Source organism: Amphiura filiformis, chromosome 12 (genome assembly GCF_039555335.1).
Source record: "Amphiura filiformis chromosome 12, Afil_fr2py, whole genome shotgun sequence".
Taxonomy (NCBI): Eukaryota; Metazoa; Echinodermata; class Ophiuroidea; order Amphilepidida; family Amphiuridae; genus Amphiura; species Amphiura filiformis.
Genome location: NC_092639.1, coordinates 22,213,141 through 22,357,319, shown reverse-complemented (window position 1 = coordinate 22,357,319; position 144,179 = coordinate 22,213,141). Strand labels below are relative to the sequence as shown.

Genomic DNA, 144,179 nt, shown 5'->3' with positions numbered 1-144,179 from the left:
AACAGTTTCAAACAAATATAGCTACGGATTATTGGGGCAGAGGTTATCTTTTGAATCCTCTTAGAGGGCTATCATTTTTTTCGGAAGGGGGTCCCAAATTTACAAAAAGTCTGCGTCAATAAAATTGCGCACCCCTATTTCGGCAACAAAAATTTTATGATCCCAAACCCCAAAATTGTATTGAAATCAGTCTTTTTCAATAAAATAACACACTTTCTGTGGTCATCGTGTGACTCCCTACATTTTGGTCATAAAACATTTTATGACCCCTCCTATTATTCTTTCCAAGACTTTATGACCCCTGTATATTTGGGACCACCCCCCCTTTCGAATAAAATGATATACCTCTTATGACCACTGATGCATAGGCAAGGACACTCGCGCGAATTGAAAGACTTGTCGCACACGACAGTTCGTCTCACACACATAACAAATGCATATACAATCAAATAGGTTCATTACAACATTTGATTAAAATGAAACGATAAAAACAAAGCATGAAAAAAGACACATACAAGATAAAATAATAAAATAATATAAACAATGTTAAAGATAAAATAGAGAATAAAATTTCCTCAAATCAGAAAAAAAAAATTTGACAGACATCATAATCTGTCAGAAATTACTGCATGAGATTCGAACCATCAATCATCTCCACAAGTTCTCTTTATCCTCGCACTATAGTCTAATGCTCTGCTCACTGGGCCACAACGTATCAGGTGAATGATTACCGTATTATCATGAACAAGTTTGTTCGATCTTGTTCATAATCGTATGTACGTGTCGATAGGTTTCACCCTTTAACTACACGTACCCTTAATGATCAGTGATAATAGTCGGCTTTTACAGGGATGGCGCTCTCTCATTTCCATGCACTCCATAGCGCCATTAGGCGAACGTTTACGGTATGTGAATATCCCCGATTGGGTGCAACCTCCTCTAATGAATGGCGAATGTGGTGGACCTGCCCACTGGATACAAACAAAATATCATATGGTGAACTTCACATGGACGCTTTAAATTTACCCCGGGTAAAAAATATGAAAAAGTATCCCCGTATGGAATTTCTCACGCATATAGGCAATTAATTTTGCATCATTGATATCGAATTATTAACACATGCAAGAGAATATTAACTTTAAACTTACCGATGCCCATGATGTACTAATAACCTACTTTACCACCTGTTCGATTGGTCGATCTAATGTATTATTGATTGGTTAATTGATTGATTGATATGTTAACGCGACTGTGCAATACAGATGTTGTTTCTGTCGACAAATTGAGCCTTTTTGATGTTTATGCAAGCCAAAAAAATCCCGAGTGTCATAATACATGTAATATAGTCCAGGGCCAGGCGGCGAATGGCATGATAAAGCCGGCAACTTGTGAAACCGCCCGGCCGGCCGTATGGCATTTTGTGGGAAAATAACCAACGGGCCTTTCAGAAAGGCTAGTTGAGTTATAACCATTTGAGTGATCGTGACACGCATTTTTCTCATTTTAAGCTACTTTGGGCATGTTCAAGCTTCGTTATTTTCCATATAATTCAACTTTTACACACTATTTGTTGCTTTACACGAATGTTCAATATTTTATACGTGATCATGGTGGTCATGGTACGTAATTTAAACAAGAAACAACCCGTGTCTTCCATTTCTGGAGCTATTTTGCTCAAACGCGTTTTAGAGAATAGTCCATCAGATCGTTTGACTGTATTAGCAAGACGAAATATGCTTGCTCATGCCAGTCTTCAAAAGTATGCTTGTCAGCAATATTTTACAACAGGTTTTTGTGTCAGTTCCTGCAGAACTGACACCTTTAGTACAGGTTTGACGATCACGTGACAATTCGAATCATCATATCGAAATATCACGTGGGTAAAAATATCAATATCGATATCAATACTATTCGTCAATTCAGCCCCAAACCAATTCGCCCACATGCTAATTCGAACCCTGTATATTGATGTACAAAAAAGTTGGCCAAAACTATTTCGTGATTTTCTCCATAACCGTTGTTTTTACACCAAATCTGTATATTTAGATGCCTTGCATTCGGTCACAAACCAATTCGTTGTACTTTGTGCACTTAACCCTCTATCTTTTAAACCAAATAGGCCTATCCTAAAGAGTCGTGTGATATGTCGAACTTTTCCTCAGGTCATAAAGAACAAAAAAAGTCAGCGTTCGCGTATCTGTACGTAGCCCGGGTACGTAGCCGCAGTTATTGTGGCCCTCACAACACGGTCTTCCGGTGAGCTGCCGGTCCTAGGAAATGGAATATTACTGATTATAAAGATGGCAAAATCAGTAAACCAGTTTAAGTTACAAATAAAGAAAAGTCTAATAAAAAATTACATCTAATATTTAGGCATTATTTAATGACCTCACCCATCCCCACCCATCTCCACCCCAACTATCAATTTCTTCTGTGAACTGTGGAATGTCTATATGAAATGTTATAAATATTTATATTGCTTCTTTCTTTGCATGTTCTTCTCCTCTTTCTTTTATTTGTTAGCTTTGTGTAATTGTATGTTGTAACTTAAGGCAGTGTAAGGGGGCGCTCGCTTCAGGCCTTTGAGCATCTCCTCATTCAAATGCTGTGTCTTTTATTTATATATATCTTTATATATTGTCTTTATATATTTTGTATGTCGATTTGTATGAAAATAAAATGATGATGTATGATGATGATGATGTACATCATTTCCTACAGAGTCGTAAGATATGTCAAACTTTTCCCTTAGTCATAAGGAACAAAAAAAAAAGTCAGTGGTCGCATATCTGTAGGATCATTGGTTAATAAGATATAGTCACTTTTTAAAAATTTTTAACCAAATATCTTAGAGAGTCGTGGCATATATGTCAAAAAGGAACAGAAAAGTCAGTGGTCGCATATCTGTAGGATCATCGGTTAATGAGATATAGTCACTTTTTTGTACGTTGTGCACTTAACCCCCTTGTTTTTTACTTCTGGATATCGTTTGGAGTCAAATGATTTTTCATTTTAAAGCTTATGATATATTTTCTAAACACGAAATAAAACAAAATTGACCGCCAGCCGACTTTACAGCTGTTTCGTGATGGACGGTCACATATATTCATTAACATATTAAATCGTTTATCCCTTTTGGTCGATATCGAATTGGTTTGTGGCTGACTTAGCTTGGGGCCAATGCATGAATTGGCATAATGGCCAAGTCAACTGTGGACGAATTGGTTTGGGCCGAATCGACCTGATACCAGGAAATGCCGAAAATTACGTACTTTTACAAGGCAAAAAGCAACTTTTCTAGGCATTGTTGACATGGTGCCCCCGCTAAAGAAAGTTTCCTACTATAAAGACCTAACTTTTGAGATGGTTTGTACGGTTTGAAGGTGCAAAATTAACAATAAGCTTAAAATAAGACGCCGTTACCGCCGGTTCATCATCAACGACTATGACAGATGACGTCATCAGACGCAATCTCTGTCTTGATAATATCGACATGGACTAATATATAGAGCACGTAGTGTGATGGACTGGAAACTTCACGCATCGATCTGAGGACAGCTTTCAAACATAAGTCTTGATAGTAATACGCTGTTTTAATTAGCCTATATCTGGTGGCAACAGCATTTTTCTACAGTCACGTGATAATGGCACCGGCCGATAATACACGGGGGAAGCCGACGGTGTCCACATCTTTTTTTTTTTCCTTTTCAGCTTTTTGTATTTTATCTGTACTTGGAGCTGGTGGGGAGAGAAAGCATAAAATACATTCAGGAAAAATACAACTCGAACCAAAGATCAAGGCTCCATTTCAAATTTAAACCTAAAAAATCACTCATTTTTAAAACCGGACGTTGTTCAAATTTGCGCCAAAACTTCACCTCTGAAATAAAATATTGGGATTTTTTCTCAGATTCCTTCATGTAGACACTTGCCAGAAGCAAATGAGCTGAAAACGGGCGAATTTTGACAATTATCTTTTGAAAATATTAAAGCCACAACAAGCTCAAATAAGCGGTGGACTATTTTAACCGAATTTCACTGGTACATAAATCGTGGAGTGATTTGGTGGTGCGCCCTTTGAAAAGATTTGAAGAATAGAAGGCTGACGTTGCGCCAAAACATGTGGGCCTATTTAATGATATATGAACTACCACTCATGTTCTTGTCAGCGCTACAGTGCAAAACTTCTCTTTAACATTACATTCAAATAATAATTACATTGTAAATTGGAACTGACACGAATTTTTTTCCCCGTTTTTTTTCGGAATACTTGTTTCTAAATAAAATCAAAAACGTAAATTCAAGAACATATGGAATTATCAACTGATCAATATCCATTAATCCATTAACGCGGCTTGCCGACAAAAGAGTCTCGTGATGATAGAAAGTATGCAAAAATCATGACATATGTTTCTTTTGAAAAAACCCTCACAGGAATATAAGTCATAGCATGTGTGTGTCCTGTGGTGTGTGTCCAATTTTATTAAATGTGTGTGTACTCATTACGTACAGATTGCCCTCAACACCCTGTGTTTTAGGGTCAGAAATAGAGTTGATGCACTCTTTCTAAAGTCGTATGATCTAGTGTGATTTGCAGGTCTTGATTCATCGATGTCATTTTGGGTGTGCCGAGTACCATGTAATTTGTTTTGGTGGCATTTATTGACAATTTATTAGCTTTAAACCAATTGCTTACTTCCTTTAATTCCTCATTAACAATGTTTATCTGGCGTTCTACATTATTATGGGAGTACAAAATAGTGGTATCGTCTGCAAAAAGGACGAATTCGAGTACTTTGGATGCATTAGTTATATCATTGACATAGAGTAAAAATAGAAGTGGACCCAGGATTGATCCTTGCGGAACACCACATATAATATCGCGTGGTTCTGATTTGTAAGAATTATAATAAACATATTGATTCCTGTTGCTTAGATAGTTTCTGAACCATTCTAACACAATACCACGAAAGCCATAGTGTTCTAATTTATGTAAGAGTATGTTATGATCGATTGTATCAAAGGCTTTTGACAAGTCCAGAAATATTCCAATAGTCGTTTCGTTCCTTTCAACTGCTGCAGTAACTTTGTCTACCATTTGCTCTATAGCCATAAAGGTCAAATGTTTTGACCGAAAGCCAAATTATTGTTTGGTGTTAAGGATTTGCTTATTGTCAATGTAATCCGTACATCTGTTAAAGATTAATCTTTCAAGATTTTTTTAAAAGCACGGTAGAAGAGAAACTGGACGATAATTTGATTATACCTCAGCATCTTCTTTTTTGTATAATGGTATGACCTTTGCTATTTTTAATTTATCAGGAACAATCCCATATATCATATTAAGAGGTTTCGCAATTTCATTGCACACTTTTTTAATAATTAGATTACCAACATTATTGTCATGGACTGGAGGCCTTTATTTATGTCGAATTTATCAATATCTTTATTACAATATCGGATTCAACAATAATGGGCTTCATATACATACTACTTGTCTTGTTCTCATTGAGATAAGCGAATTATTGTTTACCGGTACCTGAGTTTTGGAAACTTGATGCAGGCTTAGGGCCTACATTTACGAAAAAGTAATTGAACTGATTTGATATTTCTTTAGGATTGGTAACAGAACTGCCATCTTCAGCTTTAAATTTGCTCTGTGCAGATTGTTTCTTTCCTCGACCAATAATATTGTTAATTGTTTTCCATGTTTGTTTCATATTAATATTAGCATGCTACCCGGTGTAGCTACCCAGCAAACACAAAACGTTTTCGACATCATTCGCAAAAGGTTATAAAAGGTTGTCAGAAAACGTTTAAATGGCGGGTTATATAAAGGGTATATTAAGAGTATAAAACGTTTTCATAACCTTAAAAAACATTTTTCGATAATCTACTGCTCAGCAAACAAAAATGTTTTACAGAAAACGTTTAAATGTCGGGTTATATAAAGGGTATAAAAACGTTTTAATAACATTCCAAAAACATTTTTGAACACTTGATACAAAACATTCTAAACAGAATGTTATTTTGGGGTTGAAAAAATATTTTGCGAAAAATGTTTGCCCTAAAAATTTGCAATAACGTTTTAAAAACGTTTTATGACCTTTATATAACCCGACATTTAAATGTTATAAAAAGGTTTTGAAAAAAACATTTTAAGAATATTTCTGTGTTTGCTGGGTTCAAATATTTTAACATAATGTTATTTAAGTATTGACAAAATATTTGGCAAAAATGTTTGCAAAAATAGTTTACAATAACATTTTTGAAAACATTTAAAAATATTGTTGTAGGCCTAGTGTGTTTTCATACAAAACGTTTTAAAACGTTATAATGACCTTTATATAACCCGACATTTTAATGTTATTAAAACGTTTTTACCTAAACCAAAAGCCAAAATATAACTTATTTAAAACGTTTTAAAAACGTTTTTGTGTTTGCTGGGTATCCACCATAGAACATGTACTTCAGATATGAGGTGTTGATAATACCTGGTGTAGCTATCCACCATAGTACCTCGGATACGAGGTGTTGATAAACTACCTGGCGTAGATATCCGCCATAGTAGGCCTACCTTAGATATCAAGTGTTGATAAACTACCTGGTGTAGCTATCTACCATATAGTACCTCTGATATGAGGTGTTGATAAACTACCTGGTGTATATAGCTTTCCACCATAGTATACCTCTGATATGAGGTGTTGATAAACTACTTGGTGTAGCTATCCACCATAGTACCTCTATATGAGGTGTTGATAAACTAACTAAAATAGTAGGCCTATAACAAGTTTCACGTGAACAATGCCGCAACTTTGCCTCATGATCCTGTCTTACCCGTGATATCTCGTACACCAGCGACAGAAAGGAAAAAAGACATCGGTAGAAGGATTGACGCAGATACACATACAAAGCCGGCTAAAATATTAAATCAGCAGGGCAGCGAAAATAGTACAGGGCGCTATTGAGTGATTTTTCTGCCTCCGCAGGGGGTAGTTTGCTTTGAAATTGACACCTAAAATGCCGCACATTGCGCGGCATGTAGGCCGATTGTACAAATGTAAGAGACCAGCAATGGGCTGAATAATAATTGGTATCATGATTCCATTGTTTAAGGAATCATGGTACTAATTACCAAATTAAGACTCAAATCATAAACAGATTAAGAGTCATGAATAATTGATAAACTTGCTAGGTAGCACCAACATTCTAAGTGGACAAACTAAGAAGGCCAGTAGTGCTAACCACTTCATTATCATATGAATGATCACTTAAGATCAGTCTAAATAACCAGTCGTGATCCCTCATGATATGAGCAAAGAGGCTGTAGACCTCCCAAAGCATCCATAGAAATAGGCTCAGTGATCATGATAATGTGTTTACCAACAATCATCTTAAGGTGGCTGTGTACTCTCAGACATGCATGTAGTAAAAGTACAATAACTTTGTAATTATTCGCGCAAAACATATAAAAGTATACATTTTTATGAAGGCAAGACATCAATAAATCTTAATATAAATACAGATTTGGGGTAAAAACAACAATTTTGAAGTAAATCACAAAAAGTGAGTTTTTGGCAATATTTGTTAGGTACATCATAACAAAAAACACTCTTTCCAAAATATTTTATTTTGTTTTTAGCTCAATCTTGAGGCTCCATTCCAAAAACGGTTTTTTATGTTTTTGATATTGGCCTTATTTTTTGAGATATTGACCATATAAGGCATCCAAATGAACTTTTTAAAATTCAAAAACGCCTATTTGCACAAAATGATGCCCAAAATCGGAAATAGACCAAAATATAAAAAAATGAGAAAACCGTTTCTTGAGTCAATCATGCTTTTTACGATGATCATATTTGCTTACCTATAGATGCTGTATTTATTGAGTTGTCGTGTACCTAAATCGTCATGTTACCGAGAAAATGAACATTGAAATAATGGCCGTTGAAGTGTAAAGTGGTCACCTTTTGCACTTTCATCGAATCTCACAGGAGAATGCGACAGTTTTCGTTTTTGTAACTTATATTACGTGAACATCGGGTAAATCCACAGCCCCTTGAGAAGTTTGAGCGAAATCCATTCATAACTTGATATTTAAATCGGGGAAAGAACTTGAAAAACCCACATTTTATCAGCTAAAACGGAGCCATTTGACCACTAGGTTTTTGTGAAATCAGTGCTTCCGTGGTGTTTCCATAAGATGCGCCGCGCATGTAGATAAGCGTCGCGTATGCGTCGCGTATTTGTGCGTTAACAAATTGCGCGATACACAACGCGATGAGTTGTTGCGCGCGTGTACCTTGCTGGTACAACAAATTTTTCTTTCCTTTTCAATTTCAAACACGAGTGGAATAGTGAAATAAAATCCTTAAAATATTGCAGTTGGAGTTTACAAATCTGGATTTTCATTCCTTGTATTTATAAAAACATAACAAGGTACAAACATATCATAAAAACTTAATTTTGAGAAAGAAACAATGGCTAGAGTACACAGCCGCGTTAAGTGGCCTCTTATCATATTAATGAGAGAATAATAATATAAACTTAGTTTGGAAACACCCAGAGAGTTGGGGCAGCCTAGAAGATCTAGTGGGCAGTCGATCTCTGATCTCAGGACTGAACACACTCTTAAAGGCCCATTCAGTGATTTGCTCATCCGGACGATCGTAAAAATCATCAAAATTCAGATTTTGGTACCTTTGTAATTGGCATAGATGTGCTAACATAGCCTGCTAGTGGTTCGGTCGAAAGCCGTGTATTTTAGACAAAATAAAGCATTTGCATGATTCTCGACTTTTGATACTGACAGTACAAAAAGTCCGACTCGAGATCGAAAGAAGCTCACTCTCCACGTACCAACACGCGTTGCGTATTGTTTCTACTACTTATTACATCAGTAGCTACTATTTTAAACAAAATACACAATTTTAACTGTTTTTCATATTTGAATTGACCGTTAGTTTGCCTCGGTGACCTTTAATTGCTTATTTTGTTTTCTACTACAAAAATTAAGCGTCTGTTTTAAATCAATTTAGACTCTACTTCCCCCGTGATAGAAACACTGGACTAGGAAGTTTTTCCAGTCGATTGGTGGCGCACTGTACGAAAATCTCGATTTTCTCGAGTCGATCTGAGTTGAAGTAGAAAACCTTTCTAAAACTTCTGTTTTTGACTAATTTGTCGATGTATTCAGGGAAAAGTGGTTTAATGAAATTCTGTAGACTTATTCTTTATTTCTAAGCAACTCTGACAAATTTCCATTTTTTTAATGTTCCTGTGAAATCACTGAAAGGGCCTTTAATGAGCCTCTCTACTAACAAGAATGGTTTCTTCATTAAAAGATGAATAATATATATCTTGTGTCGGCTTTTATCATTGCCTGAATTATATGAACCCATGCACGTTGATAGGGAACACCACCCTTCAACACAAATTTATATTCTGACAAGTAGGCCCTACTCTAATTTCCGCCCAATATTGAGAGCCCAATATATATCCCCCACCTCTCTGCGCCATACATAAATTCGCCTATCGCCATTTCCGAATGTTTAAAAAGGTAATCACGCTTCCTCAGCATGTGCAATAAATTAGCATTAAAATTAATCTTATTCTATAGGGATTCTAGAAACATCTAGCACGTGGCGCCAATGGCGTGGGTCTATCAAGTTAATGAATTATGCATTAGAATATTTTCAAACTCATATGTTGTATAATTGAAGACCGAATTAAAAAAGACTAGCTTGCGTTAGTCTCCACAGCAGCCAGTTTTGTTCCTCTCCCTCCACACAAACAGTCTGCCAATGATCACGACCTGGTCCTTTTTGATTCGCTAACGGTTTTCTGCCGACGTCATCCAGCTTGACGTCAAACAAAGCTTTCAATTGGTCGATCGGCTAGACGGCTACTTTATTATTCATGAGCAAGTTTGACCCGCCATCTCGCGGCATTCTCGCCAGCTGACTGAGGTCAATCAAGTTCCCGTATGTACAGCTCGACGGCTATACAGTCACCTACCTGGACAACCGATTCTTTAGAAATGCTTAGTCGCGCTAAAAGTCGATCGATACATGTTAAAATCAGCACAATTCAGAGATACACTTTGCTGCTATGAAATTAATTTTCTCGGTCAAATATAAAGCAATATTTTTTTTCTTCAGTAATGTCAGTTAAAAACTTGGTGCTTGGATATACATTTTTTTAAAATCCTGGTGTTAAAATTAAGCATCAAATTGTATCTTTTAGTGTGATATTTTTGATTTTTATAGGCCTTGAGTTCGCCTGCGAGCTTTTTACGGAATTGATTTTTTAGCGTCTCAAACTAATATAGTTTGCTAAAGAAAGATATTTCCCACCTCTGTAAAGCACATCGTGTGGGTCTATATATTATAGTTTTGTCAGAATTTCCGTTTTTATTTTACCCTTTTTCCCTTCATGCTCTGAAAATGTCAAACTCGGTGCTTTTATCTCGTGCGCAACCAGCAGAAATAGTCGATATTTTCATTGTTGTCATCCAGGGCAATTTTCCATTGAAAAGCAAAGATCATGAAGATTGCCCGACTAGCGATTTGGTAGCCCAAATCCCCAATTGGTAAATGAGGTGAATTTTAAAATTTGCTCCCGTGATAGCCTGCAATTTCAATTTATATGGATTCCATGATTATGAAAACCATTTTGTCTGTCTGTGTGTTTGTTTACCTAGGTTAGTCCGTATTAAGAGACGCACGCTTGAGGTTCATGAAAATCCACGGTCCAAACCTAGAAAAATTAGCGTGTTATTATAGGGGATTTTAATCTTCTGTCCCTCCTATCTCCATGTGAATTTTGTATGACCTACAATTGAAACACTACGTCAAGTATTAACATCCAAGTTATTCTGTTTTTAGGCAAGCAATTTTAAATAATTGCTTGAACAGGTTTTTGTTATAAAAACAAAAACCTGTTTAAGTTAACAATGAAAATGAATGGTTCTTATAAGGCACAATCTCTGATGAGGAACTCAAAGCGCGTAAAGCACGAAATTTACAAACAAACATAAAAACAATCAATTTATAAAGATGTTTAAAAACAAAAACCTGTTTACGTTAACAATGATAATGAACGGTTCTTATAAGCCACAATCTCTGATGGTTCTTATAAGGACAATCTATTTCTGGCGTTTAAATAACGAAAGTCTGGGGCGTTACGCCGGGGCGTTACGAAGGTTATTTCTTTGGAAGTGTGTTCCAAACAGTTTGCTTGATCATAAAACAATACAGCGTAATATAATGTTTTGTAAAAGAAAGTTTTGTTTAAAATATTGCCCAATTGCATGTAAGCCTTCGGGCAAAGTTGTTTTGAGGAGAAGCAAATTTCAACACATTGGTCCGAATCACTCACGTGATGATGAAATATCCTCATCGTGCTATAAACATGACGAGTATAGGAGCGCTATTAGGCCTGGGAATTTCGTTGCTATATTGAAGTTCTGGCAACACTGTATCATGCCGGTATTCCTATTAAACCCAGGGATATCGATCCACAATGCTAGTATTATTAGCCTTATATTTCACGCGTTGATTTTGAAAAATTTCAGCCGGTGAAAAAATGGTGAAATCAAAACGTAAATTCTGACAAAACTATGATATATCGCTCACGGTGATGTGCGTTAGAAAGTTGGGAAAAATCCTTCATTAGCGAACTATATTACTTTGAAAAGCTAAAAGGTTGATCCAAGAAAAGGCTCGCGGGCAGAGTTTAAGCCTATCAAAATCGAAAATCTTACACGAAATGACTGAATTTCAAGCCTAAGTTTAACACTAGGATTAAAAAAAAAAAAAGTATCAAGCACTACAATTTGACCTGACATTTACTGAAAAATGAAAATGATTGCATTTCATTTGGCCGAGAAAATTAATTTTACATTGAAAAGGTGTAACTCAAAATTTAGCTCGTTTCAACACCAAATTCGATCGTTTGTATTGCCACATTAAATGACTGAGTGAGCCTTGCTAAACAAAAGAATCGGTTGTCCAGGTTGCTAACTGTATATTCGTCTAGCTAATCAGAAACGGCGTTATAAGTGGCAATTGGCAGACTGTTTGTGTGGAGGGAGCGTAACCAAACTGGCTGCGGAGGAGACTAAGCTTGCGTATGCCGTCCTGTAACCAGACCAAAATGCCATACTGCGCAGGTCAGCAACCAATCACGGCGAGCCTTTGTCATGACGTCAGACGCAAACTAGTCTTTTTTTAATTCGGTCTTTAATTATAGGTTGTAGCCTCAGCGCTCATCAGCAGCTTTATCGTAGAAGACAAGTTGGAAAACCGTTATGCTGTGGCAATGGGAATACACATCAAACAAGGTTTAATTTCATGATTACATGAAACCTGATTATCAATGCAAAAACTTTGGCTGGAGAAGTTGAAGCTGACGTTTAACATGATTTTTTCTCGAAGTGGACCAGAAAAAGTTCATTTTTAAGTTAAAAGTTAAAAAAAAAAAAAAAAAAAAAAAATAGGAATCAGTGCACACATGCTATATGCATGGGTGCTGTATAATATTATACCATGGATCAGTGCACTACATCACAGTATATGCTGTATTGCTGTATAATATTATACCAGCATCAGTGCATGCCACATGCTATGCATGGGTGCTGTATAATATTTGTGTTGGGGTTGGGACATAGAGTTAGAGTTTATCGACGACGACGATGTCCACCGACGCAGCAGACGGCGGCGCTGAAGCGGAACGATGGGAGTTATACGCGTTTCGTGATTTTTGCTGGACGCTTCTCGGTCGTCTCGCTTTCGTTGCTATTCTAGACTTACGCGGTTGTCATTTCGCGACGTCGTGCGTCGACTTCAAAATTAGGTTAGGGTTTAGAATTAGGGACGGCTATACGTTAGAAGTGCATAGGATTTAGGGTTATTGCGATGGTTAGATTAGGGGTATGATTGTGGGTGTAATTTTAGGGCACCCCCCATTTATAAAACATTCTTCCATTTAGACAACATGGGATATTTTTAGCATGCAATAACAAGATCCATTGTGCAAAATCACAGGTCCATTGCAATGCAAACAGACAATGTAAACAGCTAGCCCTCATTTCATATTCATAACCTTGGATTAAGGGTGTAAATTACAAAAGGTGTTACATAACAAGCATCTATATGGCCATGCAGAATCATAGGTTATGTGTGTACTGTAGTACATTGTAGCATTGGGAAATTTGCCTACTGAATAGAATGCTAAAATGCACAAAAATTAAATGAACATCTGGGAAAAGTTAAATTATATTTAAAAAAAATTAAATGCAGGCTTCGTTGGATGTGTTCGCCATCTCACGATGCGTCGCAAATTACAAATAATTGACGCGTCATTTCAAACGGCATGCGATTTAGCCGATAAAATTCGGTATGCATAAAATTTCATTTTAAAAGGCTTAATCTTGTATATGTTGTTGCTACCCTATGGCGATTACAGATATGGCAATGGCATGCATGCGCTCAGCTACATGCAGTTTCGGTCAAAGAAGAACGGCACTTGTTTACATTTTGAGAGCGTGCACAGTGTAAACACGGACGTGTGTTTCTGATCGGTGATTCAATCGTCTGACAATCATAACAACATACGCGGTAATCTGATTGGCGACGATTAAGCGCCAAAATGTCGCTCATTAACAGGGCGCTTGCGTCCAATCTGAGTAAGGACTGCCGTTCTTCTCTGAAACTGAGTGTGGTTCAACATGCATGCACGTACATGTATGTCATGTATGTATGTGTACTGTGTAAGTAAGCTTGATCAAATTTTTGTGTACTCACTTCATCAAAATTGAATTCACTATAAATCCATTATAACTTGACTTCGACGAAAACATGTAATTGAATCAGGCCTTATAGTTAAATATATAGACCTAGCCTTTCAAGCACATGACACTGTTCACTTTCAAGTTTCAACTCTTATTATTGATAAAACCGCCACTTCGCAATAGATAGGATGTCGCCATTCTTATTTGATTTGTTTTTCTTGTTGCACACCACTATACATGCAAAAATCCTCATTGAACGACATGTTCATATTGATGATTTTGTCAATGCTGATGGGAACTACAAATGAAATTTGGTATCAAAATAAAGCTATTCATAAGTGATAATGTTATTATATTATCTGTATACCATGCTAATCATCAACTTCTTTTAACCATCAACCTTACAACCCCCTCCCCACCCCACCCCCATTTTTTTTCCATTAAATCAACCTGGTGTGGTTCTCAGAATAAAACACTGAGTTTGGAGTTTGATTCGAACCCGATTTGGTGGTGTGTAAAATCAAGATTTGTTCAAGTCTACTCACCACATACTCACAACAAGTATGCATTTCTCAATGGGCTAACTTTTTAGCCTGATTACAAGTCTGTCCTTTTTAAGCAACAATTTCTCATTCAATTAAAGCATCAAAATAAATTGCAATTTTTTTTTTTTTTTTTTTTTTTTTTTATGAAACAATATGGACTTTTCATAGTCCGTTTCGAAAAAAAATCCTCTTGTTTATGGCGACACTTTGGATGTGATAATTTGACATCATGGATTGTTTTGTGCAAAATTGGAGGTATTTTTGTGCCGCGGCGAGTCAGCAGACCGACTGGCATGCATGCTAGGCTCGACTGCCACAATCATGATCATGATGCATTTGAACTGCAATGTATGGCTTTTGACTAACACACGCGTCGCGTCACGTCACGTCACGTCACGTCGCGTCACGTCGCGTCACGTCACGTCACGTTGATATCTTCATGAGCGAACGAACTTGCACCTGCTGGGCCTGTTGAAATCAAAACAAAGCTTTGCCGGGGGGTCCACTCTTGCAGTAATGTTCATGTCAAATCCGACCCCATTTAATGGGTTCTCTGGGTTCAAAAATCCCACTCAATCAGGCCCAGGAAACTCCACAAATTACCCTCACGGAGGCTCCCAATACCGTCTAAAAAAAGAACCCCAAGTGCCCCATCTACTGCAAGAGTGGACCCCCGGCAAAGATTTGTTTTGATTTCAACAGGCCCAGCGGGTGCAAGTTCGTTCGCTGTCGATATCAGCATGTGTGTATCATATGCAATACAGCAGGCCATGGAAAACACGTGTGCAACAACGTGACCAAGTAAAACAAACACAGCTGTATGGAATTTTCCATTGAAAACTCTGAGGTCGTATTCTTGAAGACGGGTCAACCTTAGGCCTGGGAGGCTCTTTGGCCATGTCAAATGGGGTGGGCTGGGTCATGTTATTGCGCGGTTGTGTTGTTCATTTTTTCGTGGCGTCTGCGGGTTTTTCTGCGGGGCCGGGGTGTGTCCTGGGACGGGTGTTAGCCCCTTTGCGAGAATACGGCCCGGGGTATTTTCCACAGTTTAAAAATAGCCACGCGTATCCCATGCATTCATATCGGGTCTTTTCAATGGAAGTTCCTAGTGCATGTTCATGGTATGTGCTAAGCGAAACATTGATTGGGGTGCAAACAAGGGTCATGTTGAGTTCCGGCTTGTTTTGGGTGATTGGATCGGGTTGTCAAAAAGGCAGTAAATACAGGTGGTTGTCAAGCATTCTCAATTGGCAAAAGAAATACAAACTAAGTGGCGAAGGGAAAAAAGTTTCCGGGAAAGTTTTTATCAAATAAAAATAAAATAGGAAAATAGGAGTTGAAAACAGAGAATTGAGGGACCCAACGGTACCCAGTTCGTTGGGCGGGGTGTTATGTGGCCCACCTCGGGTGCATTCACCCAATGCCCCCCAGCTTGATAGAGGTCAAGGTCAAATTGGATCTCAACCGTATGACTTGTTTGTAACTTTTAAGAAGATATCAACGTGACGTGACGTGACGTGACGCGACGTGACGTGACGTGACGCGACGCGTGTGTTAGTCAAAAGCCCAATGTATGGTATGATACGCCTAGGCGCGCCTATGGCCGGCTTCATTGCTGTTCAAATACATGTACTAAAGTATTGCAATTTTATTGCGTTGATATAATTCGGAATAATTCGTTTTAAAGTATTTGCTTCCCCAATTCCCATGCGTGGTTGGTCATGTATCAGTTTTTATGTTCTACTGAGTACTGTTGCAATATTTTTGCATGCATACCCATGACCGTTTCAAGACTTTGACTGAGAAATTTGCTTTTTGTTTGTTAAGATAAAAATAAAAAATAAAATGCAAGAATCATCTTTCCCCACACAATACCGTTCTTCTTACAAACAAGGTGTTGATATTGGCCCTTTCGATGCAAGACAAAGCACAAATGAAGGAAACAAAACAAAACAATAAATTAAATGTTTTTGATTTTTTATTCAATTACACATACAAAAGAGTAATGGCCTATAAAAAGACCCCCCTAAATATAATAATATTAATATTATTTTAGTCCTGAATACAAAATATAATAAACAAGCATAAAAAAATCTGATACGAAAATGTGTTACTCTGCAACGTTACAATCGTAATTTTCAGTCAAAAAATCCACGAGAAATGACTCTTGATACAACTTGGGCATATATTTAAAAAAACAGAAACGGCTGCCTGCATCTGGAACTATTCGTATCTGAAAGTTTGAAGGTCTTATTTCATACATCAGAATTATCTGCAAGATTGCAAGATGGCTTTAGGTGACCGTGGCCCTATTGGTTAATGCACAAATTTAGATTTTCTTTCTATTTAAATAATATGTTAAAGCTTATGCCCTGTAGATTACATTCGGTTCTTGAGATATGGCCTGTCAAAATGGCGCGAAACCAAAACAAAAAATTGGCAACAACTTTCTTTTTATTTTCTATATTTTTGACAAGTCCAGTTGCCAGATGGTTTTCTAATTAGGCCTACATGCATGAATTATGCAAAGTAAAGATTTCAGATACAATTAAAAGAGCTATAGTACTGAGGCATGGTACATGGGTAGAACACACACTGTACTACAAAATTACGGTTGCGTTTTGGCCAATTTCAATTTGCATAATTAATTAGGGCCACTTATTAGAAAAGTTGATTAGGGCCCTAATTAATTATGCAAATGGAAATTTGCATGGAAAAAAGGCATCCATGGGTTTTATATCTTATTTTGTAGCCGATCTGAACATTTTACTTTGTACAATTCTTGCATATATAATTAGAAAATAAGGCCTACCTGAAAACATTGCATAACAAAAATAAAAGAAATTTGTTGCCAACTTCTTGGTTTCGCGCCATTTTGACAGGCCATATATTTTGGTAACCGAATATCCGATTAAAATAAAATTTTCAGTCTTGTAATCAGGAGAGAATGGACTCAGATATTTCAATCAGACAAAAATCTATATCCAATAGCGTTACCTTAAAGCTAGCATTATAAGTGTCTCCTTAACTAATAACAAAAGGTGCCCACTGGTATCGTGGAGGCATTGTCTTTTTTAAAGACATTTCTTGTTGAGTTAGCATCTAGTTTTTCTGCATTAGTGGAATCAATATCTTTTGGCATCCTGATCTCAAAGGATAAAATTAGAATTGGTTCCATTTTTTCTACGCTCCTGTGATGTGCCCTCAGTAATTTAATTTAATTATTTAACTTTGTTTTAAGCTGAAAGTATGTCATGAGAAATAGGAGACCAGGGGAAGCACCTTGGAAGTGATCATGCAAGAGTTTGTGTGTTACGACATGTTTTAGGGGAAAACCCTTAAATGCTGTAAACAAAGTGAATCAGAGTTATTAATATCATAGGGGACTTTCCGTATTGCTCAATGTTCAGAGTATTGCACCATAGAGAAAAAAAACCCAGGAAGTGATGTAATGAGAAAGGTTAATGTGTATAATTAATCTTGGGAAATCCCAAGCTTGCATCATCTGTGAAGATGTGAATGAAGTGATGGTTTATTAATAGATGATGGGTTTTGCATGAGTGCTGGTATAAAAAGCTGGAGGCTTGAATTTAGACTTTACAGAATGTCATGGGAGATTGTAAACTCCACATGTGTGTAATGGTCTTCGTGCTTCAAAAAAGAAGCACATTTTAACCAGTTTATATAGCCAATAATTGAGCTATTTTAATACAGCAACGAAGGAGATTGCGAGCATACAAATGTGCTTCCCGGGATGTGCTCTTCCTTATCAAAGGATTAAAATTCTTCTGTCGAATTGCTGGAGTTTGCTGGGTTTGTGATGGCCACACATCTGTCAAATGCAGCGGAGCTGTGTTAAAGAAACCTGTTCCATTTTTGTAGAAAGCAGCGCAAGGAGATAATATTTTTGTAGAAAGCAGCGCAAGGAGATATATTTGTGGAGAAAGCAGCGCAAAGGTGATTGGAGAAAGCAGCATAGGATTTCATACGCAAGGATATAACGCAAGTGTACACTGGACTTCGCTGATAGGACAAGTGAATAAGGATACATTACATCAGTCGTCCAGAACATTGCAAGAACTTTAGGATCACCAACAAGAAGACCGCTGGTTAAGTACTGATAGAATAAAACTGTGAATGTGTGATTTTATTGTTTATGCAATTATTGTTGTTATATGTAGGGCCTACCAGTCATACTTTGTTTTGAATTAAAGACTTAGATTTTGTTAGCTTAATCAAACAGTGTATTTGTGTTGTGCATTCGTGTGACTTCGGGTAAAAGGTGATTTTGGCCTTGAGTCCAGTACGACTCTTAACACTCCCTATACTTCCCATGAAGGGTCGAAGGTCATAATGGGGCCAAAAGTTAATATCTGTTCTATCATGCTGTAATATACCTCAAATTGTATTTCTCAAAAAAAGTCAATTATCATATTGCACTTGGGTGCTTAATTAAGGAGTTATAGAGTAAATAAGGTCAAATGTCAAATATCTCATGCACAGAAGCCACATTTTCGAAATGCACCGATTAAATCGAAATTTGTCTTAAATTATTCCTCTCGGCAAACCAAATAGAAAAATTATTTATTTGACAATTTTATAACCCTAGAATCGGATGAAATTATGGGTCAAATGTTATGCTTGTACATATTTCTATTGGACTTTGGCTGCATGCACTCTGAAGGGGGGCATGACAATACAAAAATGCACTTGAATTATGAATTAAGTATATGTTTGAGATTTCTTATGTTGAGGGGAGTAATTTGAGACCAGTTTCGATGAAATTGGACCATTTTAAAATTTTGACCTCTGTGACATAGGCTAATTAAAGTGGACATTCTTTGCTGTACAATAATTAGAATTTCCACTTTAATTATGTCACAAAGGGGCAATGTCACATTTTCGTCCCCATTTGTCAATTCCTGTCCCATTTTAATCAAATTTTAAGGACACTTTACTCTTTGCCGTCTCCATTTTATCCCTAAAAATATTCGGGGGAGCCGAAGGGAGGGGGCAATTTCCCCAGGCTCCACCTCGCTACGGACCAGGGCCTGGACATTACACCTGATAATACAACAACACGTGATAGGTACAGTATGACTGATTGTGGTATCGATCTAGATAAATAATGTTTGTAGGCCTACTAACTTACAGGAAGAGTTTCTGTTCATTTTCATGATTTTAAGCCGAAATAATGGGATAAAATGAAAGAAATCCAACTAGAATCTTGGCTGTTTAACGTGGAACTCTAGGGGGATTTAATGTTGTACTTACGACATTGATTCAAAATTGCTCCGTTTCCTAAATCTCGCAGATTCCATTTAGGTGTAAGTTGGAACATGTGTAAAAAATACAAATAAACTATAACCAACAAACATAACGAATTGAAAAACAGCAAGAAATAAACGGCCATATAGAAAACCAGCACACAATTCATAATACACGCACATTTTGACACAAACGTGCACCCCTTCACGACCCATACACCAACATGACAATACCACGCAATCCAATCTTTGCAAAGTACCTCTAGTCTTATAACTCGCCACTACCAAACTCTAATGTAAATATTTTCATTCATTGCTAATAACAAAGAGAAGTCTGATACAGGGATATCATCATATTTTGTCAATTCTTCAAGCTAGTAGGCCTACAAGACTGAAATGTAATTTTAACGTGATTCGGGGCCTTTGCTTACTTTTGGAATAACTTAGAGTTAAATCGTCTTCAAATTGTGGCCAACTTATACAATCGACCATTTTGGGCACCAGGATAATACACCGGATCCCCTATGCAAGGTAGGCCTACATGAGAAGTTTTGGGTTAGTACACAATATTCTTGTTGCCCAAAACATTGAGAACGTTTCCCCCGGCTCCACCACGCTACAATAACGCGATATCCGACGACGGTCCATTTTTACATGGATTATGCTGACACCGTGGCTCTCATTTAAAATCTACCAGTAGCACAGCCTTTATTTCGGTATCTGTGGTTTTGATAAACTGTAGGAAACTAATGTAGGCCTAGATGGTTATTTGGTTAACAAAACCGATACTGTTAAAAATAGCGAGATTTTCGCATGCGGCCTTTATCGTATATGTATAAGACATCGAAAATTGTCGAATAAAAGAGCTCATTAATTAAAATCACGGACAGTAAGATCAACAATGGGTATCTACATTCCAAGCAGAAACGCTTTTCAGAAATATATAATTAAATTCAGGCAATCGGACAAACCTAATTAAAGAATTCGAGGCCATCTGTAAAAAAAAAGAGCGTGAGCACATTTTACTATGAACTTGGGACATTACAACCCGGGGGATCCTCGGCCGGGATCACGTCCAACACATGTTTTAATGGGTGTCAGACCTATATAATGATGCGATAATTATGCCCGCAATAATGGCTTTCATTTTAACCGTTATTTGTTAAACTGCGATTTTTACTTTTTGAGAAATATTAATGAATTTATCGAAAAACGTTCCGGAGAACGCTACCTTAATGCTCAAACCCCTTCAAACATTGAGATTCGCAATTTCCCGCGACAAGAGGGCGTTATTTACTACAGGCTGTACATAGCGCATAGAACGCATGCGTGTTTGCAGAATTTCGATTGCCCAGATGCACGGTGAAGGTAAAAGTACTGATAAATATCTTTGTTTTTAGAAATAAATTAAACAGATTCAAGCTTTAAAAATTTACTCTAGGAGCATGGAGAATGTACCTATGTGGGGAATATAAATCTAGATGTATCCATAAAAATGAGGGGCTCCAGCTAGACGTTCGCTTTTCGTATCTCTTTTAGGAGATAGAAACATGTACCGTCACTTTGACTTTGACTGGATACTGGCCAACGTTCCCTGCGGGAATCACACGGTCAGGAAAGGTGTGCGCTTGATGTTATGCTTATTAGTCTTGCTTATAGATGTGGCTTGCTATGGCTGCTTTGAAGGTATTTGGTTCTTGTAGCTTAGCTATTGAGTCTGGAATAGAATTCCAGTCTCTGATTGTTCTGGGCAGGTAAGAGTTCTTGTAGCAGTCTTTCGTGGCTGCTAGTGTTGCGAAGGCTTGTGAGTTAGTATGCCGTGACGCACGTGGGCGGGCTGAAGGAGTTTTCCGACAGGTAGGGATAGGTGACCAGTGATGGCTTTTTGAAGTATGGTCAGTCTTCTACACTTCCTTCTGGACTGTAGCGACTCCCAATCTAGCTGTCAAGTAGCTCAGTCATGCAACCCTGTGATTTTGACTTGTAATCCCCACTTACAAAACGGGCCGCTCTCCTTTGAACCATTTCAAGCTTGTTGTTAAGCACTTGTGTATACGGATCCCATGTAGAGGATGAATATTCCACCAAAGGACTAACCAGTGTCTTATAGGTCGACTCTTTCACATGTTGGGGACATGAATATAGATTTCTACGTATAAAGCCCAAGGTGCGGTTTTGCGGATGCTGTTATGTTATCGATGTGCTTATTCCAAGTGAGTTTATCAGTGATTGTTACGCGCCGAGATATGGGTGGCTATTTGTTGTCTGCAAGATAGAATTACCCAGTGTGTAGTCAAAATGGAACACAGATCTTTTATGTGTGAGTCTCATTATAAAACACTTATCTGGATTGAAATGCATTTGCCAGTCCTTTTCCCATTTTATGAGTGTGTTCAGGTCTTGTTGTAGTGCATCTGCATCAAACTGGTTTTGTATTTCACGATATAACACACAGTCGTCTGCAAAGAGACGGACTGTGGAATCTATGTTGTCAGGGAGATCATTTATGTATACAAGGAACAGTAGCGGTCCAAGCACCGCGTGCCCTGAGGGACGCCTCAAGCAACGTTGGTCCATGTCGAGTGTTCACCACCGACTACGACCCTCTGGACACGATGCTTGAGAAAGCTACTGATCCATGTATGTGTCTTGTTGTGAATACCATATCTGTTTAATTTGTTTAAAAGCCTATTATGGGGAACTACATCAAAAGCCTTTGAAAAGTCCATGATTACCATATCCACTTGAGATTTGTTATTTAATGAATGAGCTAAATCATGAGTCGTGAGGATTAGTTGAGATTCTGTTGAGTGTTTACTTCTAAATCCGTGTTGTTTTTCAGTTAAAACTGAAAATTGGTCAAAATGCCTCATAATATTGGAATGCAAGATATGCTCTAAGGTTTTACAGCATATTGATGTTAATGAAACAGGGCGATAATTTGACGCCAATGTCCTATCTCCCTTTTTAAAGATAGGTGAAATGTTTGCTTGCAACCATGAATTTGGAAGTACCCCAGTGTCATAGGATTTTGAAAAATAACACAAAGGGCAGGAGCTAATTCCTCCGCAGCCAATTGGAGGATACGCGCTGAGATCCCATCTGGGCCACTGGCCTTTTTGGGGTCAAGCTCCTTAAGTAATTTGGCTACACCTTCAGGCGAAATGGTGATGTCTGGCATAGTTGGAATTTTAGGAATTTGCTCTTTGGGTGGATTATTATCTTCCTTTGTGAAGACTGATCTAAACTGGTCATTCAGAATTTCAGCTTTACAAACATTTCCAGACTCAAGCTTACCATCTTTCTTAAGTGTTGGGATTCCCATAGCATCAACCTTGAGGCTTTTTATAAACGACCAAAAGCTCTTAGGCGAATCAGAACAAACATCAGCAATATGTCTCCTGTATGAGTTCCTGGTTTCTTTAAATACAGTTTTTCTTATTTCAGTGAAATTCTCATGACTACTTGGGTTTGGTGATTTTTTGTATGCATTAAACGCTCTCTGCTTACGCTTGTGAAGGCGTTTGATTTTCTTATTTATCCAGGGGGTTTGGCTTCTCTTGGTAGACATTTTGGATGGTATGTGTGTGTCCATTGCGTCTTCTATAGCACACTGAAAATCACTGTACAGCTCATTAACTGTGCTGTTGGAGACATTTTTCTCACAAATAAATCTGACCAATTTTTTAAGTCACTTTTAAGAGCCTGTAAATCAGCTTTGTGGTACAAGAATATCTTATGAGCTTTCTGCTTATTGATTTTAGGTCTACAATTGACTATGATCAATGGAATGCTATCATGGTCACTTATACCTGGGACCACAATAGATTTTTCAACCAAGGTGGGGTTGGTGGTAAAAAATAAGTCAAGTGTGTTGTTCCCACGTGTGGGCTCACGCACAACCTGCTCCAAACCAAACTCAGCTGTGATCTCAAGTAATTTCTTGGAAAGAGAGGATATTGCCCCTGTTTTGAATGAGTTATTTTCCCATTCAATGTCTGGGAGATTAAAATCTCCTGCCAAAAATATTTGACCGTTGCTTGTAGCTCTAAGCTTGGTCAATGAGTCATGAAGCTCATTCATGTACTCAATTGAGTTCCCAAAAATATGGGATTGGTAAAAGGCACCTATGGTGGTGTCTCTAGCTCCCTGGATCTTAATAGTAACCCAAACCACCTCACATTTTGTATCTAAATCAACTCTGTGGGTCCCTATTAAGTCACTTTTCAGGGCAATCAAGACCCCACCACGCTTGGCACCTACCCTATCTTTACGCACAATGGTGTAATTTGGTGGTAAGAGCTCATTGCTGTTGATATTGCTATGCAAGGTGAGTTTCAGTTCCAATAATTATGTCTGGTTCATAATTCTCAATACAAACTGCAAGGTCTGCAACTTTGCTAATGATACTGCAAAAATTGATGACAAGTGATTTGAGAGACTGTCTTGTAACTCTCGGAGCTTTGGGCTTTGATTGGTTTGCTCCTGCCTTACCATTTTAGATCTACTTGGTTTTGACCCAATTTGTGAGTCACTTAACTTACATGGTGATGAAGCTGCCAATGGTGGACTGAGTGGCCGCTGTGATCACTAGCAAGACTAGAGAAACTGTTACTGAGCTCAAAGGTTGAATTGGAAAAAAGACTACTGGCAAAATTTGGTATGCCGCACTGGCAGCAAATCCAAGAAATCTGACTGCTCTGAAGAGCTTCATAAATTGGTGTTGACATGCCCATACACTCAACGTGGTACCATGAATCACAACCATCACAGCAAGTGGCACGCTGGTTCCACTTGGCAGCTTTCCCACATATTCCACAGGGAAATTTGGGTGTATAGGGCCCAGGGTTAGGGTGAAGATCACCCGCTTGCATCAAAATCATGATGTAATACAACAATGAACATGGTGAAATACACTTGGCATTAGTAACACTACATTTCATGTACATGTCCTTAAAACTTTTGAATCCATGCTTTCTTCAAATGTTTTCAGCTTTGACAGCCAGTTGCCATGGCAATTGCCATGAGCATAAAAGTTAGTCTTAAAAACATAGTGGTCAATCTGTCATCCTAACCAGTTGGACTTCACTTGGGTCACCATATTATATGCCCTCTGGCAACTCCAGCCCTGAAACTCAATCCCCTGCCCAGCTGACCTCCAGAGCACCAGGAATGTGTTGACATGCAAAAGGTCAAACATCAGCAGGTGTCGAGGTATATGAGATCAAATTATGAAATCCAATATCAGAAAATTAAACCAGTGAAACAAAATTTATTACCCTCGCTTTTCTCTAATCGAGGGTAATTTTGCTAAAGTTCTTTAAGGACCCGTCGACGAAATGAGAACATTTTGAAATAAATGATGTGTGTAGAAAATTGTTAAGTTTGAGTCCTGCAGTGATGCTGTTTGTTGCAGGAAGATATTTGTACTCAAAGGATGATGACATGAGTAATGTTTGGTTAGGTTTAACACTGGCAAATGCACCCAGAAACTTGTCATGCACGTTTTCAGATTCAACATTGTTGGTTGTCTTCACATGTATGAGTCCTATTAACGATAAGATGGTGAATAATATACTACACAAATTCATCTTGCAAGACAATATAATACACTGTCACTGGAAACGGGCCACCTATCACAAACCTATGGTACTAACTCACGACAGCTACCCGTTATACGCCACGGCAATGTTGAAATTATCCTTCCATTACGATGTCAGGAGACGCCATTTTTGGAAATAAAATCCCCTGATGTGTCCACACGCAGCACGTACACCGCTGTAGCAGTGAAAACCTTCAAAGTGTCGAAAAATTGTATCCAACAATACATGAATATAAAGTCAGAAAATATAAATTTTCCTTCACAAGCCAGTTCTAGGATGTTATTAGAACAGTTCAGCAAGACTCTCGTCTCAAAAGATGAGCTAAAAGAGCTAAAAGGTGACAAATTAGCTCAATTTTTCGGCAGCGATGTTAAGGCCGATGCTCACTCGACGATGAGGGCGCACAACGTCATCCGGGACCTACTCTGCCATGTTTGGCTGAGTAACGGTACATGAACACGGTCTTTTGTGCCTATGTAAATTAGTCATTGTGTAAAGCTGTGTTTATACCCATGGGTTGCTCATCATCAGACTGAATCCTTGTTGTTAACTGCACAAGTTATGTGTGCAATTCTAGAGAACGTTGACCGACAGAGGGTGTCAATATAGGCCTACGTTTCGCTTTTGAAAAACAGCGATTCATGCTCATGCTCAACAGGCAAATACGACGGCGATTTAGTACACTGATCATGCGTGCGATTCAGATTTCTGCAAAAGCGATTGAGTATAAATGCATCTTTAGAAATGACTGGCATTGTGTGTTCTCAAGTGGGTTTTATCATGTTAATTAGTGACCTGACACACATTTGTATTGGTTCGATCAAGCATTGATTTTTTGTACTGGATCGTTCAAGCATCTCCAACAAATTTTTCAATGTAAGTGCCTCTGGCCCTAGTGGAAGTAAAAACGGATACTATGGCCAGAGTTCTAGGGCTAGGCTCCAGCAGGCCTGTCAACTTTGTAGAATTGGCGTGAGACACTGCTGTCGTACAGGGACTGTTGCTGACTACAATGTTCATTTATCATTTTGAACCATGATTATTTGATCCACGGTGCTTGAGAATCTAAAAAGCGGGGGGGATAGGGGAAGGGACAACAAATCAGGATGCCTCATTTGACTGCTCTTTGCGTGAGATTTACTACCTGTCCTAGGCGTGAGATTATACTCCCTGGCTTTGTTTTGCGTGAGACCATGAGAAAATGACCAAATAATGCATGAGACTCACGGCCAATGCGTGAGAGTTGACAGCCCTGGGCTCCAGCAAGCAAGTTCCAGTAAACTCACACCAAATGCGTGAAGCCTGATTATATAGGTATGACAGCTAGGCACATATGCTAGGTGAATTTAAATTTGCCATCATACTGCAGTTACTGTCCGTTTTCCTATACACAATACACAGTGCTCTAACCATTGATGCGCGACCTTTACAAATAGTGTATGTTAGAAGTATATTGCATTTGCCTAGTTAACATCACTGTGTGAAAAATAACCGCCAATATTTAAACTATTCTCCAAACTTCTAGCAAATATATTTCTCTAACATGACCTAAAATTACAGCTAGGTTAGATGTTCAGAAATAGTCGCACTTTCAGTAGAATATGAGTGAGGGCAAAGCATAGCTAGCTCATAGCTAGCCAACTCCCCGTGTTAATTGAATGGAGATTTGACCGAAAATATTGAGCTATATTGGTAACGGACCACTCCGTTTTGAAGGATGCCACAAAAAAACGGTACAAGCTACATTTAAACTATTCTATGAAATTCTAGAAAATATAGTTTTGTAACAATATGTCCTAAATTTTTAGCTAATTTAGGTGTTTGGAAATAGTCGCACTTTTGTGTTTTAGGAAGGATATGTAAACGACAGATAACACCAAAAATATGAAGAAATTATTTCCAAACCGTGTTAAGTCAACAATCATTATGTTGCTCATTTTCAAGAATGCTGGTTAACAAAAAGCAGGCCATTGTCTCATTTCGTGAACAAAGGTCCACATACCATTGTTTCCTATGCGTTTCCTTTATAATCAGTTACCCAACTGAAGCTGTATTATAGCACCTCATAGCGATATCGCACATATAAAACAGACACATGTGCACAACCAGAGAAGATCCGATTTAATCAGTTGAGCTGTTTCAATGAGTGTTATCTTGGTTTAATAGCTTTTAATGGGGTTTAAGTCCTGCAAAGGTCGAGATGAATTCTACTGTAGACATGACTGCATCATGTCAAACTGCATCATTTTATAAATCAAATTACACATGACTTACAGCCCCTGAGCTGAGCCTGAGTAAAGAAAGCCAAAACTGAAAACCTTTTTGTCATAGCACTTTCCAGCGGCGTAGCTGGGATTTTTTCCAGGAGGGGCAAGCCGGGGCGGGGGCCCAAATCCACCAAATTTCCCTGCACTTGGGGGGGGGGGGTGGGGGCCCAAATAGACAATATTTGCCAGGCTGCCCTCCTCTCCCTCTCTTTTTTCCTCTTTCTCCCTCCTTTTTCTGCTTTCTTCCTCCTTTTTCCTCTTTTTTCCTTGCACTAGGGGGCGATTTTTGCCAGGGGGGCAATTGCCCCCCCTGCAGCTACGCCACTGGCACTTTCCGTAGCAAAGTTACATCTTGTCAAAGATCGACTTTCATCAAAAAGAAAAAAAACAGCATTTCGGTGGTGTTTCTAGATCTTATAGTCTCATGATCATGATAGCAGCTTTTCTATACTGTGGAACTTTTCTATACTGTACTCAACTACTTATGCTATCTAGACTGAACCTTTGTCATTTACAACTGTGCAAGTTTAATATGTGTGTAATGCTTGTTATAACGTTGACCGACTGAGCTGAGTGGATGTGTCAGTTTTATATCTGCCGCTTTTGCAAAACAGCGAATCGTCCGGGGGGGGGGGGTCACTCAGTTACCAAAGTGCTCCCGGTAAGCGAAATAAACAAGTGGTGTAAGTTTAAATTAATAATTTTCATTGTTATTACCACTACGTATGAATCTGCAATTCTATATAAATGGCTTATGGTTCTGTATTCAGCATTTTAGCCGCCACAATGTTACCACTAATCGCTTCTCTGGGGTGATGGCTTTACGAAATTTGGTATCTATGCTGCGTGGGAACGGCGCTTTACTTCCGGGTCGTTCTAATATCCGGGTATGTGGATTCTCTCCACTTACGTCATAACGCACTTTCGATGTAGATTAGCTTGGTAGTGTGAACACGAACTCAATGTGGATTCGATGTGGATCGACACCACTTCACTACCTAGGTACGAAGTACGAACCCACATTGTGTAATGTGAACACGTCCTAACATAAGGCAAATTCAATACTTATTGTTCTAAACCAAGTAAATATTGATGTTCAAATTTTTCCTGCAACGAAAACTCAGCTGTGAAAAAGGTGATTGTTTCAAATCTGGTGTCATTGTAAAGGGGAATAAAGTAGCTATCCATTGATATGCAACATGCTATGAACCTGTCACAATTCACAAATAATCTGAGATATAGTTATGCTTGAAAAAACATTCCAAACTTTTGTTGAGGAGTTTACATAGTTGGAATAAATTATAATTCTTTATAACTGGACTTGATATTTTTGCTTCCTACAATATCACATCATATATGACGTATCAAGCCCAGTGATCTTGAATTGGCTCTGTATTATTGGCTCTGTGATGTCCCAGTGGTAGAAGTGATGTCACACTGGGCCCTGGGGTTGCTGAGGAATTTTCTTGGTTGGTTTGTAACTCTTTGACAAGTTGCCCTCCACACAACTCAAAGTTGGTTCCTCAGTGCAGTCATATATGTGACCCGTTCTGACAAAACCAGGAACAAGTCACCTTTTTGACATTTCATAATTTGAATAAAAATGTAAGCACATGACAATAAGCTTCAAATTATACCAAAATTATACATAGCATCAATACTTCATCAAGATATGATACCTTGATATTTTTGCCGAACTGCTATTCTGAGAAATGGGCTAATTAGTTTCCTGCTTTACACAGGATTGAATAGGGATTATCATAGTTCAACTGTCAATTATTGATTAAATTCTCTTTTTAATAAGTACTTTCAAGGATTTGAAAGTCCACTCAGGACCAAGGTCAAATACCATGAAATTAAGAATTCCAAAATTTGATTTTTTTTTATGGGAATGTCAGCTTTAAAGGCCTATAACTCAAAAACATGCCTGGTGTCTTGTTCTGGGTTTTGTTGGAGCTGGTCATATATTGCTTCCTTCACCCCTCTTTTGTTTGGTTATTGTACCACCTGTGTTCTTTGTCAATACAGAGCCAATTCAAGATCACTAGGCCTGATGATGCATTATGGATATGATGTGATACTGTAGGCAGCAAAAACAGCAAGTCCAGTTGCAAATAATTATAATTCATTCCAACTAAGAAGTACACTGCAGTTTAAACAGCTATCCAACTGGACTTATGCAGCTAGTGAAATGTTTTATGTTTCTCTTTCTTCACTTTGTTCTAATGTACAGATAGTGAACTGAAATTGTTTAACGGAGCATCATGGCCTTCAGTTTCCCGATAATACCACATGCTTTTGAACCTATGGCCCGACCTATGGTAGTTGATGATGATGATGGTGTTGGTTATGGTTACCGGCATTATGATGATGATGATGACTCAGAGTCCAATGAATCTGACTCGGAAGAATCGGATATGTCCCGGACACATGTTACTGATTACGCATGTGGTCTACTTAAAGATGTGAAGCGTCTTCAATCGCAGTTTTGTGATGTCACTATCAAGGTAGACGGAAGTGTGTTTCGAGGTCATCGCCATGTTCTTGCAGCTGCCAGTCGCTACTTTGAGGACATGTTTTCTTCATCAGCATTCCAAGAGAGTCAAATGAATGAGGTTGAACTGAAAGATATGAATAGAGCCATCTTTGAGTTGATTTTCAACTTCATGTATTCTGGACAGATGGATCTTTCTAAGAAGACAGCAATAACAGCTTGCCATTCAGCGGCATATCTTGGGGTCCGCAATGTAGAAGGGGTTTTCATTGATTACTTCGACAGAGCTATACGGAAGGAAAAGATTACACCTGCAGAACTCCTGTCTCTGTGGCCCGGTGTGGATGAAAATGGTATGAAGAGAGTTTCCTCCGCAGCCAGATGTGACTTGCTGAAAAACTTCAAGCAGGTCGTAGAATCGGATCAGTTTGTGGAGAAAGCACCATCTGAGTTGATCCATGATTATCTGATACGTGGCACCAAACACTTTGGCTCTGAAGAACAGGTATGTATGTATCTGATGTAATTACATGGGAATTAATATAACTTAACTTTGTACAGGTTAGTTGACTAGATTAAATTCTATTCAACTGGACTTACTATTTTGTGATGGCTACGGTATCACATCATATCCATGACGCATCATCAGGCCAACTCGTCTTGAATTGGCTCTGTATTCTTGACCTGTGACGTCACGATGGTAGTTGGCTCTGTATTCTTGATCTGTGACATCACTATGGTAGATGTGACGTCACACGGGAGTCATGGATATGACATGATACCGTAGCCATCACAAAATAGTAAGTCCAGTTGAACAGAATTATAATTTAGTACAACTATTTGATCTACATGGATGATTGATAACATTCATAAATACTTTGTACAGGTTACTCTCAAGTTTATATACCGGTATATGACTGCAGGGCTGGATTTACAGAGCGGCGTCTGAGTCTGTGTATTTTTGCAGATCGGTGCCTGAATTTGTGTGGACGCCCCCGTATTGAAAATTCCTGGATCCGCCCTTGATGCAACACCCCAGCTACAAAAGAGCCATACCTGTACAGTACCAGGTGGTGTACGACATGCATTCCCTAAATTCAGTAAATTCCCATCGTCAACCGTGTAATTGAATGGGATTATTTTGAAATTTTAAAACGCTTGAAATATCACAAACAAATAGGCCTATGTTGATAAATAATATAAATACAAGCTAAAACCGTTGGGGTTCGATAATGAACCCCACAAAACTAACCGAGTATATTGGAAAATGCCATACGGCCGGGCGGTTTCACAAGTTGCCGGCTCGATCATGTCATCCGCCGCCTGTACATGTACATGTAGCTTCAGTTTCAAGAAGTGTATGGTGTTATTCCCATACTGTCCCAACTTGTCCTGGTATTCAAATGGACCCAGTGGAAATATGCTTCACAGGAGACTTTCTGTAATTTATCCATGATTGCAAAGCTCAAACAAATCAAATCAAAATCAAATCTACAATGCTGAAGAAAAAATGTTGGCACATAGTTGATTGTCCTAAAAAGTCTCTGCCCTCTGAAGATCAACAACCTTAGGTCAAATGCAGCTGCATAAAGCCTGCTAAACTTTGGTACTGCACAAAATGTAACAAGCTATCATCACTCTCCTTTCAGGGGTGCCCTCCAGATTTTGCCAAAAGTCTAGCCCTGTCCACATGAAATTATTTAGTTATTTATTAAATGGACCTTGTTATTGGTTTATTTGTTTTGTAATTGTACTCAATAAATATCATAAATATATATATTTTTCACCCTCTCAGCTTTTGAGACACGTCATCAATTGGTTGAAGCATGACTGGGAGAAACGGAAACATCATACACTCAAATTCCTCAAACTATTCCGTCTTGCATTGTTGGAAAGAGGCAAAGTGCAGGAGTTGTTGGATGCTCAGATCCTGGAGATTGCAGAGTGCAAGAAGATGATGGATGACCTGATAGCGACATGGACAGAGTTTGAAGGTGTTGACGATCCTTTGAAGCTGCCCGAGTCTCTCTTGCCAAAGGGTATGATGAGGGTAAGTTTTTGACCCTAATGAAATAATTTCCTGTCGATACATAATGGACAGTGCCTTTCTATGAGTGGACGGAGCTTTCAAGTGACCTTAAAAATAGCCAAAAGCTATAAAATATTTCTTTTTGATTGAACCAATTCGGTATAATGAACTCAGTAGATAAGGTCTGATCCAGAAAGTTCACTTACTTGTGTACATTTCAGCAACACCCGTTGTCTTTTATCAACACTTGATGGGTAGTGACTGCTATTGGTAACAGACACTAGAAGTAGTTCCAGCATTGATCTTGGAGTTTTCCTCCAAGGGATTTTTTAGATCCTTGTTTCAGAAACTCATCAAATATGTGAGATAATTGATACTGTCCTTCATCTCTATTCATGGTGATGCTGCTCCTCTTTCTTATTTCTATAGCCTCTCTTATCCAGCTAGTGTATCTATTTTGCTGCGTGCTGATGACCTCAAGCCCCCCCATCCAATGACATGATTCTGCCCCCCATCCCCCATGGAGAAACAAAATTTTTTTTTAAATCCCTGACATGCAAAATCTGGGTCAGCCAGTTGGGCCGGCTTTTGACTAACACACGCGTCGCGTCACGTCACGTTGAAATGTTATCAAAAGTTCATAATAAATTATTAACTCCACAATTACCCTTATCTCCCTACGTGATAAGGGGTGGTGCAATAATTATGTGTACTCGGGGTGAATTCTCAAAATGGTCTGCCAAAAAATCGCTTGTTCTTTGGCCGTGCTAAAAACCTTTGCCCCCCTTTCGACGTGCCAAAAACCTTTGCCCCCCTCTTTGGCCGTGCCAAAAACCTTTGCCCCCCCTTTTCGACGTGCCAAAAATCTTTGCCCCCCCTTACACATGCAAGATTTTGGGGAACCCGAATTTAAAACCTTAAATTGTCTTTTAAACATATAATGCGAGCGCAAGCGAGCAGGAAATTGTGCATATTTGAACGTGTTCGTAACGTTTTCCTACGCCTTTTTAGGGCGTAATATAGAAATGGTGCTCAAAATATCTGTGCCAAAAATTGCTTGCCCCCCCTTTCGACCTGCCAAAATTGCTTGACCCCCCTTTCGACCTGCCAAAAATGCTTGCCCCCCCTTTGGCCTGCCAAAAATCTTTGCCCCCCCTATAATTCACCCCCGGGTACACATAATTATTGCACCACCCCTAAATAGTCCGTGAAATAGTCCATGGAATTCCAGCTTTTCATCAATGCCGCAAAGCACAGCAAAGCTTCAATGAATAAAATAATCGGGATTGCTGGAACTACTTTTAAACCACAGCCCGTATCGACGATTAAGCCGATTTCCACCAAAATATTTTAGAAGAATCCCCTACCCATGCTTCATATAGGATGTACACAAATAAGGGGTCAAAGGTCATTTTTTCTTCTTTCTGGCAACATTTCAAAATGAGTCTAGCACCCAGTATACTACATCGGATTTTGACCAGGCTTGGTCACAATAATCACTGACCACCCCATTAATGTTGTGTGACCATGACCCTAATTTGACCTTTGACCTACTTGATATGGCCAAAATGTGATTTCACGACATTTTTTTCACATGCCACAAACCTTGTGGGAAGCACAAGTGGGTAAGTGGCTACTAAGTTTCCTATATGGCTTCAAGGTCAAAGGTCATTGAGGGGTCATTTGTGTTAAAAGTTTGATCTCACTCCAGACTCAATGGATTTGATCCAAACCTAGTCCAAATTAATTAACCTTGACCTTGACCTGACATGTTGAATGACCTTGACCCACGTATGACTTTTGACCTGAAAACAGAGGTCAACAATAAATGTTACCAAAAACGTTTCCACAGTGACCCGATGTGCAATCTACCGTTGAGGGGCCAAAGGTCAAATAAAGGTCAAGGCCAATTTGTTGCCAAATGCACATGTGCTCACTTGTGAGCACAATGAACCCTAGTTCTTTTCTTCTTTCTATTCCGTTTCGCAAGTCCGAATTTAAATATCAAAGCTTGCTAGTCCAAATAATAAATAAGGTTTGCTACTTGAAGTTGGAAAAAAGGAGGCGGGTCCGTGGTTCTTAGGTTTAGGATAGTAGGCCCTTTGGTTATGGTTTGGGATGCTCTTCCTGGTTAGAATTTTAGTGTTACGCCAAAGGGTGACTTATGTTAGGTTAGAGCTAAGTGTTTACGGCTACAATACAGATTCAAACTAGCTAAGCTTATTTAATATTTTTAAAAATATCAGACTAGTGATTAGGCTCTATAGCTTAGTCATAGTGTTTAGAGCGAGATGACAGATTAGCCTATTTCAGATTTGGATTAGCAAACTTTTATAGCTATCGGACTAGCGAATGGAATAGGCCCTACGTGTTCTGACTAGCGAACTGTATGGAGCTGTCACCAAGAACTCACCCATTCGCAAACTTAGGGTAGCCAATAGGCCTATGTCCAGTGGCGGCGCCAGCACCAAAATTTTAGGGGAAGTGTGGGGGGGGAGCAAAGTTTTAGGGGGAAATTTTGGGGTTCAGGGAGTTGACCTCTTTTTGGCGTTTGTTATTTTCTTCTGGGGGCGGAGGGAAGAAAAATTTCGGGGTAGGCCTAGAGGGGCGGTGGCAAATGCCGCCTGTAGCGCCACCACTGAATATGTCTAATCATAAAGTATCCATGGTCTAATACAACATTTAAGATTTTCAGGCTTTCACTGAAGTAGGCCTAAGCTCATTTTTGAGGTGCCAAAATAAACCCGATTAAAGAAACTAGCTACTACTTTGATCGACCATAATTAAACATATTGTTCTGACAAAAATCAATAATGGTGATGAACTTTTAATTGCGGGTGGACCAAAGTAGTGGCTAGTTTTTACATTGGTTAAGTTTACTTCAGTAGGCCCCTATTCAATGAGTGGGTCTTATGGAAAGCATTTTGGGAAAGTGATTTTCAATTGTTTCCTTGTTTGAGGGTTTTCTTAATACTAATGCACACCATCCAAGACAGGGGTTTCCGATGAGGAGTGGATACATTACGCACAAACAGGAGCGAACACTATTATGCACTCTGTAACAAGACACAATGCATCCCCACATGGAGTTGTTTTCTTTCTTTTTTTCTTTAAGCACAGTGACAAAATTATATCGTAGTTGTTAACATAATGTAAAGTAACAAAATATATGGTAGTTATTAACATACATGTATGTAAAGTAACAAAATATATGGTAGTTATTAACATAATTATGTAAAGTAACAAGTTATTAACATACACTTTAAGTAGGTTAGCAAAGATAAATAATCAAATCTACATTACCTAGAGAGATTTGTGAAAAAATACTTCCATTTGGTATACATTCTTTAAATTTTTCACATATGTACTGAAACAATGTAGAAAAAAAAAAAATAGATGAGGCAATTTCGCACATCAATAGATTTGACATAATGAGCCCCCAAATTGACACAGGGACAAGTTCTCGTCTTTACTCATGAATTACAAAAATATAAAATATAGTTAAGTTATTAATATGACATGTAGTTCTGAAGTTCCTAACATTTGACGGTCAAGGGCAAATCCTGAAAGGGGGAGGGGGGATCGGATATACAAAAATAAAAATGGTCCATTGAACGGTCAAATGTAACTTGACCTGAAGTTAAAGGGACGGTAGCTTGAGAACTATGGGTAAAACTGTTAAATCAACTATATTTTTGAAACCTGTGAGTAAAGACAAGTAATTTGAGATGTTAGAAAGTGAATTTTTGGCTATTTTGAATTTTTGGTGGCCCCTGTAGATCCCAATGGGCTCATTTTCATTGATTTTAGGAAGCCCATTATGCAATATCGATTGGTTCTTGAAAATGGACCCTTATCCATTTTGGTTCTACATCAAATTAGTGACCTATATGCAAAATTTGAAGAGTGTATACCAAATGGAAGTATTTTGGCGCTGTGTGTGATGCACAAATCCGCTCCACTGACTATATACATTTCAGATGTGATCTGCTGATAGGAGTCTGGAGCCCCCATTACCATATGTAGGGTAGATAGTACAAGAAATTTAGTACATTTTACACAAGACAGTCACCACACTCGGACCGTTCTTAGAAAGGGTGAGGTGTACATGTGGTTTTAGATAAGGGTCCAAAAGTATCTGTAGTCTGGTATTACCTGCACATACCATATATGAATAGCTCTATGCTCCTTATATATGTACAAGTGGCGTTGTTACGTAGTATGTATAGAAAACTATTTACTTCTCAAAGACGTACAAAAATAAAATTAAAAATGTGTAGATTAGAGTAAAATAGTGATATAAAAGTAAATTACCAACATGTTATGTTACATGATTAAATATTGCATTGAAAATGATTGGCATCCTCACCCATGAAGGAAAGCCAGTTTTAGCACACTGGTGTTAATACTGCATCATCTACGTACTTAAGAGTTGAATCGTATGACATATTGACTCCGGGATTGACTCTGCCATCCAGACTCATTTGAATTGTTTCCGGAAATGCACAAAATACAACATTAGAATTTTCTTACATTTTACATATCAGACATTCAACAACAAGACTAAACAATTCATGAATGTCCAATGTGTTAAATTAAAAAAATGCTATTTGCTTACAAAATGATTTAGTGAACTACTAGTATTTGAAGATACCCATTAAATGTGTATATCACTTCTACTTCCATGTACATGTATACTTCTTTTCAAATTAACCCACAACCTGAAAAACATCTGGATTGGGATCATGGTACCTTTGATTGGGGTTGTGTGCATAATGAGCCAGAGTTATCCCCTATTCGTTAACATTTTAGCCCCTAGCTCTTATTTTGACGCCAAATAAGGATGCACTGCAAGTCTGACAACATTATCAGTATAATATCAACACATTTTAACAGGGAATTAAGGTATGAATGCAATTGCAGTGTTTCCAACCTGCGGGTAGTGAAAAACAGTAGGTGTAGGTGCATCCATTTGTTAGCATATACTACATGTAGGCCTACCAGAAATAATTTTGGCAAGTTAAGTAGATAGTGGCACAAATGTAAAACATTAAGCAAGAAAACAAAACTAGTGTAAAATATGTTCTAAGCATAAGCTATATGTTGATTTGATCATATCATATATTCTTGCTGTATAAAAAAGTGAGCACAGCCGTCCTCAGCCAACTCTCCGGTAATGTCACTGCGTCTTCAAATTTCCTTTCAGAATTAAGAGTATTAGTTTACTGAGTGGAATACAATGATCATTAACAACTTTAAAGCCAATGTTTAATTTGAGATAATTGGAAAAGTGAAGAAATTAGAACAATTTACACACCACAAAGTTAGTATAAACATTTTGAGTTAAAAAGTTAATATTGTTGTCTTAAAATACATTGTACACTCATTACGGATACAATAATAATAACAAGAATACTTGTTTAAAACTTCCAACACGTACATCTATTTCTATATCTATTTCTATGTATGCAGACCTGCCAACCCCTCAGAGTCAGAAAGCAGGACACAAAGTTAAAAAAGCAGGACAAAAGTCCAAAATGCAGGACACTTCCCTCAAAATGCCCTGAAACAGGCTGAAAAACTGTCCTCCAGAAACCCAAAAAGCAGGACATGTCCTGCATTTTGGTTTTTTGGCTCTTAGCGTAGCTAGTGAGCCTTAGTCATTGTAGTCAGTGAGGACTGTATTTTTGCTACATATTTTGGCCACTTATGCGTTCTTGCTTTTTATGCTTAGGTTTATTTTGTTTATGATATTTGGCTTTGAAATTACGTTCCAAGGTTTGCTTAGTTATTTAGCAATCGATTGCACTCCTTTAGAAGTGAATTTGGGGTGGGGAAAGTACTTATTTTGAAGTGAGAAAAGTCAAAAGTCGTCATGAGAAACAAGTCATTTCTATCGTTTTGCTTGGTTCCCTGTATGCGCTAGAGATTATTTTGGTCTGAGTAATTTAAGTTGTGAGATCATGGCGGGAATTGACGGATTGCACTATTTTTCTTTGGGAAAGTGACCTTTTATCATGAATTTTTGCGGTGATCTCACATGGATAGAAACGTGATTGGATGATTCCTTTGTCCAGATTGTTTATTGAGTTCTCGGGAGTTTTGTAATACCATGGGACAACACTTCAAAATATTTAGAGACCAGCGGCGTAGTAATTTAATTAAATGAACGCTAAATAACCCGGGTAAATAACCAGTGTTGCCAAAAAATTCAGCCCGAATCGCAGGTCAAATAATCGAAAAAGTCTCCCAATTTTTTTCTTTACCCTTTGTATTCTATGGGGCAGGAAATTGTCCCGGAAAAATCTTCAAAAGTCGCCTAATTGGGTTACAAATCGCGGGTTTGACAACCCTGAAAACAACGTCTCGACAGCGAAGGTCACATCTGGCTATTCATTATCATTGTTTGTCTGGCACGCTTTCTACAGCGTGGGTTGGGAATTCTGAAAATCTGTAAAAATTACAATTTTATGGAATATAGGGTGGGTTTCTAAAAAGCGTGTGAGAAATATATAATTATAAAGCGTAGGGGTAACACAAAAAAAAAAAAAAAAACATAATAAAGTAATTTGATGATCTGTTGAAAAACATTCATATTTTCTTCATAAATCTGGAAAGAAAATGTCAAAATTAATTTGCTGATGTTTTCAATTCATACTACGTCACCTGTAGTAGAACCGACGCGCCTTGATTCTTATGAATGTATATAATTTTCAGTCTCTACTTCAGCCGCTTTGGCCCGCTCGCTCACACTAGAAGTGGAGCGATCCGAACCACAGCGGCCGTGTAGAGAGTATAGACTGACGGAATGTATTCAGGATCTCACAGGTATCTCAGCCTTCTACCATTTGCCCATGTGTTACTTTATGATAAACAATCTAAAGTCGTATCTTTTCGATGCAGTTGCAGTGATGCAGTTTTGGCAACATTTAATATGTCGCAAATGTTTCAGATGAATAAGAAAATCATGAGTGTTTGATAGATGAGGATAAATTCTGCATCAATTCGGATTCTGAAATGGATTGATGGCTTAGATATGATAAAATGGACCCGAAGTGACTGTATGAAACGCGAAGCTACCGATGTTCAGTCTTCCGAATTTGATAAAGTAATGCTGTAAACAATCTAAAGTCGTATCTTTTCGAAAGATGATTGCAGTTTTGCCAATATTATGTCGCAAATGTTTCAGATGAATAAGAAAATCATGAGTGTTTGATAGATGAGGATAAATTCTGCATCAATTCGGATTCTGAAATGGATTGATGGCGCAGATAGTGATAAATGGACCCGAAGTGACTGTATAAAACGGCGATAGCGCCGATGTTCAGTCTTCCGAATTTGATAAAGTAATGCTGTAAGCTTTGGTCACAAACACTGCATAAGGGTGGGGGTTCAATTTTTGATAAAAAGGGTGTCTGTCTAAAAAGTGTGGGGAAATATAAATGGAGGGGTTTGACCCCTGACAAACGCTCGAAATTTGTAGTTGCTACAACTGATCATCACTATTGAATTCACTAGAATCTGTTTGTTTGTCTGTGTCTGCCTCTTTTCTCAGAGACTAGTGTAGTAGTAGCTCGCTCATGTAGTGATTCCGTTGTCCCACTGGCCTACAAAACTTAGATTGCATGGCGATCGGAGTGTTATCGTCAGAGCACTAGCATAGTAGGGGAAGCATGTTCCTCAAACTTGGTGGGTGGATGCATCTTTAGTACAACAAGTCACACATACAATATTTTCTCAATTCGAATTTTATCCTTTCTGGGTATGACTGATTTTGTTATCGTAAAATTTGTGTCAATTCCCGATATCACATAATAGTACCGTACACTATAAATGCACCACATTTTGTAGGCTCCAATTGCTGATTACATCATAGATACTAAAAATTTAGTATCTATGATTACATAAATGAGAACAACTGGTAACCAGCGGCACTGTGCAGTACCGGTCTGTTATTCAATTGCGTTGTGTGTGGGTTATGTGTATTTTATGTGTAAAATGCCTATGTGGTGATCCACCCAAAAAACAAAATCATCAGATCCCTGGTACTAGGTGCATCTTGACCCCAGCATAAGTTTGTATTGGTTAGTGGGTCAAGGTCACCTGAGGTCATCCAGGGGTCATCTGAGGTCAAATTTGCAAAAACTGTTGTAGGGGCATGAAACTGTGGGTACAGTCAACATTTGAAGTCAAATTGCGGGAAGGTCATCCGGGGTCATCTGAGGTCAAATTACTAAAAACGCGTATGGGCATGAAACTTGGTGGGTACAGTCAACATTTAAAGTCAAATTTTGGAAAGATACTAAAAATTGTCGTATGGGCATGAAACTAGGTGGGTACAGTCAACATTTGGAGTCAAATTTTGGGAAGGTCATTTTGAGGTCACCTAGGGGTCATCTGAGGTCAAATTAGTAAAAACTGTCGTATGGGCATGAAACTTGGTGGGTACAGTCAACATTTGGAATCCAAAATTTTGGGAAGGTCATTTTGGGGTCACCCAGGGGTCATCTGAGGTCATATTACTAAAAAACTGTTGTATGAACATGAAACTGGATACAGTTAACATTTGGAGCCAAATTTTGTGGGGTTGCATGTTCCTCGAACTTGGTGGGTGCATCTTGACCCCAGGCAGAACAAGTTTGTATTGGTTAGTGGGTCAAGGTCACCTGAGGTCATCCAGGGTCATCTGAGGTCAAATTAGCAAAAACTGTCATATGGGCATGAAACTTGGTGGGTGCAGTCAACATTTGGAGTCAAATTTTTGGAAGGTCATTTCAGGGTCAACCGGTGTCACCCAGGGGTCATCTGAGGTAAAATTGCTAAAAATGTCGTATGGGCATTGGTGGGCACGGCCAACATTTGGAGCCTAATTTTGTAGGGTCGCACAGAACAAGTTTGTATTGGTTAGTGGGTCACGGTCACCAGAGGTCATCTGAAGTCAAATTAGCAAAAACTGTCATATGGGCATGAAACTTGGTGGGTACAGTCAACATTTAGAACCAAATTTTGGAAGCTCATTTCGGAGTCAGCCAGGGGTCACCTGAGGTCAAATTACTAAAACTGTCGTATGGGCATGAAACTTGGTGGGTACAGTCAACATTTGAAGTCAAATTTTAGAAGGTCATTTCGGGGTCATCTGAGGTCACCATTTAGAGCAAAATTTTTGGGAGGTCATTTCGGGGTTGTCTGAGGTCAATTTAGATGAATTCTAATAGTTGCCAAGGCTTTCTATAGTTGTTGAAAGCTTCAAATACTAAAAAAGGGATTTTAAAATTTTGCAGAACAAATTATTCTTGCTGGTTCAGTAGTAATTTGCACAATAATGAATTATTTTCAGATTTTGCAACTAATAGTAATGCGGCAAAAAATAATAATGCGGAGGAGGAAGATTGACCACCGCATCGAGTTTCAAGGACCGTATTGAATATTTGTGGGGAATTTTTTCAAACTGAAGGTTTAAAAAAATTGACCGACCTACCAACCTGTTGCGCATTCGACTCCAAGAACAATTGCTTTCCCACAAAAAAAGCGTAGAGCCACAGCGCCATTGGTGCTCTTGTCTAGGTCTCAAATGCAGGACTGTCCTGCCAAAAGCAGGACGGTTGGCAGGTCTGTGTATGATACGGATACATTGCTCAACTTTATTAATACTTGATAATTAAAACAAACTAAATACTTTAAGTGAAATACCGGTAATACAAATAAAAACCAAACCTTAACTGTACAAAATATTACACATCCGTGTACTAATTATGCAGCATTGATATCTGTAGTAGGGTTAGGCTATAAAATGGCAATGTTTCAAAGCAATTTATGGGTTAAATTTTATTTTACCAGTTTGACACAAATTTAAGTTTGAGAAAAAAAAAAGAGGTGTCCCAACCAAAAAAAACACCACACCATTGATTAGGCAGGGCGTGTATAAAATACAATCATTGGACAAAACTACACTTGGGGAACTACTTTATTATCAAAATGTCTAACTGGTTGTACATTGCAAAATGACTGCAGCAATTCAACACCAAATCCATAAAAAAGTGTTTGTTGGTCAAAATTATATGTAAGGCCTTTCTACAAGATATATCACAAATGTTAAATAGTATAATAAGAGATAATCACAATCTAGACCTGCTCCAAAAATGTGAGAATTCTGTCTGCAGCACTTGTTACAAGATTCATGCGGGTACTCCCATTTCAAAGTACACGAAAAAAGATTGTAGGAGTGGACCCTGTACATCTGAATAGAGGCACTGACAGTTGGTTATGCTTCAATCATGTCAGATGCTGCGTGCTGCAGGAAAAGTAAGTATGTTGAAAGGTTATAATTTATTGTGCCTGTCTGTGTCTTCTTATCCTTTTCAATATCTGTAAGCTAGAAAACAGGGCACTTGCATGATTTGCGACAAATCTAGAAAAGCACCTTCATGCTTGATTTTGACATCAAAAAATGCAAAATCACTTGGTGCAATTTTTGTCTATCAAACTTGAATTGCTGTGCTAATTTGACATCTAGTTCAATACTTCAATCATGATCTTGGGATACTTCGCTGAACGTTTGTTACAAATTATGTGATTTTAGTAACATATAATATTCATGAACAAGGTGGTGGTTCACAAACTGCTAGTGTTGTCCACTTTGGCTTTCAGCCTATCACCATACTTGGAAATACATGGTGGAAAAGTCAAGTCCTCCATCTATACTCCAAATATGGACCACACTTCCATTACCATTACAAAAAAGAAACTAACTTTTGTGTCTTATCTTATTCAACACATTGGGAGCAAAAGACAATGAAATCTAAAAATTGCACTTTGAACTGGTTGAGCAAAATTAGAGACTACGTAGAACAGCATATTGTAAACTGAATCTAACTGAATTTGTGAAATTTGGGTGTTGAAAAATGGAAAATGCTGAAAATGTGGGGCTTGAAACTGTAAAAGCTGACAACGTGGTGCTTAAGGACAGCTGCAGAGCTTGAAAAGGATGGTCTACTTGCTGCCCATTCCTATACCACCTCTACATGTTATCAGTACCCCAACTCTTAAATGACAAACCATTTTAGATCATTCAAACACTTTTTCTTGAGTGAAATGTTGTGTAGAATCTGAATCTAAAATAAAAAGTGCATGATTACCAACTTGAAATTTTCCCCCAATAGCTATGTACAGGCTCATTTTTGCCCAAAAATTTGTCAAAAAAAAAAGTCTGTCAAAACTTGGAGGTTTATGGCCCAACAAACCTAAACTTGCTCTTGAAGGAGGTATTGGCTAGAACAAGTTTATGTTTGTTGGGCCTTAAAGCTCACAGTTTTGACAGACTTATTTTTGTGCGAAATCCATGAATTTTTGCACGCCCTCAAAAGTCTTAGGGGCATGGGTGGAAAAAATGAGTAATTTGGAAATCAGATTCGTGGGAAACTTTGCTATTTGGAGGGAAAAATCTGCCTTAATAATAAAGAAATGCATTAAAAACGGTGGGAAATTTCTCAAAACTGAAGAGAGATTCGTGGGAAATGTGCATTTTTTCCAGCCCTGCTTAGGGGGAGGGGTAACTAATTGGAGGTTATTATTTATTCTTTAAACCAAATTTACTTCATGTCTTTATCACTATTTAGCTATTGATATTCTGAACATACTGACACTTGAATCATCCTGATAACTCATACCATAGTGGAGATATTGCTTCTGCAAGTTCAAATCGAGACAAAAATAATTGCATTTTTTTTTTTCCAATTCAATTGGCACCGGGACCTGCAACTTTCTGACCCTCTTACAAAAATGAAGAAGTTGATTTATCCACCTGTTTTATCATACATTAGGTACTTTAAACCTCAATGCCAAATTGTCTAAGTTTCTTCACATGATCTTCTGTGAGTGATTTCTTAACCTCGTCATAGACTATTATATCTTTAATTTGGGTGTAGGGATACCTGCGTCGAACGCAATCCATGCCCAGATGGTAGTATGTGTGGTTTAGTTGGTTGCTCCTCCTCTTATTACCTCTGTCCTTGTCATACCATTCACGGTGGTCGAATCTCCGAAGTATAAGATCATTTGGTGGTGTGTTCAGTCTGTCTGCAAAACGATTTCCGCACCCGTAACACATCCTGATAACCCCAGCCTTGAAGCATACTGAAAAAGGCTGGGGTGATGCCACTGGCTGGCTGCTGCTACTACTTTGAGTATCAGACACCTGAAGGGGTGGAGCGGTGCGTTGATCCTTTTTACTAAGAACATTGTTGGGTCCTTTTCTTTTTGATGCATTGCCCTTTTTACCTGCTCCTGTACATTGCTGGTGGAGGAGGTTGTTTACAAGATTGACAGTGGACGATCTTTTTTTTGCATTGATGGAAGCGATGAAATCCGCTAGTCTTCCACATTTTTCTGCCACCGCAATTGTATGGTGGCAGAATAACTTGTTGTGAAAGACAAATGAATTGCACTTTAATATTTCACATGCAAACTCATTTTTCTTTCGCTCTGTCACCCCTATTGGCACTTTCCCACCAAAGCACATGTATGAGTCCTTCTTGAGTGGGATAGGGATGATGGAACCCTTGGTTCCAAGTAAGACACCAGCCTGATACCACACTTCATTGAGTTCATGTATTGTGAATCCCCTATCCCACTCTCTTCTGGGCCTATCGACAGCACTTCTACATCATCTTCTACAGAAGGTGGCGACACTTTGGCTTTCTTTGCATGCTGTTGCCTTTCCTCCTTGCTCATGGCGGCCCACTCCACTTTATTGAGTTGCAGGTGAGCATATTGCTTGGCAAGTCTGCGATCACCACTCCCATGGAGAGCCAATTCAAGTTCCTTGTACTTGGAATCTACAAAGTCTTGTAGTGAAGTGCAGATGTTTTCCCAGGTCATCTTCTTCTTATCTGTCCAGCGCTTGATCATGGCATTCAAAGACTCACAATCATTGGTTGTGTACTTTGTAGCATCACCCATACCTGCTTCAAGGCGAAGGGCTTTTAGCATTGTTTCTCTCACCTCACTTGCCTTGTACTTAAGAAACCACTCAGAAAATTGAGGGGGTTTGTCGGTCTCCTCTGTCTCCAACTGGTCCCAGATAGTCTTCTGCAAGTTGGACAAATTGGAATCAAAGTCTTCTGCAGACTGACTGTCTACGAGTCCTTGGTGATGGACATCTAGAACTTGTTCACCGTAGATTGATCGTAAAATCTGGCGCTTATTCTTCCTCACCCCTAGTGTCTGCAGCTTCTTTGCAATTCTGTTTATGGTGCAGCATGCACATCAAGTGGGTAGAGTTTGCGAAACTCTTACCACTTTCAAGACCCTTCACTAGCGCCTTCTCTCCATCTGTCCCATAAAAATGTATTGTTTTGTCTTCTATGAATGTGGAGAGCCGTTGGGAAAAATATCCATATGTCTCAGCATCCCTCTTCACATGGATCATCATGGGCCCTGGCATTAATACCTGCTTCCCATTTTCTTTGTTTACATACATTGGGTGCCGAAATGAAGAAGCAGTGAGGAGAAAATCATCCAAGTCATATGTAGGGTCAATACTTAGTATTGTTTTATCAGTGCAGCAAAACATCTTCACATCATTGGCCTGCATGTCTGTGCAAAGGAATACCCTTGGCTTCGGGCCTCCTCCATCGTGAAGGAATTCAACCCCTTTTACAAAGTCACCCTTCATGTTAAGCTCAAGGACCCTCTGAAAGTTGGAAACTCTATGCTCACTAGAGCTATGCCTATATATTTGCCAACTGTCCCGAGGAACAGAAGAAAAGGATTGTATATTTTCTGATCCCCCTTCCTTGTCAAACATGCTGTTGACTACTGCTTGTGCTGATCCTTTTTTCTGTGTTGTTTTAAGCTCTGCTATAAGCAATTTTTTGGATCTGATAAAGGGTTCAGCATTCTTCTGGTCTTTGCTCCTACCATGTGGTGTTATAACCAGCTTCCCTTTTCTCCCTTTCCACTCGTAGCGAACAATCACCATGTGGTGCGCTCTTTTGCCATCTTTGTGTAGTTCAAAGAATCCTCTCGTGAACCCTGGCGAGTCCTTGTGTCTCATATACTTGCGTACCAGGGTGTACTCTTCATTCCCCACCAAAGCGTTTGTTTTGGTATATGATGGTTTCTTGTACTTTCCAGTCTCATCGCAAGTAAGATCACCACCATGTCGAAGTGAACGTGTGTCCACTAAGAATGCATAATTTTGATCACATCGAAGCGGGACTGTTGTATTGACCGCATCTTTAGCGTAAAGTAAGGACATTGCGACTTCATTCGAGTCCTTAAAGAACGTTGCCTTGCTGTTCATCATTACTTTCCATTTTTTGAAGTAAACTGGTTTGCTGTCACTAGCGTCAGTTTCACTACATGTGCTATCACTGTCCGTATGACTGTACATTTGGACACTATTCAGACAGTCCCAATCAGAGGGGCTATCTCGGCTATCTCGTTTGGTTTGCTTTTGTACTTTTCTTTTCTTTCTCGATACTTTGGCACGGGCTGGGGAACTTTCCCTCTCCCTCTTCTTGGGACTATTATAAATGGGTGTTATCCATGAATCTTTGATAACCGAAGCACCTGTAACATCTGTGCCTACTGATTTTGGCCTGTACCTTTTGGCTAACATGACTGCTTCCATGTGCTTTTGCAGTACCATTTTGGAACTGAAAGAAGCATCACAATGCTGGCACCAGAAACTTTCCCTCACAACTTTGATACTTCCATCGCTCCCTTCATCATTGCTACTGCTGGTGGACAATTTCCTTGTAATGGGAATATCTTCACCCAAGGATAGTCTCATAGCAGTATCCACTTGTTCATCTTCTGACATCAGGTGTACAGATCTGCAAAATAAGAAAAACAATGAAAAAATATAATAATACACATGTACATCATTCAACTTAAAAAGTACATGAGTCTGTTGGCAATCCTCAAATAAACCATCAAGTACGCGTGGCCAAAGCACCTGGTTCAGTCACAAAACTGCCAGGCGCATTTGCAGAGGAAAAACACAAAATTGCTCCTGGCCCGGAATTACTTACATCTAGCCCTCTTAGTTGGAATTTCTGCATAGATGATTCGCAATCAGTTTTTGATGTTTGAGTTTGTTTTGTTCCTCAGTACTTACTTTTTCATGCGAGTGCTCTCATAATTGTCTGTTACCCAATTTTGCAGTGTGTACAAAGATGCAGGCCAATGACTATGGTTAACATTTTCTGCCAGCCACCCACATACACTCACATCACTCACAGCCTAGTCCCTATATGGGCCATATTGCTTCACAGACGACACAAAGAATTGGAATGCTGATGCCCCCTTCCGCTTGACAGAGACAAGTCGTTCACACATGAGCATCTCATTTTTAATTTTATCGAAAATTCTTGCATCCCATTAAATGAATGCGGTTGTATTGAGTAGGGGCCCGAGTTACATGGTGGGGATTGTGACAATATCATACCTTAAACTTCCAATAGAAGAAGCAACATCATCCACATCATCATTATCTGAACTTTTACCAGGTGATTGAATATCAACACCAGCATTAACCACATGCTTGGAAGTGGATGATGACCGACTTTGCTGATACTGCGATGTTAGAACATCAGATTCACACTCATTGTCATTGGATTTGGCATCACCAGCAACCTGTGTACGGTAAATAAAAAGGGAAAGAAGATGACAATAATAAACAAAACAAATAGCATAGTATACACAAGCCTTAATTTCTTGACTTGTGGAATGGTACCTGTAAATGTATCACCCTCTCCCAAATTATTGAGGAATTTGCATAAAGTTTACGCCAGACTGTTATTGACATAATTAATGCATCATTACTAGAAGGTAAAGGACCAGCTCAATGGAAAGATACCAGTTTTAAGCAGACTCCGCTACCAATAAACTATGTGTGCAGTCTCTAAGTGTCAGGATAGTCAAACAAAGATCTGGAATTATGTTGATAACCTCCCCTTTGGTGAAAAAAACATGTATAACGTACCACCAAGTGTCATGTAATAGGTAGGAAAGATCCCGAACCGCTGATTTGCATATTGCCGATCATTACCTTGCACTTGTATGCTGTCAACAAGGTTGGACTTCTCGGAGTTACCATCCAAAATGACTTCAAATGGGGTAGTTAAATAGTTGATAACATTCTGAAAAAGGTAATTAAATGGGATGTTCATTCTACGTGAAATCAAAGCTGCTGGTCTCAACTCACCGGAATTACTCATCCACCAGCGGTAAATGACGCTGCCACATTTACATTATGGCACTAAGGTTTGACTTAAGATCTAGAGGGTTATGGTGCGCAATAGGGTATTTATGTATGACCTCCCTGTCCTCCCATTAATGTTTGGAATGGATTTAGTCTGATTTTGACATCGCCTATAGTGAGATATGGTGAGATAGTGAACCCTAGTTGGGTTAGCATAAAAGAGTATAGAGTCAGTAGACCAAGTGAGTTTTTGAAAAAGAGTTGCACATACCACATTCTCGGCACGTCTTACGCTATCACCATCTGACAAATTGCCATCACTGCCTTCATCCTTCTCACTTCCTGTTTCACTAATGGATATGAAAGAAAGGAAAGTATTCAAGTTAACAAATCCTATCAAAGTTATTCATTTCAGTCATCAGTGGCATAGCGAGAGAGGGAGGGGCAACTGTCCCACTGACAGTAGCTCTGCCCCCCTCTCATGCCCCCACCCAATTAAATCAAGAAAAAATGAGCAACTACAGACAGAGTTGGAGAGCTAAAAAACAAATTTGTCTGTTTCATCCTTTAATGACCTTTGATCAAAAATTATTACACAATATACTAGAGAAAACAATTTACTATGTTGACTTCTAGAGAAATTAGTTTTTGAATTATTAAATTGTGGGGGTGGGCTTATAAAATGGTGATGTTTCAAATAATTTTGTCCTGCATTTGATTTTATGCAGGTTGGTCTCCTGATCATTTTGACACCAGTTTTAGGAAAATCGGCCAAAGAGTAAAAACTTTTTTCATGTACATTTGAATAGGAGTATCCAATTGAACTTTGTAATTGGCACTGTGGATAAACTACAACTCATAGAATGATCAGATTTCTTGAGCAGGTTTGTATTGTGATTATCTCTACATGTACACCTACACACGTGAAAATAATGACACTCGAACAATTTGTGACAATCCTTAAAAAGCACCCTAAAACTCATGCTGAATTTTGACCAAAAAAGACCATTTGTGGATAAACACTTTGTCTGATTGTATTTTAACTTATGAAACTGATTATTTTACATTTAGTTAGACATTGTACATATGACAGTTAGTCTTCCAGTACCTGAAATGGGTGTTTTGAACACATATTTCATTTTTTTCTTGCATCTTATTCTACCCTGCCTAAATTTGGTTTGGGGGCAGCACCATTTTTTGGGGGGGGGGCAGTTTTTATGAAATTGGTTGCAAAATAGTCACAATCCTGCAACAAGAATCAAGATGCAGGACAAAAAAAAAAAGAAACATCACCATTTTATAGCCCACCCCTACAGTTAAATCCCCATAATGGAGTTAGGTTTAGATCCCTTATCTAGGGATAAAACCGTAAACCCAGGATAAGGGCCTTATCTTAGGTTATGTCGCCTTATCCAAGTTTTCATGCCTTATTTATGGATGAGGATTGTTAACTGGGGATAAGGACAACATTATTCTACGTTGACGTCCCTTAATATATATGGGGATAAGGCTCCTCCTTATCCTAGGTTTACATCCATTATCTAGGGATGAGGCGGTAAAACCCAAGATACACACACATTACCCTAGGTTTACGTTCCTTATCTATGGATAAAGCGACTTATTGGAGTTTTTCTGCCCTATATGGATACGGATCGTTAACTGGGGATATGGGCCGCGTTATCATGTAGGTGTACGTCCCATAGGCCATATCTGGGTTTTGGTTTGTAAACCCAAGATATGAAGGACCGTTATCCTGGGTTTACCTTCCTTATCTTATGATAAAGCCGTAAACCCTGGATAACAATCCTTATAGGGATAAGGTACCTTATTGGAGTTTTTCTGCCTTATCTATGGATAAGGATCTTTAACTGGGGATAAGGACCGCGTTATCCTAGGTTTACGTCACTTACAAGGGGCTAAGGCTTCTTATCCTAGGTTTACGTCCATTATCAGGGGATAAAGCTGTAAATTCAGGATAAGGGCACATTATCCTAGGTTTACGATCCTTATCTATTGATAAGACCCTTATCTATTGATAAGGCGCCTTATTGGAGTTTTAAGGACATTATTATGGGTTTACGTTCCTTATCTGTGGATAAGGCCGTAAACCTAGGATAACGTTCCATTATTTAGGTACAAGATGCCTTTATGGAGTTTTTTCTACCTTATCTATGGATAAGGATCTTATCTGGGGATAAGGGCCACATAGGTTTACATCCTTTAAACTGGGTTTTGCAAGTGTAAGTGTGACATTTTCGCCTTAACCCTAGATAAGGATTGTTAACTGGGAATAAGGGCCATGTTATCATAGGTTTACGTCCCTTATCTGGGCTTTGATTTGTAAACACAAGATAAGGACCATTATCCTGGGTTTACGTTCCTTATCTTAGGATAAGGCCGTAAACCCAGGATAAGGATGACGATCCTTATCTAGGGATAAGGTACCTAACCGTACCTTAAATATTGGTGTTTTTCCACCTTATCTATGGATAATGATCCTTATCTGGGGATAAATTTCGAGACCATTCACCTTTCTTGCCGTTTGTCACCTTGAGTGACCTTCTGTGTACACGAACCTCCTCCGATAAATTTCGATGCGTGTCTAAGAAAATAGTCTTTTCCAAGACTTGCATGTTTGTTGCAATGTAATATCTCCGAGATCTGAGACTTGGTACAAGACTATTTAATGTTTACTGAAAAAATCGCCACCTTTTTTCCGACGATATTTTGTGATCAATGTGTGATATTTCGAAGGATAATATCTTGATTTCTTTACAAAATATGTCATAGCATTATTGAAATCTTTGTTATGAACATTTGGAAAGCTGAATGCCCATAGTCTATTCCATGACATTGTAAATTAGAGAGCAAAATGTGATATGATCAAGCAAAATCAGTCTAAAAGTCGGTGACACTCAATTTCTAGTTTCCTACGTAATATTAACAAGCATCAAATAATTTACATTTTGCTGAAAACCTCATCAAAATCGGACATTTAGTTCCAAAGATATGAGTAAATGAAGGTTTTGAAAAACAATAGGAAACAAAAGGAGTTATTAACGTTTACGGCCTATATCTCAAAATCAATATTGCCGACAAACGACTGATGCAGCTTGATCACATCACATATGGTGCTTACCGTGTCGAATCTTAAACAGCTTTGAAAACTATTCAGCTTGCTGCGAGCCCAGTACTGTGTATCACACATAACTGGGCTCGCAGATCTGTGAGTACCTTCTGTGCAGGGGTCGAAATACAAAATATAACTTACATGCACAACTCTGAATTTTAGCCAAAATTGGCTGATTTACCCAAAATTTTACATGCACTGTATGCACAGGCCAATTTTTACATGCACAGAGCCAAAGTTACATGCATATGTGCATGTGGTATTTCGAACACTGCTTCTGTGTTGTTGCAATGTAATATCTGTCGAGTGTCGAGATCTGAGACTTGGTACAAGACTAAGAATGTTTATGAAAAAATTCGCCACATTTTCCCGACAATATTCTGTGATCAATCTTTAACTTTTCAAAGGATAGTAGTGTGTTGATTTCTGTACAAAATTGATATGTCATATTATCATGACATGATTATTGAAATGTTATAACAAAATAATAAAATGAACATTTGGAAAGCTGAATGCCCATAGTCTGCATGTACCATGACGGTGTAAATTTGAGAGCAAAATGGTGCTTACTATGACGATCTTTACACAGCTTTGAAAACTATGCACCTCACTGCGAGCCCAGACTGTGTTGACAATGACATGACACATGGGCCTATGTCAAGTTGTCCACACATCGTGATGACATCAGATAAGCTTATGGGCATTTGACCTTAACGCGGACGGAAATTTAATTTACAAACCCGGGGAAAAAACTTACTATGAGCTTGATTCATAAACATCCATCTCGTCAACATCTTCTTCGAACTGCTTTTCTAAGTTCTCTCGGCTTTCAGACATCTCCTCGTGTGTTCGTGGTGTGGACGGCGGTGTGAAGTTGGCGCGAAATGTTGAACTTCATTGCGTAAATGACAGCTTGTCTCCCATTTACGACCGCACAACAATAAAATCACTCCGCGTTTGTCGTGGCTATTGTGGTGCGAATCGTAGGGACCTACATTTGTATAGGCCAAGTAAAATTAATAAGGAATATTTTTTTCATACAAATACAAGTAAATATTTTGCCATAGAAAAAGTCATTTTTAAATAAATGATCGTGTCTGGAAATTCATGGAAGGTAAAATCGCGAATCTGTTTGCCCTTTTACGTGCATTTCGATGGGGCTTATTTGGTGGTGTGCGGTCGTCAGCAATCGCCACGCCGATAACCATTTCACTGTGGGCCTGGGATAATGACGGGTTCGATGCGGAAACACCCGGGAAAAACTAAACGAAATCGTGAACTGAATCCGTATGACTTGTTTGTAACTTTTAAGAAGATATCAACGTGACGCGACGTGACGTGACGTGACGTGACGCGACGCGTGTGTTAGACAAAAGCCGTTGGGCCTGTAGAAGCAGGTTGTTGCTTTAGGTTGAATATCTATTTGTTATTAATTTAGGCTCATTTGGTGTTTCATTTCATTTGATGAACTATCATATTTATGGTCTGTATGACATGGGCGCACCAAACATACAACCCCTTTCATTATTGTTTGAGTGTACAGTATTTTGTGTTCGCTGCAAATGAAGAAATAATCAATATGACAGTTGTGCCCTTTTCAAGAAAACTTGTAAAAAAAAAAAAATAACTAATTATTGTTCCAAATCATAGTGAAATACAGGTTCTGGGTCAATAATTGGCCTCTAAAACCTCGCCTCAGAGAAAAACAAAAGCATGAAATTTTGATAATGAAAAAAGCACTGGAAAGTGCACACCAACACTGAAACAAAAGAAAGCCAAAACTGAAAGTGTTTTTCAGAGATATTTCGGTGGATCCTTCATTTAATTAATTTGTGTAAGCTAATCCCAACCCTCACCCTAATCCTAACCCTAATCCTAATCATTACCCTAATCCTAACCCTAATCCTAACCCTAACCTTAACCCTAATTTTGTTTAAAATAACATGAAGGAATAACCGATGTTTCGGTGTATTGTGATACTTGTGATACTTTGGACTTCTATAATCAGCAATGGTTCAAGGCAGTAATTTCCTTAACATTTATGTCTGTGGACAAAATAACCCCATTTTCTGTGAAATTTGGAACAATCATGAGTATAGATGATTTAAGTGACAACGCCAGGGTTCTAAATACTATTGTTATCTTTATGTATTTTGTCAGACAATCATTGGTTTTGGAGGAAGACGAGAAATAGTGGATGAATGCTTTAGACATGAATTGAGAGCACAAGAGATGCGCTTGTTTGCACATTACTATAACAAGAAAACCAGACTGTGGACTCTTCTAAATTACCCTGAGTCGCCGGGTGGTGAATGGAACCTGGATTGGCCATCCATGGTGGTAGTCAATAGAGATATTTATCTAGCTGGTGGTCTTCATTGTAAGTCATATTTCAAGTAATAGTTTTTACTTTTTTTCTTGCCTGTAAGTAATAAGAGACTATGCAGTGAACAAGACTTGAAAATTTTTGCTAGATTTTTCAAGTTGTCTGTGATGTTAATTAAGGTAATTTTAAGGACCGACTCTACTTTGAAAGTCCATACTCCCTCAAGGGTTGTTTTTTTAATTGCTTTAATTATTTAGCAGTTTCTGAAGTCTTGCGATATCAGTTGAGTTGGGTCCAAGGTAATTGCAAATGCAAAATCAAGTCGGGCTTGTTGTTCAAGAACCGCATTGTTTTCTACACTTACCTTACATACAAAAGTGTAGGGGCTCTTGAAATTTCAGACTTTCATTTGTTTCCTCCTTTTTATGTTTGGTCATTCACATGACTGGTGGAAGCAATTTATTAACAATTTCCCAAAACTTCATAATGTGTACTTTTCTCTTCCAGGTGCCAGCGAGTATTCTGACAAGCTCTGTGGGAGCAATCAGCTGTTCAGACTTGACGGCAACAGCTACAAGTGGACAAACCTACCGCCGATGAAACAAGCCCGGTTTCTTTTTTCCATGGTACATCATGATGGTTTCCTCTATGCAATTGGAGGAAGAACACAAAGCCGGAAGTCGTCAAAAGAGTCTGGGTATTCGGATAGTGCAGAGCGTTTCAACCTATCGCAGCAGAAGTGGGACTGCATCTACAAACTTCCTGCAGAGATGGCGTATACCAGCACAGCGATGCTGGACGGTAAGCTGTTGGTGTATGGGCTGTCGAATTATCTGGAGAAAGAAAAAGCAAGCCAGTTCAAGCTTCTTGGTTTCGATCCAGTGACCCAGGAGTGGACTGAGTTACTACAGGAAACCTACACTGCGGATGATGATATGGATGGTATCATCGTAGTACACAATGGTGCCTGCTATCGTGTTAGGTATGAAAAGTTGTCTTCACCGATACGGTTGCCGATCGACTCTTACGAGGACAATCCCTGGATGCAACAATCTACAATGGAATTCATACCCCACGTAAATCGCATCGAAATGAAACCAGTGGAAGCCGGAGAGGAGGGTAGCGTCAGAGCTTGCATTGGACATGAGTTAGAAGGTCAAGACACAATTCCTGCCAATTTAGCGGGTGCATTCCACATCGACGGACACATCTACATCAATGTCTGTAGGGTTGTTCATAATACAGGTGTAGTTCAGGGTGATCCAAAGTCAGATGTGACATGGCTAAATCGATGGCATCGATGCTATAGTATGGGTACTAAATGTGTGGTGGAGTATGCATTTGATACCAAGAAGATGCGCTAACTGGGCACAAGAAAACAACAGTTGACAAGGTATAGAACATAAAAGCATGTATGTACAGGGCACACTGGCTCATTCAATTCAAATTTTTTTTATTGAATACACCATTTGCATGACAGTAGTTTCAGTAATAGATTTTATAACTCCACTAATATTGTTATAGTTGGAGACAGTGAGTAGCGTCCATGTGTACACATGCGCGATCAATGGTAGGGCATCAGCGCGCTATATGCTGATAAAAAGTGACTCTGCTCCAACTGATATACTGCCCTTGATCACACGTATATCAACATGTGAACACTACTGTCTCGAGGATGCCAAATGGACTATAGGTTCCAGATGGGCACATTCTGAAAATGATATAAACATAGGCTTTAATAATTATAATATTATACAGCAATGTCATCAAAACAGTGCTCAATACCACTGTGTGTATTAGAGACTATAATATAATAATTCATAGTCAACTTAAAGGTGGGTAACCTGATTGACAACCTCATCCCCTCACTGTACCCCATCAAAATGCTGATTTTGGTATCAGGTGAAAGCTCATATTTTTCTCATTAACATGTTGAAATTAGGCGTTCCAAATTGGTATATTTCCGTAGAAATCATCAAGGTTCTGTCGAATTAGTCTCAAATGTGGTATACCATATTTTAGACTAATTCAACAGTTTTTGATCATATCTTCGGAAACACACCGATTTGGAACTCCTAATTACAATATGTTAATGAGAAAAATTGGATCTCTCATTTGATATCAATTTATTACATGATCATGATGATTATCATTAATAAAAACACTGTAGACTACCAAAATAACGCTGTATAAAATGTCAGTAATTCCATAAGGAATTAGTAACATTTACAAGGAACATTTACATGTTCTTTATGCATGAATGTTTAAAAGGGACGACATTTTATAGGTAAGTTTTAAAGAATTCGATTTTCCAAATATATCGGGTCACCTTCCTTTAATGGTTCCTTAGTGTTGTTACTCAGAGTTTCATGCTGATCACAACAGTGTGAAACTTTGAGTAACAACAAATTGTAGGGACCATTGTGTGTATTACTACAGACCTGCCAACTGTCCCTCATTTTGAGGGACTGTCCCTCATTTGGGGTTTACCAAAGTGAAAATGAGGGACAGTCCTGTTTTCTGAAAATTTCAGTGATGGCAAATTTAAATGTAAAAAATTGCTAGAACAGCAAAAAATGATGCAAATTTCACGTTAAAATTTTGCTATAGCATTCTCTTTAGTCTATTGTGATAAATTTAGTAGACCTGCAAAACCTTCCCTGAAATCTGAAAGTATCGCACACCTCAAGTCTTTGAATTTGTCGGTACTTGGTTTATGTACATGTATGAGGCGTTGGCCTCAATGTCCCTCTTTCTGACTTTGGTAGGTTGGCAGGTCTGTTAAAAATACTATAGGGTCCACAACTTATAAGTTCCCCCCTTAATACTTTTTAAAATATATCGAAAAATATTTGACGAAATGCAAACATGTAAAAAGGTATGGGTAGCCTTATTTGTTTTACACATATGGACCAAATTATAGCGTTACACGTCATTGCGCTCAGTCACAATGGTTCTTGATGTAAAAAAAAGACACTATTTTACACTGTGTTAAAAGTTGCATCTGAGTCCATAAGAGTCAGCTCTCAAACAATACAGTAGGCCGGGTTTATTCTGGTGTTTAATAAAGAGAACCTGACTGCTATGGACTCAGGTGCAACTTTTAAAACAGCCTCTTTGTTTATAAATTGCTTAAAAGTGAAGGATAAGTCATTCAAATTGTCATTTGGTATTTTTGAAATGCCAAATTTGGCAAAAAAACGAAGAAAACAGCAGTACTTACGAAGTTGAAGCCCCATTCAAATACATGAAGCTAATTTAGATACTGTCAGTATCTAAATTACAGATTTGTGTGAAATGTCTTTTGTCTTAAATACACAGCTTTTGGCTGAACCATTCGCAGGCTATGTTAGCACATCTATGTAATAACAAAGGTACCACAATCTGAATTTTGATGATTTTTACGATGGTCCGGATGAGCAAATCACTGAATGGGCCTTTAATTGGTCCACATGTGTAAAACAAATATGGCTATACATTTTTACATTTCGTAAAATATTTTTTGACTTATTTTAAAATGTAAGTTGTGGACCGTATATAGGATACACAATGTATGATCTCCTTTTCTTAAATTTCAAATTTAATTAACAGCTCTATTGTGGATGCTTACAGCCCCATTGGACAGTAGCGTATCAGGCGGGGGGAGGGTGCAGAGTTTTTCAATGATGTTTTGTATTTTCTGATTGAATCGCTGATATAGTGTTGTTGATGATGTCAATCCTGGAAGTATGGAAACTTTTAGGCATCATTGCTGCTATATTGTTGATCTGAGGTATATAGAAATATACAAATGTAGAACGGCATAAACTTGAGGAATCCAACTGTGATGTCGGATTTATGTAAAATTGCTCAGTTTTGGAGTACACAAGAAAGTATGATTTTTGACTTTGGACTAACTATTTTGCAGTAATGAGACCAAAGAGTTTCCATAATATCTTCTGGTGAATATTGATTGTATTCTCTGTTTTTATTTTATATTTTGTATTTAATAGTGTAAATTACATTAGTTTTTGTAGTAGTAGTGGTATAGCCAGGAGGATAAGCTGGCCACCATGATATTTAAGATTTTCAGGCCTTTTGGTGCTTTCAATTTTTGACAGTTTTTATCAAATTTTGCCTTCCTTGAAATTTGCTTTTCCCCTTTTGTCCCCTCCCTCTCTGAAGAAGTCTTGGCTATACCAATGCCAGGAGTATGCATGTGGCTCTTGTTTTAACTTTAGTACATGTTTTTGTACTTGTCATTTGTTGATTAGGTCAAGTAAAAAAAAACCATGTGTTTGATGCCCCCGCCCGCTCCCTTTTTGAAGGCCGTTTGAATTAAAAAGGTATGGGTAGCCTTATTTGTTTTCCACATATGGCCCAAATTATAGCATTACACGTCATTGCGCTCAGTCACAATGGTTCTTGATGTAAAAAAAAGACACTCTTTTACACTGTGTTAAAAGTTGCATCTGAGTCCATAAGAGTCAACTCTCAAACAATACAGTAGGCCAGGTCTATTCAGGTGTTTGTTAAGGAGAACCTGACTGCTATGGGCTCAGGTGCAACTTTTAAAATGGCCTCTTTTCTTACACAATTAACCATTGTGATTGAACGCAATGTGTGAGGCTATTAATTGGTCCACATGTAAAACAAATATGGCGATACATTTTTACATTTCGTAAAATATTTTTCGACTTATTTTAAAAAGTATTAGAGGGGAACTTATAAGTTGTGGCCCTATATTTACACAATGTACGAGGGGGTATCCAAAAGTTTTTGACATCACCCAGAAGGAAAAGAGCTATATTGATGAAATTTTGTCAACTGGTGTAATCACTGGTCCTTATTATATGTACATTATGGTCCAAAAATGGTTTCATAAGTATGTTTAATTTTTTACAGGTGGCGCTATGATGGGCAGTAGGCGCATAACCTTTTCATGATAAGATCCTCCACTTTCTTGAGTTTCTTCACTGTGACCACATCATCCATAAGTGATGGACGTCCACTTCTTGGCTCTTCTGTGAGGGACATGTGGCCAGTTTGGAAATTCCTTTTTCAAAACGTTAACAGTGCCATATGATGGGCAATGATCACTGTAGATAGCTTTCATTTCATCATAGATTTTCTGAGCATTGTAGGCCTAACCCTCCAAATGCAGGAACTTAATCACGCTGTGTGCCTCAATTTTCACCATCTTGCAGGTTATGCGCCTACTGCCCATCTAGCGCCACCTGTAAAGAAAGTAAACATAATTAGGAGACCATTTTTGGACCATAATGTACATAAGGACCAGTGATTACACTGACAAAATTTCATCAATATAGCTCTTTTCCTTCTGGGTGATGTCAAAACCTTTGGATACCCCCTTGTATGATCTCCTTTTCTTAAATTTCAAATTTAATTAACAGCTCTATTGTGGACTGAGACTGATTGCTTACAGCCCCATTGGACAGTACCGTATCAGGCGGGGGTGCAGAGTTTTTCATTGATGTTTTGTATTTTCTGATTGAATCGCTGATATAGTGTTGTTGATGTCAACATGGAAGTATGTTGATGATGGAAGTATGGAAACTTTTGGGCATCATTGCTGCTATATTGTTGATCTGAGGTATATAAAACTATACAAATGTAATTAAAGAGTTTAACTTCAACACTACACTATTTTTCGCTCACCTGGAACATTTTCACTAGTTCGACTAGCGTCTTCAGCAGATGGTGATGCTGTGATGATATCTTGTCTACGATCGGGATAACCTTCACTGATGAATGACGTCAATCGAATGAAGACGCTAGTCGAACTAGTGAAAACGTTCCAGGTGAGCGAAAAATAGTGTAGTGTTGAAGTTAAACTCTTTAATCATTTTATCTACCACTACGTATAAATATCCACTCGTATATACAAATGTAGAACGGCATAAACTTGAGGAATCCAACTGTGATGTTGGATTTATATAAAATTGCTCAGTTTTGGAGAACATAAGAAAGTATGATTTTTGACTAACTATTTTTGCAGTAAGGCGACAAAAAACCTTTCAACTAGGGGCGGACGGACCTTTCAACTAGGGTCGGTCGGTCGGCTTTTCTTCTTTTTTTTTTTTTTTTTTTTTTAAATGACCCAAAAAATCACCAAAACTGTAAATAATTTGCAATTTGAGAAAACACACACACAAAAACATTTGTTCCTGAAATTTCCGAAATTTGGGTCGGCATTCATTTGTAGAGGAAAAATTTTTTCCTAATTTGTTCAAACTCTGGGTCGGTCGGGCCCGTAGAACAGGGTTTTCTTTTTTCGTCGCCTAATGAGGCCAAAGAGTTTCCATAATATCTTGTTGTGTATATTGATTGTATTCTCTGTTTTTATTTTATATTTTGTATTTAATAGTGTAAATTACATTAGTTTTTGTAGTAGTAGTGGTATAGCCAGGAGGATAAGCTGGCCACCATGATATTTAAGATTTTCAGGCCTTTTGGTGCTTTTAATTTTTGACAGTTTTTATCAAATTTTGGCTCCCTTGAAATGTGCGTTTCCCCTTTTGCCCCCTCCCTCTCTGAAGAAGTCTTGGCTATACCACTACCAGGAGTATGCATGTGGCTTTTATTGTTATAACTTTAGTACATGTTTTTGTCCCCCCCGCCTCCCTTTTTGAAGGCTGTTTGAATTTTTTAATAAAAAAAAATTTAAGAAGATATTTTTTTTGTTTTGTTTTGGGTTTGTTTTTTTTTGCAATTTTTTATGGCCAGAAAAACAAACTATTGGAGTTCCAAAACAAGTCAACAATCGTTGGTAACAAAGGCTGGACCCTTTTAAAACATTATTTGAAATTGAAGTTTGGAACTAAAATCAAAATACTGGACTACTCATTTCATTCCAAACTTCATATACTACAACTGGATGACTGAAAACATTCATCAATTTATTATTTGAAATTATTAAAGAATTAAAGTAGACACAAAATTTGAAAAGTGGACACCACATTATCACTGGACTGTCCTTACATCAATAGTTTCCAAATGTCAGTGAATGGAAATGTTCAATATGCATTGAATTTACCATAGGATATGAACATCACCATTCATTAACAATTTTAAACTATTAAAGTCATAATGTACGATCTTATAATATGAATTTGGTTAATTTTTTTCAAACCTGATTTTTTGGCATATTTGTAATGTTTACACATGTCACAACTTGCACCTAAATGGAATCAGCCAAATTTGTTGTGTTTGTAGGTAAACAGAGCAAAGTTCGACATAAAGTCATAATTCAAGAAATTATGACTTTATGTCCGCCATAGAACTGCGTGTTAAACGCCAAAATAACAAGCAGTGTTTCTTTCACGTTACCTCGTTATTTCAGCTCAAAATGGACAGAAACCATTCCCGATCATTATTACTAGTATTATTTCAGCATTTTGAGTATATAATGACAAATTTAAAATTTGAAGGAAATCGTACATTAAGCCTTTAAAGTACAGACATTGGGGAAAAATATGGTGTCTACTTTTTAAATCATGTACACATTTTAATTTACTATTTGGTGCTACAATCTATATGAAAACTACCGTATTAAAACACTTTAAACATGGTAAATAATATGTTCAGATCTCTTGCCCTGCATACATCTTTTTCATTTTATTATGCCTTTGAACATTGGAAACATCAATGGTTGTTAGAAAAACTTTTAAATTGCGGCCATCTTGAAAATAAAGAATAAAAAGTCTCCTGTTTGTTTTTTGAAAACCTGGACATGAAACATGTTTTTTTTTTGCTTGGCCTTATATGAAAAAATAAATGTGATTTGTATTTCATGATCCAACATATATTTTGATTCACAAACCAAAACAAATAACCTTCATATAATTTTTTTGCAGAATTCCTTTTACAAATTATGCGTAGTGCTGATCATCCAGCGCGTAATTTTGTCCAACAAGGTCCTGTGCAGACGCTTGACGTGAATGATGTCAGCGACAACAAAAAACGTGGCATTCGCAAAAGTGCTGTGTTTTAGTGGCCTATTTGACTCCTGACCAACTGATTCCCAGCAAAACTTCATTTTGAAAATTGCTAGAATTTAATTAGAGCTAGAAACTTGTATTCAGATTTGGAAGTCCATATGTCAGATTACCGTCTGGGTCCAAGTGTATTTCAGTATAATATCAAACAGATAATTAAGTTTTCCACAAAATATTTTGTTGTTTATGGAAAAGAAGGAAAAAAAGAAATGGTAAAAAAGTATTCTGTTCCATCCATGTTATTTTTTGGTTGAATTTGATATTGTAGCATAGACAGTTGAATTAGAATAGTGTATAGCGTAGGTTGTCTAAAAACATTTTTCATGAAAGCAGATACCACAGATAAATCAGAAGCAGATTGAGCTCTAATAGGCTAAGTTGTTAATGAGGAACAATGATTCCATGAAGTGTGTGAGGTGAAATTGCCATGTTCACTCTTGTGTTTGACCCTAAAATTATTTGTCAAAGTGCAGTGGGTATTATAGTATACAATGTTTTATTGGCACATCAGGAAATAGTCAAAATCAGCAAACACCAAGGGACCAGCAGTTTTCACTACTTTCCCAAAAATAAACATGCTGTATTTGTTTTACTAAACCTTATAAATAAATAGTTTCACTGTAACATAGATGTATAAAACAAAGCACACAGGACTGTGTTTGTGTGCATACTAATGTATACAGTGAGCTCACTATAGGGGCCCACCACTGAAGGTTCATTTTGATGCTAAAGAGCCCACCACTCAAACAAAAAAACACATGTATTTTAGTATATTTTTACCAAATATATCCTTAAAGGGCAGGTCTATAGCGAAGACAACATCATATCATTGGCAAGCTAATATTATGAGGACAATGAAAATGACTCCTTTTTTGAGAAAATAAGACGTTTAAAATTAATATTCCTCAAAACCAACTTAAGCGGTAGTTCGATCGAACGAGACAGATTTGGCCTAGAAAACCGGTGACGTCATGAAATGAGATGTGCCCGCTGTGAGAAAAGGGACTATAAACGCCAAGCAATGGACAGAACCTATACTGTTGCTGTTCACAGCAAAAATTCCAAATTAAGAATTACAAATTTCATGGTTTTTAAACATATGGATAAAACCAGCCGCTTCTTTTTTATATATTAGACAATTGTGATATTACAATTCATATGTATATCAATATCATGAGAAATATTAGGCCTAAAAAATAAATACATAATTTGAGCTTAGAATTTCATCTGAGACTAGCATATAAACCGTGTTAGTCCACAAACTCATGCATCTGATTTCCCTGTTTATTGCAATGCTGTAGTTTCAGTTGGATGAAATATTACAAAGCAAACGCATAGTAACAATTACTGTGTGAGCTTTGTTCCCGAAAGAGAACAATAGCGTGCATATTGTTATGCAGCATGTGATAGTACAACTCATTGTTGCTAATGTCAAACTTGTCAAAGTGATTGTGATTGTATGATGAGAGCACGATAAAGTGCCCGCTTCATTTACCTACGTCATCAGGCAAGCGGGGGGAGAACATGTACGCTTCAAACGGGGGAAGAACACGTACGAGGCTGAACTTTACCCACACAATTTCTCCTTTTTCAGGAGAAATACGCACACAAAAATTGCAACAAGTGTCAACTTGTAATGTAATAATTATTCTCTTCGAATAGAGATAAACTTGTTTTTGCTATAGACCTGCCCTTTAAAGTGTCCACTTTTGTTGAAATCTTGCAAAATTAAGCAATTTCCACTTTTTGTGGCAATTTTGCACAACATTTGTTGATTTTGCCCCCCCAAAATTCACTTTGTCCCCAATGCCCCCCCAGAATTCCTTGCGCGCCTGTCGTCAGTGTGTGGATTACTATAAGCAGTGCCGCCGACAAGGGGGTTAAGGGGTGCGTTACCCCTGGGCCGGGGGTCCTAGGGGGCCCGTAAAAATAAACAAAACATACATTAATGGGCCCATTAAAGCAACAAAAAAAAGACATCTCAGGGGGCCCGTAAAAAGGGGGCCAGTGCGTTCATTTTACCCCCGGGCCCGTAATGGCTCTCGGCGGCACTGACTATAAGGAACATGTGCAGGTTAAACTTTGTCACCATTTGTTGTATAAAATGTGGTTAAATTCAGCATGTGTATGATTTAAATAACCATATTGTTACTGTAAGTTGCCCTGCTGTCATAGGAGGAATTTTTGTTCATGTCTTTTATTATTTTATGTATTTAAGCAAAGTAGTTCAGAATCTGCAAATAGTAAGAAACATTACATGCAAAATTTACTTAATCACAGTACGATTTGGTTAGTTCTTCTGGAATATCTTTGAAAAGGTGGTATTATCAATATATTCAATGTGATTAGTGCCCTCAACCCTCAAGAGTCAGAGAAAAGTTGGGAATAAGAGTTTCCAAATTGCCTATTACCGTAACCACTCGGGTATAAGCCCACACCCCTAGATGGCAGATTTCACTTCAAAAATGGGGGTGGGCTTATAACCGGGGAAGGGCTAGTGCATGAATTTAAAAATAAGAACAATCATCCCCCATTTGTATATGCCCAATGTACCAGTATTTTATATTTGTTCTTAAATATGAGAGCAAAGCATTGATTTGATTTAAGAACTTGGCCAAAATTTAGTACTGGGGTTATACCTGAGTGCACCCTTGTTCCCAGAATGTTTTGAAAAATAAGGGGTGGGCTTATAGTCGAAGGTGGGCTTATACCGGGTGGTTATGGTGCCGTAATATTTCCTAGCAGATCTTGAGCATTTTTTTACACAGAATTCCGAGCAAATTTGCACAAAGCTCAATTTCAGCCTAAGACTTTCTGTTTAAATGTGTCCACAAATTTGGACTTTCACTGTTTTGAGGGGCAACTGAATCAATGGATTTATGTATTGCCAAATAAAAATTGGGCAATCTGGTGCCTCTTGTACAACACTGTACATTGGGAGTGCCAAATAGATCAAATATAGTACTGATTTTGGCTAACTAACATAGAAATGTACATATGTTTAAAAGTCTTGACAAGAAAGGAGTGTATCCTGTTTTATAGTTTTATATACTTATTTTTTGTAATTTTCATTTTGTTACTGACATTATTTTTCCAAAATAAAAGTGACAATTATTATGGAAAAGAAGCAATTCTTGACTTTGAATGAGTTTTTATTATCATTTGTCTAGTCGTAACAATGTAACACTTGTAATGAACTGTTCCCATAAATTATTGGTACACAGCCTATAGAGCCAATAACTATACCAAGAAAGTTTATCAACACTTCATGATAGAGGTACTATGGTGGATAGCAGCACCAGGTAGTTATCAACACCTCATATTCAGTGGCGTAACTAGGGTTGGTAGCGCCCGGGGCAGGAAACAAAATTTGGTGCCCCTACCCCCCCACCAGAGAATATCTTGGATGCGGGGTGTGGGAATGGCATCGGTTCAATATTTTTTTAAGTGAGGCTGATTTGGCACCCCCCTAGTGGTAGCGCCTGGGGCACGTTGCCCCCCCCCCCCTAGTTACACCACTGCTCATATTAGAGGTACTATGGTGGATAACTACACCAGGTAGTTAATCAACACCTCATATCAGAGGTACTCTGGTGGATAGCTACACCAGGTAGTTAATCAACACCTCATATCAGAGGTACTATGGTGGATAGCTACACCAGGTAGTTTATCAACACCTCATATTAGATGTACTATGGTGGATAGCTACACCAGGTAGTTTATCAACACCTCATATTAGATGTACTATGGTGGATAGCTACACCAGGTAGTTTATCAACACCTCATATTAGATGTACTATGGTGGATAGCTACACCAGGTAGTTTATCAACACCTCATATTAGATGTACTATGGTGGATAGCTACACCAGGTAGTTTATCAACACCTCATATTAGATGTACTATGGTGGATAGCTACACCAGGTAGTTTATCAACACCTCATATTAGACGTACTATGGTGGATAGCTACACCAGGTAGTTTATCAACACCTCATATTAGATGTACTATGGTGGATAGCTACACCAGGTAGTTTATCAACACCTCATATTAGATGTACTATGGTGGATAGCTACACCAGGTAGTTTATCAACACCTCATATTAGATGTACTATGGTGGATAGCTACACCAGGTAGTTTATCAACACCTCATATTAGATGTACTATGGTGGATAGCTACACCAGGTAGTTTATCAACACCTCATATTAGATGTACTATGGTGGATAGCTACACCAGGTAGTTTATCAACACCTCATATTAGATGTACTATGGTGGATAGCTACACCAGGTAGTTTATCAACACCTCATATTAGATGTACTATGGTGGATAGCTACACTAGGTAGTTTATCAACACCTCATATTAGATGTACTATGGTGGATAGCTACACCAGGTAGTTTATCAACACCTCATATTAGATGTACTATGGTGGATAGCTACACTAGGTAGTTTATCAACACCTCATATTAGATGTACTATGGTGGATACTGAGCTACACCAGGTAGTTTATCAACACCTCATATTAGATGTACTATGGTGGATAGCTACACCAGGTAGTTTATCAACACCTCATATTAGATGTACTATGGTGGATAGCTACACCAGGTAGTTTATCAACACCTCATATTAGATGTACTATGGTGGATAGCTACACCAGGTAGTTTATCAACACCTCATATTAGATGTACTATGGTGGATAGCTACACCAGGTAGTTTATCAACACCTCATATTAGATGTACTATGGTGGATAGCTACACCAGGTAGTTTATCAACACCTCATATTAGATGTACTATGGTGGATAGCTACACCAGGTAGTTTATCAACACCTCATATTAGATGTACTATGGTGGATAGCTACACCAGGTAGTTTATCAACACCTCATATTAGAGGTACCATGGTGGATAGCTACACCAGGTAGTTTATCAACACCTCATATTAGATGTACTATGGTGGATAGCTACACTAGGTAGTTTATCAACACCTCATATTAGATGTACTATGGTGGATAGCTACACCAGGTAGTTTATCAACACCTCATATTAGATGTACTATGGTGGATAGCTACACCAGGTAGTTTATCAACACCTCATATTAGATGTACTATGGTGGATAGCTACACCAGGTAGTTTATCAACACCTCATATTAGATGTACTATGGTGGATAGCTACACCAGGTAGTTTATCAACACCTCATATTAGATGTACTATGGTGGATAGCTACACCAGGTAGTTTATCAACACCTCATATTAGAGGTACCATGGTGGATAGCTACACCAGGTAGTTTATCAACACCTCATATCAGAGGTATACTATGGTGGATAGCTACACCAGGTAGTCGTTTATCAACACCTCATACCGTATTAGGAAATTGTTAAAGTTAATCGTTTGATATAAAAGGATGAAGATCAAGGACGTGGCAGGCGAGATTTGTCATTAATGTTCTATGAAAGCTCGAAGGTGAAGTATGTATATATAATGTGAATATTAGGAAATTGTTAAAGTGAATCGTTTCATATAAAAAGATGAAGATCAAGGATGTGGCGGATGAGATTTGTCATTGATGTTCTATTAAACCTCGAAGATCAAGGATGTAATGTGAATAATATTAAGAAATTGTTAAAGTGAATCGTTTCATATAAAAAGATGAAGATCAAGGATGTGACGGATAAGATTTGTTATTAATGTTCTATAAAACCTCGATGATCAAGGATGTAATGTGAATATTAAGAAATTGATAAATTGAATCGTTTCATATAAAAGATGAAGATCAAGGATGTGGCGGATGACATTTGTCATTGATGTTCTAACCAACCTCAAAGATCAAGGATGTAATGGGATTATTAAAAAATAGTTTAAGTGAAACATTTCATATAAAAAGATGAAGATCAAGGATGTGACGGATGAAATTTGTTATTGATGTCCTATAAAAACCAAGGATGTAATGTGAATATTAGGAAATTCTTAAAGTTAATCGTTTTATATAAAAAGACGAAGATCAAGGATGTGGCAGCTGGCAGACGAGATTTGTCATTGATTTCCTATCAAAACTCGAAGATCAAGGATGTAATGTGAACGTTAGGAAATTGTTAAAGTGAATCGTTTCTTACAAAAGATGAAGATCAAGGATGTGGCGGATGAGGTTTGTCATTGACGTTCTATAAAAACCCGAAGATCAGGGATGTAATATGAATATTATGAAATTGTTAAAGTGAACCGTTTAATATATAAAAGGAAAAAGATCAAGGATGTGGCGGATGAGATTTGTCATTGATGTTCTATAAAAACTCGAAGATCAAGGATGTAATGTGAATATTAGGAACTTGATAAATTGAATCGTTTCACATAAAAAGATGAAGATCAAGGATTTGGCGGATGAGATTTGTCATTGATGTTCTATCAAAACTCAAAAGATGTGATTTGTCATGGAATGTTCCATCAAAACTCGAGGTTCAAGGATGTAATGTAAATATTAGGAAATTGTTAAAGTTAATCGTTTGATATAAAAAGATGAAGATCAAGGATGTGGCAGACGAGATTTGTCATTGATGTCCCATAAAAACTCGAAGATCAAGGATGTAATGCGAATATTACGAAATTGTTAAAGTTAATTGTTTGATCAAGGACGTGACGGATGAGATTTGTCATTGATGTCCTATAAAAACTCGAAGATCAAGGATGTACATGTAATGTGAATATTAGGAAATTGTTAAAGTTAATCATTTCATATGAAAAGATAAAGATCAAGGATGTGGCAGACGAGATTTGTCATTGATGTTCTATAAAAACTCGAAGATCAAGGATGTAATGTGAATATTAGGAAATTGTTAAAGTTAATCGTTTCATATGAAAAGATGAAGATCAAGGATGTAACGGATGAGATTTGTCATTGATGTCCTATAAAAACTCGAAGATCAAGGATGTAATGCGAATATTAGGAAATTGTTAAAGTGAATCGTTTCATATAAAAAGACGAAGATCAATGATGTGGCGGATAAGATTTGTCATTGATGTTCTATGAAAACTCGAAGATCAAGGATGTAATGTGAATATTAGGAAATTATTAAAGTTAATCGTAATATATAAAAAGATGAAGATCAAAGATGTGGCGGATGAGACTTGTCATTGATGTATTATAAAAAAAAACCTCGAAGATCAAGGATGTGTCTGATGAGATTTGTCATTGATGTTCTGTAAAAACTCGAAGATCAAGGATGTAATGTGAGTATTAGGAAATTGTTAAGTGAATCGGTTCATATAAAAAGATGAAGATCAAGGATGTGACGGATGAGATTTGTCATTGATGTTCAATAAAAACTCGAAGATCAAGGATGTAATATGAATATTAGGAAATTGTTAACATGGTTAAGGTAAATCGTTTCATATAAAACGACGAAGCTAGATCAAGGAAATTGTTAAAATGAATCGTTTCTTACAAAAGATGAAGATCAATGATGTGGCGGATGATGTTTTTCATTGATGTTTTATAAAAAAAAAAACCCGAAGATCAGGGATGTAATATGAATATTATGAAATTGTTAAAGTGAACCGCTTAATATATAAGGAAGAAGATCAAGGATGTGGCGGATGAGATTTGTCATTGATGTTCTATAAAAACTCGAAGAACAAGGATGTTATGTGAATATTAGGAAATTATTAAAGTTAATCGTAATATATAAAAAGATGAAGATCAAAGATGTGGCGGATGAGACTTTTCATTGATGTATTATAAAAAATTAAAAAAACTCGAAGATCAAGGATGTGTCGGATGAGATTTGTCATTGATGTTCTATTAAACCTCGAAGATCAAGGATGTAATGTGAATATTTAGGAAATTGATATATTGAATCGTTTCATATAAAAGATGAAGATCAAGGATGTGGCGTATGACATTTGTCATTGATGTTCTAACAAACCTCAAAGATCAAGGATGTAATGGGATTATTAAAAAATAGTTTAAGTGAAACGTTTCATATAAAAAGATGAAGATCAAGGATGTGACGGATGAAATTTGTTATTGATGTCCTATAAAAACTCGAAGATCAAGGATGTTATGTGAACGTTAGGAAATTGTTAAAGTGAATCGTTTCTTACAAAAGATGAAGATCAAGGATGTGGCGGATGAGGTTTGTCATTGATGTTCTATAAAAACCCGAAGATCAGGGATGTAATATGAATATTATGAAATTGTTAAAGTGAACCGTTTAATATAAAAGGAAGAAGATCAAGGATGTGGCGGGTGAGATTTGTCATTGATGTTCTATAAAAATCGAAGATCAAGGATGTAATGTGAATATTAGGAAATTGATAAATTGAATCGTTTCATATAAAAAGATGAAGATCAAGGATTTGGCGGATGAGATTTGTCATTGATGTTCTATCAAAACTCAAAAGATGTGATTTGTCATGGAATGTTCCGTCAAAACTCGAGGTTCAAGGATGTAATGTAAATATTAGGAAATTGTTAAAGTTAATCGTGTGATATAAAAAAAGACGAAGATCCAGGATGTGGCAGACGAGATTTATCATTAATGTCCCATAAAACTCGAAGATCAAGGATGTAATGCGAATATTACGAAATTGTTAAAGTTAATTGTTTGACCAAGCTTGTGACAGATGAGATTTGTCATTGATGTCCTATAAAAACTCGAAGATCAAGGATGTGATGTGAATATTAGGAAATTATTAAAGTTAATCGTTTCATATGAAAAGATGAAGATCAAGGATGTGGCAGACGAGATTTGTCATTGATGTTCTATAAAAATTCGAAGATCAAGGATGTAATGTGAATATTAGGAAATTGTTAAAGTTAAGCGTTTCATATGAAAAGATGAAGATCAAGGATGTGGCAGACGAGATTTGTCATTGATAAAATTCGAAGATCAAGGATGTAATGTGAATATTAGGAAATTCTTAAAGGCAATAGTTTCATATAAAAAGATGAAGATCAAGGATGTAACGGATGAGATTTGTCATTGATGTCCTATAAATACTCGAAGATCAAGGATGTAATGTGAACGTTAGGAAATTGTTAAAGTGAATCGTTTCCTACAAAAGATGAAGATCAAGGATGTGGCGAATGAGATTTGCCATTGATGTTCTATAAAAACTCGAAGATCAAGGATGTAATATGAATATTAGGAAATTGTTGAAATTTATCGGTTCATATAAAAAGATGAAGATCAAGGAGGTGGCGGATGAAATTTGCATTGACTTTGTATCAAACCTCGAAGATCAAGGATGTAATGTGAATATTCAGAAAAACTCAAAGATCAAGGATGTTATATGAATATTAGGAAATTGTTGAAGTTTATCGGTTCATATAAAAAGATGAAGATCAAGGAGGTGGCGGATGAAATTTGCATTGACGTATCAAACCTCGAAGATCAAGGATGTAATGTGAATATTCAGAAATTGTCAAAGTGAACCGTTTCATATTAAAAAAGATGAACATCAAGGATGTGGTGGATGAGATGCGTGATGTAATGTGAATATTAGGAACTTGTTAAAGTGAATCGTTTCATATAAAATGATGAAGATCAAGGATGTGGCGAATGAGATTTGCCATTGATGTTCTATAAAAACTCGAAGATCAAGGATGTAATGTGAATATTAGGAAATTGTTGAAGTTCATATAAAAAAATTAAGATCAAGGAGGTGGCGGATGAAATTTGCATTGACTTTGTATCAAACCTCGAAGATCAAGGATGTAATGTGAATATTCAGAAAAACTCGAAGATCAAGGATGTAATATGAATTAGGAAATTGTTATAGTGAATCGAATCATAGACATGTGTCCGAAAACTAGCATAACAGGATGTGTTTTTCTGCAAGACATTGGTTTTACAGTGTAGTAAGTAACCACCATTGCTCTCTAATACGAGTTTATGTACCAAAATAATGAATAACATTAACTATTCCTACTTTCAAGATCAAGCACGTAAACATCTTACTTATGAAAGAAGGATCTAGAAGGATTTGATTCAACAAAAGATTTTAATGAAAAAAAACCCCAAAACTCGAAGTTCGAAGTTCGAGGATATAATGTAAATATTAGGAAATTGTTAAAGTGAATCGTTTGATATAAAAAGACGAAGATCAGAATGTGGCAGACGAGATTTGTCATTGATGTTCTATGAAAACTCGAAGATCAAGGATGTAATGTGAAAATTAGGAAATTGTTAAAGTGAATCGTTTCATATAAAAAGATGAAGATCAAGGATGTAACATATGAGATTTGTCATTGATGTTCTATAAAAACTTGAAGATCAAGGATGTAATATGAATATTAGGAAATTGTTAAAGTGAATCGTATCATATAAAAAGATGAAGATCAAAGATGTGACGGATGAGATTTCTCATTGATATCCTTTAAAAACTCGAAGATCAAGGATGAAATGTGAATATTAGGAAATTTTAAAAGTGAATCGTTTCATATAAAAAGTTGAAGATCAAGGATGTGACGGATGAGAATTATCCTCGATGTCCCATAAAAACTCGAAGATCAAGGATGTAATGTGAATATTAGGAAATGGTTAAAGTGAACCGTTTCATATAAAAAGATGAAGATCAAGGATGTGGTGGATGAGGTCTGGGCCGTATTTACCATTGGACCAGATGGGCCCAGAGCCCCCAATGTGGCCATGTGCATGTTTCTTTTTAGCCTAAAACGCACTGTTTTGGACCAAAATATGCTAAAATAGCAAACTTTTGCGCGCTTCGCGCACACTGCCCCTTTGAACAGCAAAATTAACCTTCATTTGGGGCTGAAATTGATTTGTTTCGCGTGCTTCGCGCGCAAAATGCCCTAGTAAAATCGACCCCATAGTAGGCCCCCTATTTGAGTGCACATGCCTTCCTCACGATGAGTTTGGGGCCTGCGAATTTTGGCCTGGCCCAGGGCCTCCAAAAAGGTAAATCCGGCCCTGGATGAGGTTTGTCAATGATATTCAACCAAAGCCCGAAGATCAAGGATGTAATGTGAATATGAAATTTTAAAGTAAATCTTATCAAAAAATATGAAGATCAAGGATGTGGCGGATAGGATTTGTCATTGATGTTCTATTATAAAAAAAACCTCGAAGATCAAGGATGTGGCAGATGAGATTTGTCATTGATGTTCTATCAAAACTCGAAAATCAAGAATGGTAGGTGAATATTAGGAAATTTTTCACTTGAATCGTTTCATATAAAAAATTGAAGATCAAGGATGTGACGGATGAGATTTCTCATTGAAGTCCTATAAAACTCCAAAATCAAGAATGTAATGTGAATATTTGGAAATTGTTAAAGTTAATCGTATTATATAAAAAGATGAAGATCAAGGATGTGGTGGATGAGATTTGTCATTGATGTTCTATAAAAACTCGATGATCAAGGATGTAATGTGAACATTAAGAAATTTTTAAAGTGAATCGTTTCATATAAAAAGACGAAGATCAAGGATGTGGCGGATGAGATTTGTCATTGATTTTCTATGAAAACTCGAAAATCAAGAATGTAATGTGAATATTAGGAAATTGTTAAAGTTAATCGTATTATATAAACAGATGAAGATCAAGGATGTGGTGGATGAGATTTGTCATTGATGTTCTATAAAAACTCGAAGATCAAGGATGTAATATGAACATTAAAATTGTTTTAAAGTGAATCTAATAAAATGAATATTAAATCTGTTCATCTGGACTTACTATTTTTGATAGCGACAGTATCGCGTCTCATCCAAGACGCATCATCAGGCTGACTGACCAGGTTGTTGACTATTGACCTGTGACGTACTTGATGGTATGACGTCACAGGGGAGTCGCCGGGGTAGTTTCCGGATTGCTGCGTCGCAGGTCCTTGACAGGTTGTGGCGAAGTCCCCTCCTCTGTTGAGCGAAGGTTCCTCCGCCGGACATGTATTGCCTCCTTAACTCCTCTTTCAAACCACTTATGTTCTCTGTCGAGCACTAGCACATCCTTGTCCTCAAAAGAATGATTGGCAAATTTGAGGTGCGTATAAACTGCCGAATCGTTCAAACCTGTAGAACTGGGTCTACGGTGCTGATACATACGCTTGTGCAAGGGTTGTGTAGTCTCCCCTATATAGGAGTCCTCACAGTCAGAGTCTTTGCACTGGATGGCATAAACAATATTACTTTGTTTATTGCGAGGGGGTTTGTCCTTGGGATGCACTAGTTTCTGTCTCAAAGTATTGCCCGGTTTCAAGGAGACGGGGATGTTGTGTTTCCCGAATATTCGCTTAAGCTTCTCCGAAACCCCAGCAATGTATGGGATGGTGATGTTCCTTGGACGAGTGCTCCTTGTGGCAGAGGAATCAGACGAGATGGATTTTGATTTCTCGCGAGGTTTGAGAGCTTTCTCAAATGTCCAGTTCTGGTACCCACAAGTACCTAACGCAGATTTGAGGTGATTACGTTCTTCCAACTTAGCCTCCTCGGTAGATGGGATTTTTTCTGCACGATGAAATAGGGTTTTAATTACCCCGAGTTTGTGAATGAGCGGATGGTGCGAATCGAACAACAGGTATTGGTCCGTATGAGTGGATTTCCTGTACACTGTGGTATTTAACGAGCCATTGTTCTCAACTGTGACCAAACAATCCAAAATGGGAGTTTGTTGTCATGTAAACCTTCCTGCGTGAACCTGATGTTCTCGTCAACAGCGTTGATGTGTTCAAAGAAGGGGCTTGTTCGCTTTTCTTAAGCTTCACAAGAGTATCGTCCACATAACGAAACCAATGCGTTGGTGGTGTGCCGTTGTAGGACTGTAGTGCTAACCGCTCAAAACGTTCCATGTATAAATTTGCGACGATAGGGGAAACTGGCGAACCCATCGCACAGCCATGTTTCTGTTTGTAATATTTCCCGTTGTACACAAAATAGGTGGAGTTCAAACAAAGTTCCAAAAGGGAGCAAATTTGTTCAGTGGTAAGCTTTGTGCGTTGACTGAGTGAAGTATCCGCAAGTAAAAATTCTCTGACTACTTCAACCGCACCGTCAGGTGGGACGCATGTAAACAGGGCGGATACGTCGTAAAATGTTAAAGTCTCGTCATCTTCCACTTGAATGTCTTTAAGCTTATCCACCAAATCACTGGAGTTGGCTACGTGGTGGCATGATTTACCAACTAATAAAGGGCCAATGATATACGACAATTGTTTGGCTACATTATACGTGACAGAGTCAATGCTACTGACGTCATACCATCAAGTACGTCACAGGTCAATAGTCAACAACCTGGTCAGTCAGCGCCTGATGATGCGTCTTGGATGAGACGCGATACTGTCGCTATCAAAAATAGTAAGTCCAGATGAACAGATTTAATATTCATTTTATTATGTTTATCTACCTGGATGACTGAGAATATTCACAAATTTAAAGTGAATCGTTTCATTTAAAAAGACGAAGATCAAGGATGTGGCGGATGAGATTTGTCATTGATGTTCTATGAAAACTCGAAGAACAAGGATGTAATGTGAATATTAGGAAATTGTTAAAGTGAATCGTTTCATATAAAAAGATGAAGATCAAGGATGTGACTGATACGATTTGTCACTGATGTCATTTAAAAACTCCGAAGATCAAGGATGTAATGTGAATATTAAGAAATTGATTAAGTGACTCGTTTCATATAAAATGTTGAAGATCAAGGATGTGGTGGATGAGATTTGCCATTGATGTTCTATAATAACTCGAAGATCAACGATGTAATATGAATATTAGGAAATTGTTAAAGTGAATCATTTCATATAAAAAGGTGAAGATCAAGGATGTGGTGGATGAGATTTGTTATTGATGTTCTATAAAAACTCGAAGATCAAGGATGAAATGTGAATATTAGGAAATTGTAAAAGTGAGTCGTTTCATATAAAATGATGAAGATCAAGGATGTGACAGATGAGATTTGTCCTTGATGTTTGATAAAAACTCGAATAACAAGGATGAAATGTGAATATTAAGAAATGGTTCAAGTGAATCGTTTCATATAAAAAGATGAAGATCAAGGATGTGGTGGATGAGGTATGTCAATGATGTTCAACCAAAACCCGAAGATCAAGGATGTAATGCGAATATTTGGAAATTGTTAAAGTTAATCGTATTATATAAAAAGATAAAGATCAAGGATGTGGTGGATGAGATTGGTCATTGATGTTCTATAAAACCTCGATGATCAAGGATGTAGTGTGTATATTAGAAAATTGATAAATTGAATCGTTTAATAAAAAAGATGAAGATCAAGGATGTGGCGGATGACATTTGTCATTGATGTTCTAACAAACCTCAAAGATCAAGGATGTAATGGGATTATTAAAAAATAGTTTAAGTGAAACGTTTCATATAAAAAGATGAAGATCAAGGATGTGACTGATGAAATTTGTCATTGATGTCCTATAAAAACTCGAAGATCAAGGATGTAATGATGTGAATATTAGGAAATTCTTAAAGTTAATCGTTTCATATAAAAAGACGAAGATAAAGGATGTGGCGGATAAGATTTGTCATTGATTTCCTATCAAAACTCGAAGATCAAGGATGTAATGTGAACGTTAGGATATTGTTAAAGTGAATCGTTTCTTACAAAAGATGAAGATCAAGGATGTGGCGGGACTGGCGGATGAGGTATGTCATTGATGTTCTATAAAAACCCGAAGATCAAGGATGTAATATGAATATTGTGAAATTGTTAAAGTGAACCGTTTCATATAAGAGGAAGAAGATCAAGGATGTGGCGGATGAGATTTGTCACTGATGTTCTATATAAACTCGAAGATCAAGGATGTAATGTGAATATTAGGAAATTGAGAAGTTGAATCGTTTCATATAAAAATATGAAGATCAAGGATTTGGCGGATTAGATTTGTCATTGATGTTCTATAAAAACTCGAAGATCAAGGATGTAATGTGAATATTAGGAAATTCTTAAAGGCAATACTTTCATATAAAATGATGAAGATCAAGGATGTATGAATTTTGCTATCATCATTAGGAAATTGTTAAAGTTAATCCTTTGATATAAAATGATGAAGATCAAGGATGTGGCGGATGAGATTTGTATGAAAGCTCGAAGGTGAAAGATGTAATGTGAATATTAGGAAATTGTTAAAGTGAATCGTTTCATATAAAAAGATGAAGATCAAGGATGTGGCGGATGAGATTTGTCATTGATGTTCTATTAAACCTCGAAGATCAAGGATGTAAATGTGAATAATATTAAGAAATTGTTAAAGTGAATCGTTTCATATAAAAAGATGAAGATCAAGGATGTGACGGATGAGGTTTGTTATTGATGTTCTATAAAAACCCGAAGATAAAGGATGTAATATGAATATTAGGAAATTGTTAAAGTGAACCCTATCATATAAAAGGAAGAAGATCAAGGATGTGGCGGATAAGATTTGTCATTGATGTTCTATAAAAACTCGAAGATCAAGGATGTAATGTGAATATTAGGAAATTCTTAAAGGCAATACTTTCATATAAAATGATGAAGATCAAGGATGTATGAATTTTGCTATCATCATTAGGAAATTGTTAAAGATTTGTCATTGATGTTCTATAAAAACTCGAAGATCAAGGATGTAATGTGAATATTAGGAAATTCTTAAAGGCAATCCTTTGATATAAAATGATGAAGATCAAGGATGTGGCGGATGAGATTTGTATGAAAGCTCGAAGGTGAAAGATGTAATGTGAATATTAGGAAATTGTTAAAGGCAATAGTTTCATATAAAAAGATCAAGATCAAGGATGTAACGGATGAGATTTGTCATTGATGTCCTATAAAAACTCGAAGATCAAGGATGTAATGTGAATATTACGAAATTGTTAAAGTTAATTGTTTGATCAAGGATGTGACGGATGAGATTTGTCATTGATGTCCTATAAAAACTCGAAGATCAAGGATGTACATGTAATGTGAATATTAGGAAATTGTTAAAGTTATTCGTTTCATATGAAAAGATGAAGATCAAGGATGTGGCAGACGAGATTTGTCATTGATGTTCTATAAAAACCCGAAGATAAAGGATGTAATATGAATATTGTGAAAGTGTTAAAGTGAACCGTTTCATATAAAAGGAAGAAGATCAAGGATGTGGCGGATGAGATTTGTCATTGATCTTCTATAAAAACCTCGAAGATCAAGGATGTAATGTGAATATTAGGAAATTCTTAAAGGCAATAGTTTCATATAAAAAGATGAAGATCAAGGATGTAACGGATGAGATTTGTCATTGATGTCCTATAAAAACTCGAAGATCAAGGATGTAATGTGAATATTACGAAATTGTTAAAGTTACTTGTTTGATCAAAGATGTGACGGATGAGATTTGTCATTGATGTCCTATAAAAATTCGAAGATCAAGGATGTACATGTAATGTGAATATTAGGATATTGTTAAAGTTAATCGTTTCATATGAAAAGATGAAGATCAAGGATGTGGCAGACGAGATTTGTCATTGATGTTCTATAAAAACTCGAAGATCAAGGATGTAATGTGAATATAAGGAAATTCTTAAAGGCAACAGTTTCATATAAAAATATGAAGATCAAGGATGTAACGGATGAGATTTGTCATTGATGTCCTATAAAAACTCGAAGATCAAGGATGTACATGTAATGTGAATATTAGGAAATTGTTAAAGTTAATCGTTTCATATGAAAAGATGAAGATCAAGGATGTGGCAGACGAGATTTGTTATTGATGTTCTATAAAAACTCGAAGAACAAGGATGCAATGTGAATATTAGGAAATTATTAAAGTTAATCGTAATATACAAAAAGATGAAGATCAAAGATGTGGCGGATGAGATTTGTCATTGATGTTCTATAAAAACTCGAAGATCAAGGATGTAATGTAAATATTAGGAAAATGTTAAAGTGAATTGTTTCATATAAAATGTTGAAGATCAAGTATTTGGCGGATGAGATTTGTCATTGATGTATTATAAAAAAAACCTCGAAGATCAAGGATGTGTCTGATGAGATTTGTCATTGATGTTCTATAAAAACTCGAAGATCAAGGATGTAATGTAAATATTAGGAAAATGTTAAAGTGAATTGATTCATATAAAATGTTGAAGATCAAGTATTTGGCGGATGAGATTTGTCATTGATGATCTATAAAAACTCGAAGATCAAGGATGTAATGTGAACGTTAGGAAATTGCTAAAGTGAACCGTTTAATATAAAAGGAAGAAGATTAAGGATGTGGCGGATGAGATTTGTCATTGATGTTCTATAAAAACTGGAAGATCAAGGATGTAATGTGAATATTAACAGTTTGTTACAGTGAACCGTTTCATATAAAAAGATGAAGATTGTGGTGGACGAGATTTTTCATTGGTGTTCTGTATATAAAAACTCGAAGATCAAGGATGTAATATGAATATTGGGAAATTGTTAAAAGTGAATCGTTTCATATAAAAAAAGATGAAGATAAAGGATGCGGCAGGCGAGATTTGTCATTGATGTTCTATAAGAACTCGAAGATCAAGGATGTAATATGAGAATATTATGAATTTCTTAAAGTGAATCATTTCATATAAAAAGATGAAGATCAAGGATGTGGCGGATGAGATGTGTCATTGATGTTCTTTAAAAACTCTAAGATCAAGGATGTAATGGGAATATTAGGAATTTCTTAAAGTGAATCGTTTCATATAAAAAGTTGAAGATCAAGGATGTGACGGATGAGATTTGTCATTGAAGTCCTATAAAACCCCAAGATCAAGGACGTAATGTGAATATTAGGAATTTCTTAAAGTGAATCGTTTCATATAAAAATATAAAGCTTAAGGATGTGACGGATGAGATTTGTCATTAATGTTCTATAAAAATTCGAAGATCAAGGATGTAATATGAATATTATGAAATTGTTATAGTGATAGTGAATCGTGTCATAATAGACATGTGTCTCAAAACTAGCATCACAGGATGTGTCTTTCTGCAAGACATTGATTTTACAGTGTAGTATCCACAATTGCTATCTAATACGAGTTAATAATGAATAACATTAAGGTTATACGATGTATTGTTGGTCGAAGCAGCAGAAAAAAGTAGTTCACAGCATCTTGCGAATGGTAGTGAGGTTGAGCAAAAATTGCATTGCTCAATTCATAGCGAGCGTGTAGAAGAATTCAAATATCACAGATATACTTTTGTAGGTCCTGTGGTTCTTGAGTTACGTTGTAAAGAGGGCTGAAACAACAACACTTTTGTAAAACGTACATAACTCATCAACAACAATAAATTAAGCAAGTTTTCAAAGTGTATGATTTGTAGAATGAACTTTTGCAAAACTCCTAAGTGTTATTTTTCAATAATATATTGATTCAGATAATGAAAATCGATTTTTTTTTGTGCCTGCTTCGACCAACAATACCTCGTATACCCTTAACTATTCTTACTTTCAAGATCAAGTACGTAAACATCTTAATTATGAAAGAAGGATCTAGAAGGATTTGATTCAACAAAATGGCAGTTATGATTAATGGTTACATCAACGACAATGCATATAATCGGCAAAGAATTTAGTTTTTCGAATTCTTAAGGGCTGGGGTATGAACGTTTGGACAGTATTTATTTTGGGACATTAGAGCACATCAGACATATCGAATTGCATTCTGAATACGAAGAATATCATTCTGATATCAAATAATTTTGATTTTTTGAAATTCGCAATTTAATACACATTTGATGGCAAATCATTAAAAATTGATATTTTTGATATTTAACAGTACTTGAAGTAAACTTTGTAAATCTGATGATTTATACTTAAAGTGTAAGGTGGGATGAAAAGCCGACGATCAATTGAAAATTTTGACCTTTCGTATTGAAGATATGGATTTTTTCCCAAAACACCAAAAAAAATTAGGTCTTTTGGGAAAAAATCCATATCTTTAATACGAAAGGTCAAAATTTTCAATTGACCGTCGGCTTTTCCTCCTGCTACATACACTTTAAGAATATATCATTAGATTTATATAATTTACTTCGAGGACTGTTATATATCAAAATTTGAAAAAATATCAAATTTTTATAATTTGTCATAAAATTTGTATTATATTGTGATTTTCAAAATATGAAAATTATTTGATATCAGTAAGACATGCTTCGTATTCAGAATGCAATTCGATAGGTCCGAGGTGCTCTCATGTCCCAAAAAATACTGTCGAAACGCAATAAACGCTCATTTTAGATCCCTTAAAGAAATCTTTAGTAGAGATTTTAATTTAAAAAAACCCAATTCGGTTCAGCCTATTTAGTTGTCATTTTGGGTAATTTTAATGACTATAATAACGACAATGCATATAATTGGGAAATAATTTAGTTTTTGAATTCTTAAGTTAAAAACGTCTTTAGATATTTTAATGAAAAATAAATCCGGTTCAACCTACGAAATTTTTGTCATTTTAGTTAAGTAGCAAATAAACAATGAAAACTATACCTTTAGGCTGATTAATACTGTAAATGCTTAATAATGACTAAAACGACATCAGTGTAATGCGTATTTAGGCCTATTCAATATTATGACGAGGTGGGCCGTGGAAAAAACGTGCTGAAGTATCAGACATTGACAATTCTTATTGCCAATCTTTAGCCGGTGTATTTGAAGATATTGTCTCATTTCAACTGTCAAAATAATTGTTATCAAATGATATATTCTTTTTTAACATGAACGTGAGCATGATCACTATTATTATACTTAGCATAGGCCTATCAAATAAAGAAGATAAAATAATTGAAAATTGTAAATTATTCATTATCTTGCGTGGCGTTTACTGCATGTAGACATGATGGGGGAATTTTTACATCACTGAAGCATGAGCTAAATCAGCTCAAAACAGAGTGGACCAAGTGAAAAAGACCACTATATTTAGCATTGTCTGATTTAAGTAAAAAAAAGTGATGCTGCTGAGTCCCCGGGTTGTGTCTACATTAATGAAGAGCTTTGTTTCAAAACCCCTTACATCCACTTGAGCAATTTTGACAAAACATCACAAAATCATCAACAAAATCACTAATATAAGGGGGTCTACAACAAAAGCAGTTTTTGACGGGATGCCTTGGTAGGATTAGCATCCCGCCAAAACTGCTTTTGTTGTAAACCCCTTATATCAGTGATTTTCTTGATGATTTTGTGATGTTTTCTTAAAATTGCTCAAGTGGATGTAAGGGGTTTTGAAACAAAGCTCTTCATTTATAGGCTTAAAAAACATTATGTGGCCTGAAATGCTGAAAACCAAAATGCGAATTGCGGGTTTTAAACGATTTTTAAAAGGATTTACCTTAAAATATGCCTCAAATCGCACATATTGATGGCCCGAAGTTGGCAATGGACCAAAAGTCTTACGTGTCTTACGTCGCTATACTGCAATTTTGTCAATAAAGTTTGTCACTGCATTTACTTGCATGATTTTAGCCGAATTTGGCTACAAAATACAAACATGATTTACGTACGATTTAATTACGATAAAATACAATGGATATTCAATGTCAATGGAAGATCCGGGTTGAAATTTTTCAATAATAATAGGCCCTCTGTCGCAGAATTTGCTGACAGAGAGTTGAGCCTACAAAATACCTTTTATGATTGCCTAGGTATAATTATTTTCATAAAAGTATGTAACAATTTTGTGTTTTGTTGTGTTTTGCTTTGTTTTTAGGTTTTTTTTGGGTGGGTGGGTGTCCGATTGAAATCCCCGTGTAGTAGCCAACGAAAGACTTATTATTCGTCAATCAATCAATTAATCAATCAATCAATCAATCAATCAATCAATCAATCAATCAACTAATAACTTAACTAAATAAGGAGTGTGCAATTTTTAACTGCCACGGCAAATAGGGGGAGGGGCAAGCAATTGATGGCAGGTCTAAAGGAGGGGACAAGAGATTTTTGGCACACGTACCTTTTAAACAAAACAAATGCTTAGGAAAACAATACAGAAACGTTATAATATGCTAAATGTCCTCGCGAAAAATATCAACACGAAAAAGTATGCAAATCAACATGATCAAAATATCATAAGCTTAGGCCTAATCATGTTATTACCAAAGGCCTAAAATAATTTTGGCACAAATCGTTGATAAAAATAAAACATTTTCCTGGTTGAATAATGCTTATTTAGAAGATTACGTGAGAGTAGTGATTTCCATGGCATCCAATCACATCGTGTGTTCATTACCTCATTATGTACACCACTCGGTGACTGCTTCTAACTTTTGAGCCAATGAAAACCGATATTCTACTTTTGCTAACATTGGTAGGCCTACATGAATCATGGATCATGCTGAAAGTATAAATAAGTTGATGAGAGTAAGTTCCATCACCAGTTTGCGGGATCTAAACGAAGAAAGCGTTATTCACAAGTCATTTTCATTTCTTCTTGAAATAACCAGGTAAGGTGTAATCTTTAGTGTTGGGTTATGTGAGCCAAGTATAGAATGTCATATTTTGTCAGAAACTTCGTTATTTTTTAGTAGCGATCTTATGTCCAAGGTAACTCAAAATTCTTTTGTCGTTGTATTTAAAAAATGTTTTTGTTTAATTCCTCTGAAAATAACACTCGCTAAACTAAATTAAGTTTATGACATCCTGGGCGCGAGGAATTAGAACCGAGTCCATCATTCCAGTGTGTATAATTGCCATTCTGTATTGAGTTTCTGATGAGTGAGGTCTTATGAGCCTTTAATATGAAACAGTAGGCCTACTGTAAGACAACATCATGTAGTATCAGCCGAGCTTAAAATTTGGTTTAATCAAATCAAGCTCCATAATGGTTGATCACTGTACCACTTGCTGTTTTAGTCTTTACTTGGATTATTATTAATATTTTTATTGTTATAATTATTATTATTATTATTATTATTATTATTATTATTATTATTATTATTATTATTATTATTATTATTATTATTATTATTATTATTATTATTATTATTATTATTATTATTATTATTATTATTATTATTATTATTATTATAGGCTAAGTGTTAACCACACTGTTTATGTATAGTTTACCTATTGCTTTTCGACAGGTTCATCATCGATTAGAAAAGATGCGAAGTGCACACGTGTTCCTTATTTGCCTTGTGGTTGCTTTGAGCATGGAACAGGCCCTTGCTTGGGGCCGGCGCCCAATCCGGAACCCAGTCAGAGTCTGTGTTCACCTTCCTTCATGGCTCGGCCGGCGCCGGGACGTTTCAGGGCCGGCTTTCTCTGTCCAGTGAGTACACGTACCATGATTTATGTCTGTGCAATTTGGATTGACTAGTAGAGTTGCACCCAATTCGGCAATCGCTCCAAAAAAGTTTTAGTAAAACACAAAATTTCAATTATTTGATCAAATCTTTATTATCTTAATGTCATAAAAAATCTTTTGTTGTTGTTTTTGACCTAACATATTCTCCCATTTCATACAGCAACAACAACATTATGTATAATTTCTTCAGATTTGCAAAAAAAAAAAAAAATCTAAGATCGTACATTTGTGAGATACTTTGGTTGGGTTCCCAGGGCAGGGTCCCTACATTTGTTGTTGTTGTTGATCATAATTACATTTATACAGGAGTGGTGGTTGCACAATTCCCTATACACACACAAAATAAATGGCTGCCAATAGCCTAAGGGTTAATAATTTAATTGTTATTGGTTGTTTACATGCATATGAACATATTAAAGTACAAACAGTCCCACGCTTCCCAGTAGTTTTTATAGGCCCCTATTTATATTTCTTACATGTACGTAAAGTCCGCTCCCTTTTGGGGAGGGGTGTTCTGAATGATAACTTATTAAATTAAATATATAGTTTTTTTTAGTTTGGCTTTAACATTTAAAGGAGGATTTCGTGATCCTAGCATCCTCTTTTTATGACATTTTTCAGTAGATATCCACGAAAAAGCTTATTTCCAAAATTTCAGTTGATTCCGATTTTGCGTTTGCGAGTTATGTATGATTAGGCCTATGTGTATTACACTGCTCCATAGACAATGTGTTGTAATTTCGTTCTGGTGCACCAGAACGAAATTCAAATTTGGCGATATTTTTGCTAAACGAATTAATCTGCAAGAAATATTTGGTACATAAACAATAAACATTATGTAGCCAGAGGTATCCAGTGGTGTAAAAATCTCAACTTTTTTGGGAAAAGTGGGGGATGAGGCTGTGGATCACGAAATGCCCTTTAACCCCCAAAACGGGGTAAAGGTGTGCCGCGGCCAATGGGTGTAAAAATCGACCCAAATCTATAGTAGCAAATTGTACCATTATGATACATTTTTTAACTTTTCCATAGTGGTAGTAACCAGATAAATAAATGATCCATTTGTAGTTATAAATTTGACAAACACCCAAGAGATTTTTCACAATAGACTCGTGTGTATAAGGATTTCTCACGAAAAAATACCCAGTGTTGCACAGACTTCTTTATGCCATTGCGCACAAATATTTAGTGTTAGAACCAGCTAGTTGTCTCGTTAATATAAACCGTAAGAAACTCGGGGTGCTGATCCTGGTTGCGATGGTCATTAAGTGGAATGTCTAGGGTGTGCGCTTTTGAAGCTCAAAGTCCCTGAGTTGTGGGCCGTAGTGGTCAGCCACAACCTGCATGTGTGCTGAGGCTTGTGGATCAACGTCTAGGCGTGGCGCGCTATAAATCACTGCGCTTCTTTTTTTATTTTGTTTTTTTTTTTTTTTTTACTTTTTTTTTTGTATGAAGCTAAAAGTTTTCATGGCTTTCACCGGGAGTGGAGGGTATCTGGGTAACCTTCGTGAATCGCGGCTTCGCCGCTCCCCACTCTCCGATAGCGACTATTGTTTGGTTCGCCTCAAGTTCGGTAGCGAGGTCAATTAGTTAGCTTTAGTTGATCATTTGGCGCAATCGGGCAAAAAAAGTGTGTAGGCCTACATAAACATGATAAAATAAATCCCTATAATTTTCCCTATATTAATGATGCCCCCTTTCCGCTTCTCCAATACAGGAGTGAGTTAACACACGGAGTAAGCGGCGTCAATGAACAAGATATCGAGTTCGCAGAATGGCTACAAAACAACGCTACTCTGCCAGATATCCTTGGCTTGCTGGACACGAACTGTGATGGGTTCGTCGATGCAGATGAATGGCATAACCAAAGGTGGAAGACACCTGGTCCGGCGAGACAATTCACTGAGGCACTTAACCTGTACGATACCAATGGTAAGTTTTAATTATGTCTCCATGATGCAGTCATGTCTACAGTAGAATTCACCACGACCTTTGCAGGACTTAAACCCCATTAAAAGCTATTAAACCAAGATAACACTCATTGAAAACAGCTCAACTATGTTACATCAGATCTTCTCTGGTTAAATCCACACACACACATGTGTCTGTTTTACCTGTACAATGAGCAATGAGCTGGTATTATAGTTTCAGTTGGGTGTGGGCAGTAACACGGTTTGGAAATAATTTCTTCATATTTTTTGGTGTTATCTGTCGTTTACATATCCTTCCTAAAACACCAAAGTGCGAATATTTCCAAACACCTAAATTAGCTAAAAATTTAGGACATGTTACAAAACTATATTTTCTAGAATTTCAGAAGAGTACTTTTAATATTGGCCGGTTATTTTTCACACAGCGACGTTAACTAGGCAATGTACTATTACCTATAACATACACTAAAACACCAAAGTGCGAATATTTCCAAACATCTAAATTAGCTAAAAATTTAGGACATGTTACAAAACTATATTTTCTAGAATTTTAGAAGAGTATTTTTAATATTGGCCGGTTATTTTTCACACAGCGACGTTAACTAGGCAATTACCCATACTTCTAACATACGCTATTTGTAGAGGTTACGCGTCAATGGTAAGAGCACTGTGTATTGTGTAATGTGTATAGGAAAACGGACAGTAACTGCAGTATGCCTTGTTCATAGTACGTGGTGTCCTCTCCCCTTCCCTCTCCTCTTCTCTCCTATCCTCTCCCCTCTCCTCGCTTTCACCCTCTCTTCGTCAGGAGGGGTCAGTTAATTAATTAATTAATTATACATTTTCTCCAATTCGATTTATATTGCCGTTGTAATTTTGCTGTTGTTGGTGATTTATAAATCAAACTAGGAACAAATCATCCTGGGTTCAAATTATTTGCAATATAGGCCTGCTTCTCCACCACCCCATCGAAAAAATGCCAGAAGCATCAAAGACTAAAACAGTTTATCCCTCGTGGTCTGGGTGTACAAACATTTCGGGACTAAAAGGTCTCGGGTTCGAATCCCAGCTTCGTCTAGACTTAGCCACAATCTCGGATGTGAAATTTAATTCACTATACCAAGCTGTAGCGTAGCCAGTGGGACTAGAGAAGAGCCCCCCCCCCCCTCCCCCGATTAAATGCAGGGGATATGTAAAATCTATTCATCGCAATAGGGGGTTAAATATCCCCCCTCCGGCATTAATAATGACCGGTCCCTAAGCAATATTAAGGGACGCACCATTAGATACCAAGGGGGGGCTGGGTAGTTTTTGGAAAAAAATTTTGTCGCCCCATCTGAGCAACAAAAAAAATTTGCTCCACCTCAGACTAAAAAAAAAATTAGCTCCACCTCGGACCAGAAAAAAAAAAGATTTGATATCAAGGGTGAAAAAAAAATTGTCACAGTTAGTGAAGAAAAATTAACCTCATATAGCTTTTATATTGCAAAAAAATTTGCTTCACCGAGGTGCTAAAAAAAAATTGTCCCGACCCCAACTACCCAGCCCCCCTTGATATCTAATGGTGCGTCCCTAATGGCATTACCTGAACATTATTGTAACTCACGTCTTTCATTATCTAAATGCAGGTGACGATATGCTAACCGCGGATGAAGTTGCGATGGCACCTATGGAGATGGAAGAAATGGATGAGTTTATGGTGATGCCGATGGAGATGTTTAACGATATGACGGCGCGGTTGGGAGAGGGTAACAACAACCCCCGCCCCCAAGGTCCAAAAGGACGCAAGAATCCAGATGATGACGAATAAAAGATGATGGATAAATTTTAATAAGAAATATTAATAACTTTTATATTATAGATAAAACGGTAGAGTAGGAAATGGCACAGATCGTGTATACATTATTCCAAATTATTCTAAATTTCCGTACATTGGCACTTAGCTCACAGTGTTGACTGTTGGATATATAAGATCACATTAAAATTTGCAGGATGGGAACCAATCTGTTTTGCCTAACCTCCAGGTTAAGATAGGGTCAAATATATTATATAGGGGTCAAAATCTAAATCTAAAACCATCTCTCTCAATTTATTCATTACGGGGATTAAAACCGGGACATGGTATCTCCAAAGTTTACTTAACCGTTATACCAATTTTGAAGGCGTTACCGTGACATGCACAATTATTCAAAATATAATACTTTCCTGCTCTCTCCTACTTAAAAGAATTAAATTGTAGATCAAAATTGTAGATTAAAGTATAAGGGACTGTTCACAAACACTTGTTAGGGGGGGTCTGATGCAAAATGGGGGGGGTGGGCCTTAAAAGTTTTGACTCTCCTGGGGGGGGCTGAAAAAGTGACCACAAATTTTCCCAGGAAAATTGAGTTTATATGCTTTTCTATGGGGTTGACCCATAATTTTCATGTCAAAATGGTGGGGGGGGGGGCTGAAATTTTTGAGATCTGAAAAGGGGGCCGCCCGGGATGACATTTTTTGCATCAGGCCCCCTAACAAGCGGTGAACGGTCCCTAAGTTTTCTTTTTCAGCACCAGATATACACGCGCAGCCCACACCCCTATACAACCGCCCACCTACATCCAAACACGCCCACAAACAAACGCATCCCACGTACTCACCCACACAACCCAACCCCACCCCACACACTCCCCCACCCAAAACTCGACCACCCTACACCCTCACACAAACACCCCCCCCCCCACCCCAACACACACATCCCCTATAATGGTGGAAGCATATAGGCCCTACTATTGTAGTCTTGATCAGTACAGTTTTTGTCAAAGTTCTTCAGCGGTCTACCGATTTAGCACTGTTTACGGCGTTAACACGGAAGTGGGGTTCTGCCGATCATTGGCCGATCAACCTGCGTAGTAACTCGCGACCTAAATCATTTTACGCGATAATAAGGAAGAGCAGTCGGACACCGCAAAAGGACCTTGCTGAATACTATATCTTTTCTTAAACGTGTTATTGCACATAATTATATTTAAACAGTTTTCATAATTCATAAATATCTTTTGAAAGAAAAATTAAAGCTTAAATACTTTAAAATGGATTAAACTGAACTCATGTTTACAATTAAGTACTGCCGTAAACACTTAATTATCAGGAAATTACGAATACCGAGTGACTTATCGTTAATGAAGATTGGGAATCCTGGGGGTACTCAGTACAAATGACCATACGGGGACGTGCCGCAAACATGGGTAGCATTTTCAGCCTTCTGGTATATCAATGACCCCCTTTTCAAAGCCTATTTTGGTATATGAATGGGTCCTTTTTTCAAAATTTGCTCAATTTTTTCGGAAAACAGCCCAATTTTTCCTTAATCTAGCCAAAAGTTTCAAAATGTTCCCAAAATTTTGGGAAAATTTGTAAAAACTAAGACAATTTTGGTCAAATTCGGTCGAAAATTTCGACTTTTGGTATATCAATATCAATGGGTCCAAATTTCTTGAAAAATTGGTATATTTATGGGTCCACTTCCAAAATCTTAGCGGCACGTCCCTACCAAAACCAAACTTGAGTACCCCCCCCTGGGTTGGGAATCAAGAATTAAAATGAAATCTCCATGTCGTTCGCATACCTCAAATGTTATTAATTAAGAATAAGATATTAAAGTGTACAATAACACATACGTTTGTCTGAATATTTATTTAGCTGTACTTTTATGTTTGGGGAATACATTTAGTAACTTGTATCGATGGTGGCTTGGTGGGGGTGGGCAATACTTGTTGCCGGGATTTTTACGCACTTTTATGAGCATTTCCCGCGTCACCCTTTTCCACCTGTCTTGGCTGGCCCCCGTACAGGCCTACAGTAGTGGTCTTCTCACTCGCTTCTCACCACTGGGGCCCTGGTTCAATCCCCTCTTTGGCCACATGTGAGCTTGGCTCTGCTTGGCTTCGGCCGAAATAAATAAATAAATAAATAAATAAATAAATAAATAAATAAATAAATAAATAAATAAATAAATAAATAAATAAATAAATAAATAAATAAATAAATAAATAAATAAATAAATAAATAAATAAATAAATAAATAAATAAATAAATAAATAAATAAATAAATAAATAAATAAATAAATAAATAAATAAATAAATAAATAAATAAATAAATAAATAAATAAATAAATAAATAAATAAACGAACGTTTAAATGTCAGGTTATATAAAGGGTATAAAACGTTTTAATAACATTTATAACATAATGCTATTGAGTGTTGACAAAATATTTGCAAAAATTTTGCAATAACATTTAGAATTTTTTTTTATATAAAACGTTTTAAAAATGTTTTCATGACCTTTATATAACCCGACATCTAATGTTATTAAAACATTTTGACCAAAAACGTTTATAACATGTTTTATTTATGATGTTTTAAAAACATTTTTGTGTTTGCTGGGGTGTGTAGGCCTACTAATAAGCAACTGTCCCCAGTCAGCAACAAAATCACTAAAAATACCATTTCGAGGACAAATTGACAAATTTTATCTCAAGAGGTGGGAAATATGACCAGGAGAAAATGGACAAAAACGCCTAAAAATCCAAATTTTCACAGCGGTCACTCATCAGCATCACGGGATAACGGTATCACACAGGGAGAGTGTAGGCCTATCAACCCCAAAAGTTGCCCTATGGAGAAAGAAATGTAATGCTTTAAGGTGGTACTACACCCCCTGATAAATGTTGTGATTAATTTAACATTTTTCTCAAATAACTTCACACTGATAAAAAAAAAAGTTATGTATATTATAGGGGCAAGGAATCCATACTTCACTGAAATTTCAGTGATTCAAGACAAGTAGTTCAATGAGGTAGGCCTACATTCTAGTGGTACCTCTTTTCTTATCATAAATAACATATCGCTTGTCTTGAGTCACTGAAATTCCGGTGTAGTATAAACTGGATTCGTTGCCCCTATAATATAGGCCTACATAACTTTTGTTACCAGTGTGTTATTATTTTTTGAAAAAATGCAAAAATAGTCACAAATTTATCAAGGGGACTTCAATGTCTGTATTTCTATGTATTTCAATACCTACCTACAGGGGTTGAACAGCCCTGTATTTTTGAGAATCGGACTTCGATATTTGGCATTTCGGCGTCATTTTGGTATCATTTACAAATGAAAATATTTGAGTCGCACTGAAAATGCAAAATTTGCGTTATTTTACATACAAATACAATTTTGAATTCAATTATAAAAGCTCTGTATTATTATAATTTTGGAAAAATGTAAGCTCAGCGCTTTGTACAAGTAAAATAGCTATTGTATTCAAATCTTTACTGTGTAAAATGGTTTTATAATTTTCGAATGTCGTTCATTTTTTTATTTGTCCATGATAATGTTCTTTTTCCTATCATTTAATTTAGAAACAGCCTAGATTACATGTTTTGTACGAATCCAAACTTCTTTGTACGAATCCACACTTCTTTGTACGACTGAATCCACACTTAACTGTAGATTCGTGCAGAAAACTGATGATCAGTAGAAAATAATCTACAGTTTATACTGACGTCACAGCAATGGTTTAATAAAATATAGTTCTTGATATTTTGAGAAAATATCCCCGGGAAAATATCTCAAACTTGAACTTTTTATGTTGAAGCCTATGCCTAAAGCCACCGTATTTCTCCGTGTTACAAAATTTAAAATCCGTGTTACAAATTGGACGATTCCGTGATTTTCCGTTTTCCACTATAAAGCACTGAAAAGTTAAAACAAACATGTTTTAAAAGTGTATTTTGTCTTACCTTTTACTGTAGTATGGCCAGAATCTTGCATCGTATAGGCCTAAAATTAATGCTAAAATTGATTGTTTAATGGTTGATTACTGTTAAATAATCACCTTTCTTTGTTTTATTTTGAAAATCAACACAAAAGTTAGACATTTTATAGTTTTTCACTATTTTGTGGCATTCCGTGAGCAAACCCCGAATTCCGTTAATTTTTCCGTTTTTCCGTACACTGCAAAAACAGCAGAACAACACTTAATAAACACTTTAACACTTCATAAACACTTGCTTGTACAGTGAAGGTATAGGGATGTTAATTTATAAACACCAAAACACGTTTAGAAATATGAGATGTTTATTTTTATGTATATATTTTAAACACTATCTTGTGTTAAAAAACATAAACATCTTCATATTTCTAAACGTGTTTTGGTGTTTATAAATTAACATCCCTATACCTTCACTGTACAAACAAGTGTTTATGAAGTGTTAAAGTGTTTATTATACCCGCATGCGAAGCATGGACGGGTATATTGCCATCCTTGGGTTTCATCTTCTCCTCCTCCTCCTTCTCCTCCTCCATCAAACACATCATTCTGACAAGGCTAGCGCTAAAACTACAAAGGCCCTGTGGCCCATATGTGGTACACTTATGGGCCCTACCCCAGTAGAAGTGCCTTTTGCCCATCTTGGCCCCAGAGGTCAAGGTCACGGGCCCAAGGGGCCCAAATGTGAAAAATACAAAGCACGCCGTTTCTCATCAAATGAAGCAGCCTTAGGGCCCTGAGTTGGTACACTGATAGCCCTAGGGGTACTCTATATTTACAAATATACAAGAGCCCCATATGTTATATATTATGGGCCCCAGGGGCCCAAATGTTAAAATATGGTGCAACAGATTGACAAGCCTAGCTCTAAAAGTACAAGATCACTAGGGCTCATATATGACATATGTATGGGCCCTAAGTTGTAGATGTGCCTTTTGCCCATTTTGGCCCCATATGTACAAGGCTAGGGGCCCCAGGGGCCCAAATGTTAAAACAAAGGGCCGGCCGTTTCTTAGCAAATAAAGCAGCTACAGGGTTCAGATTTAGTACACAGATAGGTCTTTAGTATTATATTGTCAAATGTATATATAACCCCCATATGTCACATAATATGGGCCCCAGGGCCTCCAAACGCTAAAACATAGGACCGGCCGTTACTCAGTAAATAAATCAGCTACAGTGTCCAGTTTGAGTCTACTGAGAGCACTTGAGAATTATACTACAACATATGTACATGAGCCCCATAAGTCAAATATTATGGGCCCCAGGGCCCCAAATGTTAAAAGAAAGGGCCGGCCGTTTCTCATTAAATAAAAAGCAGCTTTAGGGCTCAGAGTTTGTACACAGATTGCACCTGATAATTATATTGTTATATGTTCATATGAGCGGTAAATGAAGCAGCTACAGTGCCCAGCTTGAGTCGCCTGATAGCACTAGAGAATTATACTTCAACATATGTACATGGACCTCATAAGTCAAATATAATGGGCCCCAAAGGCCCCAAATGTTAAAACAAAGGGCCGGCCGTTTCTCATCAAATAAAGCAGCTTCCGGGCTCAGAATTTGCACACAGATAGCACCTGAGAATATTATATTGTTACTAACACCCATACACCCCCACCCCACACACATAGGACTAAACAGACAGATCCGTATATTAAATAATATAATAATTGGAAACACCATGCGTAATTGGCTGTTCCATTTAATTTACATACTCCCTCTGAAATGGCCCCAAAATAGGCTGTTCCGTTTAATTTACATACTCCCTCTGAAATGGCTATTCCATTTAATTTACATACTCCCTCTGGAATAGTTTTCCCCTAATCATGTTGCATAGCCTCGCTGTGAATAAGAGAGACTGACAACAGCAACCTATGGAGAGTAAGAGAGACGCCTCCCCTGGGAGGGGACTTTTTACAATTTCTTTATTTTAAGTGCTACGAGAGTGCAACCTACATTAAATTAAAGCTTGTGACTTGGACTTTCACTTTTTACACATTTTCCGTCCAATTGGGCGACTTTTTATAACTTCTTTATTTTAAGTCCTCAGCAAATAAGGACTCTAAGTTTGGATACACCGATAACATGCGGGTATAGCCGTATTTGTGTACAAATATATAGCCTTCTAGTTAAGTGTTGTTCTGCTGTTTTTGCAGTGTGTCGCTGAGAAATCGTGGCTTTACCTATGCCTAGCACGCAGAGCATTAAAATGCACGTAACTTAAAACATGACTGTAAAATGCATCTTAAAATTCTATTTACACCAAAACTCTTCATAAGGCTGTTTTCTATTACCGGCGAACTTTGTTCTTTTTATGTTGATCCCGGATACGTTGTTATTGCAAGGATAGCGTATATAGTTTATTTTATTTCAATATTATATTGTCTTGATAATAATGTGCATTATGCTAATGGTTTATGTCCCATTAGATACAATTCGGTGAATGGCGCATTTGTTATTTATTATTATTATTATTATTTGTCGGCAAATTCGAATTCAATTAACTGACAAACTTATTATACGTTGACAGAATACGGTACGTTGACAAAACCCTATTGTAGTGTTTAATTGTGGTGTTCGCAAGACTTTTGGTTCAGGTCCAAATTTGGTACTAATGTTGAACACACTTTCAAATTCAGCATAAAGGTATGATATTATATATATACCAAATTTGGTAAGCTGACACTAACAGAAATTCATTTCAAGTGTACGCTCAAAAAATAATTTGATTTGATTTGATTAAAACCATTTAAATTATATAAAATGTTGGTCTAGAAAAGATTAGGAAATCATTTCAAAATAACTATATCTTATCAACAAATGTTAAAACAATGCTGTCTGAATGTTATTGTAAAATGTTTGTCTGCCAAACATTAATAAGTTTCGAGTTTTAAAGGGGTCAGCGCTCTCGATCCCAGCAGTATCTTTATTTGCCATTGATAAAGAGGGACCTGAAACCTTTGAACATTATTAACAAAAAATGTTTTGTCAATTTTATGAGCATCATTTTCCGAAAGCTTTCTGAAAACATTGTAACAATTTAAACGTCAATGATAATTGAGGCAGTTATAGAATTAAGATAGGCCTAAGTGTGATGAATTGGCTCCAGCCTAAAGCAAAATGTTTCAGGAAAGAATCGATAAGAACTGGTAACTAGAAGGCTATATATTTGTACACAAATACGGCTATACCCGCATGTTATCGGTGTAGTCAAACTTATAGTCCTTATTTGCTGAGGACTTAAAATAAAGAAATTGTAAAAAATCGTCCAATTGGGCAGAAAATGTGTAAAAAGTGAAAGTCCAAGTCACAAGCTTTAATTGAATGTAGGTTGCACTGTCGTAGCACTTAAAATAAAGAAATTGTACAAAGTCCCCTCCCAGGGGAGTCGTCTCTCTTACTCTCCATAAGTTGCTGTTGTCAGTCTCTCTTACTCACAGTGATGCTATGTAATATGATTAGGGGAAACTATTCCAGAGGGAGTATGTAAATTAAATGGAACAGCCATTTCAGAGGGAGTATGTAAATTAAACGGAACAGCCTTTTGGGGGACATTTCAGAGGGAGTATGTAAATTAAATGGAACAGCCAATTGGTATGTAATTTAACTGGAACAGCCTTAACGCTTCACGCTGGTATTTCCAATTATGATATAATACGTACGATCTGTCTGTTTAGTCCTACGTGTGTGGGGTGGATGGGTGTGTGGGTGTTAGTAAAATATAATTCTCAGGTGCTATCTGTGTACAAATTCTGAGCCCGAAGCTGATTTCTTTGATGAGAAACGGCCCGCCCTTTGTTTTAACATTTGGGGCCCTGGGGCCCATAATATTTGACTTATGAGGCCCATGTACATAATTATGTTGAAGTATAATTCTCAAGTGCTATCAGTAGACTCAAGCTGGACAGTATAGCTGCTTTATTTACTGAGTAACGACCGGCCCTATGTTTGAGCGTTTGGGGCCCTAGGCCCATATTATGTGACATATGGGAGTCATATATACATATGACAATATAATACTGAAGACATATCTGTGTACCAAATCTGAGCCCTGTAGCTACTTTATTTGCTGAGAAACGGCCGGCCCTTTGTTTTAACATTTTGGCCCCTGGGGCCCCTAGCCTTGTATATCTGGGGCCAACATGGGCAAAGGCACATCTACAACTTAGGGCCCATACATATGCCACATATGAGTTCTAGTGATCTTGTACTTTTAGAGCTAGGCTTGTCAATCTGTTGCACCATATTTTAACATTTGGGCCCCTGGGGCCCATAATATATAACATATGGGGCTTTTGTATATTTGTAAATATAGACTACCCCTAGGGCTATCAGTGTACCAACTCAGAGCCCTGACGCTGCTTCATTTGATGAGAAAAGGCGTGCTTTGTATTTTCACATTTAGGCCCCTGGGGCCCGTGACCTTTGACCTTTGGGGCCAAGATGGGCAAAAGGCACTTTTACGGGTAGGGCCCATAAGTGTACGACATATGGGCCCTGTGGCCCTTGTAGTTTTAGCGCTAGCCTTGACAGAATGATGTGTTTGATGGACGGAGGAGAAGGAGGAGGAGAAGAAACCACAGGATGGGAATATACCCGTCCATGCTTCGCATGCGGGTATAATGATCTGTAGGCCTACATGGCATGGATAAAACAAACACTGAATGGGATGTGTTGGGGGGGCTGCATGAACATTTTATCTTCCGAATCCCATATTTACTTTGATAAATTTGATCAATTATTATAGTTTATCTGTGTACCGCATAGGACTAATTTTATGATCTTTTAAAATGTTCAATTTGTATGTTATCATGGTTATGTACTTTTTAAGTCTATCACATACGATGTTCTGGTCGCGCGGCATGGGTTCGAGGCCCACCTCTGACAAACTCAATTTCCTTTTTTTTTAGTTTTCATATTAGGGAAATGGGGCTGGGCGAATTTATGCATGGCGTAGGGAGGCTATATCCAGAGAACTGCTAAACCCAGTGACCGCTCCCCCTTTTTTCATTTCCCCACCCAGGTGCAATGGGAAGCTGTTAGGGGTAGTCACAGTCGTTGTACTGATGGACCCTGCGCCACTTGTAGGCTGCAAACGTGGTTCCGACATATTCTAATGACGGCGGAATAAATGTAAAGCGCTTAGAGGCTGTTTACGGCATAAAGCGCTATATAAATGTCTACATTTATTTTTTTTATTTTTTTTATTTCATCCGTATTTGATCAGCAACTGGACTCAACAACATTCATTAACATCAGTTCACAGCACCAGAATTGTGGACATCTAAACTGCCACAGTTATTTCATATTTTATTATGCACAGACAATACGTACATACATGTTATTGTTTCTTTCTATTTCACAATGGCTTGGCCTTTGAAGATGAGCTTAAAAGGTGGAAAAGGTTTTCAAAATTTGTAATACCTAAGTTTCACCTGCCATGCAAGAGAGAAGATGCAATTGCATGTTTAAATTTCTGTTGGATAGAAACGTTCTATTCTAAACCAACATAATTTTAAAGCCCACAGTATAAAGGAGTGAAATTATCTTTAACAATGGAATGCTAACAATTGACCATTTTGTCTGGTGGAGAAACACATTTCTCATATAAATTAATTACTTTACTTTCATCTTTATCATGAAAATGTAAACAAGTGTTACCAAACAACATCTGCAGCTATACAAGTCTGTTACTAATACAGATGCCCCCCCCCCCTCGAACTTGTACCACAGTATGTTACTAATACAGATGCCCCCTGGGAATTTGTACCACAGTTCTCAAAATATATATTCTTAATTTCATATACATTGGGCTATTCCTGTGTGGAAGATTAAGGTCAAGTCTTCCATCTCAAAGGTGTATAGATTTCAACTGGAATGTCCCATTTTCTACCATGCGAGAAATTTTCATTGACTGGATTTATGCAACACTATAGTGCTATTACACCATTCCACGTTTGATATATTGGACCAGAAATGATCACTGACAGAAGTGGGTGAACAACCTCATATGCTTGAGATAATCATTATGTAACTTTTTGAAGGTTCATATGATCAACTAAAGTTCAACTGTTGTTAATCCTCCTTGGCTACTTTAGGATAAACTGCTTAGCAAAAAGGACCAAATGTTTCAAGCAAAAAGGTTTCAATAAATGTGCTGTCAGATTGCAAAGGTTATTATACTTTCATCAAGTGTGACTCTGGACTTCTTTGTGAAAGCCTTGTGAAAAACTTGTTGACCATGTTTGCAAGTACACAGCAAAATAATTGAGAGGTTGACTATTTTCTCCTCCACCCAGTCTCAATTCAATGGCTACTTTAAAAGCTTGGGTATCATTTATCCATCCTAATCATTGAACTCTCACTAGATACCAATCCAAGATGTACATTTTTTCTTTTATACAAAAATGGAGTGAAACATGTTTTACTTCCAAGCATACTCCAAACAATTTTTTTAAATATATTTTGTTTGTGTTTTTACAGTAAAGCATCTTGATTCTTTGAGCAAATTGAATACGACTTCTCAAGATGTTTTGCAGAGTTGTAATGATTGATGAGCCAAGTCATTTCATGGTTGAGTGGAATAATTTCAAGCAATTCTCAAGCCAAGTCTAGTCAAAAGACTCAAGTTACTGTGCAATGTCCATGAGGAAAATTGCAAAATATGAGTCAAATTATTTCATTTTTGAAAAGTCAAGTCTTGCATCAAAACTTGTTACAAGATGGATGTTTTGATTTACAAAATGAAATTGCTATACAAGTTTACGAGTTATATGTTACCAATGGGGTTTGCTGGCACTAAGTGTCAACTTGTTAACATTTCTTGCTGTTTTTTAAGCTTTTTTGATTCTCCCCTTCCACTCCTAAACAGCAAAAAATAAGTACTTTAACCTGCAGTAAAATACTTCATTTCACAATTTTTGTACACAGATTCCCAAATTCAAATATCCACAAAGTCAGCAATTTATGCACTTTGACCAGTTTGTAAGTACTACTGAATTGAATTGCTGAAATGTTCATTGGCTAATCATAAATAAAATTGCCTGCAAAATAAAGTAAGAAACTGGATACCATGGCTTATGTGTATATAAACATGGCAATGTGTGGAAAAATATTTTTCAACAACATATAACTTAAAATTGTTTAAACTATAATGTATCATGTCCATCTGTCCATTCATTTACAAATTGTGGTTACACAAAATACAAATATCAGCAGTGGCTGCTCTGCTTGTTCTAGGCCTGTGTAACACAGTAAGCCCATACAGCACGTACATTGTTTAAAAGTCAATTGCTATCAGTTCTGCCAAATTATTCTCCATTAGGAGTAGATATTGTGCTTCTTGGTCCGTCTCATTGTTCAAAGTCTGGGTTCTTCTTGAGGATGACGAAGCCCTCCACGATTGGTGTCAGTGTTAAATCTGTGAGAGTTACGGTTAAGGAACGCAATGTATAGTTCTGACAATCCATTATGATTAATTGGATGCATATTAAATTAGGGATTCAATCATGTTTCCCTGTTGTTCACCACCGTTTAACAACGATGCGGCCACATCGTCTGCTTGGTTTACTTTGCATTTGCCATGCAGACGTACCGGACGCGTGGTCCTGAACGTCTGCATGGTTTACTTCGCTTAGGCTGCCCTCGCGAAGCAAACCACTTGCATGCATCATTGTTAAACGGTGATGAACAACAGTAAAACATGACTGAATCCCTTTCAACACCAAAAACAAGCTAAAGATCGTCTAATTCACATGGTTATTTCACGAGGAATGTCAATTGGTCATTGCCACTCAACACTACAAGAAGATCAATGATTTCACTGTTGATATCAGCAATAAACCTATAGAAGAAAACGGCACTGTTTAGCCGCTTCCTCCAAAATAATTAATGCACTTACCTGCCCTATGTCGTCCCCCGGCCACTTGTGGGCGACGATATCGACCTGCAGGTCACACCCCTTTAAAATGTTTTTGTTTTTTCCTTAGTTTATTTTGTTTTTCAGAAGAAATATTATTTCTAAGCAATAATTACAAAGTTAAAATAAATTATGCAAGTCAGAATAGATTTTTAAGAATCAACAAATAGCTATACATCAAATTTATGGCAAATAATACACCATAAACTACGGTATCAACAAGAAAGGATACATTCATCAGTAGCTAGTTCAGCCCTCTCTCCATAGGCCAATAATACAGGTGTTGTGTGTGTCTGGAAGCCAGTTATGGTCTTGGGTTTGCCAGCCTGTCCAACCACGTCTACAGCCTGCAGGAAAGAAAATATTGCTTAAATATTCTGAGAATAGCCAAATGAAAGGGAGACATAACCAAGGAAGTTGGCGAATTGTGTAGACTTTCCCTTAAATCCTATCATGCATTATTACAGGGTGTGTGTACAGATCTATTGGTGACTTGTGAATGCAGCATGTGAAATCTAAACTCTGATGAACATGGATATACAGGGTGTATCAAAATCATTTGCACCCATCAATATCCAATGAGCGACTGCCACATCAAACTGCGGTAAAATATACACCTTATTTGTAGATTTATGTTATAAAAAGTCATAAAACTAAAAATTGTATAGTCATTTCAAGAGGATCTAATGTTGAATTTGGAAGGCGGCGGTGTTTCAATAGACAACAACGCTGATGGGTACCAATCATTTTGATACACCCTGTAGGAAAATGCCTAAGTACCTGGGCATTGTGGGATATCATACAGGAAAAGGTCTATAGTTTGCTTGGCTTATAATTAGTGAATATTACTCATGCAAGCATCCGCCAATCACGTAACACGCTTGCAAGTGCTGCGCCCAACTGTGTGCATGCATGCTATATCAATACACAATGTTATTCACCAATTATAAGCCAAACACACTATAGAACTAGAATTTGATGAAGGGGTATAAATTCCAGGCCGGTCTTTCACCAACTGTGCTTGATCCATTCACTCCTTGATCATACTAGTTCTTTGTTTGTGGTATATATAATTCCTTTTGATTGCAGTTGAATTAGACTACAAAGGTTTGTCAATACTTTTTTTATTGGATATGATTGTTTCAATTTGCCTCTGCTGGTCACATGGAAATGTCACATCTTTATCTCTACGTTAACTCCAATTCCTTTACAGGCTTATAAATTGATGCGATTACATTGTAGCTCAAAGACAAACTACCTGCGATTAAACTGATGTAATGAGACTGACACTGTGTTTTTCATCTACACTTGTGTCTCAACTGCAAAAGGGATTGTCGATATTTCAACCAAAAGTCGCTACTATGCCTTATCGTCATATCACAACCAGTGGACTTCAAGGCAACATTCTAGCAACATCGCTAGCCACGAAAGAAATCCTGGTAGCATTGTACAATCGCTACTGCCTTTTGATCCGTAGCAATTTTTTGGCTACTCGCTGCGACTGCTAGTATATGTGACATGATCAAGGGAATGAGTCACATGTCGACCCTGGTCGAAAATGAGTTTTACATATGTGACACGATCAAGGGAATGAGTCAGATGTAAGCTAACATTGATTTTGAGATATTGGCAAAAGTGTCAAAATTCTTTTGTTTTCTATTGTTTTCAGCGATTGATAAAGTGACATAACTTTGCAAAGAAAAGTCACATCAACTTGGGGTTTTCAGTTTCTGAAAGCTCTAAATGTCCTCTTTAGAAACCTATGTAAAACTCATTTTCGACCAGGGTCGACATGTGACTCATTCCCCTTGATCATGTCACATATGTTTCTAAAGAGGATATTTAAAGCTTTCAGAAACTGAAAACCCCATTTTCATACAACAATATAAAACAAAAGAATTTGAACACTTCCTTTGCAAATATCTCAAAATCAATATTAGTGACATCCCTTGATCGTGTCACATATGGGGTATTACAGTGACCTACCTGTCCTACTCTGACTTGCACAGGAAGTGGTCGCAACTCCTCATCAAATGTGACTAACATACGAGATCTAAGCGCCGCTACTAGACCATACAGTAGGTAGTGTGATTTACCAAGAATTGCTGTAAGTAGGAAAAGAAATAACAAGGAGTGAATCAAAATGAACAAAAAAGTGGAGACATTTAAAATGCAGATAAGCCACACACAAATTGGGCTATTCCAACTGCAATCCTTACACCCCCTATGGAAGACATGACCTTATCTCCCACACAGGGAGTGTTATTTTCAAATGGAGTCAACCATTCAGCGAACTCCATTTGAAATCTATACCCCCTGTGTGGAAGATTAAGGTCATGTTTTCCATAGGGGTGTAGGAATTTCAACCGGAATAGCCCATTACGTAAGTACAATTCCAAATAGATTATACAAGTAAATTATGTCACCCATGGAGGGCAAAATAGATCATTTCACAATGCACCAGGCCAAACTGAAGTTTAAGTGCACTAAGTATGCAAAGCGCACACCTTTGCAACTCTCAAGCTTAAAGATCCATATCACCATTCGACTGCAGGTTTTGCCAATAAATGCTGGAGGTATAGTTTGTTCGACTTACAATTGGCGAAAAATTATTCGGTTTTTGTTACTGTGCGAATTAAGACCCAATTTATGCTCGCATAAATTCACATAAGTGCGAGCCAGTCACGCATTATGCAACGTACAACTAGCATAAGTGCTGCGCCCAAATGCGTGCACGTCATTCTACATCAATACAAGATGTTTTGAGTCTCATTTTCGCCAATTATAAGCTAAAAAACTACACACTATATTTGTTTCCATGCATTACAATATTCTATATGGCAGGTTTACCACAATGTCAGGGACTGCCTTTTGAGGACAGTAAGGGCAGTTGCTCTCTACTGCTCTCCTTAAATCTGATATAGTTGACCATTCTCTCCTTACATTATATTGTTAATGTTCTAAACAGCTCTCCTTGAAGGCCCCAGAAGAGCTATTTAATGCTCTCCTGCAAATTCCAACAGACAGTCCCTGCGATGTTATACACAGCTCTGAGGAATGATCATTTGAATTATTTATGAAGTATATCCAAGATAGCCACTATAGGCTTGTGCCGTGCACTGTGGATTTTTCTATTGGTGCATATGCGCAAAAAAATGTTAACCATACAAGACCGAACCATTTTTCAAATCATCCCAAAATTTATTTGTACACCTGATTTGTTTTTTGCAGGAAACATGACAACATGTTCCAATTCCTAAAATGTGCGAAAGTGCATCTCGACCAAATCAAACTCTCATAACTTTACTTACTGTTCTTAACATCCAGGAATGCCAGCAGAGTGCTCATAAGCCCAGCAATAGCCACCTGGCTAAGTAGTTGCCTGTCGCTGTGGTATGGGTTCAGAGTGAGTGTGCCCTTGCCTAGATGAGTGAGACCCTGAGCGATGCGAACCATGAACAGATTAGCTGGATCCTTGTGGTGATACTGCGCAGCTGTCTCAGCATGGCGGCTAGACGCGCATTGTTGGTACCTGTTGATGCAAACAAATTATAGCTTAACATGTTTTTTCTTCTAGTATCTTTAAAATAAGCGGTCGTGATCTGTACATGATCACATGGCTAATCACAAAATTAGAATACCTTCAATCCGGTCCTATTCCTAATAATTTCACATTGGCCTGGGGCTGAAATTTTATACATGAATATTTAGGCGAGCAGTAAAGACATTGCTTGCATAAAATTCCAAATGTTGAATATACATATATGCACAATTTGGACAAAAAAAGAAAGGGCGTTTTTATTTCAGGGCTGTTTTTCTATATCCGGAGTTCTACGGAGAGTGTGCCCTTTGAGGGTGCTATAACTTCCCATTTTAGTATTACAAAGGTTATTTTCTTTAAAATGCATGTCTCTATTTTTCTGCAATTTTCACAGTAGCAGTATGAACATGTAGAAATATAATCAAAAAGTTGCCTACCCACTTTTCTCCACAAAAAAAAGTACTGTACCTCATTGATAATGAACCCTTGGTACCTTACCTAATCCCAAAGTCTAGCCATATCCCAAATCCCAAAAATAGTCAAATTGGCCACTTACCTGCCCCAACTATGCCCATAGCAAAGATGGCATTGTGTGCTACCTCTGGGTCTGTATCGTGAGAAAACTTGCTCAACGTATCCAAGATCTGAAGCTGTGGATTGGAGACAGAGATGAGTGACAAAGCCAGTGGAACTGCTTTCCTGATCACGGGTTCACCATATCGGAGCTGTGGAAAAAGAAAGTCAATCAATCAATCAATCAATCAATCAATCAATCAATGAAAGTGCAAAAATGTGATTTACTAATTAGTTTTTTTTTAAATAAAAATTCTGCCATAATTAGATAAGAAACTGATGGAAGTTAAAGTTTACTAGGTTTTGTCCATTGTGAAATCCAGTTAATACCAGTGGCAGTTTCAAGCTTCCTCACATGATATAGCATGGAAATATCTGCACTGCAGTCACTTTTTCAAGGAACAAATTATGGGACCCTTTAGTAGAGGGGGAACATTTAGCACAAACAATACGATATATACACAAAACTACAAGTGCCTCATATATTTTGCATCGACTGGGAGCTTAAACAAGTGCCTGGATCTCACAAATTCCCACAAACTGCATTTCTTCTTCAATTCAAATTATGCTATTACTTTCCAACGTTTTCCTATCTGGACAAATGTCTTTCTAATGCTGACAGGGCTTTTTGTGCTGGAGAATGAAAGAATGAAGTTTTAAAGGAAGAAAATTAACAATTATACAAAGAAGTTGTTTGTTCCCTTCGGGATTAGAACCCCAGACCCTTTGGGTGCCAAGCATGCCATCGGCGACCGTTAGCCACTGGTGTTTTGCTGGGCCGGCCAACATGCATATATATGACTTGGGCTGATTGGATAATCGCATCATGTGGGATGCATACATGCATAGTGGCTTCATTTTGTAAGATTTTTGTGTGTCACGGTTAACAAACCATCTCAATTTCTAGCCAACTTACCAGATGCCCAAAAGATCTGAGCGCCATCTCGGACCCAATCTCCTCTCCCATAGCGATAAGAGCAATACCAAGAGTGGCTGTAGACTGATGCGCAGCCAGATCTGCTGCCGAATCCTCGCTGGACTCCTTGTCTTTGCTCTTCTTGTCCTTGTCCTTCTTGTCTTTGTCCTTCTCGTCTTTTTTGTCTTCTACTTTGGCCTCTATGTGTTCGCTGCAGATGTGTAGGAGTTGCTGGATTTTCAGCACATTGCCAGTTCCTGAAAGAGAGATGGTGGTTCACATAATAAATGTCAGGTATTTATTTAAGAATGTTTGCCTATTTCACACAAAGAGTGTGGTTCCCAATCTTCATGACTTCAAATCGAGACTAAAGTCAATTTGGCTTTCACAAGACAGTAGCGTCCGTGTGCGATACTCGCGTGCAAATATCACCCATGGACACTACTGTCTTGAGGAATTCAAATGGACTATTATAGAAGTGTGGTCTCAGAGCAGTGATTAAATTCACGTTGTCAGCATTGGCGGCAATTAACAAATTGCACCCTGCAGTATGTTTCTTTTTCGTGGCCATCTTATAGTGAGAATGGCTGATATTTTACTTTGGTGTACCATCAAGTTGTCAAACTGTTCAAATAGTAGATTTTAATCGTCATTATCGATAATATTTGTGATGTAATCAAGCAAAATAAGTCGGGTGTCTGAAATATTGATTTTGAGATATAGCTAATAATAGTATTCAACTTCCTTTGTGTTTTATTGTTCTGAGCTATACTGAGCCATATCTCTGGAACCGTATGTCTAATTATGATGTGGTTTTCAGCAAAAACAAAAAAGCCCTGAGAATGGCTCATGTAATGAAATTGAAGTCTGAATTTTGATTTTGATCTACATCAGACTCATTTTAGCTTGATCGCATCACATTTTATTTCTTTTACTGGAGCAGTATAAAACTACTTATATCCTTACCTGCATAAGCACAAATGTCTACCAAGATTTTAGCAAAATGTTTGAATGGTTGGGAAGAACATCCAAGGCTGCAAGTGTTGCATCTACTGCTTCCTGCTTGCCTGTAATAGAATAAAACAATCACTCACAATTATAATTAATCATATTTGGGCCAGATTGAACTTTATAACATTGTTTTATTTGGGACACACAGATAGTGGTTTATTGAAATTATTATTTTGTAAACATTATATATAAAAACTTTCAAAAACGTCATTGCGATCTTGGAGATCTGCACAAAAGTTATCTATTGAACCACTGATGTTTAAAATAACATTTGTCACTAGCTTAGGGTAAAATTTACATTGTAATTTAAATTGGGCTATTTCAGTTGAAATCCCTGGTATTGGAAATGGCATAAATCATGCTCAAATATAGTTGAATTGTGTGGGGGCCTAATTCTTTCAAAATTCATGGTAACAAGCACCAACTTAACTGTAACTTAAGACCACTTAACTTAAAGAGCCTGTTAACCTCTTTCTATTGTAGCACTTGTAGTCTTGAAGTTCTGAGCATTTTGGGTCATGTCCCTGTTTGCTTGAAAATGCCAACTTATATTCAATAGGTTTAATCAGTTTATTTGTACATGTTTCATAAAGAGCTCTTGTGGAGATCAGTACTATAGTTTGTATATCTATTTGAGTCACCAGCACTAGCTTTGAAGTTCAGCGTGTTCTGCGCCTAGCTTAGCGTTAATCGGTGTGTGTACATACTTTTACGCATGCGATCAACGTGCCGCATATGTACATGCAAGAAACTCCGCTAACCAACGCAGCACACGCTGAACTTCAAAGCTAGTGCTGGTGACTCGAGGTAGATATATACAGACTATATTTTAATATAAATTTGGTGGTCGCAGGATGGAATCGTGCACGCTAACCTAATCCCATAGAGATTATTAAAGCATATACACACATGCACAATGGCGGTTTGTCGACACGCTTGCGGCGCAACCGCGTACAATCACTTACATCCCTACCAAACTCAAGGGCGAAACAAAGTATATATCATTTTCCACCTTGATGTGGCAGTGACGTCAGTGCGCATTTCGGGGCGAGGTACAAATCGCTCTTGTTCGCTCAAAGTGCTAGCATACAAACGCACATGCTTAAAGACACTGTATAGATGTGTGGGTGAACCAGTTGCTTCAACGCGTTGGACGTCACTGCCACATCAGGGTGAAAAATGGTATAGTTTGACTGTATCTGCTTGCAGATGTTGCCCACTTACCAAGATATGTAAGGCCCAATCCTAGCGCCAGGTAGCGTGCATATGTAACTTTGATCTCTTGTTGGGATTTTTCCATCATTGTCTGTAGTATTGTTGATGTGACCTCCCATTACAGGAACCTACTGAGATCATTCCTAGCGACAGCGCCGAGATGCCAACAACCTGGATGGAAGACAAAAAAGAAAAACGAAAAATAAAATGAAATGAAAAAAATACTTCCAGCAAGTTTTTTTTAAATTTTATCAATGTAGAGGGAGCATTCAGAAATTTCAATGCCTGAGTACATACACTGTTTTTTCCTTCCAAAATATGCCTGTAATATTATGGAAATGTACATTAATTTGTCAAAAATTCATTCAACAAAACTAAATGAGAGTTCCTCCTACCGCATTATAGTTTATCTACAGGTCCATTTATGTTTGTTTGTTGATTTGTTGTTTTTCGGATGTATATCCAATTTTTCATAAAGTTCACCTTTAAGATATTTGACTTTTATCTTGATCCACACATTTTTTAGGTTTGTTTTCACATTTGCTTACGTTTTTTTATTTAATTTTATTTAAATGTGCCTCTAGTTCATACATTACATGTTTATTAAATAAATAATGACCTGATCATGCTTTGAACAAACAAAGACTAGTCTTGTTCTTGAGCAACGTATGTAGACCACAGGGCAAGCTGATGTAAGATGTCCAGAAAATGATTTCCGTAGGGCACATCTTGGGTAGGGCACATCTTGGGTCTAGGTAAAAACCTCTTGATCAGTTGGTATGGGTATAATAAAGCCCTAGCCTGTAAAGTGTATGTAGCTGGGATGAAAGGCGACCATCAATTGAACATTTTGACCTTTCATAATTGAAGATATACATTTTTTTCCAAAAAAGACCTACATTTTTTTCCAAAAAGACCTACATTTTTTCCAAAAAGACCTACATTTTTCCAAAAAGACCTACATTTTTTTGGTGTTTTGGTAAAACTTAATTGAAAGCTTTCAGCACTATCAGATGTAACTATCATCAACTCCCCATTTTTTTTCCTAATCACATAGCTTAAATCGCAAGTAATACTTCTTTCCAGTGACAAAGCCAAATTTCATGCTAGTCATGTACATCTCTATATCATATAACCTTAAACACACAGCAAGTTCAAAATCACTAAAGATTAGATACCATCTATCATAAATAAATAAATTTTAGATAACAGATAAATAATTTACACAATAATGAATTAATTTGCCATGTGCCCCTGTCATGTTAACACCTAATTTAATATTAATTGCTCTGCCTGTGAATAAAAAAATTACTGTTTCTCAAAACTGCTCAGAATTTTGAGTTTTGAAATGAGTTTAACACCCCTTCTTGTTGCGCTTTGATTACCTGATTGAATCACTCGCTTCCGACCTGTGTGGCCAAAGCCATAGCTGCGGGGCAAAAGGTCCACTTTTTTATGTAAAAAACTTTGAAATCAGCCCTTTTTGGGAGGAAAAAATCACACAAAAGGTACTATTTTGAGTCTGCTGCAATGCACACCACCCCCCCCAAAAAAAATCCTGGCTTCCGGCCTGGTGGTGGCAGCTCCCCCCCAAAAAAAAAAAAAATCCGGGCTTCATTGAAAATATCAATTATTACTGGCACCGATTGTCACTGAAAAATATTGCAGTGGTCAAGGGGTTACAGTACATCTGAAGAACCCAAACAAAACTACTGGACTGTCTATCACATGTGAAGCACATGTATTACATCTGGGTACTACTACTAGTCCAGTGTTGCCTATCACATTTCACACTGCCTAACTGCTACACTGGAAGATGAGAAAAGCACCCAACAAAAAATCATCTAAATTATACAGCACACAGCATGATGAAGACTTTCCAACTTACCGAAGTCAGAAAGAGGGACATTGAGGCCAAAACCTTGTACATGTACACAAACCAGGTACTGACAAATTCAAAGACTCAAGGTGTGCAATACTGTCGGAATTCCGGGAAGGTTTTGCAGGTCGAAATTGATCACATAAAGAGAATGCTATAGCATCATTTTAAAGTGTAATTTGCATCATTTTCTGGTGTTCTTACATTTAAATTTGCCATCACTGAAATTTTCAGAAAGCAAGACTGTCCCTCTATCACTTTGGAAACCACCAAATGAGGGACAGTTGGCAGGTCTGCATGATGATGAAAGATGCATAGATTTCAAACTTATTACAGGGATGTAAGAGGCACAGACCAAAAAAGAGGAAAATTACTAAAAAAATGCTGAAAAACAGCATTAAAATTTTGAAAACCAAAAACAAGGAATTCAGCTGAAAAGAGGAACTCTCACATCCCTGTTATTAGTAGCATTATCGTAATGGTTCTAGCAAGTGATATTTCTCGAAAAAGCTGTAACAACTGTTACAAAATATATCCCAATTGAGTGGCTAAACTGGGCATCTAGGAACACTGGTAATCAGACTAAATTGTCATCCTTCACATGGACCTGTGGAATCCTTATAGATAGTATTGCTTACTTTGTCTATTTGCTTGAACAGATAAGTAGCTGTCAAATTAGTGTAATCAATTTATATTCCCTTTGGTTTGATTCAATGATTTGAATCCCCCCTCCCTCTTGGTTTTGGACCCTTTCTGTAAATTAAAAAAAAAACCTCAAAAAGGGTTGTGCAATGACAGAGATATACGCAGTTTGGTTGAAAATTGTTCAATAAAACATTGTTTAGTAAATTAACAAATTGACTACTTTATGTCCTTTTAATATCATTTTAGGGGAGCTGGAGCACATGCTTTATAGAACTCCTATAAGTTATATGTTACCCATAAGACATTTCATCTAAAACCCAATGTCCAATGTGACCACCAAACTTGTGATAAAACAAAAGACCCCAATTTTTCAAACCCTTGTTTTTGACACGAACTGTAATTAAATTTTGTGTGTATATTGAGTGTGTTTATAAATCCAAATTTTATTTCCACACACATTGCATAAAAACAATACGAGGTTCAGTTGCAATGTTTTCTTATCTTAAATTACCAGAAACTGATTTCTTCTAAATTTATGTTTCATTCGTTAGAATAAGATCAACAAATGACATAATTTTGTTGATACCACAGAATACTGTGCCTTCGATTTTTGCTACTTCATCCTTCTCTACCATGCAACTTATATTTGCCATTGACACAACAAACAGATAATTGATAACTGGACTAAATGGCCAGCAACAATAAGCTTTTGTGTGTGATTAATTTACTATGTCTGAACCCTTGGGGAGAAGGAAATTCTTTTTCAATTTAAATTGTCACACTTACAATGTAATTTCTTCCCTATAAATTTCTGTCATAAGCACAGTCACATCCTGTCAACCAAGTGTAACCAATGTAACCCTGCTAAATTAATCAATCTATTTGTTTTACCACTTAAAATGTTTATCAGATATGTTGAAAGATACTGAAGGAAGCAAACAGAATGCACTATAATTATGGCCAATCAGAGAGATAAAAAAAATACTACAAACAGATACAGCGATCATTGGCATGAAGCAGCCTCTGCAGGCCAGTTTCAAGAAATTGCTCCTACTGTGTCGATAGACCAATCATCATATAACAGTGATTACATGCACGTCATTCGCAAATTTCACCCAAGTTTCCATTTCTGCTTGTTTATTTCTGCACCTACCAACCACAATGGACTTATATCAACTTAGTCGTTGAATGCTCATTCACCTAACAGTAGCAGAAGCTGGAAATATCATTTTTATATAGTTGTTAATGATTTGGAGTAACCTTTTTACATAATACTAGCTGTGACTAGTTTTATATTGTGAAAGCATGTCGGCTGTGAACATCCACATGGCAACCAAGTTTGCCGAAGCCGCGGAGCACACCATATCCTGTCCCATATGCTACGAATTTTTTGTTGCGCCTCACGCACCAAAGGAACTAGACTGTCCTCATATTGTCTGTGAGGTATGCCTCAAGAAAATGGTGAACGTTCACATTGGTCAGCCAATAGCTTGTCCACTGGGCTGTGTCGTGAAAACAAACATTCCATACGATGGTGTAGAAGCATTGAAGACCAATTTGCATTTGAAGAACTTAGCTGAGCAGCACCCTGTGTATATGCTTAGACGGGATGCTAACGTTGCCACAAACAATGCCGACACATATATTCAGATGTGCGATCGGCTGGCAGTAGAACACCAACAGATGGAAAGCGCCCTCAGATTGAGTTTAGAAACCGACATGGGTGAAATTGATAGATCAGCAGAGGAGCTGATAGCTCAAATTCGAAAGGAACAGCATATGCTCAAAGCACAGCTTAGCAAAGCGGGCGAGAAACAACTTTCACGGGTATGCAAAGAAACTGCTCACATTCGCCACTGCGGAAAGGTGTTGAAATCAACCCAAGCTGCCATCAAGCAGATGGGTTCAAACCCAAACTACACTACCATCAAAGAGCACGAAAAACTTGCTGATAAACTGAACCAAACGTTTACTCGAGTACAAAAATTCCAAGTCACTGCCAAACCCCACTCGGCCAAATTTGTTCCTCAAAACGACCAAACTGTTAGCAAACTTGGACGTATCGTCAAACCCAGAGAGCTGGAACTGGTTGAGGAAATTGGCAGCTTTGAGCGGGCTAGGAGTGTCACATGCTCTCAATTCACAAGCAACTTGATAGCAGTGAGCGACATGGACCAAATGAAAGTCTTCATCTACTGCAAACAGGATGGCCGTTATCATCAGGAACGGGAGCTAGCTCTGATGGCCTCAAATCCAAACAAACCCCGCGACATTGCAATCACCACAGACGGGAAGTTCCTGGTCACAAGAGCAATTGGTATTGAAGTCTACTCTCCAAATGGTGTCTACGAGAAAACCATCAAGACAATAGACGCTGCTAACACGGATACAGACGACAACGTGTGGAGCGTCACCGCCAATATACAAGGTAAAATCTGCGCAGGCGATATCGATAGGTGCATCATCACAGAGCACGATTCCACAGGGAAAATTCTCATGACATTGAAAACAAACATCAAACCCAGATATTTCTGCCCCTAAACGGCACTTTCGTGTGGCGATAAGCGATTGGGAAAGCGAAAAAATTAGCCGTGGTCAATACCAAAACGGGACATGAAGTACTCTGTATTGACATATCGACAGTGAACGGAATTTGTTACGACAAGCAAACAGACTGCATCTTTCTCGGTCGCAGTGAGCAATCGTACAAGCCAGGAAGTGTACGCGTAGCGACGGGGGTGATAGAACAGTACTGCTGCAGATCCGGCAAATTTGTCGCTCGCCTTGCCTGCGGTTTGTATCACCCGCACTGTCTAAAATTAACGTCTGATGGATTGTTATTGGTTGCTGACCACAAGACAGTTAAAATATACAAGGTTAAGTAACGCATATGATAAAAAATATGCATGAGAAATAGATGAAAAAGAATGGAAGATTCGTGCAATTTTGTTTGCATAATTTGATCATTTTGTAATTGTATTGATTCATGTCTACTAAATGATAAATTTGATACCCGTTTGTTTTTGTTCAATACAAAACATATCAATAGATTGAAACTGTATCCCATTTGATACAACCTAATGAATGTGATACAACCACAAACCAGTGATATCTTTTCGTATTGCATGACCAACAGGATACTATACATTGATTCATCTCAAGTTCAGTAATGATGTAGGTGCATATTTTGCTAGTTGCTGTATCAAATCGTTCAAGTTAATCGTGCAGAGCATACACGCATGCATACAAGGGCGCAACTAGAAAAAGGATTGACGTTACTACCAAATTTGATTTGAACCAAAGAATAGTATGCAACATATGTTATGATGGCCCCGATTTATTTGAAATTATCATATTTTTCAACGTCGGGAACAAGAGAGCCTGCCTGTTACAACAAGCAAACAATATATTTTAAGGCCTACATTATTGTATAAATATTGTAACATCATATAAATCAATGAACCGTTTCTTATATGATCCACAATCCTGGAAAAATGTGTCCAAACACCTATTCTAATTTCCATGTTCTTCTTCATATAGTATGCACGCTATTTAAGTCACTGGAAACTCAATGTTCACCTTACGCACACCACTTCCCCTTTCACCAAACAATGTTGGGAGAAGATATGGTGAAGATGAGCATATTGGACATGTCAACATTGTACGGGGGTAGTAGGGGGACCATTTCCAATAAGGCCTTTAAAGTGGTCGTTCAAACAAATATTTCCAAGTTTACAAGTATATGTGATACCATCATCAAGCAATTGAATATATGAATACAAAACCCACCCAAGTCCATACGTTGGCCAAATTGAGTTAAGCATGGGAAATTGTTGCTATACATAGGCCTGTCATATGTATGAAAGAACAACTCAAATTCATCATCTGTGTCTATTGAGCATGTAAGAAATAGCATGTATGAAAGAACCACCAAATTCCGTGATTTGAGTCTTATAATACGTTGATTGAAATCCAGTATGTATAAAAGTCCACTTGTAACACATTCATTGCTGGAGAGTGACTTTTGGGGGGGAAATGGGTTTAATAAAGGAACGTGTGTGGTTTTTATTACATGGCAGAATGCTTATCAACATTATACATACCTGTGTGCTTTATTTTGTATTATTTTACTAGTGGTAATCTCATTCCAACGTTGTTGTCTTTGTATATGATTCAAAAAACCACCCAAGTCCAAAATTTAAATTGAACCCGACAAAGTCCCTGAAATGCTAATCGTCATACTTTATACAGTTTAATCCACTCATTTGCACGTAAAACTTACCATATTGACCAGGTAAATCTAACTTAAGTAATTAAAATGATACACAGGTTTTTCTCTCAAAATCACTTCCCATGGACTTGGGTGGGTTTTGTATTCATGTATTCAATTGTATCGTTTTGTAATTTAAACCAAAATTTCAAGAGAATAGCCAAACGAAGTAATCAACTGCTGTTCTATCATAATTGTCAGCTGTAGTCAGATTTTGCTTCGAAAAAGGATATAAAAACAAACCTAATTACTGGTAATTACCCACTTTGGGCCAATTTCACTCCCAGCTGGCCTGTAATAATTGGAGTGATAAGTGGTTTCGGATTTATTTCTTTTTCTTAGGAAAACTGGACTATTACTATACATATATTATAAATATTATCTTATCTAGAAATGTAGAGCACTATGCAAGGCTTTAGTTTTTGAGAGGGGGCTATTTTAAGTATTGTACATGATCTTTTCAAAAATAAAATGTCTATCTGAAACAAAGGAATGAACTTGTATCTCAGGGGAAAACCCAAGCAAACATTTTATAATAAGCAGACGTTTTATAATACCTAACCACATGTTCCTATTTATGTAAAAACTTAGGAGAAAGATATATATGATGCAGAATTACTCCCTCCTACCTGACTTGGCACTGTACCACATGTGGTCTTCCTAGTGACCCAAGAATGATAAGACAATGAACAAACAAAATAAATCCCATGTCTTACTGACCAGTGCCATCTCGCATCAAAATGTAAAAGGGTTTCATAACCTTTTCAAATATATGCAGCGTCTTTAAGGGGGTACTACACGGTCTACACCCTGTGGTAAATTTGTGACTATTTTTGCATTTTTCTCAAAAAATAATAACACACTGGTAACAAAAGTTATGTATATTATTGGGGCAAGGAATCCAATTACTACACTGAAATTTCTGTGACTCAAGACAAGCGGTTCTGTAGGAAACGAGGTACATCCTAGCGGTACCTTATTTCGTATCATAAATAACAAACTGCTTGCCTTGGGTCACTGAAATTTCAGTGTAGTAATTGGATTCCTTGCCCCAATATTTGTTACCAGTGTGTGATTAGTTTTAGAGAAAAATGCAAAAATAGACACAAATTTATTGAGGGGTGTAGTACCCCCTTAAGCGCATGTGTGTACATCAGGGTGAAAAATGGTATAGATACACTATTTTGGTCCCCATCATCACAATCCAATATAGCTTATATCCAATGGCATTAAACACAGAGCTATACACTGGCGAAGTGGCGTAATAATCGGATTAACTACATAGCAATAGGTGAAAACAATTTTTGATTATACTGCACTGCACTAGTATGCAGTACCTCTGCATTAAACCATATCATGTTGATCACTCGCACCTGTAAGATTAGAATCTTTGAAAACAGTGGCATTGTATTCAATACTATGATTGCAGACATACACAGGTGATAAGTGCAACCTGCTTGTAGTGCAGCGCGATATATTCAAAATTGTTTTCACCTATTGCTATGGTAGTTAATCCGAATTATTACGTCACTTTGCCAGCGTATACTACAAGGTCAGAGGTCTCCCAATCCAATTTGTTTGACTAAATCAGTGAACCCCGCAAAAGGATACAATTTTTAATTTGTAGGAATAGAGTAGAGGTGAACAAGTGTATTCAATTATCATCAATTTTTTTTTCATATGAAAAACAGTACAGCTCAACTGATCATACTTTTCCTACATTCGACCTTTCATGATTTTCGAGTTGACCCAGTCGTGAAAATAACTATAGATACTTGACAGACCATTAGTAGCCCAGTTCTGAACCTTTACATTGATCATTCATAACAATAGGTATCTGATGGATCAGTGAAGATAAGAAGGGATTATAATATATCCGTAACCTTGATATTATAGTATATCTCGAGGAAAAAGTGCAATGGACATGTTTTCATTTTATGTTTCAAATATCCAGCGCATGAAAATTGAGTATTTAACCCAAAATGGAAAATGGAACAATTTATTGGAAAGCTGTTTAACAGATTTTTTGACATCTTTTTCTGCACTGTATTATACCTAAATTAAGAAATTTTTATAAATATTCAAAGAAAATATATTTCATACAAAAAATTGTGATTTTTATACATTTTGGGGCAAAAAAGGAAAAATAAGCAAAAATATCAAAATCTGTTTAACAGCTTCATTCATCAAGTCATAACAAACGGCCTACATGCTTAATTTCTAATAAAATATTGAAATTGTGAAAAATATAGGTATTTATTGATTTTCATGTTTTTTCTTGCAAATATGCTAACAATATGCAAATTATGAAATTGCAAAATAAAGTTTCTACATAGCATACATCTTTCAAGTGTGATGCTCAAAATGACAGACATCAAAAAGAGATTCGATGAAATGTAAAGGTGTAGTAACAATTTTGGCATGGACTGTCTGGTCAGGAAAAGTACGGTAAGTTGAGCTGTAATGCTGAAAAATGTCAAGCTTCATTCAATTATATGAAGCAGTATGTATCTGCACAGATAGCAACCTCCAAAATTTAATGAAATTTTAAATAGTATCCATAACTATATTAGGTCACTTTCAGTCTTACTAAACTCATCCCAAAAAGAAAGTATCCAGTTTGATTTTGGTCCATAAATCAAAGATGGGGTCTTGAATCAAGACCTACCAAAAGTATGGTACAGATGAATTTATTCCGCACAGTTTGATACCTCATTTGTCCAAATCGATGCAGAATTGATGACACAATGACCTTTTAAATGCAATCACCTCAATTTTAAAAGTTGCAGTAATCCCTATTGATGTGGTTTTCCTGCTTCATAAGATTCTGCATAAAGGTACACAATAACAGAGACGGTCTAAGACTGTTTGACTTCACTTCATGTGTTTTATTCAATACAGATGCTCCTTTACTCCTTCCTCAATGTTTTATACCATTCACTCTTCACAGTCAATATCTGGTATGTCCTCCTGCTGCATCAATGACTGCCACCCAGACATCTGCGGCGCATGCTCTCAGCGAGACGTCTAATGCGCCCTGGCCTTAATCTATCGCTGCCCATATTGAGCATGTTGAATAGCAGGACCAAATCAATAAAATTTACTGCAACTTTTAAAGTCGAGGCGATTGCATTCAAAAGATCAGTGTGTCATCAATTCTGCATCGATTTGGACAAATGAGGTATCAAAATGTGCGGAATAAATTTATCTGTAACATACTTTTGGTAGGGTCTTGATTTAAAACCCCATCTTTGACTTATGGACCAAAATCAAACTGGATACTTTCTTTTTGGGATGCGTTTATATACCTATTGCAAAGTACATGAGCACTCGTACCCAGCAAACACAAATTTGTTTTTGAAATGTCATAAACGAGTTATATAAGTGTTTTGGTTAAAACGTTTCAAAAACATTTAAATGCCCGGTTATAAAGGTCATCAAAATATTTTTAAACAGATTTTAAAAAACAATTGTTGTCAAAATGTTATTGCAAAATATTTGTCTGCAAACATTTTTGCTAAATATTTTGTCAACACTTAAAATATTTCAAAAATGTTTCTGAATTGTATTAAAACCTTTTATACCCATTATATAATCCGACACTTAAACATTTTCTGTAAAGCATTTTTTGTTTGCTGTGTATACTCCTTACAAAAATGCAAATGATTTTTGATGATTTTAAAGATTTTCTTGTTTAACGAATCACTGATTTAACTTTTCTTGTTCATTGAACTCTATTTTATCATGTCCAGTCAACGTGCCTCTTATTGTGCAACGGCAGCAATAAAAACGGTCAAGTTTCACCAGTCTACAAACCCTGTGTTGCCCAACATAGTGTTTGTAGACTGATGAGACTTGACCTGACACTGTTATTCCTTTGATTCTGTCAACAGATAAGGCTAGTTTGATTACAGCATGACAATTAACCTGTTGCTTACCTATACATTTTTATTGGGTCTGTCAAAGCAGGGAGTAAAATCACTGTATACATGAGTCACTATACATGCAGAGTAAAATACTGTAAAAACTCGATAGTTAGCATGTGTGCTTTTCTATCAAGCGCTTTTGAAAACATGAAATTGTACCAAAGTCCAACCCTTTACCAACTGAATGTCGTTGAGACACACATTTGCAGGTTTACTTGTTCCTATATAACTATGTGTATCGATGATTTGCTCACACTTTTGTGGATGGGGCTCTTCATGTTTGCATGTTTTAAAAGTGCTTGATAGTAAAGCACATATGCTAACTATTGAATTTTACTGTATTTGTACCTTTTAATTTGTTACAAGTCAAGCCAATTTGAAAACCTTGCATGCTAAACAGGAAACATGTTCAAGTTTAGCAAGAGATATGGCTATCTTTAAGCCTTTCCCAAGTTAAAACCTAATGCAAGTGCACTTTTTAATTTAGTTTTTTTCCTTAATTTTTTTCAAACTGTGGGATGAGCTTTTTGACAATATTATTTATTGAGATTTACGACTTTCGACTATTTTTACATCTGACGATGTCAGGCGTGAGATTTTTGTACGGTAAATTTTGGAAAAAGATAGCAGAAAATGAAACTTACTAAATCCAGCGGGAATAATGCGTGAAAATCAGGCAATTTTACTCATGCATGTGAGGGCTTTGAGTCAACCTATTAAGATGGCATAAGTAACAAAATCTCCTCAAAAAGGCCTGTATCTCATAACAATGCAACACTGCTACAAATGTAAATCAAAAACCCTTCAATGAATTCACACCAAAATTGCTGAATTTGTAGAACAAACGTGTGAACGGTATCTATTAAACCAAATCTTTGGGACTTGATATCTGGCACAAATATTGATTAATTATGTGCCATTTATCAAAGTTTCCAAAAATTCTTAAAGTATGACTTTTGCAATGTTCTCCAGCATGCTTTTCCCACTGTGACTGCAATGAGTAAACCAGAATCACTGCTTTGTCTACTGAAGTCAGAAAGCTTAATTAGAACTTGTATAATTATCATATGCTGGTTAAAACCTGGTGTGTTCAAGTAATCAAATTTTCAAACAATGGTTATATTATTTATGTGGTGTATATGTCCTCTTTTTGAATCATTTGCTAATTATAAACGCAAAATTTGGTTTCATGGCTTCCCCACCGCATTACAAATACATTATTTTCTTATCTAAGTGTCAATAATGTTGAAAACTGTACCTGTAGTTTGCTCAGCTTATAATTTGCGAAAAAATGAGACTCAAAGCATTGTGTATTGATATACAATGGCGTTCATTCAGTTTGGCACAGCACTTAGCGCTAATTGCGCATTGTTTGATGTGTTGACGGTCGCACACTTATGTAAGTTTACGAAAGCCTAAGTTGGAACTTTATTGCCGAGCACAGGAACAAAAAACAAATAATTATTGCCAATTACAAGCCAAACAAACTATAACATATTTCCCTTACTGAACAATAGCAATTCACTACTTCAACATAATGCAATCATACCTCAATATGTCAATATTAGCTAATGTTCATATAATGGAATTGGAATTTGGATGAGTACATATTTTGTAACACTTTGTTACATAAACATAAACAAAGATTGATACAATGACCTAGGCTGATGTATTTTTTTAATGTTTGTACGCCTGAACTCAACTAAAAAGTGCTGATCCAAATTTTCCCCGAAATATTTGGGGAAAAGTTCATCCTTGATTCATCTTTGGTTCTTCTGCCAATTTGGTTGCTGTTATTATGAATGGTTTGTTTTAACAACCATGAAAAGAATATATTCTTATTACCAATTTTGGACTTTAAAAAGTGTGTGCTTGTCTGTACATGCACAAACTCTAGTAACTTATGTTGTAAGAGATACCAATATCTTAATTTTAGGGGTACACTATTTTAGTCCTGATGACTGACAATCCACTATGGATGATTTCTCAATTTGGAGTAAGTGTATTTATCACGTTTTTGGTTATTTGTGTACTTTCAAACACTATACCGTGTGTCGCTTCCGCAGGCGCTGTATTTAATGTCAGCTTTGGCCATTTAATTAGTTTCTTTATTTTCCACATGACTTACCCGGGTGAAAAATAAAGAAAATAATTAGATATCCAAAGCTAACACTAAATATGGCACCTCCGCCTAATGCGAGTGACGCCAAAATGTGCCTTTGCATGTCAGAGAGAATTCTGACTGCGCCTCCTTTACATGCAAGCGTATTATGCTGCGATTCCAAGAATGCATGTTTCGCAGTGACGTCAATACCAAACTCGAATCGACACAAGGTATGTATTCCTGTTGTTTATTCGATTTGCATCAAACATGTAGCTCAGGTTAACAGATCTTCCGCAAAGGCCAAAGGGACTTAATCAGATTCCAAGCCATAGAATTGCTTACGAATAAAAGTTTAAGGAAAACACATGTTGTTGTTTTTTAATAAAAGGTAAAGCAAGGTAATATAGTCTTGATTCCCTTCTTGTTCAGTTGAAAGAGTCACTCCCTAAAGTTTGTTTGACTTATAATTTGGCAAAAAAATTATTTGGTTTTTGTTGCTGTGCATGTCAGTCCCAACTCACGCTTGTGTTAATTCACACAAGTATGCGCCAGTCACACATTAAGCAATGTACAACTGGCGCAAGTGCTGCACCCAACTCTGTGCATGCCATGTCATACTTATATTATGAATCTTACTTAAAAGGCAGAACCGAACAAACTTTCATGGAATGCATTTATGGAAACCTCATCCGAGTTGTGGACATGTAGGAAAAAAAAAGTTTAAAATGCTTGCTGCACATAAGTCGGGACATTGGTACTAATTCAGGGGAGAAACCTGTCCGCTCCATTTCTGAAAAGAGATTACTACATACCTCCATACTGGATTTGCTGTCTCCGATAGCTGGTAAGATAAGACTGAGTACATCTTCTCTGTTAGACCCTGCATATGCCAAACCCAACCTTATGAAAATAGAAAACATTCAAAAAGTAAGCATGGGTACAACCAGATACATAACATCACTGCTTAAAAGTAATAAAACTATATCAACACAAACATTTAGGGTCAATTTCTCAGAGTTATATATGCAGTGTGTCGGGTGTGAATGCAGAAAAGCTCAAAAATCATGTTGATTGGCTGATTAACAATCATGAAAACATGGCAGTTGACCCATTAGTTGATGGTGATCCTTGGGTGCATTAAAGGGCTACGACTAAGATCTCCATTGCGTATCCACAAGTCTGAACACTAAGGAAATTCACACAAACCTGTGTGCTAATGTGACACTTTCAAATGCCCAACCACTTATTACCTACCTACTTCCAAGAACCCCACACGTTCAATTTTAAAGCACTGTGACTTATCAATGACTGAATTAACATACTTGAAATTAGCTTTAAACCACCCATTTATGGTCCATAGGTATGGGTGATAACCACCAATGGGGATGCTCTGGTCACACCCTGCAATTAATATGTTGATTCCCAATAAGGCCAATGAAAGTCAATTATGACTTTATTTTCAGAAACCCAAGTGCGGCAACTTTGTCATTATTCATTAAACAGTGTTTTTGTAACTCTCATTATGTGATGGGAAACTCAGAATCTGCTCTCCCTTGCCTATTACAGATAATACTTAAGTTTTGATTGAACTCACCCAAATATTGCCCCTATTCTCATGATGTTGTTAGTGTGTAGTACATAATCTGATAGCAAAGCAAGCGCTGGATCACACTCATTCCTCACACCAGAGTTGACTATACCACAAGCTAACAATGCACCAGACTGAAAATAATAACAAGATAAATGTACATGAAAGATAAATAAAAATATATTAACAGAAAGAGAGAAAGAAAGAAAGTAGAAAAGAAATAAACAAAGAAATAGAGAAAACACCAAAGGAAATAAAAGAAAGTACGGAGAAAGAATACATCCAATATAAGCTGACATATGCGATGCGACCAAGCAAAATCAGTCGGAACTCGGGAATATTAAATTTTCAGTTTCTTATAGGATAGTAAAAAGCATATACAAAGCTTCATTTTGCAAAAAAAACCCCATTGCAATTGAACAACTAGTTTCAAAGATGAGTAATTAAAGAGTTTCCAAAACAAAAGGAAATATTTCCTTTGTTTGACCATATCTCAAAATCAATATTTCCAAGTTCCGACTGATTTTGCTTGAACACATCACTAATTAAGGTTGACATATTATTAATCTTTACTATATCTCAATAAAAAACCGACTCGGCAAAGATCAGTGAGGATGACTTGGCTGAAAATTGAAGTCAATTAAATTTAATCTGCAGCATGTTACTGATATAAAAATACATTCAGGATGACATATATTATATATACATCATGCAGGCTAGCAATGCCAGCAACATCCAATGCTAAAAATGTGACTGGTAACTCCTTACTCCCTTCCTGTGACTTCATGTGGATCTTAGTATTGTGCAAGTCACCCTAGATCAGGAATTGCGGAACCTGATCATACGACTGACAGATTGGGCTGATCCAACCCAATTTCTAAATCGAAATCAGTAAGCTGAATCTACAGTATTTTGCAAAGACCCTTCACACTGCCCGATTTGGGGGTTAGAAGTGGGGTTCTGTTTGGCCAACTGAATCACGTCATCATCACATTGGCACCTCATATGCCGAAAAAGCTGCGTAACCTCACCCGATGCAGGTGTGACCTAGTTCTTTTTTTACACGATGATCAGGACAAACGGTCGGCCAGTCTTTGCAAAATACTGTAATGACCAAAAAACAAGTTCTGTGATTGAGCAGTGGGCTTTGAACAACAAGTGCAGTGAGACACTGGACAAACAATAAATGATGTTTATCAGAGGTAGATTTCTGATATTTTGAATAAATATCCTTACTCTATTGAGAATTTTCTTATCATGGATAAAATAATCAACTTTTGCTGGTAAATATTCTGATTTTCTGCTGAAAACTGATGAGATTTTTACTGATTCCGTTTCAAAACAGATGATAAGATTTGATCCGCACACCTATCCACACAGAAAAGCGCAGTGATTTATAGTGCGCTACGCACAGGCATAACGCCTAGATGTTGATCCACAAGCCTCAGCACTCTTTACAGGTTGCAGCTGACCCACTACGGCCCCACATCATTCCATAAACCATTAAACAACAAAATCAGGAATTTTGCTGCTTCAAGAGCGCACACCCTGGACATTCCACAAATAACCTTCGCAACCAGGATCAGCTCCCCGAGTTTCGTACAGGTTACAACGAGACAAATTAGCAGTCAGTTCCTTGTCCAGGGGAATTTCAAGCTAACTCAATTTTTCTGCTTGAGCGTACTAGGCACCGCCAGGGTTCGAACCGGCAACCTCTCGCACCATAGTCAAACGCCTTATCGATTGAACTAACTTGGTTGCCCTAATGTCTACTCACCTTGATGTAATCTTCTGATGAATACAGATACTTGTCTATTTGTGTCAAACCACCGTCTACATCCCACAGCAGAACTAAACCTAAAGATGCTGCAGTGCTCATCATACCTACAGAAAATAACCAAATGATATCACTATATTATATTTGATAGAAATCATACATTATGCTTTTGAAAGAGTCTGAACTCTGCCATGTTTATGTGTCGCTCATGGAGGGCAAAATAGTGTACCTCCATATAATTTCACCGCCAACCGACAAACTGTGATTTAATGTGCATGCTTGTAAGCATTCTGCATGTAATGTGTTGCCTTGCACCCAGCCCTCGAATTAACCGACGGCATAAATGCAGTGGGTGCCCATCCCCACTGCCGTAATGCCTTCAAAATATGTCCTTTACCTACGGCAGTCACTTGCCGTGCCCTCTAATGAAGTTGCTGTCGGTGCCCCAGCCCGGCCCCTTCAGTATAAATAAAATAAGCACCCAGAAACCTCATTTTGATATCATTGATATTGAAATTTGAAAAGAATAAAGTTAATTAAAGTTAATAGCCAGCCTATTATTGGGGTAGAGTTACTAAAACAATTCTGTTAGCACTCAAATCATCTATCAGATTGTTTATGTGTGTTTTCTTCGCTTTTGAGAAATTGCCTTGGTGCCCTTCTCAAATTTTAAACAGCTTCCATGATGCCCTCTTGAAATATTACAAACTGCTGTGCTGCCTTGTCTTTTCAGTGAAAATCCAAGGCAATTATCAACTTGCCCTGAAAAAGTTGCTGTGCCCCTTCAGATCCTTAATTCGAGGGCTGCTTGCACCAGCCTTTGTAACGTTAAAGCTTAATGATGGATGTTATCATTCCATTCGGGCTTTGCCCAGAGCTGCCAACATTTGAATCTTGAAAAAGGGAGATTTCCTGTTGTAATCAGGGAGATTTGTCAAAATGTGTACATCTTAATGGATTTGAAACCATTTCCTTTTCAGGAGATGACCAAAAATTAAGGGTTCTGAAGGTTTAAAAGTAGGGTGTCTCCTGCGAAAAGAGGGAGAGTTGGCAGCTCTGTTTGCCTATAAATGCCGGACGTACACTATAACGGGTTTTCTGTTTGTGACAATCAAATATGGCAGATTTACCATATAGTGTTCGACAGGGGCTATTCTAAGTCCACACTCTTTAAGCCTAAGTCTATAGTGCTATAGACTTTTACCTTCCAGTCGATGACGTCAGTGCAAAATTCAGTAGTCGTACTAGTCGCAGCATGTTGAATCAAAGTGCTGGCGTACAGACACATGAGTTTAAAGGCGGTTTTAGATAAACAAAGACCTGCGTGAATTGACTCAAGGAAGGCAAATAGACTATATGATATATAGATACATTTGGCAACAAGATTATATACCGATAGCTACCACCGATCTTTTGGTCACCAAGCAATTGCAATAATTTCAAAGTTGCCATTCAAAACAACAAGAGTAAATTCAATGTAATACGATACCAACAGAATATATAAAATTTCTAAATCCTACCATGTTCTTTGTTTTTATAGATCCACTTGTTACCATCTTCTGTGATGAGTTTGTCTTGACCAAAGGCAGCATTTACAAAACCATTTACAAAGGACGCTGCTAAATTCTGTCGGGCTGAATCCACTTGACCACCACTGGGGCCAAATGATGGGCCTGTTATAAACAAAACACAAAGATATATGAACTGTAAAATGTCAAATATTGGAAATCATAAGTCTGTTACATTTTTATCTTTACCTGAATCTATCAGGACTGCAATCACAACTTGCTTGAGAAAATTATGGAAAATCACATTTTTGTATAAATATGAATGTTAAAAAATTCTCAACTTTATATTCTTTAAATCACATAAATAGGAACCCCTGATTCCTTCAAAAGCAGTAGTTAACATGTACTTACGGTTGTTTTCTAAGTGGCTTTTGTAGATGTCTTCAGGTACCTTGGGTTCCATAATGTCAAGCTATTGAAAACAAATAATTAATACAAATATCAGCATTATGACAAAACTGACCATACAAGGTTTGTGGAGGCATAGTAAAAACTGACAGACATGCATGCAGTGGCGCAGCTAGGGAATGTGGCGGCTGTAGGCATGGATACAGAATGCCCCCCCATTCTTGAAAGAATTTATTGTGGGGAATGAAAAAATGTACACAATTACCGCTAATTTGGTTATAATCAAGTTCAGTCTTAAAATGTTTTTTAAAATGACTATTTATGTTGAAATATGTTCAAAATGTGAATTTTGACTTTCACTGCTTAGAGAGAGCACACAATCGATGCTGAATTTTTCAATTAGGCATCCCAGCTCCCAGGGCATGTGCCCTCCATTGCCCCCTATCTATACCACTGTGTGCATGTTTTCTGACATGATCATAGCTTAACCCTAGAACTACGAAGGAGGGGGGGTAGATTTTTTATCCGTCACAAAAAAAACGCACACATTTTCCCACAAACAACCTAATTAAGTTAATCGTAGATCCATCCTTTGTGCTCATTTTAGTGATAAAATATTTACCCCAGGACTTTACCCGCGGTTAGGACTGACCGTCAAAGATGACCATAGGGGAGGGGTTGGTGAGGCCCACCATTGGTTTCTACAGTTAAATCAATGATTTTAATTTTGCTCCTGTAAAATTATTCCAAGAGCTACTGACTTTTTACTTATTAGTTGAAATAGTTTTTGTAGAATTTTTAGCCAAAAATCAATTTTGCCTATACTTTTGTACATAGCCAGAATTTCCCAAATTTGCATGGGCACCCTCACATTATGTGGGGCATGTTTGTACTTATTGAAAATTAGGGGGTGGGTTGCAACCCCCCCCCTCCGTAGTCCGTGTTACAAAATATGGCTCAGTAGGTCTAGGGTTGAGACCCTCATTACGCATATAGTCATCAGTAATGTCAATGGGACAGGACAGGTAATGTCAATGGGGGAGAGGGTAAAAGAACACACATCTCATGCCGATATCATACTAAGCAATCGCAAGGAGCGTAGCAGTTTTTTAGTGATTTTACTTTCATCGCTTTTCAGAAAAGCGAATGATTGCCAATATCTGGCCGATTATGCCAAGGCGAAAATTGCCACCAGTTGACTTCCACGCAGGAACTTTTGATGCTACATCCGCAGTGTGGGAGATTATGGTCATGTCTTCCATTGGAGGTGTGTAGAATATCCCAATAGATATCTGAAACTAACCTCTCTTCCCAGTACAAGGAACTGTGTGTTGAGTTGACCATTGGACATAATTTCTCCCAGTTCATCATAGTCTGGCGTATCTTCCTCCAATTCCAAGAAAATCTGTTGAGCACCGAGCACAAAAGCCAACTGCTTCTTCATCAAACTATGAAAACAAAATAAAACCATCAAAAAACATTAGAATCTCAGTTCTTAAAATTATACAAAATACATTGAAAGAATATTGGCTGTCCCAGCATTTTTAGCAGCATGATATACAATCAGATGCTACTACTAGTTAGCGGAAGAAGAAAAATACTATAATAGTTTATAACCACTATAAGGCCTAAAAAAGTTTTTTTGCCCTTTCTCGACTGACCCAAAATATCGCATTTACATTTTGATGGGGTTCTCAGCACTAAATATTGGTGAAATTCAGATCTTAAAAGGTGTAGACCCAATATTATTTACCTATAGATGTCAATGAATGCTGTATATTAAAATGCTATATTTCTTGATTTGCATGAACTTTCAGTCATACAGTTCAAGTGCATCCTGTTAAAGTGACCAAAACCAAGAACTATTCATTGAAAGTCTTAAACAACAGACTGTGCCTGCAAACAAGCTAGAATTAGTGCTGAAAGTGTTTCTCATTGACCAAATGGTCCATGTCAAGCTGTAGATAACACAAAATACTTTGGGATCTCTCTAAAAAAAAAAAGATCGACCTACCAACACAAATAACTTTTGAGTTGAAAGGGCAAACAGACCTTTAATTTTTTTTGGCTTAATAATAGTAATCACACATTTCAATATTATATCAAATTCTATTTTTAAAACATGTGTTCACTATGGCATGAGTTGTAGTATAAAAATTCAATTTGTATCTATATTTTCTGTTGTTAATAGTACAATTTGGGTACAATTCGTAAATAAATTTGGGGTTTTATAGTGCATGCTGCCAACCCACAGGCCTCTGCACACTTTACAGATTTTTGCTGATCACAGTGGCCAAAGACATCTTATAAACCATTATACAAAATCACGGACGTAGATCAATAAAGACGCATTCTTCTAGTCTACCGACATATAACCACAGCAACCAGGATCAGCTCCCAGAGTAACGTTTGATTATATATCACGACAATCATTGGCCCAAGAACATTTGCCAAACACTCCAGAGCTTGAACCCAGGACATCTTTCACTGCTGAAGTATGATGCCCTATCAACTGCGCTAACTTGACTTCCAATGTAAACCCTTAAACAATTCATGAACCCTTTTACTGTAGCTGTCACCTTGAAGAGAATCCTTGTGATTTTGTTCTTTAGTTTATAAACATTCAAGAGCAACTTCACACTCACCTATCAGTACATCCCACGAATATCTTCTCCACCAACTCCATGTCATTCAGGCGAATAGCCAGACGAAGCGCCTCTACATGACGATCAAATTTGCGCAGGATGCTCAGAGCTGTACGCAGCAGCATTGCATCTTCAGGCTCTGGTACATAGTTAACACAACTACAGAGAGAATTACACAATACGAAATTATGATAACATCTTTTAAAAAAAGCGCAATGATTTATAGTGTTCTACACAGTACGCACAGGCACAACGCCTTGACGTTGATCCACAAGCTTCAGCACACTGTACAGGTTGCTGCTTACCACTACAGCCCCACATCATTCCATATTTACCATTTAATAACATCACAGGGACTTTGCTGCTTCAAGAGTGCACACCCTAGACCTTCCACAAATGACATTCGCAGCCAGGATCTGCTCCCCGAGTTTCGTACGGGTTACAACGAGACAATTAGTAGTAAGTTCCTTGTCAGGTGGTATTTCAAGCGAACTCAATCTTTCCACAAGGGTGTACTAAACCACCATCAGGGTTCAAACCCGCAACCTCTTGCACCATAGTAGGATGCCTTATCGATTGAGCTAACTTGACTGCCGGTACAATTTTACTTCAAACTATTTACACATACATGGTCACATCAGTTGTACTAGGACAAATAACTCTTATAAAACTACTGATTTCATATGCCATCTGTATCTGTAATGATTTCTCTTTCATATGAATATTTTTTCACCATATTAAAAATGTAATGCACCTGTACTGGAAAAAAAAATGAAAAAATATATATGCTGCCTGCAAGATCTATTTTACACTTTACCTTGTGAGATATAAACAAACTCTAGGGTAGGCATCCTGGTCAACAAACTGTTCCAACTGGTCAATCTTTTCTAGTTCCATCAGCAGGTCACACGCCTCGGACTCAGCGTTGTGCTTCATGTGGTAGGGTACTATCTCCATGGCAAGTTTCAGGAGTTGATCTTTGTCGTATTTGGGCTCTTCTTCTTCTTTTTCTTTCTCTTTTTCTTTTTTCTTCTCTTCTTTATCCTCTTCTGATTCATTCCAGACTTCACCAATTTCAGACGCTAGATGTCTAGTAGAAAGTTAAGGTAAAAAACAAACCACAATTAATTTGTGATGTAACAAATGGTACAGCATAACTTGAATATTAATTAGGTAATCCTGCCATTTCATTGGTCAATTGCATTTAGCACCAGAGTGCAGTAATTTGACTATGCATCATGCGTGCACCTTTTCTATCGCATCCCTATATAAGATAAGTTCAAAATCATGAAGGGTCAAATTGGCAGTGCAGAGACCCCTGAAGTTGCGTCTTTCATCAAATTTAATGCTTTTCGGTAAAACTGTACTTTGCAATATTTTCTAAAAAAATAATACAAGCAAAGGAAATCCTGATTTGTAAACCCCTACTGCATGTTTTGATTGACATTTCACTATATTTTACTCCTGTTTGCTACTAAAAAGGAAAGAAACTTCTTGTTAGATCAGTGGGACAAACAAGAGCATCACAGCACAAATTTGTTAACTCTACGCCTACACAGTGCCTATCTTTGTGCACGACACACGCTATGGAAGCACAGTACTGGTCTTGTAAAAAGTTGAAACCTAATGGTCGAAATGGCTCATCGTACTGCATGTGGGGGGTTATATTCAAGTCATTTGTTTTGGTGTCTCAAAAAAAATTTGCGTTTCAAAAGAAAAAAACTTTTGTATGGCGTGCATGAATAATAAGTTACGGCACTTTTTACTACACACATTTCTGAGACATCCCAATTTCAATTTGTAATTAGACACCTACCTGACATATTCATGACCCCATGAAGCAATTTCTTCATTTGACCCCTGGAGTCTGAATTTGAGACAATCTCTTGCATCGCTCATCGTCATGCCAAGCACAGATATGACATCGGCACAAAATTTCTGCAAGATATACAGGGTGTATCAAAATAAAGTATACAGTTAGAGATTAAAAAGTATGAGGTATTTTGTCAAAATGCTATAGATGACAGCTGAATCAACATCTTGTACCCCCTAACTGTAAAATCACTGGCGTGTGACCATTATTATACGGTGGTGAAAAAGGTCAATAAGTTTTTTTCATTACACTTTTTTTTCATTTCCAAGAAGAAACAATGATTGATACACTACAAAAGTTTAATAAGCAGAGTCAGGTGATGAAAATCAGTATTCATATAAATTATGAAGAAAAAAACTACAACTACAGCTAAAACTGTTCCTCTTATAGAAAGGATTAAAATAAGGTATAGTTTGCAATATCTACAATGTTCATTTACAGAGTCATCTTGACCAAAAAGTCAATGATCAACCGTGTTAAGGTGGTACTACACCCCTTGATAAATTTGTGACTATTTTTACATTTTTCTCAAAAACTAATAAAACACTGGTAACAAAAGTTATGTATATTATAGGGGCAAGGAATCCGGTTACTACACTGGAGTTTCAGTGACTCAAGACGAACAGTTGATATATTGATCAAATATTGGTGTTCCCTCATTTTTGACTGTAACTCCACAACTGTTGTCTGTGCTGAAATAAAATTTTCAGTGCAGTAGTTGTGGTACTTGCCCCTATAATATACATATCTTACTTGTCACCAATGCGCTATAATTTTTGAGAACAATGCAAAAATAGGCACAAAATTGGCCAGGGGTGTAGTACCACCTTAAATGACTGTTGTATCTACGTAACTAAACATCTATAGCCAAAATATTAAATTCTCGATCATGAGAGCCAACTTGGGTACGCACAGTTATTTGCGTCGAGCGTACTACGCAAAGACCGGCACTTACGGCGCAAAAACAGCTTTTGAGAATTGACCAATCACACGGTCGTTGCTAGGCAAGGTCAAGGCTCGGTCATGGAGGTCGCGCGATCGTGTTATTCTACGAAAAGTCTGGTGACGCAAAAGGTACATCCTCTCATGATCGAGAATTTGTTATTTTGGCTATAGTACAAACTATATTATTAATTAATCCCTTTAACAAGATGAACAGTTTGGACCTATTATTAAAGAAATCAGATCATTCTGAAGTTCTGACCCTTTGTAATAGTAATGACCTTTTAGATAGTTTGACCTCATAGCTCTGAACTTGAACTTGTAGACAGTACAAACTAAACATTGTGGATTCATTTATAACCAGACAAATAGTTTGGTATGCTTATAATTTAGCTAATCTGAGCATTTTGACCTCTGTAGGATGACATCAATAAGAATAAATTCAAGGATGCCACTTTGGTACTTGTCATAATCTCAATCTATATCCTATCATGTTCGGTCAAAAAAATATATCCCATTTGTACGCAACTTCACAGTAATGATATCATTTCACCATATCTACTTGACTAGGCTGAAAATCAATCAGTGGTGCAGAAATACAATGTGCCACGATGACATCCCTACATGTATTTTCACTGGAAGTTGATTTTTTTTACCCCAGATGATCTCAAGTTAGCATCTATGTTGAATCATAGAATCGTTCTTTGGATACCGTACAAGAAAACAAATGAGTTACCCTTGTGTCGCCTTCTGGCATCCCTCCATAGACTTCTTTCAGTGTACCATAGTGAGGTCTAAGAAACTTGAGCGGTTTGGGCACAGATGTCATGGAGCTGGTCGACGCTCTAATCATAGTCCGCAGCTGCTCCAGTGCAGGCTTGTATAGGCTAGTGTCCTTCTCCTGATGGGATAGGTTAGATTTACAAAAGGGATTCATAAGCAAACTTTTGATGAGCTTTTGACATATGTGACCCGTTCTGACAAAACCAGGAACAAGTCGCATTTTTGACATTTCATTTAATTTGCATACAAATGTAAGCACGGGACAATAAGATTTAAAACGATACCAAAATTATATACATAGCATCAATACTTTTCAAGATGTATGGATAATTTTGTAAATGATACCTTGATATTTTCGTGCAATTGCTATTCTGAGTAATTGTGCTAATAGTTTCATCATTTACAGGGATTATCATAGTTCAACTGTCAATTATTGATTAAATAATCCTCTTTTTAATAAGTACTTTGAATAAGGATTTGAAAGTCCACGTAGTCCCAAGGTCGAATACCATGAAATTAGGAATTCCAAAATTTGATTTTTTTTTATGGTAATGTCATCTTTAAACATGCCTAGCAACTTGTTCCAGGTTTTGTTGGAGCTGGTCACATGAGCTCTTGACATTTTTCTTTTTTCATCAAATAACACATTTAATATCTTAGAAAATGTAAAAATCTTACAATTTGCAGAAATTTGGTTGAGTAATTTTGAAATAACAACCATTTTTAGGAAGTTAGATTGTTTTACATTGATTTACTTCGCAACACAAATAAACACATCAAGACTCGTTAATTTATCTCAAAATATCCAAATTTCAAGTTAGTAATAGGAAGTTAAATACCATGTGCCCATCCACCACAAACTGGTCGTAAAGTCGGCATTTTCCATTTTGAGATACAATCAAAAACAGTACATGGATTTCTATGTAAAATTAAAATATATTAGGAATTTGACCTTTGATGAACCTAACTTCACCTCCAGATGTCCCATGTGGCTGGTTGAAGTGTCATTGTAAACCTGAAAGTGCATTCTTTCAAAATCTGCAATAAACAGAAAATGATCTAGAGCCGACTTTACTACCACTTCGTGGTGGATGGTCACATATAATAATCTACTTACAGTGAGTCTTTCTACTAGCATAGACAATTCTTCCTGTAATAGCCTGTCCTCCTCACTCTGAAAAATATAAAACAAATTGTTTCAAGATGAAGGTATTTAATTAAAGTAACAATATCACCAATGCACTGATTTGAAACCAATTCAACTACTAACAGTAAACACAAGTTCAAGAAAGGGTCATTATAAAGCATTTTACCTGTGAGGCCAAAATAAAATATGTTTCCGGTAACCCGCCCGTCCTTGTTTTTTGGTGCCGTCAACAATTTTTATGCCACTTGAGGAAAACATTAAATTTTTCAACAGTCATCTGTGTCAAAATTCTGATATGAAGTTGTTGGAAATTACATTTATTCTATTTTCTCCCCACAACTTTCTGCCATTTTAAAAGGAAATACAGTTGATTTTAAACAAATTATATTGGTCAGTACTCGTGAAGTACGAGAAGAGCTTTGAGAGACCCGAGTCATATGCCATTTTTGGCTAGATTCAACTTCACTTTATATTCAAGTGTAATATTGAAATTTCAATATTTTTGTGCATATAAAATTTTTCCATAAAATAATTGTTTTTCTTCGTTCCGTCCCAATATTTTCAGAGCATGTCACCGGAAACAATTTTATTTTTAGTAGGCCTGACTGTGATTGTGTAAATCCTTGGCAGACAGTGTTACGCAACTTTTCAGTGTCAAGGTGCGGCAAATTGGCTCGCCAGGCTGTGGTGAATGACTCTCAAGAAGCCCAATTTTTAAGATTCCAAAAAAGTGCCTAACACCAGAGATTTGGGCTGAATTTGGAAAGTAATTCACCCAAATGGGCAGTAAAACATGTGACCTAACCCTAACCATGCCCATGGGTTTTTTGCTATCAGAAGGGAAAGAAGAAATGAAAAACAAGAGAAGATGAACTTTCTAAAGGGGGTAACCCTATTGGTTTTGGATATGGACTGTCTTTTAAAAAATTACATAATAATAATCAAATATTGTCCCCTTTGTGCATCTTTGTGAAAAAACCGAGAGATTTTTCAGCGTAAATGTGAATAAATTGCAAAATTTGCAATCCAATACTTGGTATGCATGCGTGAATTGAATTCTGGGAAGGCAAGCAACAACATGTGCCGTAATTCACGTCATGTGCCGTGCGTGTGCGTGGTTAACGGTTGCACTGACAACATACAAGCTCCACTGACTAGGTACACGTTCCGATACAGGGATGCCAGTTGCCTCCTGAAGTTGGGAAGGAAAATAATATTTCATAAAATACTAAAGGCGAAGCGGAGCGGCGTAGCAGTGGAGCTCTCGCCTCACGGCGTGGGGTCCAGGGGCCCGCTAAAGGGCCCCTGGTGGGGTCCAGGGGCAAAGCCCTGGGGGTCGAGTGGGCGAAGCCCCCCGAAGCCAGACAGTTTCTGCACATTTTACACCACAGGGGAGGCTATTTTTAGGGGGAAGTTACATGTCAACAGATTAAAAATTAAAGCAAATGATTTACAAATATACAGCTAAAATTACAAGTTACCTATGGTTTCCTGGTATCTTGGGTCTTGTGCTTTTTGTGCTTATTCTTTATCTTCTGTGCAATTACTTGAACATATGGTAATGTACATTCGCTAGTACTAGGCCCTGCTTCCTCTCTATCTGTATCTCCTCTCACAATAGCTTGCGATACACGAAACATGGTTGGCAAAGTTTGGTTTGACTTTGAGTTTAAAAGCTCGCGTTTTTCTTTATGACCACCTGAGTTAGCATGTTTTAAAATCGCCTTATTTCCACTGCTAGCGTGCGAATATATACCCTGACAGTAAGTACATTTATACTTCCCTGCAGCATCTACTTTCCGTATGTAATCCGACAAAAACCGTCCTGCATCATCCTTCTGTTCAATTCCAGCCATTGCCATTTAAACCGATTTTTAACTCCAGCATCGATCGTCTTTATATCTGCTTCCTATCCACTTCCATTGTGATGATTGATCGCAAGATAAACAGCAAATCCGATCGTAATTTGGCCCGTAATTCGATACCACACACGCATGTTTAAAGATTAAAGTTTATTAATATTTTATTGTCAAAACAAAACACACGTTCATACGATCAAGGCTTCCGAATTTGCAGCCACAACAAGTCACATATTTCGTGTTTCCGTCTCATCCCTAGAGGTGTACAGCTACATGTACAACAATAAAAATCCCTTTAAAAGGGAGTACCCAGGCCGTCTGGAGGTCACATGACTGCACAACCCCCCCGGACTGCCCCACCTTGGCTCCACATAGCTGCAAAGAGGTAGGCAGTGTATGCAGTAAGCCTATATAAAACACAGGTCTTCTGATCAGTCAAGAAGGTGCTGATTCAACCAAAGAACTAGTACTCCACAACTGAGCTATATTGCTGAATAAGTATATGAACTACCTGTATGCTACTACTAGCCATACTGGTACTACATGTCTAGCCGGCCCTCTGACTGCAGTCAGAGAACATCAATCCCCATTATGCCAATATGTTTGTATATAAATGTATATGAATGCATGTGGTGTTACTATGCTATAGAACATTTGGCTCAGAGTTCACAGCTAGGATATCAATTTAAAGTAAATGATTTGGTACATGAAGATCAATCAAAACTAATTATGAACTTGACACGGCCAGATTTAGTGACCTTCTCTGTCAAACATTGCACAGATTCTCATGTTGAGTATCTGTGATTTTTGTGAGTGAGAATGTTTCACTGGCAAATGCTTAATCAATGCTTAATTATTTTGATAAAAGTAGGCCTATAACAAACAGTCTAAGTGGAATAACTTGCATGATGGGAGCAGGAGGATTTTTTACAATTAATTTAGTGTCCGATTATAATAGCAGACTTTAATAGTAGTAGTTTAATGGTTCCTTCTAATTCAGTCTGTGATGAGAACAACAATGCAATTCAAATCATAGATGTTTAAGAAGTGTGACCTCAGACCAGCCAGCCAGCTAGCCAAGTTCATGAATTAGTGGCCATGGCCATTCACGTCAACTTTCATATTGCAACATCATCCCTATATGTCAAAAAATAACTTCATAGGCTACAGAACAGCTGTACGAATAATTGTCATGGGGACTTGAATGAGGTTAATATTCCATCCATTCCCTGGGTAAAGTCAAGCACTACTGAATATAGTTCTATGAATTTTGTCATGGGGAGTGAGGTTAGTTTTTTAGTAGCCTGCAGATCCATTAGATACTCTGCATTATCCTGAAAAATAATTTTAATGAGGACGAAGCAAATGCATTTGGCTACTTCGTTTCAAAGTAGCCAATTTGGGTTCAAAGGACAAGGTCTAAACTGAATGTAATATCACCAGGCTGAAGCCTGGGTGAAAAAACACTGCGTATTGTACCATGCATACGGGCACGTGCTCTTGAGCATGAGAGTGATTAGTTGACAAATACTTGACAAAACAGGGCAGTATATTTTATTTTATTTCTTTCAGAGCGGGCGGACGCGACGGTATTTTTTTTTCCTTCCAACCGGAGATTTTTTTTGCGGCCGGAAATTTTGTAAAAAAATACGTGCGGTCCGGATTTCCGGAAATATCCGGAAGACTGGCATCCCTGTTCCGATAGTATGGTGACATTTCCCCCACAACCAGTTTTTTCATTTTCGTCTGTATATCGTTCATGATAGATTTGTGTGTATAAATTATGGCATAATGGCAATAGATCAATGCGTGGTAATATGTTAAACGCACGCATGAAACACGCATCACTGAACCCGCGAACCGGTTCGCGTGAAGGTTCTCGCCGGGTTGCAACTGGGCGAACCAAAATTGGTTCAAGATCCAAGATCACATTTTGTGTTATTTTTACCTTTTTTTACTGCAACGGAAATGTGATTTAATAATCTCATTAATCCATGAATATAATTCTGAAATGTTGGGGAAAAAAGGCAAAGTTTTCATCATTTTAGCTGTCGATTACCGGTACTTTATATTGTACGATCACGTACAGAGCGTGAAAGTTTCGCCCTGGCCTGTGTTTACAACCCACCATCCCATAATAATAGATATGACCTCGCTAGTAATAAAAGCGTCTATGTCATTGGTTAAATCACTTTCATCTCACGTATTTCCACCAATCACGGCAACTCTTTCTTACCAAAGAGTCGGGTCATATGAATAATTAATCATGACATGAATAATTAATCGTTAAATGGCATCGTCAATTTAAAGCTTATTATATAATTATTACACGCATGTGCTCACCTTAATAACATCATTAGTGCATAAAAAAATATATAATTCTGAAATGTTTGGAGGAAAAGGCAAAGATCATTTTAGCTGTCAATATATTGTACGATCACGAACAGAAAGCACAGTGAGCATGAAATCCATGGCCCATGTAATTTTAGTGTTTACAAACGATCACCCCCATAATAATAGCCGTGACCTCGCTAGTAATGAAAGTCTCCTTCATTGGTTTGTAAATCACTTTCACCTTGCCTATTTCCACCAATCACGGCATCTCTTTCTTACGAAAGTGTCTGGTAAACATGAATAATTTAAAATCGTAACATGAATAATTAATTGTCAATGACGTCGTCATTTATTACACATGCTCACCCTTTACCCGATGTACATAATAATATGTGGAATAAATTTAATTTAATTTAATTTGCATTTCATTTGAAAAGATGGTTTATTTTGCGAATCATTTAACAGTACCGTACATACAAAAGCTATTTTAAGCAATTTTCAGCGAACATTTAAGGAAATTTGTAATAAATTTAGGTATGAATAAATGTAAATAGATATCAAGTGAAATTAGGGGTATTGCGGTATATGGTATATTTTCATGTTTTGACATCTCTTCATCGCGTAGCTAGCGGTAGCAGATTGGGTCATCCGCGGCCTCAAATCACTCAAATTCCCCAAAAATAGAACTCATGCGGGTGTAAAACCTTTTAAACTGCACTATATTTAAGGTAGCTGTGTACTCTAGACATTGTTTCTTTCGCAAAATTGAGTTTTTTTGATATGTTTGTACTTTGTTATGTTTTTATAAATACAAGGAATGAAAATCCAGATTTGTAAACTCCAACTGCAATATTTTAAGGATTTTATTTCACTATTCCACTCGTGTTTGAAATTGAAAAGGAAAGAAAATCTTTGTTGTACCAGCAGGGTACACGCAGCAAGAACAACTCATCGCGTTGCGTATCGCGCAATTTGTTAACGCACAAATACGCTACACATACGCTGACGCTTATCTGCATGCGCTTGGCGCATCTTATGGAAACACCACGGAAGCACAAAAACCTAGTGGTCAAATGGCTCCGTTTTAGCTGATAAAATGTGGGTTTTTTCAAGTTCTTTCCCCGATTTAAATGTCAAGTTATGAATGGATTTCGCTCAAACTTCTCAAGGGGCCGTGGATTTACCCGATGTTTATGTAATGTAAGGTAGAAAAATAAAAACAGCCGCCTTCTCCTGTGTGATTCGATGAAAGTGCAAAATGTGACCACTTTAAACTTCAACGGCCATTATTTCAATGTTCATTTTCTCGGTAAAATGACGTTTTAGGTACACGATAACTCAATAAATACAGCATCTATAGGTGAGCAAATATGATCATCGTAAAAAGCATGATCGACTCAAGAAACGGTTTTCTCATTTTTTTATATTTTGGTCTATTTCCGATTTTAGGCATAATTTTGTCCAAATAGGCGTTTGTGAATTTTAAAAAGTTCAATTTGATGCCTTATATGGTCAATATCTCAAAAAATAAGGCCAATATCAAAAAAATAAAAAAAACGATATTTGGAATGGAGCCTCAAGATTGAGCTAAAAACAAAATAAAATATTTTGGAAAGAGTGTTTTTTGTTATGATGTACCTAACAAATATTGCCAAAAACTCACTTTTTGTGATTTTCTTCATAATTGTTGTTTTACCCCAAATCTGTATTTATATTAAGATTTATTGATGTCTTGCCGTCATAAAAATGTATACTTTTATATGTCTTATGTGAATAATTACAAAGTTATTGCACTTTTACTACATGCATGTCTGAGAGTACACAGCCACCTTAATACATGAATTCATGTTATGTTGAGGTTTCATTAATTAATGCATGGATTTAGGGTGCATCTGTTGCCCCTTTAGTAAGCAATTGTTCTGTCCCTAGTCTTAAAATGTTCCATTGGTCAAAATATTACTTCCAGTGAAATTTTATTTTATTCCAAGATTGTTAGGGGGGCCTCCGCAGCTTTGAACATTTTGAATGCAAGGCTGCCGAATTCGGCAGGCTTCAGGCTTGCATTTCACATATGTTAAATTTTGACCAAAATATTAACTGGACTCTTGATGTTTTTCAGGTATGACAATTATTTATCATATTTGATTATTAAATGGTGCATACAAGGCTGTAAACTTGTGGTTGACCCCCCATAAATCAGTGCCTTGTGCTTGACCCCCCCAATAAATCAGTGCAACTGTCAGAATTAGATTGTGTAATTCTGTAGCCTAGAACTTTCCCAAAAGGAACTCCCTTTTTCAAGAAATCATGATTGGAATTCCCCCATTCCCTAAAATATCACTACAGTGGTCAGTATATAGGTCACAGTGTTATCTTGGAGTAGTGAGGAATTCCAATTGTGGTTTGTTGATTTTGCAATTGACTTCTCATCTGTGTTACACCATCATCATTGTATAGGCTATTGTACACATGGATGAAGTGAATATCTGTGATAAAACCATGGCTGATGAGGCAAAATCTACAACTGATGCAAGTCCTGCACCATCAACTCCAGTGTCAGACTCTAAAATAAAACTGGCTACTACATGTACGGCTTATTGTACGCCAAAATTGACTCCGGGTACACGTAAATCAATTTCTATCTTTGGTCTTGGAAGTGGCATTACTGACATGGATTCCCACATAACTGGCTCGCGTCTTCCAACAAGTAGACAAGTGCTGCGTTGTATGATGTTCCACCAAAAAAAGCTAGCTCTACAAGTGAAACAAAATGGGATTGTGCAAAAATAGTTCTTTCCAAAGTTAATCCATTTTACGCCAAGGCGAGTATTCCTATGATTGGAGAGCGCAAAGCTTGTGAAAAAATAATTAAGCTTGTGGATGAAAATCAGAAATTGAGAGTCATACCTTTGAAACGCCGAACAACCCCAACTACCATTGCCAAACTAGAGCAGATGGAAACAAACCTTGATAAAACTTTCCAGTTGTGGCCAGCAAATGCAGAGAAAGTAATTAAAAATCCTGAAGACTTACAGTTTTTGCAGTCTATGAAAACAGACCGTAAAGCTACATTTGGAAGCAGTGATGTAGTGTTGGCTAAAAAGATTAAGCGCACAGAAGCACGGGCATATGCCAAGAACAAGAGGCGCGAGGAAGCTCACAGGGAAATGCTGGCTTTAGCTTCTACTAGCTCCATGAGCTTTAGTGACAGTGAAGAGTCTGAAGACAGCAGTTATGAAATGACCAACACAAGTGAAACTGAGCGTGTAACAACATCTGCTCAAAGTAATACACCTACTAGTAGTAGGCCACATCGTCGCAATATCTTTACAGGAACAACAGCTTTCATTCCTCACAACATACTCCAGTCGCCCAAACTTGTTTCCCTTGCCACTAGAATGAATATAACCCCATCTCAACAGGCTGCTTTCACCGAAGCCTTCATAGAAGAGTCTGGTGGCGATACATCAAAGGTTTTCACTTCTTACACTGTAGCTGACCGGTCTAGAAGGCAAGTTGGAAAACATATAGCAACATCGTGTAAAGAACAATGGATACCCCTACACTTGCATCTCTACATTGGGATTCCAAACTCTTGCCTTCTCTGACAAACAAAAATGTAGTTGAAGAGCGTCTTACAGTTGTAGTAGGAAACGCCCATGAATTGAAGCTGCTGGGTGTGCCATCTTATGAGCCTAAAACAGATCGCAAATCTGGAGAAATAATTACAGATTTGACAGTAGACTTACTGGAAACATGGAAATGTAAAGACTCTATCGTCAACTTGGTGTTTGACACGACAGCATCAAACACTGGACATGTGACAGCAGCATGTGTCACTATCCAGCAGGCTCTTCAAAGACCACTATTATGGTCAGGTTGTCGTCATCATGTTGGCGAAGTAATATTGACTCATGTCTTTAATGATTTGCAAATCGAAGCCTCCAAGTCGCCAGAAGTAAGCCTCTTCTTGAGATTCCGGAAGAACTTCAATTCACTGGCACACAGTGACGACATGCCACTGACACAGTTAGATGTATCTCATTTAGATGAGGACTTACAGACAATGATAGCGGACTGGGTTGCGAGGTTCTTCAAGTCCTGAAATTTGAATCAGATCTAAGAAGAGATGACTATCGTGAGTTTGTAGAACTTTGCCTAGTATACCTAGGTGCTGAGCAGTCTATCAAATTCAAGCAGCCTGGGGCATTGCACAAAGCCAGATGGATGGCTAAACTTCTGTACGCTATCAAAATGTGTCTGCTAGAGGCCGAGATCCAGAAGCTTCCAACAGGAACAGTAACTACAAAGCACCAGGTGCAAAAACTGAGAGAATTTGTAGCCTTTGCTACCATTGTGTATAGTTCCTGGTGGCTAACATGCAATTCTGTGGTTGATGCCCCATGGAATGACCTCAATCTGTGGCGTCGTTTGCTGAGTTATAAGGATGTGAACCTCCCCGTTGCAGAAAGTGCACTTAAGGCATTCAAGCGGCACTTATGGTACCTGACATCAGAAATGGTTCCACTGGCTTTATTCAGCAATAAGGTACCAACAGAAGAGCGACAGGCACTGGCTGATAGTCTTCTAACATGTAAACCACAAGTGGAAACGCATGCCCCAAAGGACCGCTTTGGAACTGGGTTCGGAAAGCCCAAGTTCCCCACAGTGATCACTGAGTCTACAACACTTGCAGATTTAGTTGCACAGGATTCCTGGTTCATGCTTAACAGTTTGCAAATACACCATGAATTTCTAACGGAACCGGTTGAAACCTGGGCAGACTCCGCTTCATATCAAGCCTCATTAGCAAACATTGATGCATTGAATGTAATCAACGATTGTGCCGAGCGTGGTGTAAAGTTGAGTTCAGATTTCCTGTCAGCAGCAAAATCTGAAGAGCACTATCAGAATGTACTACAAGTTGTAGAAGCAGACCGAAAGAAGATGCCCAACTTACGTAAACGCAAAGCAAAAACCGACTAGTTGAACTTGAATAGCTATGCACACGCTGCTACAAGGAACTGTCACTTAAAAAGGTGTGATATTTAAGTTTATGCAGTATATCTATGTATAGTTATGAACAATTTCAAGTCTTTTCCCAATGACAAATGGTGTATAGCCATTCATATGTATAGCCCATATTGAAAATAGTTTTAGAACCATATTACTGTAAATGAAAGGAAAGTGGTCTTTTATTAGGGGGGGGGGGGGAAATCACAATGACCCCCAACCACAAGGTTATAGACCTATTTATACCATGTAGTAACTAAATATGATTTATTAAGTACCATTCTTGAAGAAAAAATATTTGATTCTAATCAGTATTTTGGTCAAATTTAAAGTTTTGGAAATTCAAGCCTTCAAGCCTGCCGAATTCGGCAACCTTGCATTTCAAATATTCAACCTCTCGGAGGCCCCCCTAAACCATGTTCGAATTTGCCAAAATTTTGCAGTATGCATTTATTTAGGCAATGGAACAAATTTAAACTAGGGACAGATGGAAAACATAAACTTTTGAAAAAAAGGGGGCAACAGATGCACCCTACATTGATAGGTAAGTCACAGCGATAGTCAAAGTTTAATAAGCTTCAAAAGAAAGTTGCTGAGCTTGCTGTGTAGTCAGTATTTTACGTTCGGTAAACTAAAATTACTTTCAGGATTCAAAGTTGAAACAGCTGCTTTTAACAAAAAATAAGATAATCAACTTGGTTTTGTTATTAATAATGTTATAGTAAGTTGCATACAAATTCCCACCTATTTATAGGGTATTATGATTTTACAGGTTTTTTTCTCAATATTTTATGGAATCGAAAGCCTAGCCTGGTTCTGGCAAAGGTTCTCATAAAAGCCATTTTATGAGAACCTAAACTGGTTCCCGCAATTGATTGCGAATTTGAACCCCTGCATTTTTATTCTCTGTAAATCCCATGTTGTATAAAATCTATGTGGGGTGTATTCACTGATGCCTTAAAATAACCACACACTTGCCAACTGGACATCATGAGAAAGTGAACTATTAGTTAGCTAAAATGGTTTGAAATATCATGTCATTAGGCACAGGTTTCAATAGGAGAATGTCGAGTCATGCTAAATGGCAAGCCATGATTAGGAGGTGAACAAAAGTTTTTATGATCCAAAAAATTGCAAATTTGGGCAATTTTAAGGCAACATACTTTTCGTCATAACTTTGTAAATTTTACGGTTCTACCTGCAGACATGGGAACCATCACTTTTTATGCAAAATTGTCATCTTTCATTTTATTGCATTTTAATTTTAAAGGAGATATTTTAAACTTCAAAATTTTATGATTCTACCTATTTTAGGTCTATCTACTTTTCAATCATGTTTTTGAGAAAATTAGCAAAATAAAAAGGCCAGATTTTCCCATGTTTACATCCGACTGTTAACAATAACATGGCTATAATAACCGTGTTTTCTTTTCAAATTTGCAGAAATCATTCTTCTGATTCACAAGACAAGTTCTAGTATTGACTACTAGTATTAACAGATAAACCATGTCCCATGATTTTCAACATTTTAAAATCATGCATTCATGAAAATTGTTAATAATATTGTACCGATTCGCGATTTTGCACAATTTTGATGCTTGCCTTATTCCACTTGCATGACTTGGGACGTTAAGCAGTATCCGAGAAGAAGAAGAAGAAGAAATTTGGGACTTTAGGCGTGATAAACTTTTACCGGAAGCCACTTGAAGCCTAACCTCACTAGCCTGTGAAGCGGCTTCACAGGCTAGTGGTATGAACCCAAAACAATACATTCACAAATTCAAGTGCCGAATTCGACAGACTTGACCGTATGACACAGCAAAACCCGTGTTGTAAAATATGATGAATTATGCGGATTCCGTGCATAAAATTGACAACAATATTATTGATACACTAAAATAGTCCAGTACCGTAATCTAGAATGAACTTACCAAGTCTTGTTCAGCCTCTTCTTCGGTTTTCTTCTCATTTTTGTTGTCTGTTTTCGTTTCTTGCTCTTTCTTCGTGTCCGCCATCTTGGAAACATGTGTATATCTGGGTTGCCGTCTCATTACCGCGAGCCAGCAATGACAATCCTATTTTTCCGTTGTGCAATCCCGCAGTTTCGATTTTAGTTTTTCACTCTGTACTAAAATACCTCGCCTCAGCTCAAAATGATATAAACAAAAGCAAACTAAAACCAAATTAATATTGAGGATGATGCAAGACTCAAAACGCATGAGGTGGGGGAAGTACATTGATTGATTTGACACGTTTTTTGGTTTCTTTGCTGTTCTTGTTTTATGTTCTTGAAGATGATAATTTATTTTTGTTGCGATTTTGTTCGTTTTAATTGCCTGTTAGATTCTTTTGTTCTAACTGTTGAGTATTTTTGTATGTAGGCTAAGCCTCAGAGGCTCGAAAGATTTTGAATAATGGGGGGGGGGGATCAATATCCTATTCTAGCCAAACTTTAATCTACGGCGTGCCACAAGGATCTGTTCTAGGTCCTCTTTTATTTGACATCTCTTCATCGCGTAGCTAGCGGTAGCAGATTGGGTCATCCGCGGCCTCAAATCACTCAAATTCCCCCAAAATAGAACTCATGCGGGTGTAAAACCTTTTAAACTGCACTATATTTAATACATGAATGTTATGTTGA

General features: G+C 37.3%; 4 protein-coding genes across 4 annotated transcripts; 2 read left to right on the top strand and 2 right to left on the bottom strand.

The window, feature by feature from the left end:
* Nucleotides 1–20,915: 20,915 nt before the first annotated feature.
* Nucleotides 20,916–57,023, top strand: LOC140165948 (kelch-like protein 30). The gene is made up of 5 exons (XM_072189291.1): nucleotides 20,916–20,966; nucleotides 29,708–30,473; nucleotides 31,764–32,018; nucleotides 53,495–53,714; nucleotides 54,168–57,023. Exons 2-5 carry the CDS (start codon nucleotides 29,739–29,741, stop codon nucleotides 55,022–55,024), a joined length of 2,067 nt encoding a protein of 688 aa, XP_072045392.1. The 5' UTR covers nucleotides 20,916–20,966; nucleotides 29,708–29,738; the 3' UTR covers nucleotides 55,025–57,023.
* LOC140165505 (uncharacterized) lies at nucleotides 43,822–52,171 on the bottom strand. Its single transcript, XM_072188795.1, is given in 7 exon segments — nucleotides 43,822–44,618; nucleotides 44,621–44,665; nucleotides 44,789–45,228; nucleotides 45,230–46,834; nucleotides 47,449–47,636; nucleotides 48,476–48,554; nucleotides 52,092–52,171. Coding segments are annotated over 7 exon segments (3,234 nt in total).
* A 25,917-nt stretch (nucleotides 57,024–82,940) lies between the features above and the next one.
* Nucleotides 82,941–88,160, top strand: LOC140165947 (uncharacterized). The gene is made up of 4 exons (XM_072189290.1): nucleotides 82,941–83,059; nucleotides 83,699–83,886; nucleotides 85,640–85,854; nucleotides 87,482–88,160. Exons 2-4 carry the CDS (start codon nucleotides 83,720–83,722, stop codon nucleotides 87,661–87,663), a joined length of 564 nt encoding a protein of 187 aa, XP_072045391.1. The 5' UTR covers nucleotides 82,941–83,059; nucleotides 83,699–83,719; the 3' UTR covers nucleotides 87,664–88,160.
* An 8,777-nt stretch (nucleotides 88,161–96,937) lies between these two features.
* Nucleotides 96,938–143,630, bottom strand: LOC140165946 (26S proteasome non-ATPase regulatory subunit 2-like). Its single transcript, XM_072189289.1, is given in 23 exon segments — nucleotides 96,938–99,083; nucleotides 99,814–99,928; nucleotides 101,568–101,686; nucleotides 102,893–103,075; nucleotides 103,078–103,113; nucleotides 103,679–103,847; nucleotides 104,612–104,868; nucleotides 105,578–105,631; nucleotides 105,634–105,678; nucleotides 106,847–106,954; nucleotides 106,957–107,008; nucleotides 120,474–120,561; nucleotides 121,256–121,383; nucleotides 123,027–123,133; nucleotides 124,547–124,699; nucleotides 124,946–125,006; nucleotides 126,246–126,390; nucleotides 127,588–127,746; nucleotides 128,405–128,677; nucleotides 129,404–129,525; nucleotides 131,139–131,303; nucleotides 132,303–132,359; nucleotides 143,470–143,630. Coding segments are annotated over 23 exon segments (2,784 nt in total). The 5' UTR covers nucleotides 143,590–143,630; the 3' UTR covers nucleotides 96,938–99,015.
* Nucleotides 143,631–144,179: the final 549 nt, after the last annotated feature.

Coding starts and splice junctions, on each gene's coding strand:
- LOC140165948 (XM_072189291.1), top strand. CDS start 29,739: ATGGCCTTCAGTTTCCCGATAATACCACATGCTTTTGAACCTATGGCC. Junction 30,474..31,763: donor ACTTTGGCTCTGAAGAACAG/GTATGTATGTAT, acceptor TCACCCTCTCAG/CTTTTGAGACACGTCATCAA. Junction 53,715..54,167: donor TCTAGCTGGTGGTCTTCATT/GTAAGTCATATT, acceptor TTTCTCTTCCAG/GTGCCAGCGAGTATTCTGAC.
- LOC140165947 (XM_072189290.1), top strand. CDS start 83,720: ATGCGAAGTGCACACGTGTTCCTTATTTGCCTTGTGGTTGCTTTGAGC. Junction 83,887..85,639: donor GGGCCGGCTTTCTCTGTCCA/GTGAGTACACGT, acceptor TCTCCAATACAG/GAGTGAGTTAACACACGGAG. Junction 85,855..87,481: donor TAACCTGTACGATACCAATG/GTAAGTTTTAAT, acceptor ATCTAAATGCAG/GTGACGATATGCTAACCGCG.